This window comes from Galleria mellonella, unplaced genomic scaffold, assembly GCF_026898425.1.
Source record: "Galleria mellonella isolate WM207_F2 unplaced genomic scaffold, CSIRO_AGI_GalMel_v1 utg246, whole genome shotgun sequence".
Lineage (NCBI taxonomy): Eukaryota > Metazoa > Arthropoda > Insecta > Lepidoptera > Pyralidae > Galleria > Galleria mellonella.
The window spans coordinates 7,792-151,970 of record NW_026442050.1 but is presented as its reverse complement, the minus strand read 5'-3'; the positions used below and the strand labels follow the sequence as shown (position 1 = coordinate 151,970).

Here is a 144,179-nt window from a genome sequence, read left to right as displayed (position 1 = left end):
TCTGTACCCAGTAAATTCACGCCATATCCCACCCTTCAAACCGAAACACAGCCATGCAAACACAACTGCTTTACGGTTGAAACATGAATGGGACAGAGGTACCCAAGCAATCGACTTTTGTACAAAGTCTCTAGTAACAAGTAACTACAAAGTAACATACATGAAAATAATAATGACACATGATTATAATAAAATAATATGGCAAAATTGCATAATTTTTATATAACATGTAGGTACAAACGCATTAATGTGATTTCTCCGATATATTATCTATTTACAATACATTAATAAATCTGATAAGGAAATTGTTTTAATCGATCATTCAATAAACATTATGGTAACAACAACTTATCACGCACAGTAATCCTAGGATAACAATATATATATATAATTTGTTCTAGTTATTAATAGTTAATTAATGAGTTACGACGAGGAATGGGCAGCAGTGTCGCTCTTAAAACATCTCTAAAACCTGACTGCGGTTGCCAACCCGCCTCCAAGCCGCCAAGCGTGGCAACTACTGGCAAAACCCCCCAAGGGGAAGCTTATCTTCAGACATGGACAGTTAAAGGCTGATGTGATGATGATTTCGAATGAGTTACGAGTATTTTTATAAGTTTCTACAGTAATAGTATTGCTTTATCAAACTTTATGACGGCATATTAGAGAGGCCGATATTCAGCAGTGGACGATGGCTGGTTTGCAAAAATGGTGACAACGATGATTCTCCGTCAATCAATAAATTAAATCAGCACAAGGATTCGGTTAGACAAGAATAATTTTCGTATGTGAACAGTACTATCCGTCTAGGCTGCAGATTATTTTGTGTAGACAAAGGCTATGTACAAAAGTCGTTTGGTTGGGTACCTCTGTCACATTCGTGTTTCAACCGTGAAGCAGTTGTGTTTGCATGACTGTGTTTCGGTTTGAAGGGTGAGATATGGCAGTGAATTTACATTGTACAGAGGAATAACACCTGACTCCTCAGGAATGGCAACGCATGGGGGGTATCATGGGCGAAACAGTATACTCTGTTATATCCATGGTACAGCTCATGTCTATAGACGACAGTTACCACTATCCATCAGGTGGGCCGTCAGCTTTTTTTATGCAACTTAAAATGGCAAACTTTCTAAGTGGCATAAAAAAACAAGTTTATTTGAATAAAAATAAAAATAAAAAAACATTTTATTTTTCATAACTGTATTTCGATTTGAAAGATGTGATATAACAGTGAAATGACGGAGTACAGAAATTAACACCTTATTCTCAGGAATGGCAATACTTGAGGAGTACGACAGGCAGTACGTGCTGTGGTGATTATGGCTCTTCCGTATATGGTGTTCATCTCTATAGGCGATGGCTACTTCCTTTCGGTGGGCATCTCAGGCAAAACTCCATATAATCGCATCGACTCTCTGATGCTTAAACTAATATACTATCTAATTTGAGAATTCAGACGAGAAACATCAAACATCACTACCCTGAGTATACAATTTCTCACTTCCGAGAATAAACCGTAAGGTTGTCTTAAAAAGATTGCTCTCAGCAATAAGACTGCCTCACTGTACTTATACAACTGTATCGTTATATTTGTTATTCTACGTACCTAGACCGCATACGAGTAAGCGCAGTGTAGGACGACCCTCCACTAGATAGAGTGACGACTTGAAACGCGTTGCAGGAAGTCAGTGGATGCAGGTGGCTCAGGACCGTTCTTTATGGCAGTCAGCAGGCAGGGAAGCTTATGTCCAGCAGTGGACGGATAATGGCTGAAATGATGATGATAATGTACCTATGTACCATGAAGATCGACAGATATAAATTTTGTAACATTCAATGCAGATTACGGCATATTTCGTATAGATTGGTTCGCGAAAAGTACTGTTGTGAGGCGATGTCCACAGGTATTTGCATGACACTTTTAATACCTTAATGGTGAGGGTGGGATGACGACGGAGGGGCCCCGAGGAGGGGGGAGGGGGTGGCCCACGCGTGCACTTGACCAAACACGCGGCCGTGCCAAAGCTGACAAACTTACACACCATTACTCTAGTTTGCTAAGCAAACATTTGGCCCGGCTCAGCAACACGCGTTGCTCCACGCTACTCTTATTCGAATTATGCGTTTTGTATACGAATTTTAATACATTCCATCAGTTGATCTACATGAATTAGGATATAAAGGATTTTACGTATTTAGCCAGGGTATATGCCAGATACAGATTGGTGAATCTGTGTGGTAAATTATGTTTAAATCAGTTCATCCGTTTAAGGCGTAATGGAATAACAAACATCCAAACATCTGTACAAACTTTTACATTTATAATATAACTAGGTAGTATTCATTTTTATGTAAAACCTTATTTTCCTTTCAATAACAAAATTTTATTCATATTTTGTATATAGATCTATGGTGGGTGTCGTAAGAGGCGACTAAGGGAGAGCTAGGGATTAGCAGCAGCGTCCCTCTTAAAACATCTCTAAAATCTAACTGCGGTTGCCATTCCTTCTGCCAAGCGTGGCAACTACTCACAAAACTCCTCTTATGGCAAGGCTTATGTTCAGCAGTGGACAGTTAAAAGCTGACATGATGATGATGATATAGATCTAGTAATGATTTTCACGTTCAATATCAGAGGTCCAGATCAACGTCTGCCAAGAGCAACCCCTAAATTTATATAATTAGTTTCTCATTGCCCCGGGTCTGGGTAAAGACAGGTAGTTTCTCATAAAACAAGATAATTAGTGTGAATTTCGATAGGTTATAGGATAATAATTTGTTTAAACGCAGTAAATTTATATAAAATTTTTTTTACGATGGGTGTGCTAGCAATGGGATTTTTAGTCTCCATTACTAACAATTCCTTTCCCCCCGCAGTGTGTAGGGTGGCTCTGGATGATAATGGTGACAGGATGATGGTACCCGAAGAGACTGCGCGAGCTGCTAGACGAAGATGCCGCTCGCTTCAGTCCTGTCGTGACCATGACGAAGCGTGAGCACTAAAGAAGTAAGTACTATTTACCTGCAAAGAAAATTTAATGGCGTTAAGTCACAATAGTATACCTATTATTATTATTTAGAGTTTTATACATTTTTATTTATATTTACTATACTATTAATACTATCGTTTTAGAATTGGTTAAAATATATAGCACAAAACGCGTGTTGTAGCGACCAAAAACGTCCACATTACAATACTGTCTTCGACACTCGTATAATCTGATTTGTACTGGCAAATTAGCACTAGGCGATATATGAAATAATGAAGAGAAACATCGAAACACGAAAGATGGTCCAAGAAGGTTATAAAAAGTTTTTAATTAAAAAAAAAAAAACAATCTAATAATTTACTTTTTTTTTATACAACTTAGAATGGCAAACAAGCTGACGGCCCGCCTGATGGAAAGTGGTAACCGTCGCCTATAGACATGAGCAGTACCATGGACATAATATGATGGACGTTGCCATTCCTGAGTCCTCAGGAATACTTTTCTTACGTGTAGAAGTATCTAGATGATAAGTAGATATATATATATATATTTCTTTCTGGTAAGTATGTATATACATAGTTTAGACAGGTATAAAGAACGTGTATATTTAAATATTCATCAATAGTCCTGTGTCTACCGCGAGTTGTCGTCCGGGCAATTGAGTTCGTTTCATCTAAATCAGCCTAAACGGCTCGCGGAGCTGGTTTTCGCTTCGTAGTTCGGTATGTTTTAGTTTTATACATAAATTTGAATAATTAAACGTGCTAAAATATTTTTTACGTATTCATAGTAAATTTATCTAGAAGGTTCATTGCTCACTGTGATCCTTATTTAAATAGGCTTCAACACTGTATCGTTTCTATTTTATTTCACATTGTTACTGGCTATGTCCTAAACTATCTAAGTGTATATATAATATGTTACATTGATTATTAATTTTGTTGACATCGTTTTGTTTATTGCGATAGCTATTCTTAAATAAAGTAAATAAAGTCGAAACTTGGTAATAGAAAACTTTGAAAAATATTATTTTATACCCCTTTCCAATGTTATATGTTGTTCCATATTTAACTTAATATATGATTTAATATCGCATTAGTATATAATCACTTACTTATAAACTAATTTTCTAAAAACATATGCCCAGTTTTTGGCATTAATTCAATTTTATTATATTCATAATTAAAGATTGTGTCACAAAAAAAAATCCGACTCCAATTGTCAATAAACTAGTTATTTTTATCTAAAAACTAAACTAATGAACCGATTTTGATAAAATGTCTACGGGAGTAATTGACGGCGTTACGAGATAACAAACATAAGAAAATTATATATAATAATATTTATCAAACACAAAACATGCTGTGGTTATATATATATATATATATATATATATATATATATATATATATATATATATATATATATATATATGTATTATTGTTAGTATAAACAAAAAATAATTAAAAAGTACAACCGAACTAAGAACCTTATTCTTTTTTGAAGTCGGTTAAAAACTGTAATGATGTAACAATATACTATTTAAAGTCACCGCGATCGTTTAAGTTGTACATGTAAGTTACATGCGCTTTTACTGATAAAAGAAATATTGAACTTCAGTACTGAGAAACTCAAAAGCATCCTCTTGCGACCTGTAATAAGATATGAGATCCCATCTGTAACTTTAATATCCCATTTAAATACGAAATAACGTCTAAAACAAAACTGTAATTCATATTAAACGGTATGTACTTATTTCATATTCATGTTACACGCACGTTATGTAACAGCCAGTGGCACACAGCCAGTACCGTCGACCGTGACATTTGACCATTTTCTTCACCGTGACAATCTCAGCAATTATACATACTAATATAGTAAGATAGTAATAGGAAACTTAGGAAATATTCCCTTAACAACATATCAACGTCTGGAACTTAATATCCGGGCACTAGTTGCATTTCTAGAGGGAGGGCTTAAATAAAAAAAAAAATAACATCGTGGTAGGAAGGGATTATTAATAATGCGGACTGTTACCTTTGTTAGTAAAATAATCTATTTTAATGGATGTCAATGGAATGGTAACCCCGCCTGTGCTAACGGTATACGCTGACGGGACACCAGTGAGGGATGATAGGTGAGAATGAAAAGGCAGGTCAGTTAGTCCATCGTGATGAATACACATGGAATTCAGCACGATGGTTTCCAGGAGAGACAAGGTATATTGCTAGCAATGGGATTAGTAGTCTACATTACTAACAACAACTAGCGGGTCGCTAGTTAATTTAGTACAATGATATTTTGTTCAAGCTAACCCTCCAAAAATATGCGTACACAGCACGAACAAAACATAAATAAACAGCTAAACAAGTATTGCAATATTTCGGCCACATCGCTAGAAAACCGTCAGACATTACGAAGAAAATTAACACGAAGACACTGGGAAAGATAAAGGACGAAGTCCGAAGAGACAAAGTGGAATACGATACGCTCTCCGATCATGTGATAACACAACTATGTCAATGTGGAAACAGTAGACATCTTTTATTGTGCCTATACTAAGATGAAAATCAGAATAATTTATCTTTAAAATTAATATTTATTTATTTATAATTTATTGTACACAAAAATTACATTGTTATAATTTCTATTAAACGAAGATGTACAACAGGCGAACTTAACTCTGTAAGAGTTCTCTTCCAGCAAACCTTGAGTGGAAAGAAGCATTAATTACCAGCGGGCAGTGTGCGTACAATAAGAAGTAGAAACAGTATAGTACTAGTACTTACTATTATATAATTAAAAATATAATAAAAACGTTGGTTTGGTCATTTGGAGAGGATGGATGAAAGAAGAATTACGAAAGAGATTTATCGAGCAAGAATGAATGGAGATGTCGGTAGGGGCCGCCTTAGACGGATGTATGTTGACCAAATAGGCGACGTGCTGAAGAAGGGCCAAATTAAAAGTACCCGTAACCGGCGAGCGTGTATGAAAAGATTGATGAATGTGGAAGAAGAAGAAGAAAAAGGTTTATTTGAATCGAAGCATTTGGCGTTCTATTGTTTCTGCCTACCCTAGTGGGAGACAGGCGTGACAGATATGTATGTATGTATGTATAATAAAAACGAAATGATAAATATGAAAATAAAATTAAATATCCATACAAAACAATACCACATTTAGTTAAATCTGGTGCCCGATTAATGAAAATTCAAATATATAACAAAATTTTTATTTATTTATTTATTTAACTCTTTATTGCACCATAAATAAACATATACAATGACAAGTGAATAATTCAAATGAAATACAGTAACATAAATACAGATTGAAATATACACATAAAGGTACAAAAGGCGGTCTTATCGCTAGGGCAATCTCTTACAGACAACCTTTAGTTAAGGGAGAACAGATAGAAAAGGGCAGGTGGCGCAAGAGTAAAATACCTAATGAGATAAAAAACTTAAAAAGTTATAAAAAAAAATCATATGAGTGTGAATAATAACAGGCAATATCGATTTCAGACTTATTATAAAACTGTATTATTTTATTACTATCTCTTCTAGTATAATATATAATTAAAAATATTTAGGAAGTAAATTTACTATATTTTCCTTAATTTTTTTTTTTATTGTTAAAGTAGGGAAGGGATGGATGAAAGAAGAATTACGAAAGAGATTTATCGAGCAAGAATGAATGGAGATGTCGGTAGGGGCCGCCCTTATGTCGACCAAATAGGCGACGTGCTGAAGAAGGGCCAAATTAAAAGTACCCGTAACCGACGAGCGTGTATGACAAGATTGATGAATGTGGAAGAAGCGAAAGAGGTTTGTTTGAATCGAAGCATTTGGCGTTCCATTGTTTCTGCCTACCCTAATGGGAAACAGGCGTGACAGATATGTATGTATGTATGGAAGTAAACGAGCGGACGGTCCACTTGTAGGAATGCAGCTACCGTTTTTTTTTTATACAACTTAGAATGGCAAACAAGCTGACGACCCACCTGATGGAAAGTGGTAACCGTCGCCTATAGACATGAGCAGTACCATGGACATAACAGAGTATACTGTTTTATTTAATAGATATAATAGAATAAGTACTATGTATCTAATATCATTCTTGCAGGTGTTCATTGGTGACGGCACCAGTGAAAAACTTTGTTCAAAGTCGTTTGCTTGGGCACCACTGTCCCATTTGTGTTTCTACAGTGAAGCAGTTGTTTGCATGGCTGTGTTCCGATTTGAACGGTGGGATATGACAGCAATATATTTATTCTTTTTTTTTAACGTTAAACCATTTCTGATAATTCTTTATGTATTTTTTTTTACAACACAGGGGGCAAACGAGCGTGCGGCTCACCTGATGGTAAGTGACTATCGCCGCTCATGATCACCCACAACACCAACGGCATTGCAGGTGTGCTGCCGGCCTTTTAAAAAGGAATATGCTCTTTTCTTGAAAGTTATGTTGTCGTATCGGTTCGGAAATACTGCTGCTGGAAGTTGATTCCAAAGAATGGTTGTGCGTGTATGTATGTATGTATAAAATTCGTTCCCATATTAGTCCCATGTCCAGTTTGTACCTATTGAAGCCGCTTTTATTTATTTGCAGAGAAAAATCTACTTATTAATCTACACACGATTTCGCATTCTAAATTTAAATATTTTAAATCTAATGCGTCTACGAAACACCATCAGTATGTTTTGTCACGGTGGGAGTCGTTGGCTATTCAACACTAGTTTTTTCAAGGACATTTCTTTTATGCAAGGAAAATTCAAATCGTGGGCAGGATTTTTTTTGTTGGACTAGTTTTAGCCTATATTAGATGGTAAGTAAATCAGGGGTGTCGCCCAGTGCCGGCCGCCTGTAAACACATACAGCACACGCCGAATTTTAAAACTGGTCCATTGACTTTCAAATTCGACGCGCGCTCACACCCAATTCAAGTTCAATGCTAGCTGTAATATATTAAAAAAAAATTCTTTTAAATTGAACATTAGCATGGTGTTGTTTTATTCAGGCACCTTGACATGTTGCCAGGGCCCGCAAATGTTATGGATGGATACCAACATGAAACATTCATTGAACATAGAAATACGGTCAGACAAATAGGAAGATATATTGTGCAGTTACGAGAACTTTAGAAAAACAATTAATTACTAAACACTAGTTTCTACCTGCAACTTTGTTTACGTGACCGAGTTTTATTTACTAATCTGGATAAAAAGTAAATATAAGCCTATATTCTTCTCCATTCTATATAGTTACAAGTATACCAAATATGTGATAATGGTGATAATGGTATGGCAACCATGTCTGCGCTATCCGTATACACTGGCGTAACACCAGTGATAGATGACTGATGAGGATGAAAGCAAGTCAGTTAGCCCATCCTGACGAATTCAACTAGAATTAACCAGGATGGTTTCCAGGGGGAACCACGTGGAGGTCAACCTGACAGGGGCTATTTGACCCCATTACTAACAATCCCTTTCCCCCCATCATTATACATTAGGAGTAATAAATCGCGTCCAGTAGCGGGGGCGCGGCTGCTGCCATTCATAACCTGTGCTCACGGCACTCGTAAACAACACTGTGCCGCCGCACCGCCGCACCGCACCACCGCACCACCGCCGCTACACTGGCGCACAGCTCACTATGCACACATCTTAATAAGAATTCTTTATTTTGAATCATGTTGCCAGAATGTACAATTTATAATTTTTTATATTAATAATTTTACACTAAGTTGTGGGAGACTGGCGTCTAAATTAGACAGCGAGCTGCCTATGTCTTATGGATTATGGTATCGCAATGAAATTTGGTTGTACGGGCTCGTCCTAATTGTAAAATGGCATAAACTACCTACATAACGACAGTCTACATACATCTAATTGTTTAACAAAAAAAATACCGATTTTAAAAGTTCTTTCACCTATAGAAAGCTATATTGTCATCAAAGAACGTGGGCTGTAATTTAAAAAAGAAAAATCGTGAATTGATAGTAGAAAATAATTCAGATTGAGTTCCACAAAAAAAAACTTAAATTCTGGTAAAACCAATTATTTTGATTTCGTAACTATACTGGATCAATTTTGATAAAATTTCTATGGAACCACACAATAAGTAAATTTTTTTTATACAACTCTGTCCCATTCGTGTTTCAACCGTGAAGCAGTTGTGTTTGCATGGCTGTGTTTCAGTTTGAAGGGTGGGATATGGCGTGAATTTACAGACAGAGGAATAACACCTGCAACCTCAGGAACGCATGGGGGGTATCATGGGCGAAACAGTCTACTCTGTTATGTCCATGGTACTGCTCATGTCTATAGGCGACGGTTACCACTTTCCATCAGGTGGGCCGTCAGCTTGTTTGCCATTCTAAGTTGTATAAAAAAAAAGTTACGTAATATTTAAATAATACGATGAAGTACTTTTCATGAATTTGATTAACGTATCAATTGTCTTCATTTCGCTGATCACACAGCAGACGGATAGCTCTGATGATTGACGCGAACTACAATGATTGTTAGCACATTAAAATAAATGCGAAGTGAGATAGTGGACATGCACGGGACACCCGATATTTCACAAGTAACGGGCACGCAGGAGGGCGCGGCCGCCGCGCCGGCTGGGTGGGCGCGCCCTCCACCTGTGGCTCGCGGCCGCAACTCGGCCACCCCGCCACCCCCGACCTGTGGCGCGCCCGTCACTCGTGCCGCTGCCACACTATCAACAAACAACGGACCTTCGGCATTCTGAATGTAATAAAACAAATCATTTGCATTGTTCCTAATCATACGACACTAGGGCAAAGGGATTGTTAGTAATGAGATTTAAAAACCTCATTGCTAGGAATATAGTCTATCAGGTTGACCTCCACGCTGTTCCCCCTGGAAACCATAGTGGTTATTTCTTGTTCAAATGGTATTTTAGTGGTTGAAAATGGAATGGTAACCCCGCCTGCGCTATTGATATACACTGACAGGGTACCAGTGAGAGATGATAAGTGAGGATGAAAAGGCAGGTCAGTTAGCCCATCGTGACGAATGCAACAAGTATTAGTCATAATGGTTTCCAGAGGAAACCGCGTGAAGATCGACCTGATAGAGTATATTGATAGCAATGGAGACTAACCTCCCCATTACTAACAATCCCTTTCCCCCCTGTTCAAGTGATCATTATGGGTCAACTGACCTCATCATCCTCACCTGTCACCCTTCACTGGTGACCTGTTAACGTATACCGATAGCGTAAGCGGGGTTACCATTCCATCTTGACCCATAAAAATAAATCATAGACACTCGTCAAGGATGTGGGATGACGGGCAAAATAAGGTATGATCATTAATTCTGGTAAAAGTAAGTTCTCGATGCATTAATATTTCTTGTATTACGCGACATCTTCACCGATTCCACCAGGGGGAGCCTTTGTATTAAAAGTTCCAGACCTGTTTTTGCTGTGAAGCTGTTGTGCACGCCTGGCTGTATCTTCAAGAATGGCAATGACCGAGGAATACCATGGACGGCCCTGTGTATTCTGTGATATCCATCGTTATCTACTTTTATAGTAGCCGGTTGCTTTCCATCAAGTGGATCATACGCTTATTTTTACAATCGATACGATGTTATACTATTTTAACTGTGTCCGGGAGACATATTCTTTATTTTTAACCGACTTCGAAAAGAAGAAGTTTCCCATTTCATGCATGTTGTATTTTTTATGTTTGTTGCCTTATAACTACCTCAGTTCTATGCCTATCTAAAATATATATGTTCTTATAGACTGCTCTCATAGAAATTTTATCAAAATCAGTTTAGCAGTTTAGTTTTTAGGTTAAAATAACTGTTTTTGTCAAAATTTTAAGTTTTTTTTTTTGTGGGTCTCAAGCAATCAATCAAAAACATTGGGAATTTCTGAATTATACAAAACAAACCACGCAGTAAATATTGTAATGTAATACAATAATTTGTAAAAATAAACAAAATCCTTTCGGCGGGCGTATCGTACCCAACGCCGCAAAGGGCCACCATGAGTAAGTAAACAAATGTTCCAAACATGCTACTGTTTTACACCGCCGTACAACCCGCTATAAACTAAGGTTCAATCCCAACCATCTGGACGAGTGGCGGTCCTCCACCGTGCATTTTTCAAGGCACTTTCTTCCACGCACAACCACTCTTTGGCATCAACTTCCAGCAGCAGTACTTCCGAACCAATACGACATCATAATCTTCAAGAAAAGAGCATATTCCTTTCTGAAAAGCTATCAGCACACCTGCAATACCGTTGGTGTTGTGGGTGATTATGGGCGGCAGTAGTCACTTACCATCAGGTGAGCCGAATGCTCGTTTGCCCCCTGTATTATAAAGAAAAACGTAACAATTTTTCACATTTCTAATTTTAGTACATTTAGTGGGATATTTTAAAAAGTACAGCTGCTCGAGTTTTATATATTGTTCATATTCAATAACAGAAATAATACTTTCAAGAATGATAATTCCGCTAATTTTGCGCGGGGCGCGGCTGGCGTGCGCGCGGCTCGTTCGGTGACCGGCGGCTCATGACAAATGGCGGGCTGTTCATTAAACCGTCCCCTGCCCCATGCGTCCACCACCACCCCACACATATTTCATAGTTTTAGAACCGGAATGCCCTGCGAGCTTATTAGTGTTTCGCATCTAATGTTTTGATGTTACTTGTCCTGCCTAATATTAAATGTGAAAATATGTAATCATGTTTAGGTATATGTTACTCAATTTTATATGTGCTTTTTTTTACTTAGAATGGTAAACAAGCTGACGGCCCACCTGATGGAAAGTGGTAACCGTCGCCTATAGACATGAGCAGTACCATGAACATAACAGTGTATACTGTTTCGCCCATGATACCCCCCATGCGTTGCCATTCCTGAGGACTCGATGTTATTCCTTGTACCCTGTAAATTCACTGTTGTATCCTACCCTCTAAACCAAAACACAGCCATGCGAACACAACTGGTTCACGGTAAACGTGCTTCATTTAACAAATTTAATACACTTTAATGACTGAACAGATTTGAATGAAAATTTGTACACAGGTAGACCATTCCTAGACTAATAAATAGGAAGATTATTATAATAATTTACCCAAGCAGTGAAACATAAGAACTGTAACCAACTTCATAAGAAAAGGAAGTCCTCAATTGGACTATATTTTTATATATGTTACGCCAATTAATTGTAAATTGGCTTTAAAATTTCCTCTATTCGCGTCATAAATAAGTAGATTATCTCCTTCTCGATTTCAAATAATGTATAATAATCCATCCATTGGTTCAACTTTTTAATGGGTGATAATGGAATGGTAACCCCGCCCGCGCTATCGGTATACGCTAGCTGGGCACCAGTGAAAGATGATAGGCGACGATGAAAGCAGGTCAGTTAGCCTATCGTGACGAATTCAAGAAGAATTGTTTACGATGGTTTCCAGGGGGAACTACGTGGAGGTCGACCTGATATTGCTTGCAATGGGGCTGTCAAACTCCATTGCTAACAATCCCTTTCCCCCCATTGGTTCAACTGAACTCCAAGAGAATACCCTCCCTTTTTTTTAAGAATTATAATAAAATTGCCGTGTTGGACTGGCATAAAATAGGACACCCCTTCCTTTCCCGTAAGTGTCGTAAGAGGCGACTAAGGAAGGGCGAGGAATAGACAGCAGCGTCCCTCTTAAAACAAGTCCAAAGCCTAACTACGATTGCCAATCCGCCTGCCAATCGTGGCAACTACTGGCAAACCCCTCCAAGAGGGAGGCTTGTGTTCAGCAGTGGACAGTTAAAGGCTGATTTGATGATAATGATGATAAAATTTAAAATAGTCATCGCCTACCAACCACTATGCTCGTGCTTATTGAAATAAAAATTGACAAAATGGGTATACTACTCTGACATTTAAAGCGCAACCAGCTCGGGAGCCGAGGCCTGGATCGATTACGATACACATTAACATTCCTGCATGTAATAACAGAATATAGGGTAGGCAGGTAGCAGGTAGCCTGCTGCACCTGCATTTTCCCTTTACACCGCTCGCTACGGCGATTTGCTTAATGACTCTAATTAAAGAGACATTTGGAGTTCTTGATTGAATCAGCAACAATTTTATAATTATATAAAGCGAATTACGCTAATTTTATCTGCACGTGTTTATTATTAGGTGCTCTTATTATGTATTTCATACCAGAGGGAGACTTTGTACAAAAGTCGATTGCTTGGGTGCCTCTGTCCTATTCGTGTTTCAACCGTGAAGCAGTTGTGTTTGCATGGCTATGTTTCGGTTTGAAGGATGGGATATGGCGTGAATTTACAGGGTACAGAGGAATAACAAGCTGACAAGATAACAAGCTGACGGCCCACCTGATGGAAAGTGGTAACCGTCGCCTATAGACATGAGCAGTATCATGGTCATAACAGACTATACTGATTTCCCCATGATACCCCTATGTGTTGCCATTCCTGAAGACTCAGGTGTTATCCTCTGTATCCTGTAAATTCACGCCATATCCCACCCTTGAAACCGAAACACAGCCATGCAAACACAACTGCTTCACGGTTGAAATATGAATGGGACAGAGGTGCCCAAGCAATCGACTTTTGTACAAAGTCTCCCTCTGGTGAACTGCGTGGAGGTCGATCTAATAAGATGTATTGCTAACAATGGGTTTATTAGACCTCATTACTAACAATCCCTTACCCCCTATACGAGTACTACGAAACTTCAAATATAATTGCCTTTTTCAGGAATCTCTGGATTGCCATAATGAGTATTTCGTTTAATAGGATCTAACAGGGTCACTGTACTACTAAATGTCGTGTGAACATGAAGAGGAGTCATAGAATGGTCGCGAAGACATGCACGCGACAGCCTCGCCCGCCTGCCGCATGCCGCCAGCCGCCACCGCCTCCAACACAATACTAATTAGTTTTGCCAACTACGTAATTATATATTTGTGTGTTTACCGTGTTGCCGATCCCTGTATAGATCTTAATTTTTTTTACAACGCAGTGGGCAAACGAGCATGCGGCTCACCTGATGGTAAGTGACTACCGCCGCCCATGATCACCAACAACACCAACGGAATCGCAGGTGTGCTGCCGGCCTTTTAATAAGGAATCTGCTCTTGAAGGTTATGATGAATACCACTACCTAGTAAGTTTGCTCTTCTATCTAACTCTTATACGAAAATACAGCGTGTAACCAAGATTAATCTTTTTTTTTAATAGATGATAATGGCATGGTAACCCCATCTGCACTAACGGTATACGCTGGCGGAGCACCAGTGAAGGAGTGCGTGAGAATGAAAAGGCATGTCAGTTAGCCCATCGTGATGAATACACCTGGAATTCAGCACGATGGTTTCCAGGGGGGCCACGTAGAGGTCGACCTGACAACCCTGTCAGGTCAATATACCCATATTGCTAGCAATGGGACTGGTAGTCCACAATACTCACAATCCTCTCCCCCCATTAATCTTACATTAAACAATCTGCTAAATTATATCAAAATATAGAACTTGACAGTGAATGCAATATCTGCCAGTTAATCTTGAGGTGTGGCAACACATCAAACGGGAGACCTAGTATTCATTAATGTAGACAAATTGTCAAAAATATTTATAAGTTATCTGATAAGGATAATGGCGTAGTGAAACACGGGCAGAAGGGCAGAATATTGGGCGGTGGCGGAGCTAGGGTCGCCATTCTACAGATATGTCTTGAAACATTTTTAAATCACGTGGTCAAAATCAATTTAAAATTAATCTTGTGCATTTTATGCCATTAGTGGCATAAAAACCTTTCGGCGAACTTTCTGCCAATCAATATCGTATATAGTTCGTCTAATGGTAAGTGGTTATTTTTTTTTAATAGATGATACTGGAATGGCAACCCCGTCCTTGCTAACGGTATACACTGGCAAAGCACTAGTGAATGATGATAGATGAGAATGAAAAACCAGGTCAGCCCATCGTGATGAATACAACAGATTCAGCACGATGGTATCCAGGAGGGAGTACATGGAGGTTGACCTAGCAGGGTATATAGCTAGCAATGGTACTGGCAGTCCGCATTATTAAGAATCTCTTCCCCCCATTAAGTGGTTACTGTAGCCTATGATCAACGCACGTACGAGGGGTATTGCGTGCGCGTGGTTCACCCTGAAGAAATCTTTTTAAAGAAACATTTGCTCTTCTTTGGAAAGACTTCAACAAGGAGCTTATTACGTAACCTAGGAGGTTTTTTTTTTTATTGTGGCTCCCCCTTAGGAGCACGCTTTTTCCCGGATATTAAGTTCCAGATTATGCATCTAATTCTTTTAATTATTTAGCTAGTTTCCTTAGTTTTCTTCCTTTCCATCCATTTTTCATTCCGTTTATACTTCATTTCCTGTCAGTTCTATTTATTTCTTAGAACCTAGGAGGTTCTTAAAATCTGGACTGATAGAATAGAAAAATACTTAATTTTTTTTATAAAAAATCAACAAAATTTGATGATCATAAACAGCGTATGGTAGCCCTAGAAGCGACGCGCGGCGTGCGGCGCGCGCCGAGAGCGCGGGGTGTAATTTCACTAATTAACTCGTTGGGCGCGGCGCCACTCCATTACCGACTGTTTATTGTGACAATTATTCCACCTGACCCCCCCCCCCCCTTCCCGCCGCTCCCCCTCGACACTTGGCATCATTCACGAAACCCGGCCGAGCTGGCCAAATACACCCCGAACCACCCCATCTAGATATTCAATGATTTATTGTCAAAGACATCTTTTACGGTGTGAAAATCGACGGCACGGCCAGCTATGTAGTTAGTATGGAAGGATCGGAATATGTTGTCGCTTTTCAGACCAATTTCTTTGGGAAAATATTTAATTTCACTGGTAATAAACAATTACAGTGGTACCCTGCATTTTGGTTATATTTTGGTAAGAGAGGGACGGGCTGAAAACCAGCGTTGTGCAGCTGTTCACATTGCGCTGGGACACTCACAGCATCAGCTGAGCCGGTTCCTTTTGCCAAGTATGGGACACTTCTTGTATATCTATTTTCTATATTTTATATTGTGATTGTGTGTTTATTGGTAGTATTTCCTTATCTATTCTTAAATAGATTACAATTAAATTTATTTGTCCGTTCTGAGATCTGTATCTTTGGAAAAATATTCAGTGTCTTTGGTTACTTCCTCAAAAGGATTTTTTAATAGATAACTATAAAATGATAACTCCGCCTATGTTATCAGTATACGAGTATACCGGCAAGGCACCAGTGAGGGATGATAGGCGAGAACGAAATCTGGTTCCTTGTGATGAATTCAACAATAATTAACTACAATGGTTGCAATGGGGAACCGCATGAAGGTCGACCTGTTAGATATTTTAGTATTGCAAGCAATGGGGCTGATAGATTCCATTATTTCCCTGTAAAGCCCCCTTAGAAGGATGTTAACGATTTTGATCTCACCTTTTTGGAATAATATAATAGATTGCATAAAAAGCTGAAATAGCAATGGGCTGTTTACATAGCTCAAAGAACCGACAATTGATGAGAAAGCAAAGTTCTTGAGTGGGAATCCCGTACAAATGCAGTGTAAGACGACCCACCACTAGATGGAGCGACGACCTCAAATGCAATGCAAGGAGTCAGTGGATGCTGGTGGTTCGGGGCTGTTCCTTATGGAGAAGACCTATGGTCAACAATGGACAGTTAAAGGCTGAAATGATGATGATGATGAACGTAATATTATAAAATAATATATGGTCATTACATTAGGTCGCTTACCTTCACTCAGTCAGTCGTGTGGAAAACTTTATTATTAATTCCTTGCGGATTTATGACGCATTAGCTACCTTTGAACTATTATAAAATACATTCGACACCGATAGCACGGTTTGACATTGCAACGTACGGTGGACACCACGTGCGTCACAATGTATTCCATAATAGCGCTATTATTATTCAATATATTGCCCACGGCCACTTTCTACCATCGTACGACTCGCCATCGACAGGGAGTTCACCCTCATATCCTACAGCCTAAACGGTCGCGTACAACGCGCATTCAAAGATTTTTCTCCCACGAACACTCAAGTTATAGAATGAGCTCCCTGCCGAGGTTTTCCCAAGAGACTACGGCATGATGTTCTTCAAAAAAGGGGTAAAGAGGTTCCTTCAGGGTCGGCAACGCGCGCGTAATACCCCTGATATTGCAGACGTTTATAGGCTATGGTAACCATTTACCATCCTGGGCCTGGTATCAGTGGCTAGCATCAATGATATAAAAAAAATATGTTTATTGACGACGGTTTTCACTTTCCATCGAGTGGACTAGTAGCTTATTTTTTTTACATATATAAAAATATAATCGATTACCTGCAAATGGGCTGTAAGTAAGTACACCACTTGAGTTCCACAAAATACGATTCAATGCAAATTCATTAAACTTGCTTTTAATTATTAACAAAGAAATATTAAACATATAGGCGAGCCAGTATTTTCAAAAAGCAGCCAAATTTCTAGCATATTGGTACTTAAATAAAAACTTACCAGAGAAAGACTTTGTACAAAAGTCGTTTGCTTGGACACCACTGTCTCATTCGTGTTTCAACCCTAAAGCAGTTGTGTTTACATGGTTGTGTTTCGGTTTGAAGGGTGGGATATGGCAGTGAATTTACAGGGTACACAGGAATAACACCTGAGTCCTCAGGAATGGCAATACATGGGGGGTATCATGGGCGAAACAATATACTCTATTATGTCCATGGTATTGCTCATGTCTATAGGCGACGTTTATTATTTATTTTCATCAGGTGGACCGTCAGCTTTTTTGCCATTCTAAGTTGTATAAAAAAACTGAAATGTAAATTATAAATAAATAAACACCACCCATTTCCCGCGCTAACACAGGAGCTGTTCCCATGGGAATTTCGAGAAATTGCATCTCAATGATTTATCGTTATATGAAAAACCCACGATGGAAAACGTCATAATTAACTACTCTACGTAGATTTGTCACCGTGTTGAACAGTGTCCTCCTTTATTTCTAAATACCTATTGATTATAATGGAATCGATAACTTATTCTAATAGACAATTGTAGCGACTCAAGTTCCCTCAGTTTAATATGGAAATGCCGAGTCACATTTGCATTGTTTTTTTTGTCGAGTCATATATTGTGACAATGCATTACCTAACTACCTATTGAATTATTTGATCGCGCAACTGTACTATTATAGTTAGCTAGTCGCAACTCAAATAAATAATAATTGAAGCCTTATTACTCTAGCAATATATTTTTATTCATTGCCTACCGAGGCCGTGTGGTCCCAGCATAGAATAGGCCACCCCTTTCTTTCCCGTGAGTGTCGTAAGAACGGACTAAGGCAAGGCGAGGGATGGGCAACAGCGTCCCTCTTAAATATCTCTTAAACCTGATTGCGGTTGTCAAAATGCTTGCCAAGCGTGGCAACTACTGGCAGAACCCCCAAGAAGGAGGCTTATGTTCAGCAGTAGACGATTAAAAGCTGATATTATGAGGATACTTGAAATACTGACACATGGATTCAGGACTGCCTGATCAGCAAATGTTCATTATGTCTATTTCTTTTATATTTTTTTTTATTGGATGAAAATGGAATGGTAACCCCGCCTGCGCTAACGGGATACGCTGACGGGGCACCAGTGAAGGGTGATCGATGAGAATGAAAACAGGCCAGTTAGCCCATCATGATGAATTCATCAGGAATTAATCATGATAGTTTCCAGGGGGCACCGCGAGGAGGTCGACCTGGTTGGATATATTGCTAGCAATGGGATTCTTAGTCTCCATTACTAACAATCCCTTTCCCCCCTAATTTGTTTTATATTAATACCCGCCCATTATGTACTTTTTATTATAACAGATTGTCAATTGTTAATCTTTGGCGGGTGCCCACGATACAGGTTCGCCTAGTGTGGAACCCATTGTATCTTGCGTTTGTAACTTTGTGCTTTTGTCGAATAATATATTTCTGTATTAAGGAAAAATAATGATAGCTTGATATCGCTATATCGGTTTGTGCACAAACAATTCTTGCTCTAATTACTAGTGGCGACATACGCGACCCATTTCTGTTGCCGCTAATGTGTTCAACTGCTCGCCATCGTGCCTGTGTGCAGCAATATGTTACGTACGTGTGTTGTACCCTTCGATGTGTGCGCGCCAGTGATAAGAGGTCGCTCGATAACCCGGCTGAGGCCGCCGAAGACTCGCGGCGACTTGTGCCACGCGAAATTAAGCCGTAACGCGACGATACAAAGTACACGGCAGAACGAACACAAAAAATACGCTATCACGGTCGTCAAGTGCATATCACGCGTGTGTAACGAGCCCTGCCCGCTCCTTGTCCGATGTATTTTTAACAAGCAGCCAGCACTCGAAGGAGTATGCGAGAAGAATACACTGAATAGTAAATTAGTTTCTACGAGGGACCATGTGGAGGTCGACCTGACAAAGTATGTTGCTAACAACGAATTTAAAATTCCCCATCACTTACAATCTCTCTTCTTCCTATATCTAATAACTGTACTGATACCTATGATGTGCCTTCTCGGACCCACCTTATTACATACAAGCTACCTTCTACACACACTAATAAAGGTTTTTTTTTTGATGATTGAAAATGGTGTAGTAACCCCGCCTGCGCTAACGGGATACGCTGGCGGAGCACCAGTGAAGGGTGATAGATGAGAATGAAAACAGGCCAGTTAGCCCATCATGATGAATTTATCAGGAATTAACCATGATAGTTTCCAGGGAAAACCGCGAGGAGGTCGACGTGGTTGGGTATATTGCTAGCAATGGGATTCTTAGTCTCCATTACTAACAATCCTTCCCCCCTCCCATTAATAAAGGTTAAATGTAGACGACGAAGTTATTAGTCATGATTATCAGCACTTGGTGGAACTTTGTACACACATTGTTTCAACCGTGAAGCAGTTGTGTTTGCATGGCTGTGTTTCGGTTTGAAGGGTGGGATATGGCGTGAATTTGCAGGGTACAGAGGAATAACACCTGAGTCCTCAGGAATGGCAACGCATGGGGGGTATCATGGGCGAAACAGTACACTCTGTTATGTCCATGGTACTGCTCGTGTCTATAGGCGACGGTTACCACTTTCCATCAGGTGGGCCGTCAGCTTGTTTGTCATTCTAAGTTGTATAAAAAAAAAAACGTTGACGTTATAAGAAAAATATTTGGACTCTTACCAGTCGGGTATTTATTTCAATACAATGTGTACATAATTACATTGTCAATTTCACCAAAGGTTGACTGGGAACGAATGCTAATAGCATTAAGTCCGCCATTTGTACCAGACATTTTTTTTTTGTAATGTGGTCAATAAAGAATAAATAAATAAATCAAATAAATGTACAATAATATTAGTGTTTTTCAACCGACATCAAAAAGGGGGAAACGGATTGTTAGCAATGGAGTTTGACAGCCCCATTGCTAGCAATATACCCTATCAGGTCGACCTCCACGTGGTTCGCCCTAGAAACAATCGTGAATAATTCTTGTTGATTTCATCACGATGGGCTAACTGACTGACTGGGCTTCATCCTCACATATCATCTCTCACTGATTCCCCGCCAGCGTATACCGATAGCGCAGACGGGGTTACCATTTTATTATCACCCAGTAAAAAAAAAAATAGATGAGTGGCAGATCTATCCATGGGTTGCAGTTATCGCACTCATAAGATAAAACGAGACAGACAAATATGTGATATCTTATTCTATGTAGTAGCGAAAACATAATTTCCGATAGATTTGCCAGTACACTAGTCGAGTACAAGGCACTTAGTCACCAAATGTGTAAAACAGTAAGCTAGTTGCCTCTACTATTGACTGTACCCGTGGACATCCGGCTTCACTATACAGTGCGGCAGGCTCACAGTCCAACGAGTGTTTGCTATGAATTGTGAACCTGTCACATACAACATATGCTCCAAATATTGAGTGCAATCCAGATGTAGATGGGGATAGATGACGCAAGACCATAGTCTATTATTAATATTAAGCATCCTATATTTTTTTTAACTTACTTCGTTATTACAAAAACTGATTTGTGATAAGAAACCTCCTTCTTTATTATTTGCTTAATGTTATTTCTATAAATTTCTGTCCACGTGGTCCCGGCATAGAATAGACTTTTTTCGACACAATTTTCGTGTACCTGAGAACACAATATTTAGTCAATTAAAAAATAAGTAAAACGTAAGCCGTCACACAAAAGAAAGGGATAAACTCGAAACCTTTGATTTGGAATACTGCAAACAAATTAACTAAAAAGATAGAATTAAAAGTAAAGATTTTATACGCAATATTAAGACTCGTCAAAAAATGTGATGAATAGCGTAAACGCCAGCTGTCAAAAATTAGCAGCTCTTAAAAATGATTAAATAAAGGACTTTAGAGATACTTTATCATAAAAATTTTATTGTTCACTTTTTGTTTATGCAACTTAGAATGGCAAACAAGCTGACGGCCCACTTGATGGAAAGCGGTAACCGTCGCTTATAGACATGAGCAGTACCATGGACATAATAGAATATACTGTTTCGCCCATGGTACCTACCATGCGTTGCCATTCCTAAGGACTCAGGTGTTATTCCTCTTTACCCTAATTGTAAATTCACTGCCATAACCCACCCTTCAAACCGAAACACAGCCATGCAAACTCAACTGCTTTACGGTTGAAATACGAATGGGACAGAGGTGCCCAAGCAAACGACTTTTGTACAAAGTTTCCCTCTGGTAAAATGTAACTGATCACGACTAAAAATAGTTTTTTTTTTTTAACTTTAAACCTACCCACTGATTACCTGCAATGTATGTGAAATCGTAGCTCATATGTATGCATATTATGTAAATCGCGCCATCTATGTACATGTACGTCTGTGGGTACGGAGGGCCCCACGTGCGCGAGCCGCGGCTCACATGTGCGTGGCTGACTGTACCGAGCCACTGAAGCACTCGTCGGGCGCAACTTGTCCGCCAGCTATTACAATTATGGACGCTCGTTATCGCTTCGCAATTCTATAAATAATGTCGCTTGAAAAACATTATTTTATGAATGAATTTGTTCGTTTTATTTGCACCGTCAATAGAAACTGTTATGCACAAAGCAGACTGGCTCGCAGCTAAGTAGCGTTCGTGAATGTGCATTGTAATTGTTGTATAGAAATAAAATTATAACCATTCCGCTGCTTATCTTAAAAAATAAGACTATTGTCTCTGTTCTTTTTTGATTTTTTTTTTATACGACTTAGAATGGCAAACAAGCTGACGGCCCACCTGATGTAAAGTGGTAACCGTCGCCTATGGACATGAGCAGTACCATGGACATAACAGAGTATACTGATTCGCCCATGATACCCCCCATGCGTTGCCATTCCTGATGACTCAGGTGTTATTCCTCTGTACCCTGTAAATTCACGCCATATCCCACCCTTCAAACCGAAACACAGCCATGCAAACACAACTGCTTCATTGTTGAAACACGAATGGGACAGAGGTACCCAAGCAAACGACTTTTGTACAAAGTCTTCCTCTCTTTTTGTAATCTCTCGTTAAAGAAATTCAACGTGTCCAGCCGTATTTTTTGGTTTATGGATGATAATGGAATGGCGGCCCCGCCTACGCTAACAGCATACACTGAAATGGCACCAGTGAGGGATGATAGGTGATAGGTTATGAAAAAGTTAGATCAATTAACCCATTGTAATTAATACACCTGGAGGGAAAGGGATTGTTAGTAATGGAGACTGATATTCCCATTGCTAGCAATATATCTAACCAGGTCGACCTCCACAAAGTTCCCCCTGGAAAGCATCATGGTTAATTCCTGATGAATTCATCATGATGGGCTAACTGTCCTGTTTTCATTCTCATCTATCACTCTTCACTGGTGCTCCGCCAGCGTATCCCGTTAGCGTAGACGGAGTTACTATACCATTTTCATCCGACAAAAACAAAATGTACCTGGAATTCAGCACGATGGTTTCCAGGGTGGACCACGGGGAGGTCGACCTGATAAGGTGTATTGCTGGCAATGGATCAGTTAGACCCCCAATACTAACAATCCCTTTCCCCCCAGGCACTGGTAGGTTATACCCTAACTTAGCATATAGGATGTGTGTACTTTATGTACTAATACACACGGGCGAAGCAGCGGGACACCGATAGTTAAATGTATAATTTAAAAAACAGTAATTATACACATGTAACAACGCAGTTCGCCGCCTGCAGTCTCGTCGGTGTCACTTGTAACAATGAATTATTAATTAGTATTTGGAAAACATGCAAAGCAAATCACATGCCTACATTTAATGTACTGTGATAGACAACACAGCCACAACTGTGTCAGTCGGCGGCGGCGCACACTACGACACTCGTAAAAACATTAGCTTGATCGAATGAAAACTAAAACTCTTGTGTTTTACTAGCTGTATGCCGCGATTTTACTCGCCTTCATCGTTCTCATCTCATCATCAAATTATATATTCACCAGAGAGAGACTATGTACAAAAGTCGATTCTCTGTTATGTCCATGGTACTGCTCATGTCTATAGGCGAAGGTTACCACTTTACATCAGGTGGGCCATCAACTTGTTTGCCATTCTAAGTTGTACAAAAAAAAATTATGTTTTCTGCACCGCTAGCTAAAGTCATCGAAAATGTAAGCTGTAATTTCCAATCTTTCGTGTTTTGCATCCAATTGGAACCAGCCGCAGCCGTGTATATGTATATCTACTACCGTGGAGCGTAATCAACGGATCGATTCGTTAGCGGTAGATTTTTGCGTGGCTCAGCTCGCGCCCTGATCAACCGGTATCTTGGAGCCGTAACGCGTACAAGTATAGAGACGCTGCACACTCAAAATGTGTTAAGTGCCAATTTGGCCGATATTGAGTTATATTTTATCAGATGGAGACTTTTTACACAAGTTATCTGATCTCTGTTTGAATGGTTGTTTCGATTTGAAGATTGGGATCATCAACATCCTATCAGCTGCTTACTATCCACTATTGAACAGAAGCCTTTCAAATAAGTGCAGTTTAATCACTAGTTGTCATGGTTGACAGACCAGTTGATAACTCCAGTTAGGTTTTTAGTGATGTTTTAGTTGCCTCTTTCAAGTGTATTATGACCCTGATATTATAGGATTCAAAGGCATAACATTATAGTTCTCAGGAAGGGTATTACATAAGAAATTTCATGGGCATCACAGTGCATTCTGTGGTGTGTGGTGCATCTGTGTGGACGTCTGTTTGTTTGCCATTCTAATTATCATAAAATATTATGCACCTACATCATTAATCATTTTTTCACGTCAATTGACACCAGACACCGCAAAAATTTCTTTGGACACAACTCGGAAACTGTATATAAGAAAGTTTTTCAAAATCAGTTCATTTATTTTTTATATAAAAGTAACTGGATTTGCCACGCTCGAAGTCAGTGCTTTTTGTTTCTGTGGAACAAAATTTTTAATTATTATCGAAACTAGTATAAAACAAATGAAGAATACAAAAATATGGAAATATAAAAAAAAAATAATGATTTTATCATATCAGACATTTACTACACTACTTATTATTACTAGTTTTGTCGCTTCGTTTCATTTCTTGTTCTCCTGTAAAATTCACAAAATGGTGCTTAATACATTTTGCGTTTCCAGCATCGATATAAAACTGGAATACAGCATGTATCTACTCATATTATGTAATTATATACAGAGACTTTTTACAACTTGGAATGGAGAACAAGCTGATGGAAAAAATGGCAACTACATTCGCGTATTTAAGAGTAGCAAATTTCCGCGGCTTTACCCACGCTGATCAGTATGCTACATTGTCAACAAGTGACATACACAATACATTATTTTCGAAAGTTCTATCTATCGAATCACTACTAATAAATAAAAAGACAGACCGGCAGTACTACAGTTTTATTATTCAGATATGCCGTTGTATTTGGCCCCATTGATATCTCTGATAATTCCGATAAGACCAAGTGGAAATGAAGGCACACAGCGATTTGTATAATTAAAGACTATGTACCACAAAAAGAACCGATTTCAATTGTGTCAATATCAGTCATTTTGATTTAAAAAGTAATCTATTGAATTAATAACTCAGTTATGTCCATGACATTACTCGTGTCTATAGGCGCGGTAACCACTTTCCATCAGGTGGGCCGTCAGCTTTGTTTGCCGTTCTAAGTTGTATAAAAAAAGAAAAGGCGAATCTGTAAATATATCCATTCAGATAAAAAGATAATTTTACAAATCGGTTTAGAACCGACGCAGTTATGAGGTAACAAACGTAAAAGAAATTCGACCGAATTGTGAACCTTCCTTCTTTTTGAAATCTATTTATTTATTTATAGGAACACCAACAGCATATTGCATTAAAACACACACACACACACACACACACATATAACAAGCATTAAATACAATAGAATATTAATGCACACACCTATTAAAGGTATTCACAGCATTTGCTTCAACATAATTATACAGTATGAAATGAAGTAAACAATTTTAAGGAATTAAATAATACTAGACTAGAAATATTTTAAAAGTTGCATTATCAATTATGGAAATATATATATATATATATATATATATATATATATATATATATATATATATATATATATATATATATATATATATTAGATTATTGTACAAAATGTTTCAGCAATTTATTCCTGTAGGAATTCGAACTATCATGCCTTATATTAATTTCAGGTAATGAATTAAGTACTGAACTAAAGTACACTTTTACTGAAGTAAAGAGTCGATTGAAAGAAGCAAAAAGCAGTTCTAATAATATAAATAAATTTGTGAAAGTGAGTCTGTTTCCAATGGCCGCGTTACGTACACGCATGCTTCTGTATAATTATGTTTTCTTTAAAATACAATATAAAACCCGTACACTTGTTTCAATTTCATATTATGTCAATAAGACCTATTGTTACCTACATTTTATTTTTATGCTTAAACTAACCGCATACTGTTTTTTTTTTTTTTAATAATACAATAATTTCTATAACTGTATTTTTTTTTATATTTTTTTTTTTATACAACTTAGAATGGCAAACAAGCTGACGACCCACCAGATGGAAAGTGGTAACCATCGCCTAAAGACATGAGCAGTACCATGGACATAACAGAGTACTGTTTCGCCCATGATACCCCCCATGCGTTGCCATTCCTGAGAACTCAGGTGTTATACCTTTGTACCCTGTAAATTCACTGTCATCCCACCCTTCAAACAGAAACAGTCATGCAAACACAATAGCTTCACGGTAGAAACACGAGTGGTATAGAGGTGCCCAAGCAAACGATAGTTGTGTTGTGTGCCGTCAGCTTGTTTGCCATTCTAAGTTGTATAAGAAAAAAGATGATGAAAGGCACAGGACTCTGTATCGGTTAACAAAATAAGTACTTTACAATTTGATGATATTTTATTGGCGAGTGAGTTATCCTATTAGCAGGAGTTAAAAGTTGTTGTTACATACCAGTAAACAATCTTTTTTTTTATACCACTGAGGTAGCAAACAAGCATACGGCCCACCTGATGGTAAGCGGTTACCGTAGCCTATGAACGCCTGCAACACCAGAGGTATTACGCGCGCGTTGCCGACCTTGAAGAAACCTCTTTACCCACCTTTTGAAGAACCCCATGCTGTAGTCTCTTGGAAAAACCTTCATCACATCAGCCATTAACATTCACTGCTGAACATAGGCCTCTCCCAGAAGGGTGGTTCTACCAATAGTTACCACGCTTGGCCAGCGAGGTGGCAATATTTAAAGAGAAACGCTGGTGTCCGTCCCTCAACTATTAAATCCCCTTAGTCGCCTCTTACGACACCCATGGGAAAGGAACGGGTGGCCCATTCTTTGCCGGGACCACACAAACAATATTAGGAGTAATATATAACGCTTGAAACGTTATATTATTGTTTTTCTTTTCTTGCGGCGTATCATTGAGTAGTTTCATTGAAAGAGATAGGGGAACTTGCTTGGCCAACTCTGTTCTTTACGGAACATCAAATAAGTATCGTCGACATGCTCGCACGCATTGACACTGATATATATTATCTATCAAAAGATCGAAAAATACTTTAAGATTTTGACTTGCATATCAACGTTCCGTTTATTTTTAAGAATAGGTAGATGGCACGTACCACCTCAGTTTCACTTTATTATATTCCATCATGTAGAAAAATAAACTACATTTTATATAAGTAGGTATACGAGGCAATTGATTATACATTCCAGCCAAGTTTTTTCCTCGCCACGACACAGAAGCTGCGTCGTTCCTACGATACACTAATATACAAGTAATATGGTGTTGCCTGCCCAGAGGACGGAACCACAGACATAAAGTTATGTAGATATCGCTATTCTATAAGTCAATATTTTGTCCTAAGTAAAGTCCTTTACTTCACAAGAGCCTACTTGGTCTATGCACAGATTTCGCTTCGAAATTCCTACATGAATATATAGAAAATACGAAACATTGATAAAAATAACTTTACATTAACAAATCTCGACGTCTCACTGCTGGGCAACATAGCACGGGTCTCTATAAAAAGTCATCTTAGCTTACTACCACGTGAACATACTTTTTTTTTAAATGGGTGATAAAGGTATGGTAACCCCGCCTGCGCTATCGGTATATACTGGCGGGGCTACAATGAAGCTTGATAGATGAGAATGAAAGTAAGTCAGCTAGCCCATCGTGAAGAATTCCACCACGATGTTTTCCAGAGGGAACCGCGTGAAGAGCGACCTGATAGGTACATTGCTAGCAATGGGACTGTTAGAAACCTTTACTAACAATCACGTGAAGACGCTAGCCAAGCAACTCGGTCTAAGGTTTTCTCCCGAGCTGCCCTTCTCTTGCACTAGTGTTTTAATGCTTTGCTTGACGTCCTAGCGATGATAACAAATGTCAGGTTGTGATTTACTTCTATCATTATTCGAGCATTATGAATAATATTATCTAAAGAATTCGATGCGAAAAGGGATTCCCAAACAAAGACTTTTGTAAAAACAAATCGCACTTTAGTAGTGACGTGATTAGCTTGTTTGATTGTGGTACAAGCGTCGTCTTACTCCATCTATACAGCTGTGTATCAGCGAGTGACGCGCAGGCTCGCAGACCTGGCGGTTCGGAGGGGAGGAGCGGATGGGGGGAGGTAGCACGGAGCTTTCAACAAGCGCCGTTGAAGTCTAATCTTAGCTGCAAGTATTTGCACCCGCTAAATATTCATATCTGCTATCTAGCCGTGTACGCGTACGAAACAGGATTCTGCTAGAACCGGAAATATCACGTCGCGTTGGCGGACGCTCTGAACCTGCCAGCGCTGCCACCGGCCTGGGACGGGTACGCGGGCTCACTGCTAGCCTACTCTTGGGCCAAATTAAAATTATTAAATATGTATGCACATCATTGCCTGATAACGATGATTGTAGAGATTTGTGGCATTTATATCTACTCTGTGGATTTCGACAAAATTTTGTAACATCACAATTATAATTAAAATAGATAGATAGATACTCTTTATTGTTTCCTCCAAAAGATTACAATAGTAAACTTATTATAAATATAAACAATTACAAGAAATAATCACAGTGGTAAAACAATGGGCGACCTTATCGCTAAAAGCGATCTCTTCCAGGCAACCTTTGGATGGAGAGGAGTTTTTTGATTTGATCGGAGGCACAATGAAATTCTATTATTTCTTAATATAGAAATATGATACATGTAATAATGTAAAATATATATCCTTACTCATATAATAATTTTTTATGCAACTTAGAATGGCAAACAAGCTGACGGCCCACCTGATGGAAAGTGGTAACCTTCGCATAAAGACATGAGCAGTACCATGGACATAACAGGGTATACTGTTTCGCCCTTGATACTACGCCCATGCGTTGCCATTCCTAAGAACTCAGGTTATTCCTCTGTACCATGTAAATTCACTGCCATATCCCATACTTCAAACCGAAACATAGCCATGCAAACACAACTGCTTCACGATAGAAACACGGATGGGACAGAAGTGCTCAAGCAAACGACTTTTGTACAGTCTCCCTCTGGTAAATAAGATAAATGTTTCTTTATTGAATTTGCTGTCTAAATAATCGACAATTTAAATCCACGTATTAACTATTATTCAAACTAGAAGGATGCTATATAATCGGTATTTTTAGCTAGATAAACAAATTTAATTTTATAAAAATCAATTTTATCATACAGAGATTTAGTGCAACATTATGTTTCTGTTCCCAAGCAGTTGTATTTACATATCTGTGTTTCGGTTTCAAGAGTGACATATAGCATAATATGGCAGTGCTGTTACAGTGAACGAAGGGATAAAACCATAGTCTTCAGGAACAGCGAAACACGAGGATTTAAACTCTATAATAATCACAATATATTACGTGATTTCTACGGTGCTATTCATATCATTCAGTCAGCTTATTTGCCACTCTAAGTTGTATAAAAGGAATAAGTAAATTTAACTTGAAAACTTCTGTCGCTCCTCCCTGCTGGCTTGTAGTACCTTCAGCGCGCGCTCGGTGAAGCTGTAAAGACTGTCCGCGGCCGACAGTAGTAGAGTAGTCCGAAGAGTCGGATAAAAGATTCCTAATAAAATCAACAACCACTTGTGTAATCCTTAGTTTTTCCACTAAATAGAACATAATCTATCTCTTATACAAAGCAAATTTTACGTTACCAAAGCGTTAAATGCATGCTGAGTCCACATACAACTGTACATTAGGTCTTGAACATTTCTTATGCCTTGTATATTTATAATAGTGACAGTGATTTTACAAAATCGTTCACCTATACATAATGGTGACATAAATTTGAATGGTAATGCGTGGAGAGGCCAGAGACGGCGCCGCCGGCCGGGGCCGCGCGCCGCGGGACCACGGGGCCTCGTCGCTCGCAACAAACCCTAGAACCAAGAGTACACTACTGGCCTTTACCTCACCAAAAGAAGGTAAATAAATTTGTCTCTTTTATGGCTGTGTAAAATGATTATGTCGCCAATTTTGAACCATTTCATTCATTCTTTTTACATACAATATAGCTTACTCCCGTATTGGTTCCTGCACATAATTACTGTTTTTGCATTGCAAGTGCTGTTTGTAATTGATAATACAATTAATAACTATAATGAAAATTTAAAAAAATTGAATAGTGAATACGGGACTAAGACGGTTTATTCCCATTTTGTTTCCAATATAAAAAGAATCAACAAAATCGATTTATAAGTAAAGAAGTTATCGCGATCTTTATAAATAATCACATAAAAGAGTCTCGTTACAATACTTCATATACTTCATATAAATACTTCATATTCGTAAATGTAGTATAGTTCAACACTAATGATCAAAATATTGACGTAATTAGATATGACAGCAATCTTATAAAAGACATAATCTGAGACAAGTTCTTAATTGACTTAGATGGAGTATATTAAACGTAAATGACTAGGTAATTAGCAGTTTATAATATAGCCGAGTACAAATGTCATGACGTCACATATCGCCTTTTTGCACACGAATGCAAACTACCACTTGAGTATTTTTTTAATGGGTGAAAATAGAATGGTAACCCCTCTCCATCTATCGATATACGCTGGCACCAATGAAAGATAATATAAGTGATAGGTGAGGATGAAAGCAGATCAGTTAGCCCATCGTGACGAATTCCACAAGAATTAACCACGATGGTTTCCATGAGAACCGCGTGAAGGTCGATCTGATAGGGTATATTGCTAATAATGGGGCTGATAAAATCAATTACTAACAACCCCTTCCCCCACTACCTAGGTACTGTACAACGGTAACATCATAGTAACGAACAGCTGCAACATATTGGATAGTTTTCAAGATAATAGAATTGATTTCAAATTTGATGTGCAACTGTGATTCGTTAGCGAGCATGCGCATGAGGCTACTGGGAACGGCTTATCCAAAGCCAGGGGACTACAGATATCTTAAACCGCGGGATATCGTTAAGGTAACACAAAGAATCTATGAAATGATGGTATAAGGCAGAGGGAAAAACAAAAGATCCCGATGGGTCGACGTGCAACAGCTTAACTGACCCCATATGCGAATATAAGATAAGATAAGATTTCAAATTAAAATCACATCAAATAGAAGTCAAATATAAAGTAAAACAACGTCCATTTGACGTCTATTCGATATGACCCAAATTCACAGATCAATTGTGTTAAAAGTCACCATATCAGTCATATGTTTGCTGGTATGTTTACCAACGTGCTGGTTTGTTTGCTGCTGTGTTTTGCCGTGTACGATGGGACGGTGCCAAGCCGCCACCACAAAAATATCCAGATGGAATTGACACTAACACTATAATGAACTGAATCTTTTTGCAATAAACACCATATCGGCCAAATATCGCGTGAGTCAAACATTTTTTATTTCCTATTTAAGAGCTGCTTTCTTGTCGGTTCAGCTCTTGCCACTCACTACGTTTTTCTCAAGTCTCTTCACCTCTTGATACGACACGACACCAACTTTTTTCTGGACTTGCCTGATGTAACTATGTCTAGGTCTCCCTCTTCTCCTCTTTTCTTCTCTCTTACCTTCTATTATAATGTTCATATGTTCGTCGTGTCGTATCAAATGTTCTAACATTTCTTTCCTTCTGACTTCAATAATTTTTCATGACTCAAGTCATACAGTAAAATTTCTTTATTAAATACGAATATATTTACTACCAGAGGGAGACTTTGTTCAAAAGTCGATTGCTTGGGTACCTCTGTCCCATTCGTGTTTCAACCGTGAAGCAGTTGTGTTTGCATGGCTGTGTTTCGGTTTGAAGGGTGGGATATGGCGTGAATTTACTGGGTACAGAGGAATAACACCTGAGTCCTCAGGAATGGCAACGCATGCCCCCATGCGTTGCCATTCCTATCATGGGCGAAACAGTATACTCTGTTATGTCCATGGTACTGCTCATGTCTATAGGCGACGGTTACCACTTTCCATCAGGTGGGCCGTCAGCTTGTTTGCCATTCTAAGTCGTATAAAAAAAAAAAAAATTTGTGACAAACCCAACTTATACGAAGCCTGAAGAGAAGAAGTAGTTTTAATGGAATTACCACCTTCACATAGATAAATATACGAGTGTCACTTCCAGCCAGTGTATTAATTCTTATGGCGCTATGGCTGGCGCTGTCTACCAGCAAATAATTTCTCGTCGCGACACTTGCTCAAGGCTGCCGCATGTACATAGTCGCGGAGCGCCGCCGATCGAGCAACGCACCTGCCCACCACGGCGTACTAGGGATGTCACAATCGCAATATCATTGTTGAAACAGGACTAAATATAATTTATAAACAAAAATTATTTCTAGTCCTGTTTATTTTTTTTTTCATGCATATTAATAACATGCGACAAGGAAATTATATTTGACCAATCGAAACTAATTATTTCAAAAAGTATGTCAATAATATCCCTCCATCTTCTCTGGAAGAAATTAAGCATGTACATAATTATACCTGTAATTAATGATCAAGTTTTTTTTTTTTTATTTACAGTTAATACGTACACAAAACAATTTTAAATACTTTATGGTAAGTATTATAACTTAAAATATATATTTTGGCCTTGTACGCTGACAACCCTACATTTGACATTCAGCACACAATCATACACACACATACACACACATACTGTCCTGTATCTAGTCACAGCAACGTTCCTATCTTAGTTACAATTCCATTCTCAAAGAATTTATATCCTGACGCTGCATTCCTATAAACTTTAATAACAGCAATGTAATTAGATAATTATGAGTCAGGGTTGACTTACGGAAGTCTATTTATTGTGGTGTGTGTATGATGTTGATACGTCGCTGTGCAATATTGCTGTATCTAGTAAGTAGGTTCCGGTGGTATATTAATTATTATTAATTAGAAATATATTAACAGAGTACAATGATACGATATAGTCTGAAAGATCAACAAGCATGAAGTAACAATGAGCCAGCGACAAAGCTAGGACAAATAATATTCAATAGGAAAAGAGTGTTAAAAAAAAGAATAAAAAAAAAAAGGAAATGATTGTATATTATTCATATAAAATACAGATGTACACATCACGCACACATAAATACACACATACACATCACACACTCACACACGCATACAAATGCGCATACATATTACACGCTAGAAAACTGTTATACATATAATAATATACATAATTAATTGACGTAAATCTGTATATGTATATGGAACTATAACTAAATTGTAAGTTGGAAAGGCACAGATTCTTGACAGACAGTTAACGCTAGTTTGGGAGGCAGCCACCAGCATCCACTGACTGCCTGCAATGAATTTGAGATCGTCACTCCATCTAGTGAGGAGTATATATATATATATATATATATATATATATATATATATATATATATATATACTACTATTATAAAAGTAAAAGTATATTTGTCTGTTTATTTGTTATCAAGGAGTACCTAAATGACTCAATTACGACGAAATTGTCATAACATTTAGCACATAGTTACATAGTATTTGGCGGTTAGAAGCAACAAAACCGTTTTTTTTAAACCAGTCTATAAAATATGTTCACATCAAGCGCGCGAAGTCTCGAGCATAGCTCCACAAGGTTTATTTATGCATTCCATGAGCAAATCCTACAATTAATGTGGTTTAGTAAATCCCAAATTCTCGTCATGGCAACAAGTAACACTGGCAGTGTCCACTAGCACTCCAATGAGTCTTTGGACCTATTACCGACCACCATATATGGAGCGAAGCAGATAGAATTCCTAACAATGTTGTCTGCAGCGTCATTTGCACATTAAACTGCGGTATAATAATTTAGCGATTCAAACAACGTTTTTTGCGTCGTTTCATTCAATCGTAGTAGATGTGTGGCTAATTACTATTTATAGTAACGAACTTGACGAGCTTTAAGCCCAAGGTTGTAATATAAATTCAACCAGTTGTACCTGGCGTATGTGAGTATACATATCAAATTCTGAACAGTCGTATAATATCACTCGTATTGCTATGGGGGGAAAGGGATTGTTAGTAATGGAGTTTGACAGTCCCATTGCTGACAATATGCCCTGTTAGGTCGACTTCCACGTGTTTCCCTCTGAAAACCATCGTGAACAATTCTTGTTGAATTTGTCACGATGGGCTAACTAACCCGCTTCATTCTCACCTATCATCCTTCACTGGTGCCCCGCCGGTGTATACCGATAGCGCGGGTGGGGTTACCATTCCATTATCATCCATTAAAAAAAACCACTCGTATTTCTTCAACTTAAATTTCGACTTACATCTTTCAATATAAAATCATTGACTTGACAAATTTCTATGCATAATTTCACAAATATCTCCTCTGGATGTATATCGTCATAGTCGTAGAATACTGACGGATCCATATATGTAATATTTGTCAGATCCGTCAGTATTCTACGACTATGACGATATTGTTTACTATTACAACAAACAAAAAAGAGCTCACTAATTATTAATTAGACTAGTTCGTAAATTTATAAATTTTCTGATTTGTTACTTTGCTTAGATAAACCTTCATATGGTCGATGGAGGGTATATGCCAAGTGAGCTAATCCTTGTTGCTTAATATCGTATTGTATGAATGTATTGATCATTCCATTTATCCTTGGCCAACCTTCATATTTATGTTGGATGTACATGGGAATAGTAGGGGGGATAAGTTAGGACTCGTGCACTCTTGTTTTGTTCTCATAAAGCTTTAAGAACTTTAAAAGCTAATGACGGCGTCGAAAGCCAGCTACTGGAATTTCGTAACGGTAAACATGAGCAGTAGGACAGCCGTATTTGGACTCACTTGTTTTGTGGCGATAGCACTTAAGTCTATTTTTAAAAAAAACATTCTTAATATGGTACTTATTATTCCGTAGGGACCGCTAGAGTTTCCGGAACTAATAGTGTGACTATATTATAGAATATAGGTGTAGGTTTCAAAATATTGTTGGATTAATGTAAAGATGTACATGATGTTACAGGCGTAAGCTCGCCTGTTGTACATCTTCATTTATTATGAATTATACTAATGTATTTTTTGTGTACAATAAATTATAAATAATAAAAAAATGTATATATAAATAGATTAAAGTACTTGTAGATGTTTATCGTTGATACGTTCGGTTATTATCATGATAATAAAATAAACATAACGGACTATGGTTTTTGTGTCTTTGGATATAAACATGTAAAAACTATTTATAAACTCAGTTAGTCTATTTATTTCATAAAACATAAAATGGGCAATTACAAAACATACTGTGAAGCCCGTAACACCCTTTATGCATGTTATTGCAGACTGTACATGACATGGTATGTCATTGTAACCTTGTAATTTCACTGCTACATTTCAATCTTTAAATCGAAACACAACCACTTGACCACGTGGGGAAGGGCTTGTTAGAACTGCGAATTACCAGTCCTATTACTAGCAATATAGGGTATATTGCTAGTAATAGGACTGGTAATTCGCAGTTCTAACAGTCAGGTCGACCTCCACGTGGACCCAAATGTAATGTGCTGTATCCCAGTTGTATTCATCACGATAGGCTAATTGACCTGCTTTTTAATTTTCACCTATCATCCCTCACTGGTGCACCGCCAGCATATACCGTTAGCGTAGGCGGAGTTACCATTCCATTATCATCCTTAAAAAAAAATACTTGACACAGAAACACAACTGTGACAGAGGCTTAAATAATATTGTTTTTATTAATTTAAACTATTATCATAAGAATAGATTTCTGTTATTTGTCCTAAAAAAAATTAAAATAACACGTTTTGTACCCGGTTGATTACCAGCATTTTTTTAATGATTCTTTTAAAATAAAGTCACTTATTAATCGTAGGATAAATTTTCGTTTCGTCCTTAGTACAGGCGGAGTGCTCAAGTAACCCGTGCATATCGTATTGTTATTAAATACCGCAGTCACGTTATCGTAAATACACTGCCGATGAATATTGTTTACATGTGTAATGCCGATGTATTATAGAGATCACGTACTAACACTGTTTATAGTGAACTACTGCCAATAGTTGTCAACTACAAATAACATTCAATCTATGCGCTCTATATCTCTATATCTATGTATACATAGGGTGCTATCGACATCATCATTTCAGCCATTATCCGTCCACTGCTGGACAATAACCTCCCCCATAGACTGCCATAAAGAACGGTCCTAAATCACCTGCATCCACTGACTCCCAGCAATACATTTCAGCCATCCATCTAAGAACGGTCCTAAATCACCTTTCATCCCCATCGGTGTCTCCTTCAGTCACTACAGCTTGCTTATCCTTTAGGCTATGTCGGTTATTTATGTTCTTTTGCGGAAATCCTCGTTTCGGATTCTATCACGCAAAGTGACTCCGAGCATAGCCCTCTCCATAGCCCGCTGAGTAATTTGAAGCTTTTGCATACGGACAATAGTTTAGGAGCATGTTTCGGTTCCATAAATCATCACTGGCAACACGTAGTGGTTAAAGACCTTCGTCTTCAAATTCTAATGTATTTTGGATGAAAAGATGTGTCGCTATCGACATTATTAATGAGCGAACAAATTGAGCTCACTAACACTCTAACATAGAATCTCTTTCTTCCCCGGCCATCATTTAGAGATATGTCGGTTCGTTATCATGGAAATGCTAAGTAGTGGTAACATATTCGTAGTATGTAGCAAAGAAATTCTCCAAATTTTTACCCACTTACTAGCAATATACCATGTCAGGTCGCCCTCCTCGCAGTCCTCCCCGGAAACCATCGTGCTTAATTCCTAGCGAATTCATTACGATAGGCTAACTGAGATGCCTTTTCATTCTCACCTATCATCCCTCACTGGTGCTCGCCCACGTATATGGTTAGCGCAGGTGGAGTTACCGTTCCATTATCATCCATTAAAACAAAATCGAGACATTCAATAGCAAAACAAGAAACAATGGCGACTCTGTTGGCGGGCCCCAATAATGGCGACATGTTTAAATCACAGCAACAATGACGCGTGACGTTTCTTCTACGCGCCACTTATACTTTTTCCTACTGTTAGTTTTTGCTATGTCGGTTATTTTCGTTCTTTTGCGGATATCCTCGTTTCGAATTCATATTAAATATCACGGATTAATTGTCTTCATTTTTACCCAACTGCTATTTTTTTCAGATGTAGTTGTGTATGTACTAATACGTCCGGTTGTCTGGTACAATACGTAGCCTATGGAGACTGTAGTTAGATTCGCCGTAATTGTGGGAATACTGTTATAGGCCACACGTGACGATAACATAAAATAATAATGACGGCCATAAACTATTGTAGTAAAACTGTTATTCATTCATTCAACGTGTTAAACATAATTACACACAAATAAATACACGTAATCTTTACAGTGATTTGATGATTCACTGTTGAGTTTCTTTGCCTGTTGACAACAAACTAATACAAGATAACACTTCGAAACCACAGTAGAGAAATGATAGAATAAAACAAAATAGGCCTGATGAGTATAATACAAGTTGGCCTCATACGCCGAGTGCTCCATGCGTAACTAAAGATTTTGTTTCTTGAATTCTGGCAAAAACCAATTATTTTGATTTCAAAACTAAATTACTGAACCAATTTTGATAAAACTTCTATGACACCAATCTTTATTTATTTTTTTTCAAAATATGATCTTGTTTACAATTTATAATAATGTAATAAAACGGAGGATTTCATTTGTTTGGAAGTGAAACAAATCTGTAAAAGTACCAGTTGAATTTGAAAAATTATTTTTAATAATTATTTATTTAAGTTTATATTATTTAATTCATTATCCTTTTTATTAATCTGCAAGTATTTTAGTTTTTTTTTTTTTCAGATAAAAATATTCCAAATTGGTTAAGAGTTGACGATGTTATGAAGTCACAAGCATAAAATATACAACCGAATCGAGAACCCCCTTCTTGAAGGTTGAAGTCAGTTGATAAAGTAATTGGAAAGAAGTAGAGGGAAAACTATTTTGCACGTTTTCATATTATAAACAGACTATGTGGCTTAAAAATAAATAAAACTAGTTTCAGAATGTGCAAATGAAGCTCTTTCATTTGGTATCCCATTTGAACTATTTTGTAATTTTGACCGTCCTATTATCCTAATACAGCGTTGTAGATGGAGTAAGCGAAGTCGCACCATAAGCGTCTCTTATTACCATTGTAGTAAGGAACCCTAAAAAGACAAGTAGAAACTTATTTCAATATAAGTTATTTTTATTTTTTTGTTTTTATTTATTAATTAATTAATGTAATTAATTTGCATATATTGCTATGTATTTTTCTGTTTTGAGATAAATGTAGAGCTGTTTTTAAAAAACATAAAATATTGAAAGTAGACTTTTTATAAAAAAAAGCAATCGCATATAAAATATCATATAATGGTAAATTTGTTCAGAGACCCATCTAAATTACACATGCCTAACTGTAAAATTTATTTCCATCAAAATATTATCTAGTAATTTGCATTTATTCCACAAAATATAAGAGAGATGCCTTTCAATTTACTTTCTTTTTTTTTCATTTAACAGTTTCCTCTTGTCGGTGCAACTAATTCATGCATCTTCTTCCAGCCAGCTCTATCCCAGGTCATATCCTTTATTTTCCTATACGACATGACGCCTAGTGTTTCTTTTATCTGTCCCATGTAGTTATTCTTCGGTCAATTTACTTAAAACTTATATATTTAATTACCGAATGTTTTTATAATATTAAAACATTCAATCCTAATAATAATTAAGTAATAGCTGAGACTGCATACTTATATATTTTTTTGCATACCGTACAGGCTAAGTGTGTCGAACAAAATATATTGTTAACATCTGCATTTATTTATAAATACGCATGTTTTACAAATCAAAGTCTTGAATATTATAATATCAAATTCTGATTTATTGATTAAATTGATTTAATTTAATCTACATATAAGATATTCTGATTTTCTTAATGAAGTTAGGCATGGCATAGCATATATTTATAGTATATTTTTATTTTATTACTTATGTATTACTATTAATTTTTTTATTTTTTTTATGCAACTTAGAATGGCATACAAGCGTACGACCTACCTGATGGAAAATAGTAACCGTCGCCTATAGACATGAGCTGTATCATTGACGTAACAGAATATACTGTTTCGCCCATGATACACCCCATGCGTCGCCATTCCTGAGGACTCATGTGTTATTCCTCTGTACCCGGTATATTCACTGCAATATCCCACTCTTCAATACGGAAACACAGCCATGCAAACACAAATGCTTCGCGGTAGAAACACCAATGGGACAGAGGTGCCCAAGCAAAACGACTTTTGTACAAAGTCTCCCTCTGGTTTTTGTTATATATTATATTACAATAATTAAACTTATAATTTTTTTAATAGCATAACTAACAATTTAGTTATTAATTAATGGTATTAATTTATTTATATATATAATTTATTTTGAATTTCTCGGATTTATTTATTAATTGACATAATTTAATTAATTATACATTTAATAATCATGTATCGTAATCCAGATGAGTTGTAAGAGTTTTTTTTTTTTTTATTTGAATATAAGTTTGTAATTGTAATAAATTATTTCAAGCAATATTATCGTTATTTTGAATTAGATCAGGTCATCGGGTTATACGGATACAGTTGATACAGATAACTGTATTCCCTACACGATATCGCTGTAACTGTAGTAACAACGCTACAAGTAGTTTTGTTATTATTATTATTAGATAATTAATATAAAAAATTGCACCTATTTTAATAATTAATAAAACTATATTTTTGTGTGTAAGTGTACATATAAAACTGATTTAATTCCGAAAAAAGGAGCAACTACAGGATAATATACTTATTTCGCAACCAGCAAGAGGTTGCTCTATATACGAGAACGGCAACTTCATTTGGCATTAGACTAATTCTATCGATTGCAAAAAGAATTATTATAATCGGTTCAGAATTGATGATAATGTTATGTTACTTAATGAAAAAAATATATCGCTAAATTTAATATAATTGTGTTCCCCAAAAAAAACCGACTTTAATTGTAGTAAAACCCATTACTTTGCTTTAAAAACTAAACTTCAGAACCTATTGTGATAAAATTTCTATTTCATTCATTTTCATTTAAGAGTTTCCTCTTGTCGGTGCAACCAATCCATGCATCTTCCTCCAGCCAGCTCTATCCCAGGCCATATCCTTTATCTCCCTATACGACATGACGCCTAGTGTTTCCTTTATCTGTCCCATGTAGTTAATCCTCGGTCTTCCTCTTCCTCTTTTGCCCTCTATCTTTCTTTCTACTATGCTCTTAAAAAAATCGTCATGTCGTATAAGGTGGCCCAGCATTTTGCCTCTTCTACTCTTTATTATTTCAATCAATTTCTATACGACCAATTTATAAGTATCCTTTCAGATGAAAATAAAAATTCCAAATCTATTTATTATTGACGGAGTTATGAGGTTACAAACATGAAAAAAATACAACCGAGCTGAGAACTTCCTTCTTTTTGAAGTCTAACTTTTAAATGTAACTTATTACATATTTGACATTATAATGGATTCCTTTGCAAATACAGGGCACTTCCTCGAGCGAGTTCACCCCTCGGCGTGAAGACGCCCGCTCTGTATCGAGGCGGCGCGCTGCGTGCCGAGCGCGGCGCGGAGCCGCCGAGCGAGATCCGAAGCAAGAAATGTAACGGTATCGAACATAACCAGCCGAAGCGATACAGCGGCTTATGGCGGCCGCCGTATACGCGTGTATATACACATTAGTAAATACGTGTATATAAAGTTTATCGCGGCGCCCACGGCCGCGCGCGGGGTCGCCGACCGACCAGCCACAGCCACCAAATGGACATCAGGCCGCGTGCACTGTCGTCATGTGGCGGCAACTGTATCTACATACCACATATCTACACACTGCCCGCTGCCAACTGAGACACCGTAGCCATGTGGACACATACATACATATGCAATATAAGCATATTACATCAACACAGTGCACAATAATCAAAACATGTTCAAGGTTGGCAAAACAAGAGAACAACTTTTTGGTTGCAACTTTTTTATACGACTGGAAATGGAAAACAGGCTGAAATATTATATTGTTAAAATTGCTGATACAAGCTGACAAACGACGTTAACTATCGCCTACATATTGGACAATACACACTGACAGATCGAGCATCCATCTAATGCCATTTCTAAGAACTAATATGTGTAAATTCACAACCATATTGATCCCATATTTATTTCCAATGTTCGCCATTACAACTATCTATCACGTAGCTTGTTTACCTCTCCGAACTGCATGAAAATATAAACTACTATGCTTGGAAATCTTTATCCGCCTGCATCGGACTGTTTGTATCAGATGCAAGGTCGTCGCTTCATCTAGAGAGAGTTTGACCTACATTGCATTTGCCTATAAGAGACCACCAATTAGGGACATTTCTTAGATAGATAGATAGATAGATACTCTTTATTGTTTTCTCCAAAAGATTACAATAGTAAACTTATTATAAATATAAACAATTACAAGAAATTTCTTCTTCTAGTTATAGGTTGTACAGACAATGTAGCCGGCATATTACCAATCAGCTTGCTTATCTTTCGAGCTATCTCGCCCATTTTGTTTCTCCTGCGGAAATCCTCATTTTGGATTCTATAACGCAGTCAGTCTGCTTGCGGAGGTCAAAATTCCCATTTGTGTCAGCAGCGCAGCACAGCCACGTGTGCGTTGTAGCATGCGTTTCTATGTTCTATTACAAATAATAGACAAAAATGGACGCCTTAGATTGTCACCCACCTGAACAGGCTTTAACACACCTACAATTAAAAGTTAATGATGTGCAGCACCCATTGATGGAATGTGATAGGAACCGAAGGGAAAGGGAAACATTTTTAAAAACATTTAATATTAATAAATTTGATGTGGGGATTGTTCAGAGCATAATGCATGCTGCTACTGACAAAATTGGTTTATGTTTAAGTGAATTAGTAAGTAGTAATGTTTAGTTATAATTATAATAGTAGATAACCCGTTTAGATTGGGGGGAAAGGGATTGTTAATAATGGAGACTGAGAATCCTATTGCTAGCAATATACCCAACCAGGTCGACCTCCTCGCGGTTCTCCCTGGAAACTACCATGGTTAATTTCTGATGAATTCATCATGATGGGCTATCTGGCCTGTTTTCATTCCCATCTATCACCCTTCACTGGTGCTCTGCCAGCGTATCCCGTTAGCGCAGGTGGGGTTACCATACCATTTTCACCCATCAAAAAAACCCGTTTAGATTTTATGGGATTGACATGTTAAAAATCAAAAATCCCAAATTAAACGTAGATTAAAGAAAATGTGTCATTCACTTAAAGTAAGTTCTTAGATAATACATATAATATAACACGAAATTTGCTTGAATGAAAGACAATCAGGCGCTCCTTCCAAGTAATTTATTTATTTATTTAAATAACTTTAGTGACCAAAATAAAATAAGGTAGAAAAGGCGGACTTAATGCTAGTAGAATGCTAGTAACAAGTTAACCTTTGGAATGAACGAAGTGAATCACGAACTTCTTACTTCACTATTGGAATAGGGTAAAAAATAACAACTAATAATATATACCTATATAAAATAATTAATATATATATATATATATATATATATATATATATATATATATATATATATATATATATATATATAAAGATATATGCGTATATAAGTAATTAGAGAAATTAAAGTACACTATGACTAGAGCGAATTGTTTAGACTCAGCCTAGTCAAATATAGCTTACCACAAAATTGTTACCGGATCATTTGTGACCTCTGTCCCGTTTCTCCTCATAAGATGAGTCCAGTATACTAACCATTATTTTATTGAAGATCCCCTTCCATCTCTATATCCAAGAACAGACAAAAACACATACATATTCTGAAATATAAAGAAATTATATTAAAATTAATTTTTAACTAATTTCTCTTTAAGGTATGTATAACCTCTACTACTCCTATACCCAACTAGAGTAGGCAGTCTAACTGTACTGTCATTCAAATATTTTAAAATACTAAAGTGTCGAGTTAATTGATTATTGCAACATTAAATACTTAACTACGAAATTTTTGACAAGCGACACTTATCTTGGCAATTATCAGTAGCAGTGATAAAGTTATTATTATGACTTGTGCGGTGACGGACAGACGATACGGCTCGATAAAGAAATCGATGCTATATATTGCGATAGAAATGTCTTCATACATTTACTGGCAGTAGAATTTACTGTAACTTACCTAGATTAGTACCTGTTTTGTTCCCAGATTAAAAGCCTCTGAATTCCAATTCCTGCTTGGATTATTAAAAAAATAAGTTTCGTGCTTCAGAAATTATGAAAAGCCGTCATTCGATAAGCTATATCAATACAGAGTTTGTTGTGTATATTGAAGGCGACTTCAAAAGGATCACAGTACTTATTTCTGCCATGAAGTGCAAAAGAACGAGTGATCAACTGGTTCCACGTAATGGAATATGAAGCTGCAAATAAATATTAATAGTTGAACTACATATTCGTAAATATTCACAAAATATATCACCATCAAAAACACAGACGACTATTTTTTTTATAGCACAAATGTGGCAAACAAGCATACAGCGCGTCTGATGGTAAACGGTCACTGTAGCCTATGGACGCTTACAGTACTAGGAGTGTCACGTGCGCGTTGCCGACCCTGAAGAAACCTTGATATAGTCTTTTTGAAGAACTCTATACTGTAGTCTCTAATAATTACAATAAGTTTCCATTAAACAAACTTAAGCAACATCAAATTAATAGCTATACATACTCATATGTTTGTACAAATAAATTATTGATTGAATATGCACTTGTTTTACAATCACATTAATTGTCAACTCCTTCGACTGTAGCTCGGCGTATCCAGCGTTATGAATGAAAAACCAGACAACTATCATCTGGTTTTCAACACAAAATACTCAAACAATTAAAATAAAAAAAAAAAATAAAAAAAAAACAAAAAAAAATTACAGATAAACATATTATCCCAAGATCAATAAATAATTTTATATTAATAGCTTCGATTTATCTTCATGCAGCGAGTCGCGACACTCACAGGCATCGCTCGATAATCACACTCGCGCACACACATGCGCATACTCATCGTTCTTTCGTGTCGGGTTTGCAAAAATAATAAGGTGTACCATATTTAGCGAGGAGCATAGAAACACGACTGTCTGAAACTTAAACTGCATTTTAATGGCGAAATAGTTGTAGGCCACAGCTGCCGCGGCATCGCGACACCACTGGCGAACCCTCACGCCCACTTGCATACATGTACTGCACACATGCGTGCACTTTACACATATGTATACATATGTATGTGTATTGGTGACATAACTGTTTACCTGATTTCAATGTGGCTCAGTAATCTTATCAAAGTCAGGACATGTATGCGGGATAATTTTATTCCGAGATACATTTAGCCGTCCCCTTGACATGGCCAATTGATATTTCAAGAGCACGCCGGAATATAGCTGCCAGTACAGAGCATTAGAAATGGGCAAGGGTTCTGTAGCTACAAAAAATTCCACTATGTTTAGAATGATATAATTTTATTCGTAAAAGATATACTTGTCATCCTTACTTTTATCATACATTCCTACAAGTAACCGCACTATATGGGGGTATCATGGGCGAAACAGTATACTCTGTTATGTCCATGGTACTGCTCACGTCTATAGGCGACGGTTACCACTTTCCATCAGGTGGGCCTTCAGCTTGTTTGCCATTCTAAGTTGTCTAAAAAAAATTACTTTATACATTTGATCGACGTCGCTAATAAATTGAAAATACACAGAGACATATAAACTCCAATGAACAGAACAGATGATGCTACAGTGGGTCACCAACAATTATAGAGTTTTTTTTTATACGATGTTGACGGCCCACCTGATGGAAAGTGGTAACGCCCAGTACCATGGACATAACAGAGTTTCGCCCATGTTTCGCCCATGATACCCCCCGTACGTTGCCATTCCTGAGGACTCAGATGTTAATCTTCTGTACCCTGTAAATTCACGCCATATCCCACCCTTCAAACCGAAACACAGTCATTCAAACACAGCTGCTTCACGGTTGAAACACGAATGGGACAGAAGAACCCAAGCAATCGACTTTTGTACAAAGTCTCCCTCTGGTAACATCTTATGCAGATAGGAAGAAGGCAAACATATAGATCGAAATTACAAAGGTTCTTAACTAATTTTTAGTCGACTAATTACAACCCTATAAATCTGTCTGATATTAATACAGCACAATCAGAGTCGGTTGAATTAAAAGGAGTCCATTTTGGTATATGAATTTTAATTTGCAGAAAACAGACAGAATAAATAAGTGTTTACATTTGTCTGGATGCAAATATATTAAGTCCACTCTCGTACCGGACGCCCGAGATATGACATTACTTAGGATAATTGCTTCTCCTCCGAGTTATCCTGCAGATACAAGCGTATCTTTTGTATTAGGCACCTACTACTTATGCAAAACATTACGCAAGATTATGAAGGACAAATGACTTTTTAATTTAAAAAATAAAAATGAAAAATACATTTCATTGATATTTTAGGATTTAGTCAATGAGCAATTGCTACTCGATTTTATACATAAATATAAAGAGTATACCTATTTATGAAACTGCAAAACTTTCCCTAATAAAACAGTTGAAATACGAAAATATTCTTCAATCCTTTTGCAGGTGGCGATCATGATTTATATGAAAACTAGCGGCCCGTCCCGGCGTTGCACGGGTGGACATTTTTAACATTTCCCTTCACTGCTCTGCTACTATTGATCGTAGCGTGATGTAAAGTACACTGTAACCTGCCCAGCAGTATGAACAATAATTGTACCAAGTTTCGTTAAAATCCGTCGAGTACTTTTTGTTTCTATAACGAACATACAGACAGACAGACAAAAATTTTACTGATTGCATTTTTGGCATCAGTATCGATCACTAATCACCCCCTGTTAGTTATTTTGGAAATATATTTCATGTACAGAATTGACCTCTCTACAGATTTATTATAAGTAAAAATTTCAAGTCATTTTCTTTACACATTTTACTTTATATTTTAATGAGAAAAATTATTCAATTTCCTAAACAGAAATCTCTGAATTTCAATTAATATACTCCTCCGGACTTCAACTGCATACGATATTATAATTTTTTTAAAAGCCACTGACCGTCTTGATGGGAAGCGTAACCGTAACCTTTGCTCGCAACACGGCGCCGTACGAAACGACGCGTGTAAAAGCGATGTAGCTATAATGGAAAGTAGTGTCGATAGTGATAAATTGTGCAACAATGCGCGTCGCGGGCGCAGGTGCACGCCGCAGCGCCGCGCCGCGCCGCGCCGCGCCGGTGACCTTTGCAGCGCACCCCGCGCCGCCGCCGCGCCGCCTCGCCCTCGCTCCTCCACCTCGTTCCTATCCGTTATTACTAATTATAAGCGAACTAGTTAAAGGTCTACTATTTCAAGTACATAGATTATGTGCTGGGATTATTGCTTCCGTTGAAGGAACCTTCGAGTTTCAAAGTGTAATTTTAAACAGTATCTATACTACATTTTCTTTCAATCGATTGAATTATTTACCGTTTACTTTACGCGATATATTCACCAATTATAAGCTAATTCTCATCATCTTCACTTTCATTTTCATCATCACTTCGTCTTGCTAATTCGTTAAGCTATTGACGGTGATTTTGTTTCTCTAACGAATTACTTCGTATTGTATTAGTTCCCTCAGAGAATTTCCAAACATAGTCCTTCCCATAAGTCGCTGAGCCAGACTAGTACTATAAAATAATACAAAAAGAAGTATTACTCCCTCTAATGTAACAAGCTTTCATGGGGTGCTATGGTGCACATTCTTAATTCGCTTCCTTCTGTGTATAGAATTCATATCTCTACAAAATCGGGAAAACAACCATATATATAAGTCTTTTCTATTTTATAGTAGTCGATATATATATATATATATTTTTCAGTTTCATTATAATTTATGTAACAATATTGACCATACTCTTTGTCTGTTATACGATATATAGTTAATTATATATGTACTAGTATTATACCTGATCAGCAATATTCTAAATAGCATTACAATGAAGTAAATTAAGTAGGCAGTTGAAAGTAATACGAAGCGCATACATACTAGTTCTCAGCAACAAAGTGATTCAAATTACATGAATCAACAATTTGTTGAACTATTCGAAGAAAATGGTATGCTCACGTTGAAGGCAATAAATGCATTATTAAACGTTATTGGACCCAACTGGTGAGAGCACTGATTTAATTTTCACATTTATTTTATTTTTATTTATTTATGGCAACAAACAGCCATTTACAAAATGTTAAAACAATGTACATTACAGATTTACAATTATACCCCTTACAGTGCCAATAACAGTATTTTAAATATAGAGTTATTATTAATGAAATCCCATGGAAACACATAATCTAATGATATTTCTATATATATTATTGTTATAATTCTGAACATTCTCTCTCCTCCCTTCTTGTAATGGGGTAGACAGAAACTATGAAAACGCCGCCTGGTAACTTGTACCTTGAACGTAACATAAATATATACCTTTCTCTGTATATAATTTACCCATTTATTTATTATAATTGTCAACATAATACGCACCTCATGACTCGAGTGATAATGGAAATAAATTATTGGCCCATTTGTTATTATGATTCAAGTAAATTAAGTACCAAATGTTGTTCACATATATATCAAAATATAGACTTCTCTGTTCAAAATAAAAGATAAAATTTAAAGAAAGCAGATACCCTATAATCAATATCATCACGGTGCGTGGACACCCTAACACAGTATTGTAATTGTCATATGAAATAATAGATAACTAGATACCATAATTTCTAATTCAAACAAACGATACGTACAGTACTTACTCGTATTTAGTGTGCGTTAAAGAATATAATGAAAAAAAAGTATAAAAAGTGAAAAGCTAATTCAATCTCATTATAAAAACACAGAAATATGTATACGTGTTGTTAAGTATAATATAACACGTGACCTTCACTTCGTCTTTGCTGCATTTACAAAAAAAAAACGACCCACTCAAAAATACATGTAGGTACATATACAGCTCTTCTGCACACCTATACATGTGTATGCATAGTGTATATGTACACTTAATCGATGCCTCACCAATATGTCTATAACTATATAATGCATACGTACAAAATATAATCATTTTAATAATAAACGATTACTCGCACTGAAGTCAATATAAGGCTTTATAAAATTAGCGCTCACCATAAACGGCAAGAGATACGGCCCAGTTAATAGACGTTATAGAATATTTCTCTAATTGACCGAATTGTAACGTTCATAGTAGGAGAATGTGGCTTAATTTAGTCGCGTTCACAGTCAGTGTCACACAGTTCTTCACTAGCTGCTTGACCGCACGACTCAGTATATAAATATATCCTATTTTAAATTATTAACCTACTCATGTACCAAATTTCATTCAAATCCGTTTAGTCGTTTAAGCGTAATTGAGTAATAAATATCATCAATATATCAATTAATCGTCCACTGCTGAACATAAGTCCCCCCCCCCCCCCAAATTTGCCAGTAGTTGCCACGCTTAGCAGACGGGTTAGCAACCGCAATTAAGCTTTGGTAATGTTTTAAGAGGAACGCTACTGGAGGAACGATCCCTCAACCATAATTTACAACACAGTAATATAATATTATCTCGCCTCGTGCCCACGGGAAAGGAAGGGATGGTCCATACTGTGTCGGGACCACAAGACGAATAAATATACTATATATACAACGGAGTAATAAATATACAAACATCCAAATACATTTACAAGCTTTCTCGTTTATAATACTAGTTCAATAACTCGATATTGCAAGTCATTGTGTAGTTTACATAAACCTCACAAAATCCTTATCTAACTTTGCTTTTTCTAATTATCGAAAAGACGAGGCTAATGTTTTCTGTCTATTTATTTATTTCAAAAGGTTCACCTATAATTTTTTTACATTTTACATGCTACTTAATCAATAACACCAAAATAACTTTGCCTAAAGTTAAAGTCTTTTAGAGAGGGGGAAAGGGATTGTTAGTAATGGAGACTGAGAATCCCATTGTTAGCAATATACCCAACCAGGTCGAGCTCCTCATCGTTCTCCCTGGAAACTATCATGGTTAATTCCTGATGAATTCAACATGATGGGCTAACTGGCCTGTTTTCATTCGCATCGATCACCCTTCACTGGTGCTCCGCCAGCGTATCCCGTTAGCGCAGGCGGGGTTACCATACCATTTTTACCCATAAAAAAAAGAGTCTTTTAGAGGCGAACACCACAAGCACTATTATTAACAATGACAATGACCCAACAATAAACAGTTTAAGAGATTATGTCTAAAATTTTCCTTAGTAAGTGATATCTGCTGTTAATGGGTCCGGAATTTATGTCAATCAAATCGATGTGGGCGTTCAGAGTCCTACATGAATCTATGTATGTATATTATATGTAAGTGTATATGCACATATATACGTATGTCTAAATGAAACGACATGTAGCCTAAATGGCTTATCGGACTTTAACAAATGGGATATCATTAGATTAACTTTAATTCTTGAAGTGCTATTGCTTGCTACAACATTACAGTAGGTATAATAAAAAATAAATATGGCCGCCATAAACTGTCAAACTCTTGCGAAATTTTATAGTCGAGTTTTTTGTGAGTTTTTATGTATTTGTTTTATTTTTACATATATTAAAATCGTAACGAAGTCAAAATTGTACATTAAATATAGTTAGAAATTAATTTTGTGGATATAAAGATATGGAACGGAAACAATATATTTCGTATAAATATCGTTTATATATAAATACCATTTGTTGACTGAAATTATCTATCCATCGACAAAGAACAGGGCACGTACAGGGCAGTTTCAGAGAAATTTTCTCAGGCTTTGTAATGAGCTCCCTGCCGAGGTTTTCCTATGGGGTTCTTTAAAAAGCGTATATTAAGGTATCATCAGGGTCGGTAACAAGCACGTGACACGCCTAGTGTTACAAGCGTCCATAGACTACAGTGACTGTTTACTATCAGACGTGCTGTATGCCTGTTTGCCACTTTTGTGATATAAAAAAAAAAAACTTTGTAAATATGGATGGATAGATGAATGCTTTTTATACTTTCACTTAAAAATTTCTAGGCGGATTTGAATTAAATTTGATATACAGGTTACATTATTTACATGAATAAAACCATGGAATACAGCTAGCAATATATAAAAACGTATGTAGTCTCTATCAGCTCACACACAATGTTCTTAAAAAATAATCCTTCCACGCCAACTGCCTACATATTTCACAAACGTGTAGTTACTTAGTAGTTGACAAATTTAAAAATGTTCATGACCCATGAACCGTTTCGTAAACATTTATTCTTGAAATAACCTTGTTTTTATTATTAAGAAAATTATTTTTTCAGTGAACACGCAGAAAAGAATGGTCGGTGTTTTCATGACGACGATAGTGGTATTTCAATAAAGCTCTCCTTGGAGAACTGACTCGGGGCCATATTATAAGGACTCATAGGGAAGCTCTTGCAACATATCTCCGAGTACATACTATAACATTAGAATTAGAACAATTTTATTCGAATGTTACAATATATAATTTTTGTTAAGTATTGTACTTTAAAAAAATGAAATTATTAACACTCTCTTTAATGTAAATATTGAAGGCTGCGATTTTTATAAAAAATAATCAAGACATACATTTGAAAAATGCTGTGAAAGCCAATTACATTTGTCAAGAGATCCAACTAAATTATTATTACCAAAGCCAACTTGCACTTGATTTAAAAATAATTGTTATTTTATGGTGATAAAAATATATTTCTACTATTATATATTATATTCATGTTTCTACCGTGAAGCAATTGTGTTTGCATGGCTGTGTTTCGGTTTGCAGGGTGGCAGTGAATTTACAGGGTATAAAGCAATAACAACTGAGTCCTCAGGAATGGCAACGCAAATATAAAAATGTATAATGAAATTCCCAAAAATATAAGAGAATTACCTTTCACTCATTTTAAAACGACTCTTAAAAAATAGGTTCTTGACAAATGTTTCTACACTCTCAATGATACTGATGTGCGATCATAGATTGTGTTCTGTTATTCCTATTGTAGTCTATATAATCGAATTATTTCCAATTATTTAATAATTAATATGACATGATATGTACGAATTTGTTTATAGTAAATTTGTTTATTTATTGTAAAATGAATTAGTAACTTTAAAAAAAAAAACTACAATTGGCATTCTACATATTAACTGAATATAGAATTGTCTACTTATTAAATAAGAAAATTAATTTATATATACAGTCGAAAAAATTATACTACCCATGTGTAGACATAGGAACATTAGAAGAGCATCAGCTAAATGGTTTCAAACAGTTCCATTACGCGTAACATACATACTGCACAAAAACATATAGTCAAATTGTAATTTATATTATATGTAAGTGCTTACCACTTGTTTTTACCCAGTATCAGAATACTTCCATGGTCACATATTCTGCGACTCCGGGCGGAAACTTACATCAATTCCCATAAATTTTATCATGCAATCTACCATTAGGTATGTTACTAAATATAATGTTACTTTGTCTACACACTGAAATGCTAATCACCGTTTTCACAGCAGCTAGAAGCCCATAATGAAAGCCGGAGATATATCGTTCAAAGTGGCGCCTGGCGCCACCTCGATGTCGAATTGCGTATTTTTTCACTATTTTGGGTAAAAAATTAGTGATTATGAAATTTTGGGAAAATGACGTTGTTGAAGAAAAATTAAATAGACGTAAAAATTGTAAGCAATAAATAAATCTATAAAAAAAATTGTAAGGCAAGAAAATCATAGAGAACGCAGATGTTTTTCCTCGTTCAAGTTCAATGGTTACATGGTAAAACGTAGTGAAAACCGACACGTGTTTGTGATTAGGTAAAGGAAGAAATGAAGAAAATATTATCAATGTTAAGAAAAAATATTCAGAATTTGGGTAGAAATAAAAAATCACATGCGGCATCGCCGAGCATGCGTATCAATCACCTTGAACCTAGGCGGAAACCGTTGCGGCGTGCACGGTGCCAGCGCCACGCCGAGCTTCGCCGCGCCATGTGCGTGCGTCGCGGCGTCGGCGCAACGCCACGCGGACAAACTCTCTACAATACCGCTCTAACTGTACAAAAGTGACTAAATTAAATCATATTGCTAATGGCTAACCATTAGAATATCATGTATATAACTTGCGTCTATCGTGATCACAGTAGCATTAACTCGGGTAACCATGACAATCAGTCATACGAGTCGCACTGCTCGAGTCGCAAGCAACGAAATGCTTATGAACGCCTACTACACCAGAGAGATAGATAGAGTTGAGATAGAAAGATATGTAAATTAGCTATATAAAATAACCTACTTGTATGTAAATTCAATGGTTAATATTTGCATTTGACACCTTGTAAACTTGACAAATGCAACATCTTATCTACAATGTTCCTGGCAAATAAATTTCATTTCATTTCATTTCATGGACATTGAAAAAATCTTATAAGTTCACTTTCCTTTTATACGTTGTTTACATAAAAAGTAACGATTACATTTTACTAATAAATTGTTGCCGTATTGATGTTTAGCATGAATCAAATGTTGGCACTCAGTGGAATTTATCTAAAGAAAACACTTGTACTCTTCCACGGGTTTATTTTAGCAATTATTGTTTTTATGACCTGTCCAACCGTTGACAGTACGATGTTATCAAACGTGTAAAAAAATTTTATAAATAGACGCTGGCTTAGTCTAGTGGCAATAAAATTGTTCTTTTGGGAATTGGAATTACTCCATTGGCTTCTAACCATTCTTTGTTGTGTGTACGGCGTAATTTCTTCGTCAACATAATGATTATTTTTATAATTGAAAAATTTACTCCCGTGTTAGTTCCTTAATAATTTTAGCACGATTATAGTATAAAGAGACATAGAAATATTGACCTAGTGCTTAACTCTAGGTACATTTGTTGACAAAACAATTTTGACAATAAAACAAAAATGAACCAAACGAAAAGCACTCTTTTAGTGAGAAACAAAATCTCACTACAACAATAATAGCGTAGCATGATAGACAATTAATTAAACTAATTAATTGGCGACTTGCCAAAACAACGCTAATTTTTATACATATTAATATCTACATAAACACATTGCCACGAGATGATCCGACAAAGGCCATACTTCCTTGATGATAATAATATGATTTTTTACTGTAACATTATTGGACATTATTGGATTACACTGTTTTTTTTTTTTTCTTATATATATGTTTGTGAATTTGTATACCTCGATAAATGATTTTGGTTCCTCATAGAGGACTTGTCTTGTTTTACCATCTATTGTTATGTACTGTCGCCTATGTATTACAAAATAAATAAAGGAAATGAAATGAGCTATTCCCGCGGGCACGCGAACACGTTGGAAACGTCAACGGTCGTAGAATCGACATGTTTTGTATTTTTATTTAGCGAGCAGCCCACTTAGCTACCTGCATGCTAACCTACATAAACAGATATATAAATATGTAGAAGCGACGAGCGTGCGACGCGACAGTGTCGCCACTCGCGCGTCGCGGCGTTCGACATGCGCGGTATTTTTAGAGCGCGCCGCTGGTACCCCGCCACAGCGCATGGGATTGTATTGTCATTGTCACTGTATGGCGTCATACATTTAGCAATACAAATTGCTGGTTCACCACAAACAACAAAACAAATGATACACAAGTCTTCTGCTGGTTGTATTTAGGAGGGAAGGAATTCTTAGTAATGTGGATTATCAATCCCATTGCTAGCAATATACCCTGTCGGGTCGACCTCCACGTGGTCCTCCCTGGAAACCATCTTGCTGAATTCCAGGAGTTATCATCACGATGGGCTAACTGACATGCCTTTTCATACTCACGTATCATCCCTCACTGGTACCCCGCCAGCGTATACCGTTAGCGCAGGCGGGACTACCATTCCATTATCATCCATTAAAAAAAAACTAGTTTTGTTGGACTAATTACAGTCAACTTTTCTCTTCAATTTCCTTTAATTTTCCCTCTGAATTTCATCCGATCTTGAAACAAGCTCTTCAAATTCAAACTCGATGCTCTAGTAAAAATATTTAATTGCGTGTGTACTACGGCACATGTTGATGGTACTCTGATTTCCGCCAAAGTTAGCTGAACTATAAATTACTAAAGTATGAAAGCTAAACATTGTTATGGCCATGTGGTCCCAGCATAGGCCATCCTTTCATTTCCCGTGAGTGTCGTAAGAGGCGACTAAGAAAACGAGCAGAGTCTTTCTTAAAACATCTCTAAAGCCTAACTGCGGTTGCCATACCCTATCAGGTCGACCTCCGTGCGGTTGTCCCTGGAAACCATCTTAGTTAATAATTTTTAAATTCGTGACGATGAGCCATCTGACCTGCTTTCGTCCTCGTCTATCATCACTCACTGGTGCCCCGCCAGCGTATACCGGTAGCGCTGACAGAGTTACCATTCCATTATCACCCATTGAAAAAAAAAACTGCGGTTGCCAAACCCGCCTCAAGCGTGAAAACTACTAGCAAAATTTTCCTTACGGGGAAGGGTTATGTTCAGCAGTGGACAGTTAACGGCTGAAATGATAAAAAATAAGGGGGAAAAGGGATTGTTAGCAATGGAGTTTGACAGCCTCATTGCTAGCAATATGCCCTATTAGGTCGACCTTCACGTGGTTCCCCCTGGAAACCATCGTGAACAATACTTGTTGAATTCGTCAGGATGAGCTAACTGACCTACTTCATTCTCATTTATCATCCATCACTGGTACCTCGCTAATGTATACCGATAGCACAGGCGGGATAACCATTTCAATATGACCCATTAAAAAAAATTATGAAACTAAACTTAAGTTGTAACATCAAACTGATGTATTGTTATTAATAAACAACAATCCAGAAACTGAACTGATTAAAAAAAACGGTTTAGAAATGCCACCGCAGCATCAACTCCTATGGTTTCCAACTTATAAAAGCTATCTTTCATGTCAGATGTTAAATCATATAATAAAAATCCTGCTCTAATTAAAAAAATATAGTTTGTGTATTTAGTACAAATGTATTTACTGTTTTTATTGTGTATTATATATAATATTTAATTTTTTACTGGGTATTATTTAGTTTATCTTTAACTGTACGGTTATTACCCTTGTACATTCTACAGTTTACTTTCAGCTTCTCAAAGTTTGACTGTAATAGATCCCTTTATGAGATAAATCAGGGCTTGATTAACGTTAAATATTTGGTAACGTTACCTCCTGCTCGACAGAATAACGTTAGCAAAAAATTTATCCGATAAATCCGCCATTGTATATTAAATCATTTGATGTATTCCGTATGAATTATGTACAGTAAAGATTTTTACAATACAATACAATAATTCTTATTCTACTTTAAATGTACCATTATTACAATTTATGGACAGTTTGATAACTAACTGTCATTATAATCTGTGAAGTATGCAGGCATGCAAGGTCGTCGTTTGCAATATGCGGTCCACCTGTAAGGGTGGTACACGGCATGTTAATATTATCATAGTTGTATACAGAGGTAGGTAGGTGTGCGCGAGAGGACATATCTCCAGAGATGAATGGGCAGCGCAATTACTTGGCGGTGCCGCGGTGTGGCGCCGGCAGCCGGCAGCCGCGCAGGTGGAGTGCAAACGTGAATAATGCGCGCGAATAAATTACCTACATACTCGTACAGTCGCCGCCGACGCACACAATCCAATAAACAATTCATCTTTTTTTTTCTATATAACTTAGAATGGCAAACAAGCTGACGGCCCTCCTGATGGTAAGTGGTAACCGTCGCCTATAGACATGAGCAGTACCATGGACATAACAGAGTTTCGCCCAAGTTTCGCCCATGATACCCCCCATGCGTTGCCATTCATGAGGACTCAGGTGTTATTCCTCTGTACCCTGTAAATTCACGCCCTATCCCACCCTTCAAACCGAAACACAACCACACAAACACGAATGGGACAGAGGTACCCAAGCAAACAACTTTTGTACAAAGTCTCCCTCTGTCATAATACAACTTCAAACACTTGCAGAGAAATGGCGGGTCGTAACAATCGTTGAACAATATCATCTACCACAACGAGATCCACCATACGATAATAATAATAATTTATTTATTCAGACAACGTAAGGCCCATCTAGTTAGTTACAAATTAACTTAACCTATGTTAGTAAATGAGCGATCATGACGCTCTTGTATTGATAACCTGTCCCACCCAATATTTTAGGATGAGACAGTCCATTTTACCGGCAATTGTCTTCAGGACACTGTTTGACGCATGACGCATTAATGTTCAATTATTCGATATAAATAATTATATACCTATACGCATTATACATATATGTATTCGTCATGAAACAGAAATCTTTAACACCCTTTTAAGAAAGTATTCTACTAAAAATTTTTATTTTTCTCAAGGATATACGGCTCGAACAATAGCAAACCACCCTTGTTGTCAACCAACTTGACAGTTACTTTAAAAGTTGATTTCGCTTTCATCCTATATACGTGGCTGTGTAAATTAATTTTAACTTTTTACAATGTTCATCCAATTCTGACACTAGTGTTGTAGTCCCTAAATTGTTTTTGTAGCAAAATAAATTTCAAGGTTTTGCACAAAATATACCTACATTTAAAAGTTTGTATTACACGAACATAGCAAGTAACATTTAGTATAAACTCATAACAATAATAATAATTCTTTATTTGGAACAAAAACAATGGTTACAATATTATTGAAAAACGAGTAATAGAGCTCGAACTGATGGCTAGTTTTTTAACGAACTAATGAATCAACTAATTAAACGCAATGAATCCTGTTTTTATTTATGTATGTTGTCTCAGCAACACGTTATTTGCATTCTGGCTGTATGGTCCCGGCATAGAATAGGCCACCCCTTCCTTTCCCATGGGTGTCATAAAAGCTGACTAAGGAAATGCGAAGAATGGGCAGCAACGGCCCTCTTGAAACATCCCTAAAGCCTGACTGTGGTTGCTAATCCGCCTACCAAGCGTGGCAACTACTGGCAAAACTCCCCAAAGGGCTTTTGTTCAGCAGTGGACAATTAAAGGCTGGTATGATAAAAAAATAGAGTTTTTAACCTCTCTGGACGTGTGTATAATTTACTTTTGGTGTCGACTGTACCTGCGCAGGCACTCAGCGCAGCACCACCGTGTCTCCGTAATCCATACCGCTGTCAGTAATTAAATAGCGCCCGGTAAAAGCTTCCATCTCATTACGCGGCGCTTAAATCTTACACAGTACTAATTAGTAATGTCACCCATATTACTAATTAGTCCTAACCCAACACACTTTACGTCAGTGAAGGCTGATTGCCTATTTAACAAACACAGCACAATTATTTCATTTATTCCTAATCACTAGACAAGTTAAATTCACTTTTACCTAACAACTAAGTGATAGGGGGAGAAAGAGATTGTTAGCAATGGAGTTTGCCAGCCCTATTGCTAGTAATATGCTCTATTAGGTCGACCTCCACGTGGTTGCCCCTGGAAACCATCGTGAACAATTCTTGTTGAATTCGTCCCGATGAGCTAACTGACCTGCTTCATCCTAACCTATCAGCCTGGGAAGGGATTGTTAGTAATGCGGATTATCAGTCCGATTGCTAACAATATACCCTAACAGGTCGACCTCGCCGTGGTTCCCCCTGGAAACCATCGTGCTAAATTCCAAGTGTATTTATCACGATGGGCTAACTGACTTGCCTCTTTATCTTCATCTATCTTCATCTATCATCCTTCATTGCGTGCACCAAAAACTGATTTTTTTCCCGGTTTGATGCCCTGTGTATAATAATAAACATTAAAAATTAAAGTAGTTTTTTTTAATGTTATCCTGGGGGCGGCCATACAGACTGGCACGCAGGCGGCCATATACCCAGGCACGGCCCTGGCCAGTGTATACCGATAGCAAGGGTGGAATTACCATTCCATTATCACCCATTAAAAAAACGACAGTAATAGAGATAAAAGGCAGAATATATTCGGACGTACGCTCTATAAAGGCAGCACCAACGTTTATTTACTGTTATGTATTATTTTGGCTTTTAAACAATACAAAATTTAATATATCGAGAAAATTTTAGCTACAGTAAACATGTTTATAAGGTAAAGTAATCAAGGAGTTCGCTTACGAGATATCTTCCTCTTAGAGAGAGAGAGAGAAAACATATAAAAATAAACAAATAAACGAAATCAGCATCCAAATTAAAATATATTGACCAGAGGGAGACTTTGTACAAAAGTCGATTGCTTGGGTACCTCTGTCCCATTCGTGTTTCTACCGTGAAGCAGCTGTGTTTGCATGGCTGTGTTTCAGTTTGAAGGGTAAATTTACTGGGTACAGAGGAATAACACCTGAGTCCTCAAGAATGGCAACGCATGGGGGTATCATGGGCGAAACAGTATACTCTGTTATGTCCATGGTACTGCTCATGTCTATAGGCGACGGTTACCACTTTCCATCAGGTGGAGCGTCAGCTTGTTTGCCATTCTAAGTTGTATAAAAAAAATATTTTATTTAATGAGGTTTTAAATTATAACTTTTCTAGCGTTACAGTAACTTGATACGTGCGAAAAAAAAATCTGTCTTCAAACACATAGAATAATGAATAAACTGAGAGCCTGCCTTATGAAAAATGGTATTTGCCATCGTCGTCAGGAAGAGAACAATCGAGATCACAATATCCGACGCCAGTGATATTTTCACAAGTCAATGTATTACTATAATCATGCCTGCCAAGGTTTTCTCAAGAGACTACAGCATGGGGTTCTTCAAAAAGGGGGCAAAGAGGTTTCTTCAGGGTAGGCAACGCGCGCGTACCTCTGGTATTGCAGGCGTTCATAGGCTATAATAACCGCTTACCATCAGGTGGGCCGTATGCTTATTTGCCACCTCAGTGATATAAAAAAAATTAGTCACGGAGGACCTCCAATTATTATCATTTGGCCAGAGTAATCAAACGATGCGCGCAGCCGGGTGCCGTAGGTATATTTATCGGCCGCGTACACAAAGCATCGTAGCCTTCGCTCCACAACTGTACAAACATCTACCGATCGAATTGATACGAGCCGAGCTATAACGTTATAACGTTATCGGCCTGTAATATTTCGTGAAATCAATAATTTCTCAAGGACTTCTACAGACAAAACTAGAAAACGATATGCCTTTAATCTTAAATGGCCTTAGAATGGAACATGTTCTCAGGTTAACGAAGGAAATCTTAAAGTTTATTACACCCCTCTCCTCTCTCGCTCTTTTCTCCTTAAAAACATACATCAGCGGTAGATAGATCAAACCGTTCAGTTAATTAATACAAAGATATTCACATATTACAATATTTTTAAACATTGCTTTATAAAAATTGTAACTAAGTCTTGAGAAAATATATGAACAATATCTACTTTAGCGATTGCAAAAACATCAAAATTTATCTGCAAAATTGATAAAGACTAAAGTTTCACCCTAACCATCTAGATTTCAAGCTTTTCCACGCATAACCACGCCTTGGAATTAAATACCTGCAGCAATATTTCCGAACTAATACGACATCGTAACCTTCAAGGGCATATTCCTTTTAAAAAGGCCGGCAGTACACCTGCAATATCGTTGGCGTTGCGGAGGTTCCTGGGCGGCGGTAGTCACTTACCATCGGGTGAGCTGCATACCCGTTTGCTACCTGTGTTATAAAAAAAAAGACTCCATAATAACAGCTGAATTGCTAATTATTCTTTCTGTAAGTCATTAAAAAGTAAATGAAAGCTACAAACCAACAATTCATTGAATTTTAAATTGTTTTATGTGTAGAATAGCCGAATATCCCGTCGCTGGCTTCTGCAGTAACGAGTATTAATTAGTCATTTTGTTGAAACTTGGTATAAATGAGAGTTAAAAGTAATTATAGTGTCGCGCATCTTCTATTAAACTTTTAATGAATGTTAAAAGAAATTACATTATCGCTCTCTTTTTGTTTAAAATGGTTGTTTCATTAAAAAGCATTATACCTGCAGAAGTAAGCGGCGGGATTTTAAACTAGTAGGTGATATAACAGGGAGGCAACGTTGATGTCTTTTGCAGGCCTCGCGGCGCGCGTCGGCCGAGGGTGCAGCGGGGGCGCCCTCCCGCGGAGGCTGCACGCCCGTTCACAGAGACATCAACGCAATCTGAACCGTTAAATTGATCGAATTTTGAACATTATATATATATTCTGTATTGCACTTGTAAATTACATGTAATATAATGTATTTATAAATATTGTAAGCAAGGGTGGACTTATCTCTGACAGAGACCTCTTCCAGTCAACCCAATATTAATATTGGGTTGACTGCATATGCATATGCAGAATGCATAAATAAATATACAGTTAAATAAAATATTACATAGATACACACACTATAAGTAATACAATACATACCTACTTATATAATAAATATTAAACATTTTAAAATTTTATATAACTAATTGTTGGTCATACAAAATGTAACATATATGTCAATAGCTACCTGTGCACCAAATTTCACTCAAATCCGTTGAGCCGATTGAACGCGAGTTATAAATATATTTCACTGCATGAAGGATATAATAGGCGACACAGTAAACTCTGTTATGCCCATAGAACTGTTTATGTCTAAGGCGACGGTTTCCATCGCAATTTCCATAGAAAAAATTACAAACTTTTTTTATGTAAAATAAGAGGAAATGGTAATGTTTCATTTATACTATGTTTTATTATTTTACCAAACAAATTTTAATATTGTTATCGTAAATATTTATCTAAAACCCTTTAATATTGGAAAAAAAACGCCAATGAGAAAGTTCAGTTTTGAAAGATTGAAGACGCAAAGAAACGATTATTATAGTCGAGTTAGTTATGATTTGATCATACTGTGTACGGATATTTTTGGAGAGTTAACTTGAACAAAACATTATTGTATAAATTTATAGAGGTAATTGAGAATTAACCGTTCTTTGAATGATTTTTTTTATTGGTGAAATAAATCAAGGTGATATAATTCATGTTCAAAATTAAAGGAAAAATGGTAAAAAAAATAAATTTGACAGCCATATTTTTTTCTGCGATGAACATTAAAAAAGTATCCAGACACAATTAACTTAAAGTGAACTTGTTCTTTTATATAATTTTAGGGCATTAAATGTTATGATGGAAATTTCCACCATTATACAAAGAAGGATTAACAATGTCATTGTTAAGTCTCTGCAATGTGTACCTACTGAAATAAAATAAAAATAAAATATAGAAAAGGGCTATATTTAATAACCAACGCGACACAAGATACACTTAAATTCTATTAAAATTTAAAAAGCTTTTACTATAGGAAATGATCCCACATAATATATAATTAATTAACTATAAAAGATGGAGATACAAATTATAATCTCCATAAGTAATCACCTACAATATAAATCAGAACTCGAACGCCAGAAACATATTAAACACTTTTACAGAGTCGCTCAGATGTCATTAAAATTGGACTGAGCAACGTAAAAAGTGGAAGCATGTCAAAGTTTCTCAAAATAGAAAGTTAAACTGATCCTATTTAAAATTCATAATTAATTATTCAACGGTTTAAATTTAAATAAGCACTCTTGTAACCTGTTGCCAGTAGTTCGCGAATGGAGTCACATTCCTACGCTGCAGTTGGGTGACGATGCAAGATTCTTATATTAGTTAAACACAGCGGCGACTGTCCGCTAAGCCTTTGTCTACCCCAATAGGGATTTATACTCAGTATGTAACCAGCGTTAATTATTCACCAGTCGCTACCGATTGGTGAACAGTTTACTAACTATATATGTATATATGGGCGAAACAGTATACTCTGTAATGTCCGTGGTACTGCTCATGTCTATAGGCGACGGTTACCACTTTCCATCAGGTGGGCCGTCAGCTTGTTTGCCATTATAAGTTGCATAAAAAACACTTTTGAATATATCTTCTTTCATACAGTTGCATCATATTTTTTTAATGTTCCTTTTTCCTTGAATAAATTCAAACTAATTACATCATTATGGTAGTAAAATACATACTTAAACCGATTCATATTTCCTGTATTTATTAATAGAAAGTACAATATATCTATTTATAAAGCAAGTGCACGAAACATACGTTATTATACATATTGTTATGAATGCGAAATGTTAACTAATATACGAGTAAGTTTTAATAACACAAACATAACCATAAATTGTACTAAATACGACCATCAAATATAGGTACATACCGACAGTTAGCCGGTAGATAACGCCGTTTGAACTACATTTTGTCCATTAATAAAATTTATAATTAAATAAATGAATTACAATAAACTAAAGTAAAATAAATCCATATTAATAAATATAAATGTAAAAGTGAATTTTGTAACTTACATCTTACTTTTTTAATGATTCATTCGGACGTCAAGTTTTTTTAACATACAACTAGTATTTGGCGTTGAAAAGATTTTTTTATTGTTATTTCAGCCCTTAACTGTCCATTGCGGAACATAAGCCTTCTTCGTAAGGGGAGTTTTGCCAATAGTTGCCACGCTTGGCAGGCGGGTTGGCAACCGCAATTTATTTATTTATCATTTTAATGCATTCATGTACATAATATAAAGTTGTTACAATGTGCTTATGTAGAGTAAGTACATGAAAATTTTTAAGAGGGACGCAGCTGCCCATCCTTCCACATAAGCTCACTTACGACACCCACGAAAGAAAGGAGTGGCCCATTCTATACCAGACTGACACTGACTATAATAGAAAGCAATAGAAAGAGCCTATACTAAGCCGCCTAGCAGATGTAATATGAACAAATTTCCTCCGCTTAGGAGGCAAAACATACTGTGATAGAAAAATTATAGATTTATCCCGGTTAGGAGGAGAAATAGTCAATTAAAAATATAGTGAATACAGAAATAAATACTACGCTCGGTCTCTACATAGTTAGCAATCCATTATCATTGGGGGGAAAGAGATTGTTAGTAATGGAGACTGAGAATCCTATTGCTAGCAATATACCGAACCAGGTCGACCTCCTCGCGGTTCCCACTGGAAACTATCATGATTAATTCCTGATGAATTCATCATGATGGGCTAACTGGCCTGTTTTCATTCTCATCGATCACCCTTCACTGGTTCTCCGCCAGCGTATCCCGTTAGCGCGGGCGGGGTTACCATACCATTTTCACCCATCAAAAAAAATCCATTAATATTGATATCAACCATAATAATTTGTAAATAGACAAAAATATTGATTTATTTTTTATAAATCATCAGTTATCGTAAATGTTGTTACTACTCGTATCACAGTACTTGTACCGTGTACAATCATAAGAGAACAAGGTCTCTACTCTACGATAATTTTAACTTTTCAAATAGCTATATAAAAGCGGTCGACACCCACCACAAACGTTGTGTCCACTCAAACTGTATATTTTTATGTGTTCCGCCAATCGTTCGTTTTATTTACGATACACATGTATTAAACAAAATTTATATCTCTCAATCCATTTGCATGAAGTCTAGTGATCATATTTTTTCCATAAATAATAAGGAAATAATGATCAGTCAATACGTTCACTTCAAAATATAAATTTTCAATATTAAAAGACACAACGATTTTGAATTGACACACCATCGCAAAACTTCTTAGAACAAACCGTTCAAAACATCGTTAAATTTGAAAAATTTAACAAAATCCAAAATTTGTATTGCATTTATATTAGAATTAGAAGTAAAAATGTTTCTAGTTTTTTTTTTTTTTTTTTTTTTTTTTTTGTATTATGCTAAGTTTTAAACGTACAAAGATGTCTTTAATATACATATGTGTAACTATTTTAACTATGAATTAATCTCTACGTGGTATAAAACGAAGTCAAGCGACTTCGCCGTCTGTACGCTTAGATCTTTTAAACTACGCAACGATTTTAATGCAGTTTTCATCAATAGATAGAGTGATCCAAGAGGAATGTTTATATGTATTTATATTGTTTTGTGTTAATTTGTTGAAATATGATAATGATTGTTCAAGATGTCGAAAGAAATCAACTGAGAGCTTTCATCGGAAATGCTGAGATATAACAACATAATGTATGAAGGAATTGTTCCGCTTTATCAGGACTACAAGAAAGTCTGAGATGGTATTATATTATACAGATAGCTTTGTATAATTATTTTATATTTAAAAAAATATACATATTACGTATAATGGCTGAGATTGTTTGGTTTGAATGGCTGAGTTTGGAATGTTATTTAGACGGATACAATAGCAATATTATCGATCACTCACATTGACACCGCATTGTTTCTACATTGCAATTCCTCTAATGAGTCCCTGAATCTTGATATAATATATTTCACGACTATCTCAAGTCATTCAAGAATGAAATTCTATAAATTCTCTCATAATGCTACCATAATTTTTCCACAACTAATAATTTTAATTCTGTGTGCATTGTTTTAATAATTTTATGTTATCACCTGTATGTTTTTTTTTTTTTTTTTATTGTTTTGTTGGTGTCAGTTTTGTTAATACTCGTATGTAATCGATGAATTAAGAAAATGTTGTGAACATCTGTAATTGATGTAAATGCAAGATGCAAGCCCTGTATGACAATTAAAATTAATTACACATATATTAATAAACTGTTGTTCCTCTTGAAATAAATTAATTAATAAATGAATTGCACCCGTGCGAAGTCGGGGTGGGTCGCTAGTTATACATTATTTTAATTAAGTTTACGAAACTAATGATTCCGACGACTCTATGATACCATACTGCGGTTTTCCTTAATATATGATTTATGTAATTCGAACTATTTGCTGATTGTTTGTGGTAACACCATGAACCACTCTAACACATCGCTCACGACGAGTACTACGACGCTTATGGTGTTACTTTTTCGTTATCGCTTCATGAATTACAGATACATAATTAATAATGAAACTTAGACAAGTCTAAAGATTTCGAACTACCGCCTGTCATATTTATGGGCCGTACTTCTATTTTGCACGTCGGATCAACTTATTAAATAAGGATTAAGTAACTATTAATTAACAAGTAGATACGATAATTACCTGGTTGTGAAACTGTATGGTAATCATTACCTTACAACTTAGTTGCAGAATCTAATTATCGAATCGAAAGCTTCATCTGATAACGAGATTATAGTCGCCATTATATATTACTATAATTAATAAAATATCCAAGCTGAATTCAAATTACTTATTGGTCTAAAGAGGAAATGAAATAAATATTTTGCTGTTTTTATTTCATTCCACAATGTGTAAATACACAAATAATCCATTCATAGTATTTACTCGTACAGTTTACACCAGAGATGTGCTAAAATTTCAGGTCGTTCACATTACAGCTATACATATCATAATCTACACAAACAAGTGACTAAAAGTATGTAAAAAATATTGTTTATGATGAACATCTTAGAGATTTAAATGTATTAAAATACGTAACTTTATAAAGGACTTTACTACAATAACAATAAAGTTGCTAAAACAATATCATTAATTTAAAATTTAATTTGAAAACAAAAAGATTTACATATAATTTTTAAGGATCTACCTTAACACACAAACCTGTGCCATGGTAATAAATAATAGTACAAGTTGACGCTAAGACGTTAAAATGGGCACAATAGACAGATGAATTTCTAACGAGATGCCAAAATAATTCGAGATCGTATTCGCAACTTTATTTGTCTAATTGACAGTTTTCCTTGAGAGTTCACAATTTATGATGCTTAATATTAATAATTAGCAATATAATATTAATTTAGCAACAAGTTTTGCAATAGTCACCAATTCGTAGAGGCCCTTTTTATGTATTTTCATTAGAAAACAACGTTTTGTTATTAAGAAGCGTTTTACAGACCTAATGATAATATACACATTGGTCATTTTAACAACCTTATGAGCTATTTAATTATTGTTCAGTATGTTTTATTTTTTAGCATTATTGGAATAATAATCAATCATGACAAATACCTACCTACCCATCAATATTCTAGTAGTTACTCTAAATATTTTAAAAGCATTTTTTTTATATTCTAGGACTAGATTCAAATTAAAAAGTTTGCTCTCAGACATGAATCTCGACAGTTACTCTTTTCAAATCATATAATGTATTCAGACTGCAAATGATTATCAATATAGTTACCAACAGAGTCAATTAACTGTCCACTGCTAAACAAAAACCAAAAGCCTGCCCCATAAGGAGGTTACACTATAGAGTGTAATTTAATTAATAAGGAAACAAAAAAATAGAAAGACACAACCACTAGACTGACAAAAAATGAGAGCACAAGGGCTTAATAAGAAAAAATATAACAAGAAGAAAAATTTATAAATATAAACAAATAATAGTAATGTTTAAGAAGGCACGTTGAAAAAAGGAACTGCTGACTCCGATTATTTTATAAGTAGACACGAATAATGTATGCATGTGGGTATGTATGTCTGCAGCTTTCTCTGAAACAGGGTTGTTGGCCGCCGAGAAAATCTCCTCGAGCCGGTTCGCGGCGCCTAAATATGAATGTTGGCCCCAAATTTTGACTTACATATTTTGATTGTTAATGATATACGACTGTTTAATTCTAACTGACGTCGGCCGAAATAGCTGTAATTAAATTTACTAATTAATTTATTACTAAATTTACTAATTCATATTAAATAATTACCAATTTATATCAGTTAATAAAAAGTTTCCTACATATTAATCCAAGATATAATCTATTTGAGTACTAAATTTCTTAAAATATATTAAAATCCGTCTAATTATTTAACTATAATGAAATAACAAACCTCTAAAATATATTTTCAAACTTTCACATCCTACACTATGTCCTATTATAAACGAGAAAGTTTATTCATGAAGGATGTTTATTTCTCTTTCATGCAAAAATCACAGAACGGATTTGAATTAAATTTGGTATACGGTTAGATTACATGAGGGCAAAGTCACGGGATATAGCTAGTTAATAATATTAGTAGGTAGTAGCACAGTTGTTAACCAATATATCTGTAGCGTGATAGAGACACAGAGCAAATAATAATAATGGAGTAAGGATATCCACGATATGTCATCGCTCCTTATCATCCTGAGGATGTCGTAAGTATTACACTTTGTACTCAGAGTGCACCAGTACATTAATTATTATTAATACACTCTAGCGCCACCTACCCACTTCTATCTGTTCTCCTTTAACCAAAGGTTGTCTGTAAGAGATTACCCTAGCGATAAGACCGCCTTTTGTACATTTATATGTATATTTCAATCTGTATTTATGTTACTGTATTTCACTTGAATTATTCACTTGTCATTGTATTTTTTTATTTATGGTGCAATAAAGAGTTAAATAAATAAATAAATACATGAAAAGAACACTTGATATAAAATACTTATATATTTGAATGTCCCAACTAACGTGATTACAGTAGGCTCATATCTTCCTCTGGGGGAAAGAGACTGTTTAAAAATGGAAATCCACTAGCCCCATTGCAAGCAATATGTCCTGTCAAGATAACCTCCATGCAGTTCCCCCTGGAAACTAACTTGGTTAACTTTTTATTAATTCGTTAGTATATGCTAACTGACCTGCTTTCATCCTCGCCTATCATCTCACACTGGTGCCCCACCACCGTATTTAAAAATATCTTTCCCTTTAAATATATCTTTTTTCAGAAGACACACATGAGCCCAGTTATGGGACGTTATTTATTGGGTTTATGATTACTGATAACTTCTGACCAATTATACTTTGTTACATTAGATAATGTCCCAGTCATAAAGTAAACCATCTAGTTGTCAGTCATTCTTATCAGTAAATAATTGGACGGTGCAATACTAATTTATATAAGTGTACATTTATTTCCAATTAAATTTTATGGCTACTGAGTACACCTCGGTTTACAGTGCAATAAACAGGTTTATACTCTATGGAACTGACTAGTGATTTAAATCGACTTTATTGCCAAATTGTATACTGATATTGGCATGTCTGGCTATTTCAGTTCACTGATTACTACGTTCTCTCGTTTTATTCTCAATATAATACTTATAGAATAGTATACAAAACGTATGTAGTAATATAAAACATATAACTTATATCTATCCGTATGTTTAAAGAGTTACCCAAGAACCTAAATATATCAACAATATTATATTTAAGTTATATTTTTTGTTAGGTTCCAGATTCACTTGAATTGGCTCTACATTTCGTTATTTCTTAAGTAAATATTTTTTTTTCTATCTAATACTTATGTTTCAACAAGTTGTAAAAAGTACAATTTTATATAATTCCAATTTTTAAATTGCAACCCTATGGTAAGCCTAGGAACTGATATAGCATTATGTTGTTTGTCTTCTAATGAACTATTAATGACTCAAATAATAATGGTGATAGACTAATAGTCATGTGCATTAAAATTCATTAACTGCTAAATCAGCTGTCAACGGTTAAATTAATGATTTAGCTCTTTAATTTTAACAGTTAACATTTATTTTAACAGTTATCTATAATTTTTGGCCAGTCATATTATCTTTTAAATTAACCTCAAATATAAACATAAGTCTGTTATTTGCAAAAGATTTTTAGGTAGAAATTGACACTGTAATTATTACCACGTGTTATAACTTATTTTCTGCGTCAAATGTGTATCTTGTAGTTTAACTTATTAACAAATCTTGTTCCTTTATGTTAAATTTCTGGGCTGTTAAATTAAGAAATTGTGACAAATCTGCGGTAACATAGAATGAAAATACAAGTATTTACTTAATAATATTTTGATACATACAAGACCTTGTAAATTTTTATATTATAAATACAATTATAAACTAGTGCCTATTATGAAATACCGCAGAAACACTAACTTAAATATTTTTATTCAATAGAACTTTAACTTTTTTCGATGATGCACATAAAAATAGGTAGGTTAGTCGGTTATCGGTTATAATACCAGTTAGTGTAACTGTTAACTGTCAAAATTATTATAGATTTGATGCACTCGGCTATAGGACTGTCTGTCGTTGTATAATTCGGTTTGCTTATGCGTATATATTAATTCAAATCGGTTACAGTCAATAACTATCTAAATATTCTGTTGCAAAATCATTAAACGAGTAGTTCCTAGAAGCGATTATAATCCTTATACTGCGCTAGGACTTGGATGGACCAATATGTAAGAAACAGCATGGTCTTATATAATTGACACATATATAAATAAGAATGAATTGTTGAATGTGTTACTAAACGGAAAACTCGGAAAATATTTGTTGAACTTCGATATTTGAAAAAATTGCCCGAAAGAAACGTAAAGATTTTTTTTTTCTTTTTGTCATACTATTCCTAGTTGCCAATTATTTTTTTATACTTATTAATAGTTTACCTGAAACAAAACATGTGATATTTTTTAAATCTATACGATAATTATTGGTACAATTGTTTTATTTAACCAAGACATAAGGTGACCAATTTTTAATTCACTTAAAAAATCACAATGCCCTCATTTCGCCTGTATTTTTTAAGTATATGTATAGGTAACACGACACCTTGTCTTTAATGAATCGATTGATATTTTCTTTTTTGCGTCTGATAGGATTCACTCCCTTGTTATTGTGGAGTAAAACCTTAAATTACATTTTTAATATCAGAACTAAACAATTGTTATTTTTTTCACATTAATCTCTCTGTAATTTATAACTTTCAAATATTTCTACATTAATTATCTTTTGATCAATTAATGACTGCAATATCTATTGTATTTGCAAAACATTGTTTGTATGTAATGGTAATGGTGAATATTACTGAACGTATGCCATCAAAATCTATATCCACTAGGTTCAAATATCTTCTACTTTTTCGAGTTCCACTCTTATCGGAGGTTGGACAATATAAAGGCAATCCTAATTATCAACATGTTAATACAATTATCAATATATTTTATTTATTTTTCACCAGAGGGAGACTTTGTACAAAAGTCGATTGCTTGGGTACCTATGTCCCATTCGTGGTTCAACCGTGAAGCAGTTGTATTTGCATGGCTGTGTTTCGGTTTGAAGGGTGGGATATGGCGTGAATTTACTGGGTACAGAGGAATAACACCTGATTCCTTAGGAATGGCAACGCATGGGTGGTATCATGGGCGAAACAGTATACTCTGTTATGTCCATGGTACTACTCATGTCTATAGCCGACGGTTACCACTTTCCATCAGGTGGGCCGTATATATATATATAAATATGCAGCATTATTATCTGCTCATGTGAGTACGTGGACCATAACTAGGGATTACGGCAGTATTTCGATACGTATTGAATACAAAACCTCAATTTAAAAAAAAATATTCAACCGTTCTTTTATATGAGTATAGTTTTAGTATTGGTTTCTCTTATATTCTCTTATAAGTCTACTCTTGTAATATTCTGGTCAGGTCAGGTATTCTGGTGTCTTGTACGAAAAATAATAGAATAAACACGATGAATAAAAGTCGGTAATAAATAGTTTTACTTCTATTTGAAAGTACAAGAGAAAGTATAGCTATCAATAACAATAATTTAACTAAATACTTTTACGACCACATTCAAATATTGAAAACATACATGTTATCCTTTATATATATTCAATTCATCTGTTTCTTAGTTTTAATACATATTACTACCAACGTTCATAATATTAGGTAGGTACGTTGGCAATCTGGTATATGCATGGTAACGAAATTAAACAAAATAATTCTAATCGACTGACCAATATTATAGTATCGTATATATTTGAACTATAGGCTGTTTATAATTTAAATATTGAAGAAACTATATTCACCTGTTCGAAGCGAGATACCTAAGATTATAGTTTACATTTCAAAATCAAGTTAATTCCTGCCTCTTTGAACCCATTGAGAAATCTATAGCTGTTTATGAAGCCCTAAATTCTTTAATAGATATCATAGAAGTGTCTCTCCCATTTCATTAATGTTATAAGATTTATTATCATGTTTACAATCTTTGGCAAATGGTTCGTTTAAGTAACGTTGTGGTCTGTTATGAGCATAACGTGCTGTAATTATCTACTTATAATTTCAAACAACATCCAATTAACAGCGTGGGGTGAAATTGTGGACGATTCGACGCGATAAGGTTATTGGTCGGTCACGATATAGTGTAATGTGTCCATCGGTAGTCCAAGTCGAGGAGGTCATCGTGTCGCCAGATGATAACCAGCCCTGGCAGTCGCCCCCCCCCCCCCCCCCCCCCCCCCCCCCCCCCCCTCCTCATGCCCCGCAGTCCGCCGCGCGACCGGTCATGTTGGACGAAGAGATAACAGGACGCCAGTCGCGCATGTTGTCATATTATATTGCTCTTTGAAACTAAAACTGATTTTGCTATTCATTATTATGCAACACACTTTTATTATTGAATCACATAATCTATCTATATGTACTATAGTTAAATCGTCCCTGAAGATTTTACGTGAAGATACCAGGAACGGATGTTAATAGTGTGTTCAGTTGGAATCTTACACACGCCAGGGGACGAGGACTCGTGCGACACACTGTGAAAACGTCCGCCGTCACGAGGAGCCAGAGCCCTGTGACAGATTCGGTGCTCATTTTAGCAATAGCCGAGTATTAATAGCGCAACCAGCAACAATAGTGCGTGCAACGACAGGAGATATCATATTTGTGTCAGGATCGCATGCGCTCGATGGGCAATAAACATTGTTTTATGCGAGGGCGAGTCGCGGCCCGCCCCCGGCTTATTAATAACATTATGCTCGATTAGGTATGTCCCTCCCGGCGCCTGGGGACGACGCACTCCCGCTAGTTACGTCATCGCCTGAAATACGCCTCGGTTTTACACGAAAGTGCCGCGCGACAGCCCAGCGGCTGCGGGCAGCGGGCAGCGGGCAACGGCAGCGCGCTCCCGGAACGACGCGTCCAACACGAACAGAATAAAACCGGCCGCTGTCAGTGCCAAACCCGCGGTCAACGACTCCCGAAATAGATGCACAACGCACACACCTACCTATAGGAAATTAAGAACCGGTCCTGGCGGCGACACTCCGATACCGATAAAAATTCAATTCGAAAGCGGAATCCACCTGAGCGATTAATTACTGCAGCTTTCACCGGCGTTTTATCGAGCTTCGGCTGAATGTAGGCGAAGCGAAGTCCTCGGTGTGAAGACGCCGCGGACTGTACGTGCTGGCAACCATTTCGAGCTTCGAAGGTCGAGCACGCGGTGGAAACGTGTTCGGATGGCGGCCCTGCCCGAAGATCCCGGTTAAACTTCATCACGATAACCTTATGATAACGCGGGTGGCTCCACTAGAAATGAAAACAATGCGATATCGCGCGACCTCCGACCCCACCTCTGATAACGTCCGCCATCAAATACTACCAATTACGAGGTTTGTCCGGAAAGTACGTATAAAAGTTTTTTAAAAATTTTATTTTACAATTATTCAGGTAAATCAATTTTATCCCCTTCAAAGTACTCCCCCTGTGACATAATGCACTTGTGCCAACGCCGTTTCCACTGTGAGAAGGCTCCTTGAAAGTCCTCTGGTTGTAGGTTTCTCAGCTGCCCCGTCGTAGCTTTTTTTATCTCATTTATGTCCCCCAAATGCCGCCCCCGAAGTACCAATTTGGTTTTTGGGAACAAGAAGAAGTCACACGGGGCCAAATCCGGCGAATAGGGGGGTGTTCGGTCACCGTAATGGAATTTTTACTCAAAAACTCACGGACAACAAGAGAGGTGTGGGCAGGGGCATTGTCGTGGTGAAGAATCCAACGCCCCTCTCGCGCCAATTCTGGACGAACTCGTGCCACACGACTGTCTGACCGTTAAACGACGGTCCCCATTAACACAAGTTCGAATTCTTTCCACGTTTTCGTCGGAATGTGAAGTGGAAGGACGTCCTGAACGTGGGTCATCTTGAACGCTTTCTCGGCCCTCTCTGAATCTTTTTAGCCACTTGTGGACGGTTGGTTCCTTCACAGCATCATCCCCATAAACTGTTCTGAGATCGGCAAAAATTTCACGGCCATTCTTGCCGAGTTTCGAGAGAAACTTGATTACGACGCGCTGCTCTTCAACGGAAGCGGGCTCCATGCCGACGGGGTTTCGTTAAGAGGTAACTTCACAGATGGCGTGACAAGCCAGTTCGCACCGCACGGCGGTCAGACCAGAACTGAAGCATTGTTAGGGACATAAGGAAGGGGTCCTGCGCTTACCTGGCCTCCCCACTCCTCTTTCTCGCATTCCAGAACACTTTTATACGAACTTTCCGGACAGACCTCGTATTCCAATATGACTATGATAACTTGGAGTTATTCGAACACTATCTAAAGTAAATATATGCTTAGATATCACAGTGTGTTGAAAAAATTTTAACTGCACCACGACCTCACTAGTCTTAAAACTAAATAATAATGTTATTCAAATATGTTCACGCTGGATAACAATTTCTAGCATAATTCAGAAAAGTAGCGAGCGTGCCACCGACGGAAGTCGTAACTTCTAATTAAAAAGCGCAAAAATGAGGTTGCATCTAAAATGACCAGAAAATCCGTCACGAAGAAACGTCGGTGAAGGCCCGGGCCTTGACCCACATCTTTATATTCGAAAAGCCAAAACTTTCCACCCACTGATGAATAATGCACCGCATCTCGTAGCTGATAATCTGCGGCTCTGGTGAATTACAAGCGTGAGCCGAGCGCCGACGTGTCGAGATGCTCTACTGCACCGACCGCTACCCGACACGCTCTCGACAAGACCACAACCCTTCATAGGTCTAAACAATCAAACCATTGTAACTAAGCTACTAAGGCCTCTAACAACAACGGAATTAAATATAACAACAACGAAATTAAATACATTATACAATACACATACAACAACCTATACTTTTAAAACTAACTCGCTTCAAACCGTTGTGTAGGGAAAACTTGGCAAAATAGTAACAGAACGTAAACAAAGTTAGGTATGATCAACAAACTATATTTTCGTTTATAAATATCAGAATCAATAGCAAACCAAATTAAATTGAATCGTCGAATGCAATGAGTAAGTGAGCGGAGTAGTGAGTGCGTGGAGCATCGCCGGGCCGGCGCGCTCTCTGGAACATCATGTGCCGAGTTAATGAGTTGGAAACGCGTGCTCATTGCCGGCCGCGAGGAATTTTAATTAGTTAAGTGGGTTACGTGAGCGACCACGAGGAAACGCAACAGTGCGCAGATTATGTTGATAACATCGACTTCGGGAAACGTTCCTTGCCGTGCTCCGCCGAACTCGGTATTATTACTGGCCAGCCGCTGGCATGGCCGCTGCTCATATGCGGTGCATCGTTCTCTTATTGAATCGCGCTACGTAGGCACTATGAGTATACCTAGCAGAATGTTATTCTTGAAAAAGTGTTAAATTAAGTATATATGCGCATTACACACTAAAGTGATGACTTTAGCAATGTATATTAGATATCTAACAAAATCATTAGGTTTGACTACTCCTCATCTATTTTGATCTACCAGGCAAATATCGAATTGGATTCTATAGAATATATTCACAATAAACACATTGTAACCGATTCAAATAAAACATGTCACGTCAACGACATTTTAGCATAATGTACAGTGGTGCCACGTGATCGTAAGGTTATAAAGAAGCAAGTGCTACGTATACCTACTGATAGGACTAATTATCATACTGATAAATTCTATATTTATCAGTACATATACTTAAACTATGTTTTCTTATAAGTCTATCATCTATTAACAAAAGGTGTATGTTTTAAAATATTGATTCATTCCAAACAACAGCAGGTTTCAAAATAACTGACAAAATTTACAAACTTCATGATTTTATGTTTAGACATTTGTATGGGATGAGGGATGCACAAATAACATTTATTAATATATACAAACTTGAATGCGAATGTGAAAACGTCTTCAGCGTGCCATTCCAGCGGAGGTGCGCCGACGGCGCTGCCTCCACCACCACGACGTCGCCGCTGGCGCTCGCCACAGATAAGAATATTGGAAAGCGATCGAAGACCGGTCCGACACATATGACGTAACTGAGACGTTACATCGATTCGATCACGAAATTCCTTCGATATGTCGAATAAACTCAAAATCTGGTCATATGGACACCGTTCTGATGAGATATTTCGGCAAGAAGCAGCAGATTCGCCACGGCCACTAGCTCCCGGGCTCCAGCCCGTTACCTGAATCGCCGCACGCGGTCGCCGGGCCTCGTCCTCGACTCCGCTCGGCCCCGGTAAATATAAACCGACGTCGCTCGACCGGTTCCGGCGGCCGGTTCGAATTCCTCTCGATGAACGTGGAGCGCGGACGACATCTTTACCTGACAGTATTAGAAAATAACGATACGACTCTAATGCTGCCCGGTAAGATGCGAACCGCCACTCCGATCTCGGCGATGTGAACAGAAGTGTCAATCCCGGTCGAGCGAGGGGTGCAGCGCACGGCGCGCTCGCCGCGGACGGAAGGTGGGCACGAACGCGCGAGCGCGTGCGTTCATCGTCGACGCGCAACGTTGACTGGACTGGGCCGGCGGCGGCGGCGACGGCGGCCGGCCGCGGTGGCGGCGCTGCGGCGGCTCCGCGCCGGCCGCTGGGTGCGGCGGAGGCGGCGCCGCGTCACCGCACGCCCCACGCCCGCCGCACCGCCGCACCGCCGCACCGCCGCACCGCCGCACCACCACGCCGCCTGCTCCGGCCGTACCCCGCGCCCGGACTCCACACCACCGGTGGTTGCCGAACAGTAGTCACATACCCCAGAAGTTTCACTGAAACATCTCGCTAGGTAGCGCTACTTCCATACCGCTGGTGGTAGAGACGAGTAGTGCTTTCGCATACTTCGTTAAAGTTAGGTTAATACTTGTATAAAAAAATTGTATAAGATAATTACAAAAAGCATTACTGCAAAATTGTTGCTGTATCCCCTGTCATATAACTGTCAGTTGTTAGTAATATTTAGACTAGATAGTTCCGTAATGTTTCAGTGCAGGCTCACTGTGAAACCCTTAAGTAAAATTTATTTCATCGATAACACTTGCTACTTTTCGATTAAAATTTAATATTTATAATTAAGTTGCACTTTTTTTTTTAATGAATGACAATGCAATGGTATATTCCGCTCGTGCTAACGATATACACCGGCGGGGCACCAGTGGGAGATGATAAGTGAGGATAAAAAGACCAGTTAGCTCATCGTGATGAATACACCTAGAATTCAGCACGTTGGTTTCCACGGAGGAGGGGGGGGGGGCACGTGTAGGTCGACCTAGTTGGATATCTTGCTATCAATTGGGCCTTTAGTCTTCATTACTAACAACCCCTTCCCCCCAGATTGCACATTTAGATATTTTTTTTAATTGATAATAATGCTATCGGTATACACTGTGCGGGGCACCAGTAAGGTCAGGTTAAACGAGGTCAGTTGGTACATCGTGACGAATTCTACAATAAACCAATCATGATGATTTTCAGGAGGGACCGCGAAAAGGTCGACTTGACAGGTAATATTCCTAGCAATGGTGTTGCTAATCCCTATTAGCCCTAACAATCCACCCCCCCTTTATATATGTTAAATATATGTCTACTTATTCTTTCATATAATGACGGAACAAGATTATAAATGTCACTCTCTTCATATCCAGAATGTCATAAGAGGCGACTAAAGGAACAAGCAAAATTCACCAGCTTAAGAGAGGAAAACCAGAAAATATTATTAATCCTATATCTTTGTAATTATAAGCCATACCCTCCGAATTACAATATCAGAAAAACCCATACCCTACAATGATAGGTTGAGGGTTTTTTTTTTTTTGCGGTAAGGGTTAAAGTTACTTATTACTACCAGGATATAATAAAGTATAGAACGTATACACCCAACCGATACAGTCATTTCAATTTCAGCGTTCGGAGTATAACCGCCACTTGAGCGTATCGACGACTGCCGAGCGTTGAATACTATTAAGTTTTTGCAGATACGCGAAGTCGGTTGCTACACGCACGTCTGTATGTACGTCGCACGCATGTAAAATCTCTTTTGAACCATCCTCTAGTCATACTGCTCTAAGATTTGAAACTATTACATAAAGTAGGTGTTTTATGTATGACATTGCCGTGTGGCCGTAATTGTAGTATCGTAGCTCCTAACTGAAGAACTAATTTTAATGCGTATTTTTACAGACGGTTTATTCGGAATAATTCTCAGTCATATATAGTAAAAGTTATACCACCATTCGTAGCTCAAAAAGATCAAAAACATAATGATAATATATCACCGAGAACGTAGAGTCTGGATCAAAACGAGATTCCTTAATCAAAATGTCCAAGGTCGGGACAAAATAACTGATCGATTAAATTGTTCATGAACTCCATCCCAAAAGGTTTCTTTATACAACTTTAAGTGGTAAAGCTAACAGTTACTTATATGATTTTACTTTTTGTGTTAAATGCTTCTATCATTAAGTGATCTAATATAACTATATGCTTAAGGATAATTTTTATCACATACTTAAAATTTACTTTATAACAAAAAGATGCTATTTAATCACATTTACCAGATTATTCATCAAATTTGTGTGTCTTATTAAATAAGAATAAGAAAGAATAAGAATAAAATAAGACTTATTCTATACCATAATAGAATCGTAAAAAATTTGGAAAGACTGCTTGAAGGTTTTGAGACAAAGGCAGTGGATTAAAACATCTCTTCTATGTACATAATCTTCAAAACGGTTATAAGATTATGAGATCTTGCATGGTCCATTTCTACACAGTTACACAGGAGAGCTGGTCTGATTCCTAGCCGTTTGACGTTTCTGCTTCTGGGAAACTGTTCATCTTACTTCCTACTGTGTGATCAATTTGTTTAATATATGCACAACATCTGTCTTTTTCTTTTATCCTTATTTTCTATTTGAGATTTAATGTCTTATTACACTTCACACTTCTTTCGTTTCCATGCTGCATTGAAAATCATTGTTTTGTTCACTGAACTGATTATCCGCCTAATTATTTGTATCTCTGTGACACATTACTAGATACACTAAAATTATTCTTGTTTGCTCTTCGTATACTGTTTCTGATCTTTTAATAATGCTTACGTGTTCCTATTTTTTTTTATGCAACTTAGAATAGCAAACAAGCTGACGCCCTACCCGATGGAAAGTGGTAACCGTCTTCTATAGACATAAGCAGTACCATGGTACTGCTCATGTCTATAGACACATAACATAATACTCTCCGATGATAACAAATTGTCTCAGTCGATACAAATAAACTTTATATCACTCTACTAATATTATGAATATTCCTAAATATTTGTAAATATCAGTTAATAGGGTAGGATATGGAAATGAAATTACAAGATAGTTTACGGTACGGAGATATAACGCGAAGAAGAAGGCAACGTATGAAGATATTATCTTTCCTTGAGACTAAACCTTTCTTGAGGTTATTTTAACTCAAAATATGTAAAGGTAACTAGTAGATTCTTACCACGACAACCGACGTTACATCGAGACCACGACTCTTAAAGAAAGTGATTACAAGGCATTCCAATCCTATCAATATATAAAATTTGTTACTCGTTCACGTAAAAACTACTGAACGGATTTCATGAAATTTGGTACACTGATAGGTTATCTCCTAACTTAGTAAATGAAATAGGTACCTTATATTCTGATCCACGCGAGTAAAACTGCGAGATACAGCTAGTAAACATATTATAAAATTGTAATCAGACAATGTACATAAGAGATATTTATATAATATATATATATATATATATATATATATATATATATATATATATATATATATATATATATATATATATATATATATATATATATATATATATATATCAGTTAATAAGAACATTAGAAGTCAAAACAATCATTTGGAAAATAATTTACGTCTGTCTGTGTCTGTATGTTTATTCAGCCATTACTGACCGAAATGGATACAATTTTCACAGTTGTGTTCCTAAAAAAGTCCAACTTAAAATCTGGTGTTAAATACACCTGTGTGTTACATATCTTAATTTCTGATACGCTATATAAAAACTGTTTCAATACAAAATATACATTCGTAAGAAGACGCGGGCAAAAGCCAGCGATAATATAATGATACTGAGTGAAAAGAGATTAGCAGTAAAGGGGTCTTACAAGCCCACTGATGACAATATATCCTGTCGCACAGTGCCCCTGGAAACCATTGTGGTTAATTTTTGTAAAATTCGTCATAATGGACTAACGACCCACTTTCATCCTCACCTAACATCATTCAATTGTACCGCGCCAGTGCATACCGGTAGCGCAGACTTGGTTACCATTCCATTTTCATTCTATCAGGCCATAACCTGTAATAATATAACCATTTTTTTATAATCATTTTCTCTCATACTGCATTAAATTGGCTGGAAGAGATTTTTTTCAAAGAGAAACTCAGTATTACGAACCAACAAAGTCCTCAGGAATGGCAACCCATGGGAGGTATCATGGGCGAAACAGTATACTCTGTTGTGTCCACAGTACTGCTCATGTCTATAGGCGACGGTTACCACTTTCCATCGAGTGGGCCGTCAGCTTGCCATTCTAAGTTGCATAGAAAAAAAAAAACAAATTGTTAAACTAATCACTGTATCTTTTTTTTTACAAAAACAATATATAATAGATTAAAGCTAAAAGTAAATAAATAAATAAATTTTCACCCATAAAAAAATATAATGATTCGACAATCTACTTGATTACGTTTATGCAGTTTGTATGCAAAAATGAAAAAAATATCACATTTTACCATAATACTTCTTGAAACTAAAATATTTTCTGCAAACATATTCCTGAAACATTCTATTACAATACTTATATGGATAGTCCGCTCATTTACAATTTCCACTTGTATGGTACAGTACCTATTATTAAGAAAACTAAAAGAAAAATTCTCAAACATTGTCATATAACAATACCTATTTATAATCAATGAAAAAAATTATAGAGTAAGCAACGCAAATACGTATTTCCCACCTTTGTTACTAGTACATCATAATGAGAGACATAACGTCCCTATAATCTATGTCTGTTTCATTTTTTCTTAACTTTGACAGGTTTTTCATAATCTATATAATTTTCATCATCAACGAGTATATTTTATTTCACAAATTAAAGAACAGCGTGGAACAGGATTATTAGTATCAGGGTCTAACTACCCCATTGCTAACAATATACCCTAACAGATCGATCTCCACGTGGTCCCCCCTGGAAACCATCGTGCTGAATTCCACATGTAATCATCACGATGGGCTAACTGACCTGCCTTTTCATTCTCACCTACATCCCTCACTGGTGCCCCTCCAGCGTATACCATTAGGGCAGGCGGGGTTACTATTCCATTATCATCCATTACTATAGCTACTTAATTCTTCATCTTATCTTCACTCTCAGTTTTGAGCCCTGCCCCCTCTCTCCTGTTCTAGACATGTTTATCTAGTTCAATTCAAGGTCCTTGATCTCCCTAACTGTAAGACCAATTTTTTAGGAAACCCCTTCTCATTTCGTGCTAAGCACTGTGATATAGATTTCCTTCAAACATACAAGACAGTCGTTTTATTGCTTTCTGCAAGAAACATTTGAAGTCTCAGTTTTTGACTTATATTATATCAGCCGTTTGTTCTCCACTGCTGAACATAGCGTCACCCATAAGGGGGTTTTACTAGTTGCCACTCTTGGTAGGCGAGTTGGCCACCACCGTTAAGTTTTTGGTGATATAATATTTTAAGGGGGACATCTCTGCCCCTCTCTCCACTATAAGCTCCCTTGGTCGTTTCTTATGACACCCACGGGAAAGGAAGAGATGGCCTATTCTGTGCCGGGACCTAAACTACTAATAATACATAATAATACTGAATACTGTGCATAAAATATATGCAATAAAAATTACATATAAATTTGAGCCTCTCGTACTGACTTTAAAGCTACTCGTATCGTGCCCTGATAGTATGATCAGTTGTACTCTAAGAACTTTTAACAGGATGTTAATGATTTGGATTTCACCCTGTTCATATTACCCTCCTTATTTAAACAATCAAGCAATAATTTCATTGCGATAGTAAATTAATAATTAGGCATTGTCTGACTTTCGATTACTCCTATACTACCTAAGTACATAATATATTAATCCTCAGGATTGTAAAATACATTTATTTAGCACCACATATATACCACGCGATTCCCCCTGGAAACTATCGTGGTAATTCTTCTGGAATTCATCAAAATGAGTCAAACTAACCTGTTTTCATCCTCACCTATCATCTGTCACTGGTGCCCCGCTTGCGTATATCGATAAGGCAGTTATGTTCGTATATTAGCTAGACCGGCTAGCCTCCTTCTTTCCTATCATCATCATATCAGCAATTAATTTTCCACTGCTGAATATAGGCCTCCCCCTATTGGAAAGTTTTGCCAGTAGTTGTCATGCTTGGCAGACGGATTGGCAAATGCAATTATGCAGGCTTTAATGATATTTAAAGAGGGACGCTGCTGCCAATCCTTCAAACATTAAGCTTATTCCCTACAATAAATCTTTAACCTGTGAATATGAACAAAGTACAAAAAATAAAACTACCTACATAATACTGCTAATGCAAAACAATTTAGGAAAAATAGTGCTGCAGAGGCAGCATCATCAAATTATAATCTCATTTTCGACTATAGCTATTGTTTGCTTTGATAGGAAGCATTTCATGTCACTGAAATGAAAAAGTATTTGTATGAAACCACAAATATGAATTAAGAATAGTAATTTTGTCATAAAATCTTTGCAATCGCTCACTAAAATTAACACTTTTACGATATTAATCGACCAAGCTATTAATAATATTAACGATATTATTAATAGCTTGGTCTTTCATGATTCCTCTAAAAAAATATACTTTATACTGAGATATATTACATAACACGATAAATATTTATTTATTTCATTAATTTCAAACTAGAAAATTAATTTATACGATAACTTAGAAGCACGAAGCTTCTAAGTTGTTGTATAAATAAATTTTCTAGTTTCGTTTGTCAATATAAGGACGTTTCTGATTCTGAAATAAAGTAATTCTACGTTAGCTGTTATTATCCTTAACCGCAGGTATTATCCTTAATCTATGTAATGAGTAACTACTTCTACAGACACTATCTATATCTATGACCTGCTTGAACAGGAATGTCATAGAATGTCAGCCATCAGTGTCACTGTCAAAATTATCAAATTGATTTTAAACGTCAAATATCGACAAAAACGGCGTCGGTAGATTTTCGTCAATCTAAGAAAAATAACTAATTTACTTTTCAAATGGTGTAGACTGTGTATTATTAACGAATAAATAAATGTAATGGACATTTAAGGAATCTTTATAGTTAAATAAGTGCAATATGGCTCAACGATTCCCAGCGGGCGGGCCTAACGCGGCGCCTCCGCCTGGTGCTATGCAGCAACAACAGCGGTATCCCGGCCCGGCACAGCCACAAGGATCCCCAATGCAGCAAAGACCATATCCAGGACCTAATTTTCCGGTAAATATAAACTGTCAATGTCTCTATCATACCTGTTACAGATGTTACATCTTACTAAAGTAGCCATATTTACATATCTCTAAACCATTACAAAAATTATATACTTTAACTAAACAAATTCTAATCTATGAATATTCTTAATATTTTTTATAGCTACTATTTTATATTGGTACTTTCTATTCAATAAATAAAACTTTTGACTTTTCAAACTTTAGTTTAAAAGTAAGTACTTAAGTTTAAAATAGTTTTTTTCTTTAAATGACCCCAGTCAGTGTGTACCCTCAGGGGTGGTCCTGTTCCTATTATACATCAATTATTTTATGTTTATGCTCATGTTTAATAGCATTGAATGTACAAAAAGCAAGCCCAAAATAGTATATAGAAAAGTAGGTTAACATTGGTACCCACACAAACAGTGGTAACCACACAAAACCTATGACAACCACTTTCTCCATGGGAGAGAGAAGTAACTCCCTTTTCAATCTTTATTATTCTCCCACCATATTTAGTAAATTAACAGATCTTTATGGGAAAGGGCATTAAATGTTATAATAAAATACTAAAGAATATTTTGGATCTACCTTTTAATAAATTTATTTATTTATAGGATCACCAACATAAAATACAGCTAAACATTTCAGTGCAATACACTGGTGGATTAGATCTAACTGTTCTTACATTTATAGGCAACCACAGCATGCCTTGTGTTTGATTTATCTATCTATTTAAGAGCTGCGCTCTAGTCGGTGGAGCTCTTGCCACTCACGTTTGTGTTTGATAAACATTAAAATAGAATTAAATTATTAAATGTCATTAAATGAATAAAAATATTAACAATATGAATAATAATATAACATAAACAATGGAAATTGTAATTTTGAAAGAAAGAAAGAAAATTTAAATATTTTAAATTATAAATAAATATAATGCAATAGCGAGGTACATCAACATTTTAATTTAGCCATGAACACAGAGTGACTATCATTGTGAATATCAGGTTCAGGCTTGGTTTTTACAGAATCGTTATATAGACGTGTTATGCTGATGATAGGTGATTCATAACCAAAGTTTGTTCTACAAGCTGCATTTTAAAATAAACTATTATTAAAAAAACACTGAACAAAGTCTACATGATTATATACACTCTAAATGATTACTTGAATGACAAGCATGTATGGTGTTATTTGATTATGTACAGGCTTCTCAATGACCATGTAATTTTAGTCATAGTACATTTAAATAAATATACATAATTTTAAAAGCGTAATTGAGTTTCTTGTGGGTTCTTTTCAACAAATAATAATCGACTGAACCCTGTAATAGATTTAAAAAAAAGATGATTGAATAGTGCTCGTAAACAAGTTTAATAGAGATGATTTGAATTTGAAAATCCTTTAATTTCTACTCTACCTATCAATATTATTACACATGTCACATAGTCCCTGCTCTGCGTATGAGCACAAATCTGTTGTGTTATGTACTAATTTTCATATAAACTTTGAGTTCAATTCACTTTAATTGTTCATAGTTCTCTCGAGACAGTGTGCCTTGGAACAATTGCATCATGTGAGACAGGAGTGGCTACTAACACGTATGGTACTGCACAGGCTCGCAGCGGGTTCACGCCGCCGCCGCGCGCGGGTGGCGCGGCGGGCGCGGGCGGCGCGGCGGGCGGCGGCGCGGCGCGGCGGGCGGCGGCGCGGCGGCCGGGTACTCGGCGGGCGCGGCCGCCGCGCCGCCCGCGCGCGCGCCCGCGCCGCCGCCCGCCGCCAAGCGGCAGGACGCGCGCAGCCCCATGCCGCCGCAGCACAAGCCCGCGCTCTACACGCCGTAACTACTCCTCCCTCTCTCTATTTGATCCCTTCAACGTCACTCCTATTCCCTGCCTGCCGTCCACCGCTTCCACCTCCACCGACCATGTTTTTTAATGGGTGACGATGGAATGGTATCCCGCTCGCTAACGGTGTACACTGGCAGGGTACCGATGAGGAATGATAGGTGAAGATGAAACTGGTCAGTTGGCCCACCGTGACAAATCTAACAATAAATTGATCACGATGATTTCCAGGGAAAACCACCAAAAGATCAACCCAACAGGGTATATTGCTAGCAATGGGGCTACTAATCTCCATTACTAACGATCCCTTCCTCCCCCAAAATTACCAACCATGTTGTCCCTGATGAACGTTACTTTTTTTTTACATAACATTTGATTCCAACAATAATAATAAATTTATTATCGTTTAAATAGGGTAGGTATCGGTGGTCTTATATTGCATAAAATTTCGAACCTATTAGCCATTACAGAATAACATGTAAATGTCACATTTTGGTAAAAACTGATTAATTTATGCAACGACAACAACTATATTAGATACTTATCATTTTTTTTTAAATAACTTAAATTTTTTTGCACATTAGAATGGCAAACAAGCTGACGGTCCACCTGATGGAAAATGGTAACCGTCGCCTATAAACATGAGCAGTACCATGGACATAACAGAGTATACTGTTTCGCCCATGATACCCCTTATGCGTTGCCATTCCTGAGGACTCAGGTGTTATTCCTCCATACCCTGTAAATTCACGCCATATCCCATTCGTCAAACCAAAACACAGTCATGCAAACACAACTGCTTTACGGTTGAAATACGAATGGGATAGAGGTACCCAAGCAAACGACTTTTGTACAAAATCTCCCTCTGCGGGCAGGGAGGCGTATGGCGGCGTAGGCGGCGCGAGCGGCGGCGGCGGCGCGGGCGGCAAGCGCAAGAAGCGGCTCGCGGACAAGATCCTGCCGCAGAAGGTGCGCGACCTGGTGCCCGAGTCGCAGGCCTACATGGACCTGCTGGCCTTCGAGCGCAAGCTCGACGCCACCATCATGCGCAAGCGACTCGACATCCAGGAGGCACTCAAGCGGCCCATGAAGCAGAAGCGCAAGCTGCGCATATTCATATCCAACACTTTCTATCCTGGTACGCCCCTGCTTTGTTTATATTATAGCTTTTTGCCACCAGACAGTGTTGTATAAAGAAAGTATATATTGCTATAGGACGACTTCCAATTTCAAAAACTATCTAAGTAATATTAAAAAAAACTAATCAAAGTTGATCAAAACACAATTTTATTTTTGCTACAAATTTTAAAGATTTATAAATTACTGTGATATAGGACAAGGAGAGAATGCAGTAGCGTCGTGGGAGCTGCGTGTTGAAGGCCGTCTACTAGATGACTCCAAAAACGATCCTAACAAGGTGCTTTATTTTTTATTAAAAATAATCTAGTCAACCTTCATTTGCGCTTTATTGTATATTTTAATTTACACACCAAATATCTTAATTTAATAAGATTCTGTAAAAAACAAATCAACTTCTGTTACTACTACAACACTATATTTTCTACACACTGGAGTAAACCCTCTTGATTAAAAACAGAATCATCAAAATACTTGCAACTGAAAATAAAGCTACAACCGACATCTTATGTTTTCCATTTTAAACTTGATTTTTAAAAATGATCCTAATGTAATGTATACTTGTGTAATATTCCAGGTGAAGCGTAAATTCTCATCATTCTTTAAGTCTCTGGTAATAGAGTTGGATAAAGAGCTGTACGGACCTGACAACCACCTCGTGGAATGGCACCGCACACTCACCACGCAAGAGACTGATGGGTTCCAGGTATGGTTTATAATAATAATAATTAAACTATGTTTTGGTCCATTTTGATAATAACAATTTCTTTACAAACTATGTTAGTAAAAAAAAGAAAAGCAATTAAAGTAAACATTTAACTTAAGCAATTTACTCAGATGCAACCCAACCGACTAGATCAATATCTGAATGAAATGCCCAATTATAGGCGAGATATATTTCTCTTCTATTACTTTCAGAATCCTATTGATGCTTTATGTATGTGTAGAATTAAATAAGTAATGTACTGAACAAGTACATATGTAGTGCTTCACAACATTTTTAATGAGACCAACACATTTATGTTGGTCTCATTAAAAAACTGTGTGTGAACCCTTCCTATTAAAAAAATTGTCTATATGCTGTAGTATACATTCATGTATGTAATATATATTTTGTATTTGTATATAATATTTTAAAATTGTATTGTGACAAATTCATTCAATTTAATATGCCTAAATATTGAATTTTATAATAAATATCTTCGATTTTTTGCACACAGTAGTAATAAGAATTGAGAAAATATGAAGAGTATAAAAATAGAACAAAATTTGTTTACAGAGTTACATAGTTGGCACAAAAATGTTTTTGACTAATTATTTGTTTCCCAGGTTATGTGCCATTACAGTTCCAAAATAAGAATTTTGCTCTTCAAAAATGTCTTTATATGTTTTATCAATAGTTATAAAAATGCAATGACATATAATCTTGTAAGTTTGATATCTTCATAGTCAAATGTCATTTCTACAATGCTTATCAAAATAACATAAAGTTTTTCATGACATTTGTACTGCAAATGGCAAAATTGAAATTGAATAGTAGTCGTAGCTAGTAGTTGGCATAGTAAGGTGGTACTGGTGCAGGTGAAGCGGCCCGGGTACAAGAACGTGCGGTGCACGATCCTGCTGCTGCTGGACTACCAGCCGCTGCAGTTCAAGCTGGACCAGCGGCTGGCGCGGCTGCTGGGCGTGCACACGCAGACGCGGCCCGTGATCGTGAACGCGCTGTGGCAGTACGTGAAGACGCACCGCCTGCAGGACCCGCACGAGCGCGAGCACGTGCTGTGCGACAAGTACCTCGAGCAGATCTTCGGAGCGCCGCGCCTCAAGCTGGCCGAGGTGCCGGGCCGCCTGGCCGGCCTGCTGCACGCGCCCGACCCCATCGTCATCAACCACGTCATCGCCGTCGAGCCGCCGCACGACACCAAGCAGACGGCCTGCTACGACATCGACGTAGAGGTAACCCCACGTACGGCACATGCCGCCTCCTACACAAGCATCCTCGTGACAATACTGACGTCTCATGCACGTGTCACAGGTGGACGACACGCTGAAGACGCAGATGAACAACTTCCTACTGAGCACCGCCAACCAGCAGGAGATCCAGGGGCTCGACTCCAAGATACACGAGACGGTAAGTTCACTGAATCTTACTGTGCCAAATTTCATGACCATTTATTAAGCCATCGTCTCGAAAAAATTACTAATATTATTAATGTCAGTAAGTATACTTAATATGTTACAAGAATATACCCTCACTCTAACTCGTAATAACACGCACACATGCACACACGCGCTCACATGCACACGCGTACACTCACAGTGGCAACACACACTCGCACACACACACACACACTCACAAAATATTATTCTGTTTTTTAAATTGTTGTACTTTATTCCTTACCACGATATTATTGATGTATATGCTATGGTTCCAAAGCATTCATTTTTCTAAAATTACTGCATTTCTACATGTTGTCCGCGCTGTTTGCAGGTGGACACAATAAACCAATTGAAGACGAACCGCGAATTCTTCCTGAGCTTCAGCAAGGACCCGCAGCAGTTCATACAGAAATGGCTCGTCAGCCAGTCGCGGGACCTCAAGGTATGTGCATGAATAGATACGAACACAAGTTTCCTCCGTCTATCTTTTAGACTCTCATGAAGAGGAGCTTCTCAATTCGTCGTTGTAACGTTGGCGACGTTATGTTCCGTACAGAGTTTGATAATATTTTTTCAATCGTTTTACTCCTGAGTTTGTTGAACATGTAATATAAAGTTAGGCTACGAGTCATTATTATCCATTTGAGTACAATGACGAGCTCCCCATGGAAGCCACTGACAAGAACAACGAATGTCGAATTCACATTTATAATTAATGAAGACAATAATTGTTATAGTGAACAGGCCCTGAATCAAATTTAACAATATAGCAATCTGGATTTGTATGAAGATACTAATAATAATAACCTGATATCGTGGTGATGGATCGGGCACTTTCAAGAGTGTTTTTGGTGGATGTCACCATACCGCACGACGAGAACCTCGTGAAAGCCGAAACTGAGAAAAAGAGAAAATATCTCGACCTGACTCACGAGGTGACCTAAATGTGGTGGGTGGCTTCCACCGAAATCATTCCAATTCTTATATACAGGGTGGCCAATAAGTCCTTAGTAATGAAAAAAATTAATTAAAATAAAACTAATTACACTATGAATAATATTTTTATTTGTAAATATAGCTAGAAAAACGGGAATTATTTTTTGTAAATAATGTCGTCCAAATGTAATCCGTTACAGTCACGGCACTCTTGCAAACGCCTTCTGAAATTGTCGATGACTGCGCGGCACGTCACTGCTGAAATGCTTGCCATTTCTCTGCGGATGTTTTCTTTTAGGTCATTAATTGACCGCGAGTTAGAGTCGTACACTTTAGCCTTAAGGTAGCCCCACAAAAAAAAATCCATTGGAGTCAGATCCGGGCTACGTGGTGGCCAGGAAATGTCTCCTCTCTTAGAGATAACTTTGTTTGGAAAAAGTTGACGGATAACGGGCATAGCAGTATTGGAGGTGTGGGAAGTTGCTCCATCCTGTTGAAACCATGTTCGGACATTAAAGCATAAGTAAATCTTTCTTCAAAATCCGTTGTAACGATGTCCTGGATACGTTTAATGCACTGGAACGCTTACGAGTTGACTGTGTAGGATTTTCACGAATAGATTGTGCCACTGTGTCGATGTTTTGTTCCGTACGTGATGCCCTTGGGCGACCCAACCGCGGTTTATCTAACGTCGAACCGGTCCTCCTACTACTACTACCTCGAACTTAGCAACCCAATTCTTAATCGTTTGGAGAGCTGGGTGTCATCAAAGTTGTGTAAACCTTTGTGTTCTCGAAATTTACGCCTCGCAACGGTTGCCGAATTGTTGTTTTGATAAAACTCGCGCACACATAACGCACGGTCCGCTCCGGTGAAACGCTCCATCGCGTCTAAATTCCCAGAAACCGAAGTTACTGCCCCCGCTTCCCCTGCACCGCTCACGCGCGCCGTTTTCGTTGAATTCAAATTTTACTTTTATAAGGAGTATTACTTATCCCAACCATTCTGAAACAACATCTCAGACGGTTGGGATTCCGAGGCGGCTCACTCCCGGGATAGATGCAGAAAGCGGTGCTCTTAGATACTGCCTGCATTGTACGTCGGTTTCTCTCCCTGGGGCCCTGAACCCCGGCCAACTGTGCTTCTGCCGGGGGTTAGTTGCCATCTCCTCTCCTTAAGAGGGGAGATGAGAATTTTTGTAAAATAAAAAAAAGTCTTTTATAAAAAACAAACGTGCACGAGGGCGAGCTTGTCTTTGAAGGAGATTTTCTCCAGCAAACCCTGATATGGATATGTACATCGATCCCCGGCGAGATATAGTCGATGCGTTTCTTTATGGACAAAGAGGAAAAGCGTGCATCTCCTGTACTGACGGGCATAGCGATTGGCTCGGAGTTTTTTTAATGGGCGAAAATGGAATGGCAACCCCGCCCGCGCTAACGGGATACGCTGGCGGAGCACCAGTGAAGGGTGATAGATGAGAATGAAAACAGGCCAGTTAGCCCATCATGATGAATTCATCAGGAACGAGCCATGATAGTTTCCAGGGGGAATCGCGAGGAGGTGGACCTGGGGGGTATATTGCTAGCGATGGGATTTTTAGTCCGGGAACGAGGTGGTGTGACGTGGCGTCCGTGTCCGCAGACGATGACTGGCGGCGCGGGTGGCGCGGGTGGTGGTAGTCCCGAGGAGGAGCGGCTGGCGTCGTTCTACGCGCAGGGCTGGGCGGCGGAGGGCGCGGCGCGCTACCTGCACGCGCGCCTGGCCGCGCGCCGCCGCGACCTCGACCACGCGCTCGCCGCCGCCTCCACCGCCGCCGCGCACGCCGCGCACGCCGCGCATCTCACCCGCCTCTAGCTGCACTTCTAATAAACTCACGTTTCGTACATTGCTGCTGTCGTTTTATTGCCACGCCCACCCAGCTAACCTCAAGTAAAATATGTATTTATTACCAAAGTATGTTTTTCTTTCTCTCCTCGCCCGCTTCATTACTGAAGGTCATATCTTTGAAAAGCGTCTGTTCCCTCTCTTATGATGTTACTCCATTTCGCACGATTCCCAGCCTCTTGCAGGGCAGTTGCAATTAACAGTCCCGTAACGACGATTACTTGGTCCAACCATCGCCTAGGTGATCTATCTCTATCTTGCCTACAACCGTTAGCTTACTAGATTGTCGCACTATCGACGAGCAATACGACCGAAGTATCCAAGAATCTTCCGATAGCAGACTGTCGAGAACCTATCTTACATGCGGAGTTGCGCTAGGACAGATAAGTTCATTCTCTTTGCTGTCCAGGGAATTCTCAGCATCCTTCGCCAGCACCGCATCTCGAGAGCATGAATCTTTTTTCCGCTCATTTGCTCTTATTGTCCATGACTCGACTCCATACAAAAATGTCAAGAAAATCAGAGTATAGACTAGTCTTGTCTTGGTGACATTTGAGATCTTTCTGTTCTGCCAAATTCATGTTAATTTGTTCATTGCGGTCTTTGCTATTTGAGTCCTTCTTCTGATTTCTTGCTCACTTCCTCCTTCGTTGGTCAGGAAAGATACTAGATTGACGAACTCATTTACAAACGCCAGATCAAAAAGTTCACCAATCCTAGATAATTGGCTGGTTCTATCGACGAGCATGATTTTTGTCTTTGACTTGTTGATCTCAAGTTCAACCATTCTACTCTCATATTCCACTCTGTTGTATAATGCGGTGAGTTCCGTCTGTGACGACGCGACTCGAAAATGTGGTGTCATCAGCATATCGGAGGTTACTGATCTTTACAGCCCTGACAGAGACGCCTCCCTCCCAATCTTCTAAGGCTCTTCTCATTATGTATTCACTATATATTAAAAATTAACAGTAAGTTATTTAAAATATAGCAAAATATACTCGAAGAATGTTATGTAAAAAAAAACTTAACGTTTACTGAACATAAAAATAGTACTAATGATACCTTAAGCTGCACGTCGAAATTTTATATCTCCATCATATATAACATCCACAAATTAATAAGAAATCAGTTAAGACATCTTTAAAAAAAACAATCTGTTAGGAACAGTTTTATTCGGCGAGATAGTTAATCCGTTTATGGTAAGTATTACGAGGCGCCTGATAAAGTTCAAATTCGCACTTACACCATAGAGATAAACGCTGATTATTACGACTTAGCAAATATTCTGATGTCGGATTAATCCCTACTAATATTATAAATATAAAAGTGCGTTTATTTGTTTTATTGCCTTATATCGCCTTAATGGCTTTACCAGTCACTATGAAATTTGGTATACACGTACTATGTTATTTTTTTTTTATATATACAACTTAGAATGGCAAACAAGCTGACAGTCCACCTGATCGAAAGTGGTAACCGTCGCCTATAGACATGAGCAGTACCATGGACATAACAGAGTATACTGTTTCGCCCATTATACCCCCCATGTGTTGCCATTCCTGAGGACTTGTGTTATTCCTCTGTACCCAGTAATGTGGGATAGTTAAAAAACTATAATTTATACAGCTTAGTGCACGACCTACGTAAGTAGTCATTTTAACCTAATGCATAGAGTGAGAACGACACGTTATTTGTTAATTTTGATCCAGTATTCGCAGACATAATAAATAAGTAGGTACATACATCGATACATACTAAACAAGAATAACAAATACCACGCGGACATCAGCTAGTTTGGAATATGTGTATAGTTTGTTATTCGTATACATAATATCTATTTTGATGACATCACACGCCATACGACGTAATTTCCTATTAGATAAATTGAACTATGATAACGTTCTGGGATAAGGTCATAAAAATTGTCACTCCATATAAAGAAAACTGTGCAAATAGCCGTATGAAAACCACGGATATAGGCAGTGCGACAGCGAACACACGCTGCGCCTAGCAGCCTCTCTTCGCTCGCGGCCACGACCCACCGCGAATGCAACTTGCTTGCTGTGGACACAGGTTCGGATGTTGATATAGGCTTGTGACATATTTACTATTCTTAATTTCCAAAAAAAAAACATGCGTTCTACAAAAGACAGATTCAGATTGTGAAAATTAGTAATTAGTAGATCCTAAGACAATAGTTTATAAAAGCATTAGTCATAAAGGCGCTTGTCGCCATTCGCTAATACTGAATACACAATAATAAAACACCTGTACGTCGGCCGCTCGCCTCCGATCAAACACCGGGCCGTAATTCACACGATAATGTCCGCCTTTTAAAATGAGACGACTTATCACTCGACGCCAGATTGATAGAGCCTCTTACGTTGACATGGTGTCTAATTATAGTAGTTGTTAGAGAAACACTGCGTATTGTAGCGTGCATTTGTAATTCTCTCCGTTCTACTGTCACTGTCTGAGCTACCTTTATGTCGCGGACACGTGACCCCAATGATAGCAAACAAAACTCGCCAGTAGTCAGACAAATCTTATAGTACGAGTGGATGAAGTGAAGAAATATGGCCTCAGAAGAAGACCCTGACGCCGTTTCGCACTCCAGCAGTAGTAAGTTACTGTTTCCGTGTTTAATTTGGGTTTCTTGATCACATTATTATTAAAGTTAAGAACTATTATTAGTTAAGAACTTATACAAGTAATACGTAATTTAGTCCCATGTTTAAGTAACTACTATACCATAGTGTTGAATAGAAAATAGTACACACAGTTTTCATAGAGTTCAAGTCGAGATATACAAAAAAAAAATTAATTAAAAAAAATATATAGTTTACACACTGATATCTAAAGCAAGTCTTGGATGATTTTAAAGTGTTCTAAAGGAGTCTTACCAGTAAAACTTGATCCAGTTTACTGACCATTTACGTGTTTAATGTTTCCAATTTCTCTTGTATAAGAATCCTGTAAACAGTAAACAATTTCCACACAAACAAGCTCACCACTCGCCCGATAGAAAGTGCTGAACATGAGCAGCACCATGGGCATCGTATAAATTGCACAGTGACGCCATGGTGCCCCTTACGCGTTTCTAAGAGCTAAATTGTTATGCTTCTTGATCCTGTAATTTCCCTGCCGTAACTGGGCTATGGTAGTGCAATTCTTTCATACAAAAATATATCATGGCTCATATCTACAGCCATGCAAGCACTGCTGCTACACGGCAAAAATATAAACAAATATCTCGGACACATCGTGACTGAGTGAAAATTAAAATTAATTAAGGCTTACTGCCAAATATTTTATACATGCATCCTGTGTATCAGTTATACGTAGGTCGCCTACAATGCTCTACAATGCTATATAATGATTTTAGGCTGTTTTTTTTAATGGATGATAATGGAACCCCGCCTGCGCTAAGGATATACGCTGGTGGGGTACCAGTAAAAGATGATAAGTGAAAATGAAAAGGCAGATCAGATAGTCCACTGTGATGTTTTATATATATATATATATATATATATATATATATATATATATATATATATATATATATATATATATATATACTTACTTGTTACCGCGTATTTATAACACAATTATACATGTACTATATACATATGTTCTACAACAGATGATAAAATAATATTCATATCTATGAATCTTTTATCATAATTACATACTGCAGACCTTCGCCCATTCGAGCTCATACAGTTGGGTAATCCAAACATGTTAATCTGAGAAAAATAAAACCATATCATAATAAGCGGTAATCTTTATCTAAGATGAACGTCTCTACATAATACCTATTCTAAATTTTTTATGTTGTTATATAAACACGCAATAGGAAAGTTTTTTCAATGGATTAATCCATAATATGATAGGTATACACGTATGTACATATTTATAATTCTTTGATAAATTTTATGTGAAATATTTTTATTTTTGATGGGTGAAAATGGTATGGTAACCCCGCCTGCGCTAACGGGATACGCTGGCAGAGCACCAGTGAAGGGTGATAGGTGAGAATGAAAACATTGTTTTCCCATCATGATGATTATCAGGAATTAACCATGATTATTTATATTTATAATAAGGGGAACCGCGAGGAGGTATTGTATATCTTTTAGCAATGGGATACTCAATTAAACAATCTATCTATGTGAAATATTATAATTTATTTTAAATAGGTCGGTATTAGTTTCCTAGATTTTCGCAGTATAGAGGACATTAGAAATAAAACATTTGAACGGGTTTAACTCGCGCGTAATTCATGTAAATCATAAACAATGTCCGCATTACACGCAAACCATTTTCTTATATTTACAATTAGTATAGGTAAGTAAGTAATATGTAGGTATATCCATTCATACACAAACATGCTGATCTCATAACATAGTAAGTACAGACACATTGATATTTGAAAATTTATAATTTGTTTTAGAAATTGCATTCAGAACAGTTCTACATCTGATTCAACTTTGCTGCAATATGTATGCTTATAAATAATAATAATAAATAAATTTTATTCAAATAAATTTAATAATAGGCATTTTTTTATGAAACTACCGCCCAGTTCGTAATGCAATTTCAACTGTAAAGAACGGGCAAGGAACACAGCTGTTGCTTTTTTTAAATATAAATTTACAACAAAAAAATTATTGATGGACAGAATGACTACGAGTATCACAAATCTATCAAACGTATTATAATATCTTACAGTACGATTCTGCGGATGTTGCGAATGCATGCGCGGCGAAGGTGCCCCCAGCGGCATAAGGTGGCAGGCGCTGGCGGCCGAGCTGGTCGGCACGTGCCTGCTTCTGTTCCTCACCTGCCTGTCCACCTGCGGCCTGCCGTCACCGTCGCCGCTGTACCGAGCCATCGCGTCGGGCTTTATAGTCGCCTTCATAGTGCAAGTACGCATTTTTAATTATGCTTATCGTCATCATATCAGCTCTTAACTGTCCACTGCTGAACATAAGTCCTCTCCTTGGGTTGACAGTAGTTGTCACGCCTGGCAGACCAATTGGCAAGCGCAGTTAGGCTTTAGAAATGTTTTAAAAGAAATGCTGCTGCCCATCCCTCGCCTTCTTCTTATTTAGTCGCTTTTTAAGACACCCACAGTAAAAGAAGTCGTGGTAATATGCCACTATGCTGGGACCACATGGCCCAAACGCTTATAGTACGTATTAATAGTAATTAAATTATGAATTACTTTCACAGCTCTTCCAGTTCCAGGGATATGGTAGTGAAATTATAAAACACAGAAACATAATAACTTAGTCTACAGGAATGGTAATACACCGATAGCGTTACACTATTTTGTATAACGGCCATGACGTCGTCGTGCCTACAGGCGGTTATTATCATTTTTCGTCAAATGGGTCGTCAATATATTTGCCATATCCAGTTACATAAATACTCGTAAATCTAAGTTGCCTAATTCTATGTTTTAATTCAAATTCAAACCATCCTTATTCAAGTAGACTTATTTACTACAAGCACATTTAAATTGTAATTTTTTTAAATCTACTATAAGATTTGAAAAAATGTTATCTACTGAGAAAATGCCGCAAGAAACTCAACCGTATCTCTATTAAATCTCTGTTGATCTAAGAGTAGAATACTTGTTCTTCGTTTAGTTATAAAGTACAGCGAACGCAAACTCTGCATTACGATAATGATATGGGATGGTATCGGCAGTGCTTCGACCACATCTCGGGCGCGCAGCTGAACCCGACGGTGACGCTGGCGGGGCTGGTGGTGGGGCGGTGGCGGGCGGCGGCCGCGCTGGCCGAGATCGTGGCGCAGCTGCTGGGCGCCGTGGCCGGCGTCGCATTGCTGCGACTTACCGCGCCCGACCACGTGGACGCTCGCCACTCCGCCGTCTGTGTTACGCTGCCCGCCGACGGGCTCTCGCTCTACCAGGTAACACTAGCCAATTTTTTTTAAAGGATGATACTGGAATGGTAACCCCGCCTGCGCTATCGATATACACTAGCTAAATATCAGTGAGGGATGATAGGTATAATGAAAGCAAGTCAGTTAGCTTATCGTGACGAATTCCGCTAGATTAACTACGATGGTTTCCAGGAGGAACGGCGTGGAAGTAGACCTAATAGAGTGTATTGCTGGCAATGGGTCAGTTAGACCCCATTACTAACATTACTCCCTCACTACCCGACTATATACACTTATTTGTAGGCCCAGAATTTATGGGTTTCTTTATTTTTGACCTGTCGTCCCTCCAGGCCCCTTGTGACAGGCAGAGAGAACCCAAGACCCTTACGACGGAGTCATATGTCCTGCTGATTATTTTTTAATAAATTGCCTTTTTCCTATATGAAACAGGTCCATATTCATTAAAGCCAACAATGGGGAGCCTTTCCTCGTCTGTTAGTTAAATTAGGTAAAATTAATAATTATATTAACCATCGCAAAGCAAAAACATACTCTCGCAACCTTAGATTTGCGGAAAATGGGTGCATATCGACTGTCATAGGGACGGTCGATATGCACCCATTTTCCGTGTGTACTGAACAATCGACAAAAGCTTGTACTTTGCTTGACGGAGGCGGTGACGATCGAGGCGGTGCTGGGCGCGTGCCTGGCGCTGGCGAACTGCGCCTCGTGGGACGCGCGCAACCGCTACCTGAAGGACTCGTGGCCGCTGCGCATCGGCCTCACCGTCGCCGCGCTCTCGCTCACCGCCGTACGTACGCACACACGCACGCACGCACGCACGCACGCACGCTGTATACAGTATTACCGTAGAAAGATAATCTCTACATTAATTTATCATGAGTGTGGAAGATAGAGAAATAGCCACAGAAAAAAGGGTGGAATAACATTTATCTACAAAAACATTTCATGTTCACAAACAAAAAGATATTTTGTTATCTTGTGGATATAATATTTTTTGTTGATCTTGGATTTCGCCAATTATGATGGTTTTCAGGGCAAATCGCGTGAAGGTCGACATGTTACTATGTTTTGCTAGCAATGTATATTGAGATTTTTACTAGCACTACGGCATAGTGATAATATTATGTGAACTGTGCTAGTAAAATGTTGACAAAAAATTACAGGGCCAGTTGACGGGTGCCAGCATGAACCCGGCGCGCAGTTTCGCGCCCGCACTCTGGTCCAAGACTTGGACGCATCACTGGGTCAGTACTACGTGCTATATATATTATTATACGAACATGATTTTTACCAGAAATATACAATTCTGATCTTTAGCCGCTATTCCGTTCCGTTTAACGTATAACTGCGCGTGCGTGTGTGTGTGATCGGATCCGCATCGCGTGTGGCCGTGGCGCAGGTTCTCGGCGCCGTACGACATCCGGTGATGGTGGGTGTGGTGTTGCAGGTGTACTGGGCGGGCGCGCCGAGCGGGTCGGCGGCGGCGGCGGCGCTGTACCGCGGCGTGTGGCGCGCGCCGCTCGCGCCGCCCGCCGCGCCGCCCGCCGCGCCGCCCGCCGCGCCGCGCTACAAGCCCGCCTGACACCTGACGTTATAACATTCACAAGTTCAATACACGTGTTCAATTATCAAATCCTCGGTCTTCAATGCCGCCAAGATCTATATCTATATCTCGCATACTAAAACATAACTTAAATTTAACCATCCTCAGACTGTACTTTTAAAAAGGAAAACGATACAGTATGGATTTGAAATCCTGTAAATATATAAATAAATATGTTATATCACTAGCCGATTACTACGCTTTCCCTGTCCGGACCTGTAAACCATTTCAATATAACAGTATTTCGAAAAAGAATCAAATTTACACGCGTATTGAGCTTCGAGATTACCCTGGTAGTCTCGGACTCGATAGGAGTCTAAAATTGAGTATAGCCTATAAGTAAACTTTATACACCTAAATTATAATACACACAGTAGTTAATCGAGTTATTAATATTACAACTAGGTATTAACAAATCTGAAACCTTACGCCAATTTCTAAATAGATAGATAATATAAAAAATCAACGTATGCTGTTTCATCTCTGTGAATGTTGAGTACAACTACAATTGGACTGTAAACTTATAATACTATTGTTGTATTCTATTGTTAAAAGTTTTGTTTGTAATCTGTTAATGTACCACAGAAATAAATAAATAAGCTTTAATATAGATTAAGAGCCCATGACTACCAGAGCTTCGTTATTTTATAATAACTCAAAGTTTCTCGGTGCATGCCTGCATACACAAGTTGGAACGACAAGCTAACTACAACGATGGGTCGTCGTGGCTTTGGCAAATACCAGATAGCAAACGTAAAAATGTAATATATCAACTTTATTTCTGTAAAAAAATAAAATGACGTAATTATCTTATATTTTCTTCAACATAATATTAGAAATCACGTCATCCATTGCCAGACATTTAACACAGTGGTAACCACTTGCCAAACACCGTTTCTTTTTAATGGATGATAATGGAATAGTAACTCCACCCGCGCTATCGGTATACACCGGCGGGGCACCAGTGATGGATGATAGGTGACGGATGAAGCCAAACACCGTTAAGGTATGAAAACTGAATTTTGATTGAATGAATGATTATGAGTAATTCTCATGAAATCCCGAAATTACCTATTAATAAATTAATGAAAATTGTTTGAATTAATTGATCTTCATTTTCTCTTAAATTTATATTATTCATGTAATTAGACGAGAATAAATGAGTTTTGAACAACAAAAATAATTAAATGAAATGATGTTCATTGCTCGATCATTTATTTTTTAAATACATTTAGAATTCTACTAGGTTATATTAACTTAAAAATTCGGAAGGTACGAAAATCAAGTTGATCACGGGAATGATGATGAGGGAATGACAAAATAAACCATAACCTAAAAAATCTCGAACATAACCTCTTGTTACCATCTAACTGTTTTCTCTACACTTTCTACCTCCAAAAACATACTTTACTACTTCATCAAAATTCATATTTTAATTACCTTGTTTATTCTACCAATGATTGTTTAAAATATAATCTTTACAAAATTTCATGGATATTTATTTCCAACAAGTACTCTAGCAAGCGTGAGGTCAATTCACCATTCCGAACAAGTGACCGTACTACCAACTATCAAAAACTAATGATAATGTTATTGAAGTCATCATAAATATACCTACTTATCGACTGTTGATAATGATATGAGGGAATGATTATTTTTCATGGGACACATGTTGAGTCAACATTAGAGAACTTGTTGATGATTTATGATCTTAAATTCAGTTTTAAAAAGTTGTTGTATGAGACTAGCCATAATTACAAACAGATTTTTTGAGAAATTTTCTATAATAACTTCATACAATGTTTTAATCTTAGTTTGGGAATGAATGATATATATTTTTTATTTGCATTTCCATTATTACCAAAATTTTTAGCATCATAAAAAATAAAATACCATCCTAAGTCTGTTAAGTTTATTGTAAAAACTACTAGGACTGGAATTTCGAGATTTCATGAGAATTACCCTTATATTTTATTTGCATTATGCAATTTATTATAATTCTTATAAGGAATAAGCAAGACAATTAATAAATATAACGATACAATTGTATAAGTACAGTGAGGCGGTCTTAATGCCGAGAACAATCTTTTCAAGACGACCTTGAGAACGGACTAATTTTTATAATGAATTTTATACATGTTCCTTAGGTAAGTGTTAGATGTTTCCTCAGTAGCCAAGCGGTTTCAACAGATTTAACCCCTAATCTAACAAACCTAATAAACCAAATAAATTAGTAAATAATGTTTGAAATTTTGTAGACTTCGATATATCATTAAGGTGTAGGTAGGAGTAAGTGCGAGCGCGAAGCAGTACACGTCTGAGTGTTTTTTTTTTTATGAGTGAAAATGGAATGGTAATCCTGCCTGCGCGAACGGGATACGCTGGCAGAGCACCAGTGAAGGGTGATAGATGAGAATGAAAACAGGCCAGTTAGCCCATCATGATGAATTCATCAGGAATTAATCATAATAGTTTCGGGGGAACCGCGAGGAGGTCGAGCTGGTTGGGTATATTGCTAGCAATGAGATTCTCAGTCTCCATTACTAACAATCCCTTTCCCCCCACGTCCGAGTATTAGGTGCAGTGCAAGTAATAGTGAGTAAAGTCTTGCAATCATTCATCGTGCATCCTCTGTCAACTCTTCACATGCATTATACCGACTGACAGTTCACGTTTTACTACTTGTTTGTGCAGTTTATAAAACAAATATGGATTCAGTTACAGTAGCAGTGATAATAAACAACAATAAAGATAATGATTGACAAAATTACAAAACATGTTTTAAAATAAACTAATAAACTTATAAATGCATATTTTCTTTTATTTTTATACTAGCAGTTACCGCGACTTCATTCGTATGTACATATCATTAAGTTAAAAAGAGAACTGAAAAAACTCTGCAGTTTATTGAATGCATTTTTTTTTATACAACTTAGAAGTAGCATTGCTGCTGCTTAGCAATCAATGTGCACTTTACATTATTATTTGTCTTCACGTCAAAAAAAGAGAACCTGGTGCTAGCTTTTATAGTCATTACGAACACTCGCTGGGCAGGGGTGTAGAATAAATAATTTCGTGCTGCTAATCTCCTGATTTTTTTTTCTTTTCCAAGGGGAACCACGTGGAGGTCGACCTGATAGAGTATACTGCTAGCAATGGAACTGGTAGTCCACTTTGCTAACAATCCCTTTCCCACTGCAAGATAGAGTAGATGGTGACTACAATTACATTATTTTTAAAGATATAACGACGTCTATGTAATTCCAAAACATTATTTACTATTATATATTTATTAATTGGTTTATATTTTCATCATTTATCAATATGAAAATAATGGTCAAACATTAGTTAATAATAACTACATAATAAAATTATTTGATAAATCCAAAAACTATCTCACTCGCACCTATTCGCACGCATAGCCTATAGGTACGTATGCCTTGCGCTAACATCTCCAACTGCTATTTATTTGTCTGGCCCGGGGTTAGAACAATCAAAACTGACTACTGAGGGAATATCCTCTAATTGTTGCTCAAATAACATGCATAAAATTTAGCTTTTATTCCATAACGTAAATACACTTACAATTTGTTGAATTGTAAAGGTATGTAGCTATGGATGACTTTATTTCTAATGTTATTCTGAAGAAAATATAAGACATGTACGCTTTATTATTATTTGACGAATTTATGTTAAATATTTCATACCTTTAATATCTGCCAAAACCACAATGACCGGAACTTTATAGTTAACCAATCGTTCCTACCTGTGTTGCGACCATGCACTGAGAAACTTCAGCCTAAATGGTCGCGTACAACACGGTTTCAGAGATGTTTTCTCCCACGAACACTCAGGTTATAGAATGAGCTCCCTGCCGAGGTTTTCCCAAGAGACTACAGCATGGGGTTCTTCAAAAGGGGGGTAAAGAGGTTTCTTCAGGGTCGGCAACGCGCGAGTAATACCTCTGGTATTGCAGGCGTTCACAGGCTACGGTAACCGCTTACCATCAAATGGACCGTATGCTTGTTTGCCATTTCAGTGGTATAAAAAAAAAGCTTTTATGAAATAACGAAGATCTGGCATTCTCCGGCACTTAGAATAATAGTTTTAAAATCACATATAATTTTATTTCAATGTTTAATTGTAATAAATACAGTAACAATTCAACTTACACTATAGAATTACCAATAATTAATTAGTCATCCTTATTATTATTTAAAAACTTCTTGATAAAAATAACAAAACCACTGGACACGTCACACGGCGCCATCTAGTGCTAAACTAAGCAGAGCTTGTACTGTGGGCAGTTCACAACTAATAGAAATATTTATATACTCTTTTTGTAAGTACATACATATTAAGTAATTACATATTTTCACATAAATATGACGATTATTCTTAAGTACCTATTATATACATTTTTAACTAGTGTGAATCTATTATATTACCATGTCTATATTAAGTATTGCAATAAACTATATGTAACACTCTTAATGTAGCAAAATATATAGAAAACACCTAGACTAATATAAACAAACATTCATACTCACAAATACAAATGTATTATGCGGGAAGTGAACCCACAACCACTAGATGACAAAGCGTAGTGTTAAACTAGTAGCAACAGCCAGCACGGCCGGCAACATTACTCGTAAAATGAATATAACGGAAATAAACGAATGAATGTTACTGAATAATAATTGTAGGTTTTAATATAATATACATTCCAACGTTGATCCATTTCTTACTGTACTCTAGACCCATTTATATTATAAACGAAAAGCGTACAACGTCTTAGTCACCTCATTTTATATCGATATGAATAGCATTACTTCTAAATTTGCGCAAATTAAATAGATAGATAATTTATTTGCATTACGTACAGCACAACAACCACAACAGCCATAAATTCCACAGTGAAAAAAAAAATAAAAAAATACATATACAGAAAATAAAAAAATAAAAACTAAATGCAGAAAATAAGTATGAATTTTCCCCTTCATGTGTGTGCCACAGTAACACAAAATGGTCACAACTCAGCTTACTGCTTTGTCCTCAAAAGAGCAAATCACTGACTAACTAACTAACAGATATTAATAGGTAATGGAGTCCAGCCAGTATCCAAGTAGATTATGACTGCATTACTTCATCCTCACCCATCAACCCCTCTTTGATATCCTGCTGGCTTATCGATAACACAACACAATAGGGTTACCATTCCATTTTCATGACTTGAAAAAATCTATTTTATTCAATTGCAAATTATATATCTAATAATAGCTAAGATAATTGCATAATAATGGATTCAAACTGAATATCAAAAGTGGATATTTATGAAGTGATAATGACAATGTGAGCACTATTTGATAAAGTTATTGCAAATCAAAACGTTTTATGGACCACTTCTGTGAGATTAGATAACCAGATGACACTGTACATAGATACGAGTAGCTAGCGGAATACATTCATTTACTCAATGGGCTTAAAGATCTCAGGAAAATTACATTTTATAAGATTACTACCTAAATTACGAATACCTATTCTTTATTTGGTGGTCCAGTTATTTTCATGCTACTAGATATATGACCTCTTGTCACTCTGGTGTACATTATTAGGGATATTTTGCAAAAGCCACTGCGAATCGTATAGAATTTTACCCACCTGTGGGAAAGTAGGTACTTTAAATAGTAAAATAGGTACACTCTTACGCATATGGCACCTTGTGCTCCTACACGTTCGTTACCTGGTTTCACATGATATAGATTTTTTTTGTGTTACTTATTCAGGTACTTATTCACTGAAGAGAAATATGTATATTAATGAAACATCATATCATATAATAATTACTATGTTAGATATACTTAGATTGCGACATAACTATTTTTATCTAACGTTATCTCACACTATCTTTCGAGTATAAATACGAGTGTCTGCTAGCGAACAGGCGGCGCTTCAGTGTGATGTGCTCGCCTGCTCGCATGCGCCAGTCATGGAGGCGACGGCCACAATTTCCCTGCACCGCACTCTTCTCCCTGGGTAGGTGTTTTATAATGACGCCATCTCCCTGCTGTGTCCCGGAATTAATAGTATGTCAAAGCAAACTTGCATAGTTTATTTATTCGTTCTAATTGTGATGGAACAACAGATAAGAAAATGTTATCGATTACAACAAAATGTGGTGTGTGTTTTCCTTTGGCCGATAGATATTTATGTCAGTATGAGACTGAGTTATTTATTTATGTCAGTAATTAACTCAGTCTCATTTTCATAACAAACATAATATTTATGTGTATATACCAACATTTATAGACTTCATCTATGTGACCCACATACAAGTATGAACCTCGGTAATTTCCATTTAATACCTACATATATAAAATTTCATAATCATTTGTTAAGCGCGTAAGACTTTTAGAGGTAACAAACAAATGCACTTTCCCATTTATTGTGATTTTTAGATTTTTATTTATTTATACTGGAAAACCAGGACTATACAATTACATCATATTAATAAGTGATTGTTACATAGAATACACAGCTTCAATTATATGTATATATACATGCATAGTGAATCAACACTAAACAAATAAAATTACAATTAAATTACCTCATTAAAATATGAAGCAACAGAAGCTGTAATAATAGGAATGAGCAAAAAAATCAATGAAAAACTAAATAAAAACTAAATGTAAACGTTTGTGTAAAATGCGACCTTTATATCAATATAATACGAGTACATATACAAACAGTGCATGAACCGAAATAATTGCTCACTCGGTTTCTCATTGATATAATATTTTTCGAAAATAAATCGATTGTAAAGGTTTTAGAAAGTATATTACCATTGTGGTTGGCTCGCTAAAGAAACAATCCTATAATATTACAGCGAGGCCTATGTAAATGTTCGCAAACCTAAATATTCACAAAACATGAAGGTGGATAGTCTACCGTATAGGAATGCAATCGCAAACCTATCCTCGTGGTGCGGTAGTAAACAGGAAAAATATCCCACAGTCCAGTCGCAATCTACCATCTATCGATTTCAGCCCGGATTCACTCATTGTTGGGTATAGGTGTCTTCATTATTCCGCCAGAGACCCTTCGCCATGCGCATCCAGGTCGTGCCTACCGTTCTACTAATATCGTTTGCCTAGCGCACGGATTGTCTCCCCACATGCCTCCGGCCAATTCGTGATCTACAATCTAAAATAAAGTAATCCATATACTTGGTTTTGTTATTAGGGTGCAAATGGGATGATAATCTATTAATTTGTTCTCATTGTAATAACTAGTTAAAATAGTGCAACGTTCAGTGCACAAATATTGAATGTGATATTATTATATAAAGATTGAGATAAGTTGTTGATTCCTCTCCAGAATGTACCAACGCAAGTATCCGGGCGTGACCCTATCTCGTCTCGTATGATAACTGGTGGCTGATTATATAATGTGCAACGCCTACTGAAGCTGATTGCGGCTTCTGCCACGCGCTGGACGTGCGACGGGCGACGGGCGGGGCACGGGGGGCGAGGGACGAGGGTGAGGTCGAGGGTCAGTACGATACGTCCCCTGGCCTGAGCCACGGGCCCGTGGGTTATCTACCGTATCGATATTCTCTGGCGTCACACGAACCAATCCGAATCACGCTATCAGAAACCGGTTAATTATGGAGAAGATGCGTAGCCATTGTAGCTACCGAAGTTATACGTTATAGGGACCTAATATTTTTTTTTCTTTATACCCCTGAAGTAACAAACAACCGTATGCCCACCTGATGGTAAACGATTACCATAGCCTGAACGCCTACAATACCAGCCATATTACCCCTCTTTTGAAGAACCCCATACTGTAGTCCCTTGATAAAACCTCAGCAGGAAGCTCATTCCATAACCTGAATGTTCTTAGGAGAAAACATATCTGAAACCGCGTTGTACACAACCATCTAGGCTGTAGGGTATAAAGGTGAATTCCCTGTATGAAGGTGATGGCAAGCCGTACGATAGTAGACAGTGGTCGTGAGCGTCATATGGAACCATATCTCAGAGCACAATCTGTTGTACAAACAGTAGAACAAAAAAAAAAAAATTTATAATTTCTATCTCCGATTCCAAATACACTTAATAAAATTGGAAACACCAAGTAATGCTGTTTAGCGTATGATACGCCACTAGGTAAATACTCTCGGTAAATCGCGGTACAGTTTATTAATTATAAAGATTATAATAACTTATTAGAATACCTACGCATCATTATTTTAAACAAATTCTATTGCTTTACGCATGTTTATATATTATATATTATAGTTTAATTGTTAATTTATGATCTTGATGGATCGGGCCAGGTGATGAGGTGTTAATTGAAAATCAGCGTTTCTGCTTCTGCGGGAACTTTAAGCTGAATTGGTATCCTTATTCATTTCCATAACACTGACTGTTTTCAACTACACTTTATATATAAATGTAAACTTTTTTTCTATATTTTTTTAATGTTCTTATTACTTGCAATCTAAGTATATGTAAGTGTGTGTGTGGATTGTTTTATGGGTGAAGATGGAATGGTAACTCCGCCTACACTATCGGTATACGTTAACGTGTCACCAGTGAAGAGTGACAGGTGAGAATGATGAGGTCAGTTGGCCCATAGTGACCACATGAACAAGTAATAACCACTATGGTTTCCAGGGGGAACCGCGTGGAGGTCGACCTGATAGGGTATATTCTTAGCAATGAGATTGTTAAATCTTATTACTAACAATCTCTTTCCCCCCAAGTGTTGTGGATTATTGAAATAAATTTTCATTCATTCATTCAAACAATATAAATTAATAACCTAAACAAGTTTAATTAATATTATTAGAAGTTAACTCCTTCCTGAATGTATAGGTATCACTCGTAGTACAATTGTGAAATACATTTTGAAAATAAGTAATAATATAGAGAGAGAGATACTCGCTGGATATTGATATCAAAAAGATATATATCTTCATTAGAGACATCTATCATTTTACCGCTAGAGGCCAATCTGTCCGTATAATATACGGTGATTTGATCGATTCGATATGATGATACCAGTCGAGTGATGCTGACATATCTATGAATGCAGGAGATAAACTATATATCTACAAATTATTTAACATAATGTTAATATTAATATTTACATACATATGTATGTGTAAGAAAGAGTACAGGACGCGAGTGAAATCGCGGGCGGCGTAAATAAACACTACTAAATCCTATTGATTACTTGTGTTCCGCATACTTCAGTTGTCATAATTTTTGTAGATAATTTATATCTATATATCTATCTAGCTATAGATACAATACGCTGCTTATTTTTATCGTAATGCGACCAGTGGGTGTGTCGTGGTCGCGGCACCTGATGACATCAGCTCGATCCTACCTGGTCGACATAAAGCTCTGTTTCCATTAATTTAGATTAGACATAATTTTCCAGAGAAACAACAACATTAAAGAATTTTAACCCATTTTTTTTAAAACCATAAAAACCCGTCGAAGTACTTCGATAGCTCCATATCTGTTATGGCTTATATCATGTCAAATGGATCTATTCCTGATACCTATGTTGAAGTCAATTTCGAGCAAATTTTAGTCAGACTAATTTAGAAAAGTAAAACATACCTACCTGTTCGTGATATAAATATTATAACTATGGAACAGAAATGCTCTTCTAACAGTTTAGTATCCTTTTTTAAAGGGATCGGAAGTTAAACGCGCTGACGCTATTTACAAATTTAATCTCTTTTCATTTAAGAGTTTCCTCTTGTCAGTGCAACTAGTTCATGCATCTTCTTCCAGCCAGTTCTATCCCAGGCCATATCCTTGACTTCCCTATACGACAAATTTAATACATTACATAAATAATAATAGTCAGTAGTTAACACCTTCATTTCAGTTTTTTTTTTATTGAGTGATAATGGAATGGTATCCCCGCCTGCACTATCGGTATACACTGGCGGGGCACCAGTGAAGACTGATAAGTAAAAATAAAGCAAGTCAATTAGCCCATTGTAAAAACTTCACTAATGAATCGAACGCAATGGTTTCCAGGGGGAACCGCAAAGACGTCGACCTGGTAGGGTATATTGCTAGTAATAGAATTGCTAATCCCCATTACTAACAATCCCTTTTCTCCCCACGAGTAAGGTGTTATGCCTGTATACTCTGTAAATTCACTCCTATATCCCACCCTTCAAACCGAAACACAGCCATGCAAACATAACCGCTTCACGGTTAAAACATGAATGCGACAGAGGTAGCCAACCAAACGAATTTTGAACAAAGTCTCTCTCTGGTAAACATAATAAGTAAATAAACAGCTTATCCAAACAATTGTATAACTTCATGCTTCTGCAGGTAGGTATTTCGGAAAACAGATTTTGGAACCCGAGTCACACAACAAAAAGTATATAGATTATATTATTAGTATATTATACTAGATCATTCACCAAATCTATTTATCCAGAGGGCAAAAATTTTGTTAGTAAAGGGCCAACGGAAGAGACTAACGGCTCTCCACTAACAACATACACTAACAGGTTAACCTCAGCGCAGACACCCTGAAAGTTATGCGCAATTGCTGGTGAATTAATTGCAAGGGACCAACGATCCTGACTTCATCTTCACTGATGGGCTGGGCTGATCACATTCATAAACTATGTAATAAAGTAAATTCATTCGCGTATGCTCTCTGGCGACTAAGAAGGATTAGCAATAAAGAAACAGCTTTACAGGCATACCATGGTTATGTCAGCTCTATTTTGAGATATGCTATACTTCTGTGGGGTAACTCGTATTATGCAAGCCGTGCCCTTATATCACAGAAACAATGCATCAGGGCGATCTGTAACGTTGACTCACGTACATCTTGTCGATCATTATTCAAGGAGCTAAATGTACTTACTGTTCCATGTAAATATATATATATGAGGTATGCATATTCGCAAGAACACATTTACATTTATTTAAAAAGAAAAGTGATCTCTGTAATTTTAACACAAGAAATCCTCAAAACTTAGTACTACCTTATAAAACTACAACTTTGTATAGCAGAAATGCCTACTGTATGACAATAAGCATTTATAATAAATTAACGGACGAAATAAAAACACTACCCTTGAATATATTTAAAAAGAAACTGAAAAGATGGCTGATAGAAAAATGCTTCTACTCGGTTAATGAATATTTTGAATATTTTAAAGCTTAAATATGTGACTCAATTAATGTAATTTGTAATTTGTCAAATGATTGTAATTTGTAATCTGTATAATTTATTATTAATACTGACATATATTTAATATGACGATTTCAGTAAAATAGTATTAGCATAGTATAGTGGAACAATTAAATAAATTTTGTACGCAAGATTCTGGTGAAAAATGTGATCAATATTTAAATATTATATTCCATCTTTTATACCATTTTTCAAACAAAATAAAGTTATTTGTATTTGTATTTGTATTTGATACTCCACCAGCATAAACGTGCAGGGGGTTAATAGTTTATTAAAAATAAAGATTAGTAGTCCCATTGTCAGCAATACACCCTGTCAGGTCAACTTCCTCGCGGATCCCCCTGGAAACTATCGTGTTCTAATCCAAGCGAATTCATCACGATAGGCAAATGCACAACCATTCTTTGGAATCAACTTCCAGCAGCAGTATTTTCGAACCGATACGACAACATAACCTTCAAGAAAAGAGTATATTCCTTTTTAAAAGGCCGACAACACACCTGCAATGCCGCTGGTGTTGTGGGCGATCATGGGCGGCGGTAGTCACTTACCATCGGGTGAGCCGCATGCTCGTTTGCCCCCTGTTTTGTAAAAAAAAAAAACTGACATGCCTTTTCTTGCCACCTATCATCCCTCACTGCTGTTCCGCCAGCGTATACCATTAGCGCAGGTGGGGTTACCATTCCATTATCATTCATTAAAAAAAACGTGCAAGCGAGGTTATTGTTCCATTTTCATGTGTTTAAACGTAAACAAGCTTTCATATGTATACTCGTAATATGTGTTATGTACATATTAATGTACTTAATTTCGTGTGCAACGAAACAGTTGTGTGAAATGTCGCGCTATCGCCGCCAAAAATATTTGTTTGTTGTTCGCTGCGCTGCCGTTTGCTCGCATGTAGGGCTGCGCCTGCGCCGGTCGTTGCACAGTGACCGCGGCGACCGCCACGACTATTCATAGCCCGACGTATAAACTCATGCACCGATTTACTACAGTACAAAATTACAATGCATTAATTAAATTTTTGCCTGCAGCGTGATGCAGCATGATTAGCCGTCGACTCCGAGAATCAGATAGGTGTTGCAAATTTAATTAATGATTTACGATAGTTACGGTAAAAAAGATTGACGTGCATACGTGAACAAAAAATACTTACATGAATAACTTATTTATATTTGATTTCAGATATACATAACAAAATTGTCCTAATGTAATAGTTGATTAAAATTTGGATTTTTTTTTTTTATTTTATTAAAGTTAACAAACAGTAATACAATATATAATTATAATAAGATTACATTTAAATGTGACTAATAGTACTACCAACAACGTTCACTACAGATACACTATATAAAGAGAGAAAGTATATAAACATGCAAATATTGACGAGACGTGGAGCTGACCATTATATCTATTTAGAAAAACAAATCAAACATTTGCTAAGGGTACTCGTAGTTACTCCGTACAGATGGCAGCAAGCCATTGCTGTTGCCATAGGTAACGGTAGAACCTTTCACTGCCACCTTCGTACGACTTGCTGCAGTATTATATATAATTCGGGAAGCAGCCAAGTCGAACAGTGCGCTATGGTGTAACTGCATCGTCTGCAATGATGATGGTGCTCTACTCTTGTAATTGTGGGTGAGAAGGAGTGGAGTGGAGGGGGGGGGGGGGCAGCCGCTGTAGGACGCCGCCGGCGTCGCCGGTGCGTGGTCGCGGTGCGTAGCGAGCCGCGCACAGTCCGGCCGCGACGCTTGGCTTCTCCGAGCGCGCTTCACGCTTGCCTTCGCCCTCGTACCAGCCGCCAGCTCAGAGCTCAGAGCTCGTCACCGGTCTCCCGCGCTGCGTACACCGTGACATGGCACTAGACGGTCAGTACCGACTCCCTGCTACCGCCGCTATCTCTACCGCTATACTGGCATCTCTCACTGAATAAGAATGTTGTGTTACAAAAAATAAATCCATCTTAAGAGTACGTTATATTCGGATATGTCACTGAAATGCAACCGCAACAGGTACCCGTCGTCCGGTGGTCTGGATCCAAATGGAATACCTTGTTATTGTGAACAATCTGAAGTGTGAACCGAATGTAATCAAGTTGATGTCCTACCGCTGATCCCTCGATATGTTTACTAATGATGAATGCTTTATAAATGAATGTGACAAACTGTAGTAGCAAACACCCCGCGTCGTATGGTCACACGTGTCATCTGGCCACCATATTATGAAATAAAATTAGTTTTTTTTTATATTTTTATAGAAAACATAACTGTAGTATAAGTTACAAGTTTAAATATCTATCATAAATTGTTAAAAATATTAAACTGAGTCAAACAGTAGTTGTTCTGTTTCCTCATACATCTTTTTCAGAAGGAACATACGAGGAAGATTAGTTTTTCAAACTAAGTGTCGTAAATGTATATAAAAACCAACATTTATTACAAAATAACTAATAATTGCAACTATAATATACCTAATGTGTCACGCAGTTTTGCCCGCGCAAATAATGATATAAAATATCCTATATCCTAAGTGGCGACCCCGTACGGGAAAACGCAATGTAGGATAGCCCACCACCAGATGGAATGACGACCTCAGGGGCATGGCAGGGAATCAATAGATGCAGGTGGCTCAGGACCGTTCTTTATGGCAGTTTATAAGAGAGGCCTATGTTCAGCAGTAAAAAGATGATGGCTGAGATGATGTTGTTCTAAATAAGAATATAATATAATGTAAAATTTTATTTAAATCCCTTTCGTAGTTTTAGCATGAAAGACTACATTTTCACTATCCAAACATCGTCAAAAACTGTCGCATTTATACCAGTAGGACAACATACTTGTAATGTAGTCGTCTTTGCTTACTTGTATTGTTTATTCGTGACAAAATAAACAAAAATAAAATAGTGGAAAAATAAAATAAAACATAAATAGTGGATTCCAATTCAGTATAGGTACATATGTATTGATTCACTCACAAATAATTCAAGAAATTGTATTTTTCAACCTTCACAATTTCAACAGGTCAAATGTCAACAGTAATAATATGCGGTGCGTGCGTTGTGTTGCAACGATTGTAGTAAAATAGTAAGGATTATATTTATATGTACTTATTATATAGTTTATAACTGCTTACTCCGTTTACGCCTAATAGATACGCGTGAAGATGTTGCCTTACATTAGTAAGTGCCTATTGAAAGTTTACAAAATGTATGTGTGCGCCGGCGCCCAGTTGATGAATGAATATTTTAAAACCGACTTAAAAAAGGGATCCAATAACATATTAGGCTGACGGAATAGTCAACTTTCTTTAATAAGATACTCATGTCGGAGTAAAGCACTTTGCATATGACAAGTCTCAAAAGCCATTAAAAAATGAAATCATCATTTGACCGATTTTGTTTTCCCACTGGTTATTTGATTAGAATTCATAATTAATAAATAATTTCTTTCCACATTTTATTTATGCGAGTTGAACTCGCACGCCGGGGGTTCAATATGTAAAATAATATGTAAATAGGATGTTGTTTTCTATAGATAAACATTCATTTGAACGTAAAGTGATGAGATAAAGTAGCTTTGTACACAAATATGTTTACTGTATTTATGATACGTAATTAAAGATTGTGTTTCACAGAAAAAAACCGAATTCAATTGTCACAAAACCAGTTATTTTGATTTAAAAACTAAACTACTGAACTGACTGTTTTTATAAAATTTCTCTGAAACTAGTCTGCAAGTATATCCTTCCAGATAAATAAAATAATATTCCAAATCGGTTCGGCGCTGACGGAGTTATGAGGTAACAAAGACAACAAAATACAAACGAATTGAGAACCTCCTGCATTTTGAAGTCGATTGAAAATAGACGTCTAGTGATAGTTATTTGAATTAAAAACCCCTTATCTTGAACCAACAATTTTGGTTTAAAATCGGATTGGGTTTATTTTTTTTTATAAATGTTTATTTAATATTTTATAAAAAAAAAACTGAATTAGTTAGAAACATCGCTTTATTTTTCCTACAATATTCATATTAAATTTAATATATATTAATGTGTAATTATTATATATAAATAGGGAGGGATCGAAAACTAAATAAAATCCAGTCTTAAAATGTACAAGTTAAATATTAATTTGAAATCATTAGAACATCTCCTGGACCCTATAGTACTTTAGTAATTTCAATATGTACATATGTGCCAACCCACACCTAAAACTATTCCAAATTTCAAATCCAATCAATTTCATAGCATAGTTGCCGAGATATAACGTTGAAACAAAGGGATTAAAAGGGCACACAAAGTCGCATGGTAAAAGTTCCTTTCTACTATATTGATACCTAAAAATTATCTTACTTCTAATTTCCTGTTATCTGACTCAAATCCTACTATAATGGCTAGATACATAGAACTCAGAATGACAAACAAATTACTTAGCGGATGGAAAGTAGGAACCATCGCATATGCTCGTATATTAGACATGAACGGCGCCAAAAACGTCAACAAGCACAGCCGCCTCGCAGAGAAACCAGTAGGAGAGAGGTGTGATTTTTTGCAGTCTTCACTCCGGTCAATATGACCAGCACCCGATCCAATCTGATCTAGAGAAGGAAAAGTGAAGGGCGGGAAAGTTGAGACTGAGGGCGGGTGACGGCTCAAATAAATGTGTGCATAACCCATGCACGCGCTTATAGGTATTAAGTAAGAGGTTTTTTTTCAAATAAGAATGCAAGAAGTTATTACCGAGGACGGCAAAAATATCTCCTAGTCACAGAATATTTCATGTTGAATCTACCTATGTATGTCCATCCTATTTTTTATAATACATTTAATAAAATACAAAAATTGTCTAATCTGCAGTGTAATCTTCTTCTATTATACCTATTTAGGATTTCCACTTGAAAAACCCAGACAAATTAAAATTTTTGTATAGGTACTAAGCTTAACGTTAGCATTCGGTTCTCACAAGCGGCGACAAAAACGCTAGGATCGCTTTTTATAATGTACATTTGTTCTTTTGGACGAATGTATATTACTTACAAAAAGATATAGTCATATTCAATAATAGCATTAAACATGTTATTCGTAAGCAAATAATAGGTACTTGCGTCAATAATGCAAACAGAACTTCAAGTGTGCCCACAATCGACGTGGCAGTGCCGGCTGCCTACTAGCGAAACGTAACATGTAACATAGAAACTGTGTTATTGCTAATCCTGGTTATCCACATAGGTGTAGCCAAGTACGAGCTTCACTATCCTAATAAGCAGGGTACGAGAAAGATTTACATAATTTGTATCCCCAGTTTAGATGACTTAATTAAATGAAAGCTCACTACGCAATTCGAATACCGACTTCTGCGTGATATGTTTAACATAACGTCTTCGTTCGGAGCGAGTAGATCGTTAATAATCATTTTGCGATCCCTTTGCTGGTAACTCGTCTACCACGCGAGCCCCCTGAAACCATCGAGATTAATTCCTAATGTATTCGTCACGGTGATCTCTTTCTTTTTTTATACAACTTAGAATGGCAAACAAGCTATCGATCCACCCGATGGAAAGTGGTATCTGTCGCCTATAGACATAAGCAATACCATGGACATAACAGAGTATACTGTTTCGCCCATGATACCTCCCCATGCGTTGCCATTCCTGAGGACTCAGGTGTTATTCCTCTGTACCTTGTAAATTCACTGCCATGCCCCACCCTTTAAATCGAAACACAGCCATGCAAACACAACTGCTTCACGGTTAAAACACGAATGAGACAGAGGTACCCAAGCAAACGACTGATTGGTGAACAACCCAAACGCTATTAACTCGTTTTTTATAGATATGCCTATTATCACTATAGTTCGTTTCAACGGAACACGATGAAAATATAAATAAATCAATAACTGACCCGACCAAAACACCGTCTGTACGTGTTACCAATAATAATATAAATTTCTGTAATAATCAACAAAACCAATCGAATAACACATGGCTGTACTCGTATTATATTATCTGTGCCCAAACTAAATACAGTAGCTACCCATAATTTGCGAGTACGAGAACAACTTCGATCGACATAAAAGTTATTAGATCTATTTTTTTTTTATATTGTTGATCCCAAATTTTATTAGACGTGATCGAAGGCAAATGAAACCGGACGTGCTATATCTACTATTTATCTGAAGTTGATATGTGTGTTGAACCTATCTCTATTTGCGTTGGATATAATTATCTGTATGAAGTGTATAATAAACAACAATTCACGCAGCGTCGATAAAAAAAATACGATATTTTATGATCACACTTAGCTACCTAGTTAGTTGTATTATTATCTTTATGAGTTTATTTATAAGATTCCAATTGATGTTTATACGGGTTTTTTTTTTTTTTGTTAAAATAAGTTACAGGTTCCTTGTACTACGATGCAGCACAGAGTAAATAACAGCAGAGTTACAACAGTATCTAGGTAGATTCACTAAAATTAGGTACTTAAATTACGTGCTTACCTTAATGTTCCAAAACTAGTCTATCTAGCTACCTATATAATATGTATAATTAAATATAATATATATAATTGCACAAATTGAATTTATATCTATAATTTGCATTTGCTACTTGTTTGTAATTATTTGACATTAACTAGATGTTAATGTCAAATAACATTAAACTAATTGTAATAAACTAAATTGTAACAATTAATTATTTTAAATTATAATATGTATAAATATTAATGTGACATAGTATGTACGGTACTGTATATTTACACAGAGGACATACACATATATATTGTGTATGTAATGGTAAAACAATTATTGGTAGTCGTATTGAAAAAAAAAACTTAAATTATAATTTGCATGCTTAATATGTAGCCGAATATAGAACTGTTTATGTATTGTATCTTACATTATATAGATGGAGCATCGAGCTTCAAAATCGGGACAACTTTTTGTCAGCTGATTGTCAAATTAAATACGTAATTTGACGTATCTATAATTAATTATTTAAAAATAAAAAGGTACAATATTGATGAGATATAGATATTAGAGCTTTAAAGGAATCACTCATAACTTTTTATCACGCAATACTGTATGAAAAAGTTACCCGCCTTCTCGAAGAGATATTTAGTGTATACCTATATATATACATACATCTTATAGTTTGTCATTAACCAAATAGGAATTATTTTACTTTTTGTCATACATTAACATTATAATAGATTTTGGTTACTTCCTTAAAATAAATATTAAAATATTGCCCAGAGTCCCAAATCCTTTAGTCCGTTATGTCCGAGTACCTACACATTTAGAAAATAGAGGTTTACATGTTGTTCATAAAGCAAATATCATGAAACTTGGTTCCAGCCACTATTGGCATACCCTTTTAAAGCTTAATTTACATTAGTACTAGAGTCATATACACGAGTCAAAGCTTTCACTTAAAAACAATCTAGATACGATTGAATGAACGCCAGTTTATTTCATCTTCTAACCAAATATATTTCGGTGGTGCTTTCACGGGTATTTAGTTGCTAGACTGAAGTGGGTGTCGGCGCTTACAAAATACGACTGTAAGACGAATACTCGACCGCCCCTACGTCCTCTGCCGCAGCCGCCGCTTGCTGTTTTCAACAAAAAGTATATAAACTCCGTTTCAGTTTTCAATATTATTGTGTACAGGCGCGCAGGTCCTTGTTTTTAGGCGCAGGCGGACACTTGTAAGTAGATAGGTAGCCAAAGTGAGCTAACTCACATAGGTAACAGGTAAGTTCATACATCGTAGGTAATGTCATAGTAAATAAATAATATACGGTAACTAACTGAGCTTACAAACATCCTCCTGTCCAGACAATGCAATCCTCATACTCTGAGGTAGACACTGTTACAGTCCATTTACCGTGCTAGGTACCAATGTGCTTCGCTGACATTGCATTGTGAACAACTGCTCGTAAGCATGCCTACTCACGGTTAGAGTGTACCTATAAGTAATGATTTTTCCATCTTCCTCGGGCGACCTTAATATTTATTTTTCCCCTAAAAACGATAATCGAATTATTATGTACATTTAAATAATAATTTAGGCAAATCAATTCCGCTATCAATTATTATGCCAATTAACGAATGAAAATAAATCTGCGTCAAAAATTAATTTCTATATTTTTGTCTCTTTTTCGACCGACGATTTACATAATTGTGTTTTTGACGCAACTTACAATGTCAAGTAAGTTGACAGCCCACATGAATACGTGATAAATCTAGCCTGTGCTCATGAACAGTACCATGGACTTCACAGCACGCACTGTGAGGAAACCAGCCGGAAGACCACATCGCTCGTACCGCCACAAATCACTTCGTTTGTTGTTTGTCGGTAAGGTAGTGTAGGTAGGTAGTGTAGTCTGCTATAGTTGTGTGCACATTCCACTACGTGTTGCATATTGAACGTCATTATATAGTAAACGTATATGTATACTCATTAGCACAGGGATTACAATTATTATTCATTTATTCGCTGCACACGGTAGGTAGTAGTTAGTTGCCATATAGAGTGGCTCGTGGCTCGTGGCTCGTAGCTCACAGTCACTGTCCATATACTGTACAGGCATATGTTATATAATTAATTACATGTTTATGGTCACAGGCGATGCTTACCCCCTATTCATATTGAAGTTAGGTTATGTACGTAGTTATGGTAACCGTAAATTTTTGGTAGTTTTATCTGTTTCTCTATTGCCGTTTGGCGCGCCTGGGAGACATTCCATTAAAGAAAATTCACACATAATTTTTCTACTCTATTTTAATGAAAAAGAAAAATAGTGCATAGAAGACAGGAATATCAAAGCTTACAGCGTACCGGGATATGACACTTCGTCCTGAGAAAGGGCAGTGACGTATGTGCAGCACAGTATATTTTGTCAGGTTTATGGTGCTGTTTATGTTTCTTCTATAGGCGAGGTTACATACCCTATTCATTAGGTAAATCGTCAGCCTGTTTGCCATTTTCTACCTTGGATAAATGTGTATGATAAATGAAATGTGAATACTTAAATAGTTCATGCACGTAATATTTCAGATGTAGAGGGCGGGCAGGGCCCGGCGGCGTGGCTGCGCCGGTGGTGGCGCGCGCTGCTGGCCGAGGTGGTGGCGACGCTGCTGCTCGTGCTGCTCGGGGTCGCGTCGCTCATCAAGCTGAAGCCCGAGCAGGACGTGCCGCTCACCAACCCGGCGCTGGCGTTCGGCTTCGTGGTGTTGATGAACATCCAGGCGTTCGGCGCCACGTCCGGCGCGCACATGAACCCGGCGGTGACGCTGGCCGCGGTGCTGTACGGCGACATGGCGCTGGCGACGGCCGCCGGCTACGTGGCGGCGCAGCTGGCGGGCGCGCTGCTGGGCTTCGGCGCGCTGTACGCGCTGCTGCCGGCGGCGGCGCTGCGCGGCCACGCGGGCTGCACGTGGCCGGCCGCCGTGACGCCGCTGGCCGCCGCCGCCGTGGAGGCCGCGCTCACGGGGCTGCTGGCGCTGCTGTGCTGCGGCCTGTGGCGGCAGCACGACCCCGCGCGCCCCGACCACACCGCGCCCATCAAGTTCGGCCTCGGCGTCGCCGGCCTCGTCTACGCGGGGGTAACGCATTTCATCTTCATCGTATCGATCGATTCAATGTTATTCTATCCGGGAGACAGGCTAGCGACATATCGAGTCGGCTCTTTCTGTTTTTTTTTTTTTTTGCAATTACTTTTTGATACATGTTATTAAAGAATCGAGTCGAGTTTGTACTTAGATTGTACTTAGTTATAGTAACAAGAACTTAATTACTTGGTTACTTGTGCTTGTATTCGAGTACCCGAGTAATTTTTCAATAGACTTTTTATTTTTAAGAAACTTTTAATTAACATAATTAATGTTCAGATATTTAATAATTAAGAACTCCCCAGTAATACAAGTACTCGATTCCTGTATTCGGGTATCGTGTGTTCAATGTCCGTATATTGAATACTAGAATACCTGAGTAGATACCTAGTACCAGTAGGTATTCCAGTCAGTACTTAGTAAGCCTGACTCTAACATTGTTTTTAGTAATATTTGAAATAAAAGGCATTTCCACGCTAAACTTCAGTTATAGATTAAAGAGCGTTTCTAAATACCCCCAATATAACATAATAAAAAAAAAGTATAAATTGCTAGTCGACTTAGAATAAAAACTCAATAATCGACAGATAAAAAAAAGTCTATTTTTACACATCAGTAAAGATAAAGTGGAATTGCTACTGTCATTAAACCAACTTATCATCATGTACTTCATTAATTTTATTTTTCCGTTTATTGGAGCATAATTTTTACAATTTTATTACAGGGCGAATTGTCCGGCGCTAGCCTCAATCCGGCTAGAAGCTTGGCTCCAGCGATCTTCCACAACTTCTGGCAGGATCATTGGGTTAGTACTCGTTTCATTGCCTATGCAATATTTTACAATCACATGAGCTGGTCAATAGGCTATGAACAGCTATTGCATCGTGACATATACGTGTGCGGCCAGTTTGTAACCATCTAACAATACCTACCTACATATTTTTGTTTTCTAATAACTAGATGTGCCCGCGATTGTATTAACTCTGTACCATATTTTTTTAAGTAATCAAAAATATATTATAAAAATCTCGTATTATGGTATTTGTGGTCACATTCCTCCGAAGCGGCTCGATCGATTTTCATTATTTTTTTATGTATATTTAGGAAGTATGAGAATAGGTTGTAAAGTATATTTCTTAAAAAAAGCAATTTAATAAATTAATTGTTATTTAATAAAGTTATTTAGTAATTATATTTCATGTAATTGCAATGATTAACAATATCATGTATTTCAAAAACGTCACCTACGTCAGTACCAGCTTTTACAGCCATTCATCAATAAACGAAAATGTGATTAACTACTAAAAACAGTACCTAAGTGTAAAACGGAGAATATTTTATAACATTTTACGAACATATAATTAAACTTCGCAAAAAACCTGACGGCTCACATAAAAACTGTTATTTATATATATTTATAAATATAATATATATCTATATATAAAAATTAATGCCACTTTTCGTTGTAATTTTATAACTCAAGAACGAGATCACCTATCCAAACCAAATGTTTAGGCTTTGTTCGGACTATTTAGTAGATGGTTTATGTGAAGTTTGCATAAAATCGGTCGAGAGATTCTTCATTTATCACATTTTTTGTAACAAATGAGTTCAATAAATGGCGGATCATTTTGTTAACGGGGGTTTTTGTGTCAAATTCAAACTTTTTTTAAGATGGGGATTGTGCTGTCAAATTGAAACTTTTTTCAGTGTTGACAGTACAAGCATGTTGTTTATGTCATTCATTTTGGACGTGCTTCGATTAAAGCAAATTGTCAGCGATAATTATTGCTTTGTGTTTATATTTTTAAATATATTGTTCAAATCGGCTATTCCATTCAATAGATCTTACGAATTTAATAATTCATATAAATAGAAAAAATAACGCTGTCGCGTTGTACATGTTATTTGTGCGGTGTTAGCGATGCGAAAGAGGGGCAGGTGGGGGCGGGCACATCTATAAAATAAGTAGCTAGGTAGGTACAGATAAAAATGTAAAATATTGTAAAAATATCCACCCGTGCGAAGCCGGGTCGGGCCGCTAGTACGATATACGAGTAATATGTAAGTACTAAACGCTATGGTACACAGTGCGCCTCTCACTACCACCCTCACAGGTTGTTGCTCCTCAATGGTAAACTTGAGACTCGAGTCAAAGTCGCGGCGACCATTCTCGAGATCGAAACAACAGCCGTCTCATTTTTTTTTAATGGGTGATACTGGAATGGTGAAAAAATAGAACTTTGGCCGGGCACCAATGAGGAATGATATGTGACGATGAAAGCAGGTCAGTTAGCCCTTCGTGACGAATTCCACTAGAATGAACCATGATGTTTGACAGGGGAATCGTTTGGAGGTCGAACTGATAGGGTGTATTGCTATTTATACTATTTACTAACAATCCCATTCCTCCGACCTCATTATTATCTCATGGCAAAAATAGATAAAGAGGCAGTGCTGGCCCAAGCCTGGGCCTGGGCTGTGTCAGTTTATACAACAGCCCAAGAGCTGTCGCACAAACTGGGGATATATAGGATAGATAGATATATAGATACTCTTTGTTTCCTTCAAAAGATTACAGTAGTAAACTTAGTATAAATAAATCTTCACACTGAGAAAACAATGGGCAGTACTATGTGTTGTAGAGTGCAAGGGGAAGCGATGACAGTGTCTGATCGGTTGCAGGTGTACTGGCTGGGCCCGCTGGGTGGCGCAGCGCTGGGCACGCTGCTGCATCGCTACGTCATCGCGCCCCCCGTCGCCGCCACTCGCGCCGACGGCAACGGCGTCCCCGAACGACTGCCGCTGCAGGACAAAACCGCCGTCTAATCATGGTCCAACTGCCATGGCCCCGACCCGCTCTCTTTCCCTCTCCCATGTCCACCCCTAGCCCAGGGCTAAGGCTGCTAGGACAGGGCATTTCCAATCAAAATCGCCAACGCCATCGATAAAACTCATCGAAATTGCTTTAACGTTTAAAATCCCGATCGACGAACGAGATAGCAACAGTCTCGTCTGCGGCAACACAACATTGAGTAGTATGGAGTAGCAGGTCAAAGAATACTTTGTAGTACCGACATTATTATTTTGGAACATTCGTAATCTCGCAAGAAAAATGTTTTTGAACCAACGCTCTCGATTAATTCGTTTAACACTCATTTAGAGGACACACAGGGCAGGCAAATCGTCAACATGGTTCGAAAACCATTGACAACAATGAACCAACCAAACATCAGATTTTCTTTCTTCACCGACTTCAATCGTGGCCAGACCCTTTATTTTGATTTAAAAACAAAGTACTGACCGATTTTGATAAAATTTCTAAGGAACCGCTTTGAAAGCATATTATTTGAGATAAAAGTTTTTTTTTTCGTTTTACAAATGATAAAGTTATGAAGTACAACCGAACTCTGAAGATCACGCAGGGACGAGAGGACACGAAGCGAATTGTTTGTTCCATACTCCCAATTGAAGAATTACGAATTGCTGGTCAATCGATGAGCACCAAATTCCTCATTTGTAATTGGCAAATGGGCATTTTTTAAAGCCGCGGTATACCTACAGACAACTCGTACGTGGATCAGGATCTACGCGTAGTCATTAAGATCTCATACCAGACTTGTTTAAAAGTCACCATCACTGTAAGACAAGATCTTTTTATATTTTTAATATTGTTTAGTTATTGTTAATTAAATAATACTTTACGATGAAACGACATTATCATTGTTTAGATAATTAGATTGTGCATGTATCCCGGCAAATACAGTGACTACAAACAGCGGCTTGACTGGCATGATTATATTGAATCGTCTCGATGGAATGGAATATCTTAATATGTATTGTATGTATATATGAACCCTGGGTCATGATGTTTGTTCACGCTAATCTCCGTAACCGCTCGAGCGGTTTTCATACAACTTTGTAAATATGTATGGTTTGATTCAACTTGAGAGATACGGTTTGATCTTCACAGTATGAACTCGGATAGAACGACTGCATCCGCAACTCGTTAATTCGAATTATGAAATTCAGTATGTGGTTAAAAAGAATTTCGCAAATATAGGTACTTATGAAGATAGAAACTTAGTGGTTTCACATTCCGTGTATGCAGTCACGGAAAAATATCATTTACAAATCGAATCAATATTTAGTTATGAATATATAATTAGTTGTGGTATCATAACGTACAAAATAATTACTACACGTAACGTTACACTGATATTAAAAAGTTAAATATTTTTTAATATCAGTGTAACGTTACGTTGATATTTTGTAATAGAAAATGCCATTAAGGATGCCAAGTACACTTGAAAATATTTTGTCAGTCGCCAAAGAACTTAATAAATATGATAAACTGTAATTACTTACATACTCGAAATTAATTGTTAATTTAATTTAATGTTTAACAATTTACAGGGTATCTATTTTATTCTCTGTTTATATTACTACTCAATTACTCAAGTGTGAATAAAGTGATGTAACAGAATATAAGCTAAGACTGAAATGCTTAAATGTAAGGACGTAACTAGAAGGTACGTTAGTACGTCGACACCGACTGCGCCTGTTGAACATTGAACCCCGAACCCAATAGCATCTGTGTCGGTCTTTTTTTTTTTGTTAAAGTAGCACTTTTAGAGTTTTCTCAGAGTTAGGACATAAGTATGATGTAAAACGTGCGTGTAAGGTGACCCCATTACACGAACAGACAATCTCAAATATGGTGTGAACAATAATATAGATAGATCAGGATATCAGGACAGACCCTGTCAATAAAGTATCTGAAATTATGATGTACAATTGTTGTGTTATATACTTAAGTTACACTAAGAGACAAACGAGTCTATCGACAGATACGACATACATGATAGTACAAGACACTAACGTCGTCTTGGTCATCCTCATGCGTGAAGTTGCGAACGCGCATCTATCGACAGATTAGTATGCGACAGGTTCTGCTTGCTGACATGCTGAACTGCGTGAGAAAGCGGCCATATAGCGGAAAATACATCGTCGCGACTAGTCTGTCTGTCAGAATGCGTGTTCTATATTCTTTTACCACAATTTAATTTGGTGTTGTTAATGTTATATTATTTAAAGTTTATAGTAAACATTTTGTAGTTTTTTTTTTTTATAATTATTATAAATTTATTATTATGTCATTATAATTAAATTTGTATTTTTGTTACAAATTGTTATTAATTACTCACATACGTATTTCTAATACGAAAAAGTAAACCAGCAGTAGGACAATAGATTATGTGCAAAATTAAATAAATATCACGCATCAATTATCAAATTATATATTTTCTACTTTTTATACAATCCTTATTATCATAGCATCAAATGTTCATTTGTCACTTATTTTTAAATCACTATAAATACTTTGAACTAGTTATGCAGTTTCCACACCCCAACATCCTAACTATTCTCACAGAAATTCTAACAATTGTAAGGCAGTCAAACTTAATCGCCATCAGACGTCAGTAAGAGGACACTTCTTGAGATGGATAGCATCTGATGTCAAGAAAATGACATAACTTTGAACACAACCTTGATCAAATCATAAACATTTCATATCGTACCAGACATCCGGGCTCGACTCAACTCGCCTCTCCGGTTGGTTGAGCACGACACGTGTACGGGGAGATCCGTTAGGGCGTCGGGCGTGGAGGCGCGCGCTCGTATTGTACATTATTGATCGCAACTACTGCAACAGCAGTCGCCGCTCGCAACCACGGACCGACGACACTCGCGGATGCTGCTGGAGCAGTTACATTTATTCTCACGAGAGGCCCATTTCCGTCTAGTTAGTAACATTTCTTAAAGTCAAATACAACTAATAACCGGTGCGCCTCGGAAATGTGCCTCTGCGTACATTAATACACTACATCTACCATTCTTATACACTACATGCATAGTCCACACGAACACTTTCGCGCGAGTTCATCGATCAACAAATCATGAAGCAGGGACGAGACCGAGCGACAAGGTTCACACTAGACGAGTACAGTTGGAAACCAGAGCGAGGCTACTCAAAATATTTACCTCAGTAGTTACATAATTAACAATACAATTCTGGCAACGATTGTCGCTCGGCACATGACCTGCGTCGCTGAGTCAATAATCATTACTCCTGGGCTCAAGTTCCGGGCGATAATCATTAAAACTACTGGCCGTGCCGAGTATCCCTTAAGACACGAAACACCGATTCTTTGACATACGTTGAATGGCCATCGCCGGGTGTCGCCGGAGTCGCTCATAAGCGCTTGAGGATGCGGCGGCGATCCTTGGCGGGGCGCGCGGCGCCCTCGTTCGCGTTCGCGTTCGCGTTCGCGTTGGTGTGTGCGCTCGCGCTCGCGCCGCTGGGCTCGCCGTCGCCGCGGCCGGACGCGGCGGACGCGCGGCGCTCGCGCTTGGCGCACGGGCCGGCGTCGTGCGCGGGCGCGGCGGGCGCGGCGGGCGGCGCGCGTGGATGTCGGCCAGCAGCTTGGCGCGCGCGAAGTAGTCGTCGTAGCGGTCGCGCAGCAGCGCCGCCGCCTCGGCGTTGAGCGCGGACTCGGCGTTGGGCGCGATGAGCAGGCACTTGACGGCCAGCAGCGCGTGCTCGAGCCCGAGCTCGGGCCGCCAGTCGCGCTTGAGCGTGTTGACGCACACCTCGCCCGTGGCCGCCGCCACGTTCGGGTGGAAGATGCGCGTGAGGAAGTAGGCGCGCGGCGGCGCCGCCGGGAACTCGCGGCCCAGCACCAGCCGCACGCGGAACACGCCGCCCGCGTACGGCGTGTCGGCTGCGGGCACACGACCACGGGCGCCAAGGATTATTTCAATATTCAATACTATGCAGTCTATAAACTATAAATAAATAAATAGAGTGAAAAAATATATTTAATATGTATATTAAGTTACACATCACATGTAGAATAGAAAATTAATCAAACACTAATTAATTATCATTATTATACATTATAACATTATTATACATTATAACGTTATTATACTTCACTAGAGGTAAACTTTGTTCATCTGTATGAGTACCCCTATTGCATAGCTACATTTTGGTTTGAAGATGGGAGTAAAATTACTGAATAAAGAAACAAAACACCTTAATCCTTATGAATGTCAATGCATGAACTGTAACATGGACACTACTGTGTATGCTGAGATGTACATATTGCTGCTCATATTTGTGAATCAACCTCCATGCAGTTTCCCTTGGATCCATGAGCTAGTTAAATTTGTCAGGATGTGTTAACTGATCTGCTTTCATCGTCACTTTATAACATAATATCGCTTTCACTAGTGCCCAGGCAGCGCCTACCAATAATGAAGATATGGTTATTTATTCCATTATTACCCATTTAAAAATCTAAGGATACCACTTTCTATCAAGTAGACCAGTGTTTTTCAAAATGTGGGTCGCGACTCTTTGGGGTTTCCCCAAGCCTCTACAAGGGGGTTGCAGAAGGTAGGGAAGCAGTGAAAAATCAACAGTTCCGTAAACACATCAATCAATCAATCAGTAATACATAATGAAGTATCTATAACAGACATGGATCACAGGTCTGTTTTAGATACTTTATTATGTATTATTTATTTTATTTTATGGATACCTAACTGTGAATATAAAGACAACTTTGTCCTATAATAAAGTTCATATATGTTTGAATCCGTGGAGGGTAGAGGTTTTTTTTTTTTCAGTTTACTTATCAAACCAAATTCATAAGAGTAATAATTTTAGTTGCATACTAAATATGAATATATATAATATTCATATTTAGTATGCAACTTGATTTTTATATAATTATTACAGTACATGCCATCGAAAGACATAAGGAACCCTAATAAACAGTATACAAAATATTGGGTTATTTATGGCTAGAACAAGCAATATCAATAATATTATAGGTATTATGTGTAATTGTTTTTTAATGCCTACCCATATAATTCTATCAATATATTTAGCCTTAATATGGTTCTCTAGCCCTCATTTTCAACTCATTTAAATAAATAATGATTAAGCTAGAGTTCTTTATACAAATTCAATGTATCCAATGTGTTACTGGCAAAACTTTGATAATTTTGATACTCATATACTATGTTATTCAATGCTTTAAACAAACTTTAAAGCATTTAGAAACATTGATAATTGAGTAGCATATTGATCATATTAGTGTAATATTATAAACAATTAACTGGTTTAGTGCTATTAATTTTTTACTCATATCTACTTAAAAATGACAAAGAAATCTTTGTTGTGCTAATGTCAATTACCCTAAATACCAGTCAATTACTCTAACAAAAAATGAATCTCCTCCAAAATTATCCAATTTTTTTAAATTTTTCTACAAACAGCTTAGTAACCATTAATGTCATGAGCGCTATGACGCTCATGGCACTCAAACAGTTAAAGCAGTTTGTAGTCTATGCTCATTGCTCACTACAAACATCTTTATTCGACATTTATGACAATACTTTAGCAGAACAAAATAAAAGAAACAGTAGTGTAAACAAGTCGTTTTAGTGCATACCGGGTCCATCAATATGCGCCACGACGTCGGTGAGGTCGTCTTCCCGCAGTACCAGTTTAACGCCAGCGGGTGGGTTGGCCGCCAGCCGCCGGAGCTCCCGTGCCACGCCGCGCAGTACCTGCGGGCACACGTTCTCCACGTTTGACATCCTGCCGCCACCGCCGCAATCTCTTTGCTAGCGTCGCCTCGATACACTCCTGTTCATGCAGTCGTCGGATCCACCGACGAATACTTCTGCAGCATCACTCCTAAAACCACCGCTCAGTATAAATACACAATTTCCCGCATTTAACTAACCAGTGTATAAACCTATCTACACTACCAAAACAGACGCCGGCTAAAGATATATACTAGTAATTCTAGTGTTTTTTTTTTTTACAATTTATTCCAATCCACTATAACGAATTAGATCAAAATTTTATCTAGAATTTATTATATTTAGAATAGAACCCAACGCTGTGCAACGAATTAATTTACATTTTTGACAATTACATTACATTTTGAACTGACACTGACAATTGACTTGACATTACTTTGTAGAGCACTGAAAGAACACGACTAAGAACAAGGAACATGATCAGTAGGCCTACCTGAATCTAATATCGATATCATTCCAGTCTAATGCTAGTAACATTTTGTACTGCACTTATGAAATAACAATTAAGTAAGTTACAATTGGAATCGGTTTGCAGTTCAACAGTATGAAACGTTCAATTCCAATATCGATCAACAGATCGTTTTAGTATATATGTATCATATTTCAAAAGTAACCCCACTGTCTGTCTTTCACATTTTAATTTCTTCGTTTTGTTAGACAAATTGTCAATTTTTTTTTCGCTTTTAAAAGTTATTTAAAAGTCGTCAGTAATTGATTATTTATAGTAAAATGTACGTATCCGTATTTATCAGTGATGCGCGACTTTACTTATCTGAGTACTAATTAGAAGACAGAGCAGATCATTGATTGATTGAATTATTTTCAAATCATTCGATGACTAATGTTAGTCATCTAATTTCATCCAATTAGTGTCATTCAATTATCATTTATTTTAAAGGCCGTTCATTTTTTAAATCTTAGAGAATATTAGTGCAGTACTTTCACACGTTACAAAATACCAACGTGCCCGTTTCACTATTAATTATATTAAATGTATGTATGCTCCCGAACTTTAACACTTATTAATCTGTCTTGAAATAATATCACTCCATGCGCAATGATATTAGCACACGCACACATTTAATAATATTAATACTAAGTACAATTTATTACATGTGTACTAAACTTAAATAAATAAATAAATTATTATTCTTTTTTTTAATTACTAATAATTGTTAAATAAAATTGAAGTTTAGAGCTTCAATTTACAATTATATACAGAAACGATTCGATTTACTTAACATGTAACAACTGAATGAGCATGGTCAGCACTGCTCCATACTCACATTTCAGACCACAGTTTGAAACTATGCACACAAATGTAATCACTCTATCCCTAATTACTATTCCGAAATCTTTGCATTATCGTCTCCTTTTTGTGATTGCATTGCTAGTTTGTTAATACGTATTACATTATACTAAATCTATGCTTTAGACAGTATCTTTAATCTGTGGTCACTGCGGTTCTGTCATTTGTGTTTTGATTTGTATCTAGAAATGAATTCTAATGAATTTGTCGCCGGCTGAATTTAAGTACTTAAATGAGTTATCAATTTAATACTCAAGTAAGTTTATAGTATTAAATCTAAATACTTACCATAAAATGAAACGAATGTTAAATATTGGGTCTGTGTGGCAGTCTTGCTGATTTTGTAATTTAATTATTTTGTTTGCCTTTATAAATATAACCTGTGCAAACTGGTGGCATGATTAGAATATTCATTTGAAACCAAGCATTACCTTAATCAATCAATCAATCATCTTTATTCATATACATCTTCTGTTACAAATTCTTATGATACGTCAATTTATCACTATAATAATTACTATATAAAATAATATTAATTTAAAAAAAATACAATTATTACATTTACAATACAATTCACATTAATACTATATTCAAATCCATGCAGTTTTGTCATTTAGATAGTCATTTATTTTATAATATGCTTTTGTACAGAGAGCTCTTTTTTTTCATTTATTTTATATATATATATATCTCTTAAAATTTCTTTCATTTAAATGTAAAACGTCTTCTGAAAGTTTATTATAAAAACGTATACAATTCCCCATGAAACATGTACTGACTTTTCTAAGGCTAATATTCTCTAAGAGATTCACAAGAAGGCAAATTAAATATTGACCCAACTGCTCTTTTTTGCAGTACAAAGATTGTATCGATGTCAGCGGCCCTCCTCCATAATATAATGCCTTATGACATGATACTGTGAAAGTAACTAAAATACACAAGCTTGGCTGTTATTGTATCAGTTAATTGTCGGATTTTTCTAACAGCATAAGCAGCTGAACTCAGCCTGCTGGCCAAATAATAATAATAATGTAACAAGAACCCATATATTGATGCATGTGATGCCTGTGATAGATTTGAATAAAAAGTGTATTGAAGGAAATGGAGACACTAGTTCTAGAGAGAAGTCTATATCGCTGGTTAATTGATAAGAATTATTTAATTTCTGCTTCCATTTGTATATGCGTGACTATCACTACTACTACACTTGAAGACTGACCACTACTATTATTGCCAAAAGTCCTACATCCTTCTATGTTAGCCATCAATCTTCAACTGTATTTTGTTCATGCATCTCTCAAAAAAGGGGTATTATTATTTATAATATTCAATATATAATATGATATGTGGGGTACTTACTATGTAATACTAACTTTACATGTATATGATATATTCTTTAGCAATATAAAGGTTGTAAGCCTCTTGATAATAAATAGAAACAAAGTACAATTACTCACAGTTCTCTTAATTTAGATATCATACTATTAAATCATATATTTACAATTTTGCTTTGTATATGACATATAACATAAATACCCAAATTCTGTTAATCCATTCGCACTTATTTAACTATAGCTTCTTTAGGACTTTGTTCAACAATAATTGTGGTATATTTTATATAATGACCATGTGGTTCACTATACTTGTTCACTCTTAATACAGCAGGGAGCTCCAACTGTTCAACGGTTGGACAAGAAATGCCTCCATGGGGAGGCACTTCTTGTCCAACCCTGTTCAGCCCTGTAGATATAAAAGATTGTTATTTAGATGGCTAAATAACAATCTTTTATATCTACAGGGCTGAATTTGAGTGAACACGTCAGCGAGACCATGTGTTCTTACAATTTATTACTTTTTATTCAAGTATCATGATAATAAATAATTATAAAATTCATTAAAATATAAATTAGTGTTCTATATACATTACAAGAATAATTTATTACCAAATTTGGTATAATAACAATTTTAACGTTTTATTATATTTAAAGTAGTTAGTTTGATTTTTATTAATATCGTCATAGTTGTAGAAGGCTGATGGATCTTTATATGTAATATTCGTCAGATTCTTCTGTATTCTACGACTACGACAATATATGTTGGTACACATTTTAACACAAGATGTTTAAGAAAATTAATATAATTTAAAATAAATATCTAACACATGCAACTGCAAATTTGCAGTTAAGGCACCAAACATTTAACACTAGGCTCCAAGCAGCGATCTAATAATTTTCCTTGTTTAAAGGCGAAAGACATGTCAATCTTTGAGTTTTGACCGTCTCACAAATACTAATGGTAGCAGAATTAAACAAAATAATTCTAATCAAATATTCAGTGAAATTCTCTAGTTATTGGGTATGATGTTATTCAGAAGGTGCTGTTGGAGACTCTATCTTTTGGTAGTTGGTTTTTTTTTTATGGCCTTTTTATACCCTGTCTATACTAACGATATACGCTGATAGGCAGTTTAAATAGGCCATCATGATAAATACATGTACAATTCAGCATGATGGTTTACAGTAAAGACCACATGAAGGTTGACCTGACATACTGGTATATACTAATAATGATGATCCATTATGAAGAATTGCATTGGAAATAATCACGTTGGTTTCCAAGGGGAACTATGTAGACGTGATAGGGTATAGGGATAGACCAGGGTGGTCTATCTCTATACCTGGCTGGTGGGTGTATTGCTACTAATGGGGCATGCCATTAGTAACAATACTAACAATACCTTTTCCCCCCAATAACTTATGCTTTTGTCTACATATCTTCACAAAAAACTTTTTTTTTTTTATTCTTCATATTAGTTGATGATGCCCTGTCTGGTCGATGCTTGGTTCTGTAGAATTGGCTCACTGATTTATATTTGTAAAACATCATTTCTCAGTAATCTCTTTATGGACTCTCGCGATGTATCGCGGTGCCGTGTGTCGCAGGCGCGGCCGGGCGCGGGCGAGGGGTGCCGCGTGCGGCTGGACCTGCGGCTGGTGTTCAGCGACCGGCGCGCGCGCGTGGTGGTGTGGGCGGCGGCGCGGCGGCGCGCGCGCTGGCTGCTGGCGCGCGCGCGCCGCCTGGGGCTGCGCGGCCCCGCCTGCCTGCTGCGGCGCGGGCACCTGCTGCCGCCGCACGAGCCGCTCGCGCTGCTCGACCGCGACGACGTCGTGCAGTCAGTGCCGCCCTCTCTATCTCTCACTCCATTCCGATATACTTAGATGCCAATGTGTAGCATTGCGCGTCTTCATTAAAATCCAGTCATTTAATTGGACACTGGCGACCCACCTGGATATATCCTACTCATGTAATAAAAAAAAATATTCAAATCTGTTTAGTAGTTTTGCATGAAAGAGTAACGAACACCCATCAATATGAAAGGATGAATTTTTATAGTTACTCGCATTTATAAATAATATACTCATTTATTTATTTTATAATTTCAGAGTTATCCCTTTATCAAAGGAGCTGCCGATAGAATATGACAGCGAGGAGGAAAGTGATGTAGAAACTTCCAGATATTTAATTAATTCAACTACTAAGAAAGATAAACAAAAGCGACATCATTATGATTATGAGAATTTGGGAGATTCAGTGGACAAAGATACGAGAAATGACAAACAATGGTGTGACAGTGTTTATAACGAAAGTTCAAGTAAACCAATAAATAAAAGAAAAAGAAAAATGACGCAAAACGGTAATGATAACGAAAATTTATGTACTCCGAATGACGATATAACAAATGAGCGATCTCACGATAACGGTGAGCACAGAAAATCTGCGAGGACGACTAAAAGAAAAAGACGCCAACACGACGATATCGTTCATCCAGAGAGCATTTCTCCTAACTTAACAAAAACTCAACGTCACAGTGATGATAATAATATATTTTCCGGCGACGTCACTAACTCTACTAAAACGATACATTATGACTACAGTGATCGAGGGCACAGAGATTCTAGCGATCCCGCGAGGGACATCGTAGAAAAGCGTCGTCAACATAATCACGGTAATGGAAATCCTACCACCGAGAACGAATCAAGATGGCAGCACGTCGACGAGTACACAGGTAAAAATGTGAGCGAACCCGTCGAAGATGACCACAGCGATGGACTACAGAACAACGGCTGGGAAAACAATAAAAATATAGTAGCAGATTCAGAACCTGACGATTTCGTTTTAGCTTCGAGTGGAAATCGCGCCTCGGCCACCCAAAATGTAACGACCGACGGTTCCCTGCAGACACTGGACGAGATGAAGCGACACGCATTAAAATTGTTGGACTCGTACGAGGGCGACCCGCCAGCGCCGCCAGCGCCGGCGGCTCCGACGGGCCGGCGAAGACGCGTGCGCCGCCGGCGCCGCGCCGCGCCGCTGCCGCCGCCACCGCCGCCACCGCCGCCACCGCCGCCACCGCCGCCACCGCCACTCGCCCCCAGCGCGGCACACAGCACACGTTCCGAGGACGCCGCCGCCGCTCCGGCGATATCCGCCACCGCCGCGGCCGCCGACAGTGATTCCGACGACGGCGCGCCTGCTCCAGCCGCGGGCTCCGTGGCCCACACCGCTGATGCCGATGCCGCAGTCGTTCCGGTAGTTCGAAACCGCACTGAGTATATCCGCGCACCGCGTATTGTGAGATCGCTTTCGCCGCCGTCTCGGGCATTTATATCACCCATTTCATTGTTAGAAAATACACAATAATACGAATTAATTTATTTATTGTAAAAGGTGATCTAAATAAAGTATAATCGTAAATTATAATTTTATTTATAACAAATAACAATATTATTGTGTATCGTATGCCCTCCCGCCATTGTGGTCCCGCCATAGTATAGGCCATCCCTTCCTTTCTCAAGAGTGTCGTAAGAGACGTCTAAGGGAAGTAATGATCAAGGACAGGTGCAGCATCCGTCTTAATACATAACCAAAAGATCAACTGTGGCACAGATAATATAATACTATACGGTTTAAGACATTTATTTCTCTAAAGATTTACATAAATCACTCAAATGAGAACATGCACTTAATATGTACTGTTAGCGAGCGTAGTTAGAATATTGTTATCACACATAAACTGCAGTCAGATTACTTACTTACTACTAGTACTAGTACCTTCAAAATGTAGTGTTTCAATACTTGTTTCCTCTTTCCAAAACAATACCGCTTTCGGCCAAAATCGAATATATTCTGCTACAGTCTATATAAATGACATGAAAGACATTGGACTCCAAGGTCTCTAACTAACTAACTCTAACACTATATGCCGATGATACTTATTTGTTTTACTTTGAACTTTATTTATTTGTTTAAATTGAACTTGAACAATATTATAGATAAAGCACAGAACGACTATTAGTAATCTTCTAACTATCAATACGTCTAAAACGCACTACATGATATTCGTCCCAAAGAATAAAAAATTTGAAAATCATCCATTACATATAATCAACAATACTAAAAAAAAAAAAAAAAAAAAAAAAAAAAAATAGAAAATAGAACATAGTGTTACAGAAGTCCGCTAGGCCAGGCCAGCCAGGCCAGGCCAGGCCAGGCCAGGCCAGGCCAGGCCAGGCCAGCCCAGGCCAGGCCAGGCCAGGCCAGGCCAGGCCAGGCCAGGCCAGGCCAGGCCAGGCCAGGCCAGGCCAGGCCAGGCCAGGCCAGGCCAGGCCAGGCCAGGCCAGGCCAGGCCAGGCCAGGCCAGGCCAGGGCCAGGCCAGGCCAGGGCCAGGCCAGGCCAGGCCAGGCCAGGCCAGGCCAGGCCAGGCCAGGCCAGGCCAGGCCAGGCCAGGCCAGGCCAGGCCAGGCCAGGCCAGGCCAGGCCAGGCCAGGCCAGGCCAGGCCAGGCCAGGCCAGGCCAGGCCAGGCCAGGCCAGGCCAGGCCAGGCCAGGCCAGGCCAGGCCAGGCCAGGCCAGGCCAGGCCAGGCCAGGCCAGGCCAGGCCAGGCCAGGCCAGGCCAGGCCAGGCCAGGCCAGGCCAGGCCAGGCCAGGCCAGGCCAGGCCAGGCCAGGCCAGGCCAGGCCAGGCCAGGCCAGGCCAGGCCAGGCCAGGCCAGGCCAGGCCAGGCCAGGCCAGGCCAGGCCAGGCCAGGCCAGGCCAGGCCAGGCCAGGCCAGGCCAGGCCAGGCCAGGCCAGGCCAGGCCAGGCCAGGCCAGGCCAGGCCAGGCCAGGCCAGGCCAGGCCAGGCCAGGCCAGGCCAGGCCAGGCCAGGCCAGGCCAGGCCAGGCCAGGCCAGGCCAGGCCAGGCCAGGCCAGGCCAGGCCAGGCCAGGCCAGGCCAGGCCAGGCCAGGCCAGGCCAGGCCAGGCCAGGCCAGGCCAGGCCAGGCCAGGCCAGGCCAGGCCAGGCCAGGCCAGGCCAGGCCAGGCCAGGCCAGGCCAGGCCAGGCCAGGCCAGGCCAGGCCAGGCCAGGCCAGGCCAGGCCAGGCCAGGCCAGGCCAGGCCAGGCCAGGCCAGGCCAGGCCAGGCCAGGCCAGGCCAGGCCAGGCCAGGCCAGGCCAGGCCAGGCCAGGCCAGGCCAGGCCAGGCCAGGCCAGGCCAGGCCAGGCCAGGCCAGGCCAGGCCAGGCCAGGCCAGGCCAGGCCAGGCCAGGCCAGGCCAGGCCAGGCCAGGCCAGGCCAGGCCAGGCCAGGCCAGGCCAGGCCAGGCCAGGCCAGGCCAGGCCAGGCCAGGCCAGGCCAGGCCAGGCCAGGCCAGGCCAGGCCAGGCCAGGCCAGGCCAGGCCAGGCCAGGCCAGGCCAGGCCAGGCCAGGCCAGGCCAGGCCAGGCCAGGCCAGGCCAGGCCAGGCCAGGCCAGGCCAGGCCAGGCCAGGCCAGGCCAGGCCAGGCCAGGCCAGGCCAGGCCAGGCCAGGCCAGGCCAGGCCAGGCCAGGCCAGGCCAGGCCAGGCCAGGCCAGGCCAGGCCAGGCCAGGCCAGGCCAGGCCAGGCCAGGCCAGGCCAGGCCAGGCCAGGCCAGGCCAGGCCAGGCCAGGCCAGGCCAGGCCAGGCCAGGCCAGGCCAGGCCAGGCCAGGCCAGGCCAGGCCAGGCCAGGCCAGGCCAGGCCAGGCCAGGCCAGGCCAGGCCAGGCCAGGCCAGGCCAGGCCAGGCCAGGCCAGGCCAGGCCAGGCCAGGCCAGGCCAGGCCAGGCCAGGCCAGGCCAGGCCAGGCCAGGCCAGGCCAGGCCAGGCCAGGCCAGGCCAGGCCAGGCCAGGCCAGGCCAGGCCAGGCCAGGCCAGGCCAGGCCAGGCCAGGCCAGGCCAGGCCAGGCCAGGCCAGGCCAGGCCAGGCCAGGCCAGGCCAGGCCAGGCCAGGCCAGGCCAGGCCAGGCCAGGCCAGGCCAGGCCAGGCCAGGCCAGGCCAGGCCAGGCCAGGCCAGGCCAGGCCAGGCCAGGCCAGGCCAGGCCAGGCCAGGCCAGGCCAGGCCAGGCCAGGCCAGGCCAGGCCAGGCCAGGCCAGGCCAGGCCAGGCCAGGCCAGGCCAGGCCAGGCCAGGCCAGGCCAGGCCAGGCCAGGCCAGGCCAGGCCAGGCCAGGCCAGGCCAGGCCAGGCCAGGCCAGGCCAGGCCAGGCCAGGCCAGGCCAGGCCAGGCCAGGCCAGGCCAGGCCAGGCCAGGCCAGGCCAGGCCAGGCCAGGCCAGGCCAGGCCAGGCCAGGCCAGGCCAGGCCAGGCCAGGCCAGGCCAGGCCAGGCCAGGCCAGGCCAGGCCAGGCCAGGCCAGGCCAGGCCAGGCCAGGCCAGGCCAGGCCAGGCCAGGCCAGGCCAGGCCAGGCCAGGCCAGGCCAGGCCAGGCCAGGCCAGGCCAGGCCAGGCCAGGCCAGGCCAGGCCAGGCCAGGCCAGGCCAGGGCCAGGCCAGGCGCCAGGCCAGGCCAGGCCAGGCCAGGCCAGGCCAGGCCAGGCCAGGCCAGGCCAGGCCAGGCCAGGCCAGGCCAGGCCAGGCCAGGCCAGGCCAGGCCAGGCCAGGCCAGGCCAGGCCAGGCCAGGCCAGGCCAGGCCAGGCCAGGCCAGGCCAGGCCAGGCCAGGCCAGGCCAGGCCAGGCCAGGCCAGGCCAGGCCAGGCCAGGCCAGGCCAGGCCAGGCCAGGCCAGGCCAGGCCAGGCCAGGCCAGGCCAGGCCAGGCCAGGCCAGGCCAGGCCAGGCCAGGCCAGGCCAGGCCAGGCCAGGCCAGGCCAGGCCAGGCCAGGCCAGGCCAGGCCAGGCCAGGCCAGGCCAGGCCAGGCCAGGCCAGGCCAGGCCAGGCCAGGCCAGGCCAGGCCAGGCCAGGCCAGGCCAGGCCAGGCCAGGCCAGGCCAGGCCAGGCCAGGCCAGGCCAGGCCAGGCCAGGCCAGGCCAGGCCAGGCCAGGCCAGGCCAGGCCAGGCCAGGCCAGGCCAGGCCAGGCCAGGCCAGGCCAGGCCAGGCCAGGCCAGGCCAGGCCAGGCCAGGCCAGGCCAGGCCAGGCCAGGCCAGGCCAGGCCAGGCCAGGCCAGGCCAGGCCAGGCCAGGCCAGGCCAGGCCAGGCCAGGCCAGGCCAGGCCAGGCCAGGCCAGGCCAGGCCAGGCCAGGCCAGGCCAGGCCAGGCCAGGCCAGGCCAGGCCAGGCCAGGCCAGGCCAGGCCAGGCCAGGCCAGGCCAGGCCAGGCCAGGCCAGGCCAGGCCAGGCCAGGCCAGGCCAGGCCAGGCCAGGCCAGGCCAGGCCAGGCCAGGCCAGGCCAGGCCAGGCCAGGCCAGGCCAGGCCAGGCCAGGCCAGGCCAGGCCAGGCCAGGCCAGGCCAGGCCAGGCCAGGCCAGGCCAGGCCAGGCCAGGCCAGGCCAGGCCAGGCCAGGCCAGGCCAGGCCAGGCCAGGCCAGGCCAGGCCAGGCCAGGCCAGGCCAGGCCAGGCCAGGCCAGGCCAGGCCAGGCCAGGCCAGGCCAGGCCAGGCCAGGCCAGGCCAGGCCAGGCCAGGCCAGGCCAGGCCAGGCCAGGCCAGGCCAGGCCAGGCCAGGCCAGGCCAGGCCAGGCCAGGCCAGGCCAGGCCAGGCCAGGCCAGGCCAGGCCAGGCCAGGCCAGGCCAGGCCAGGCCAGGCCAGGCCAGGCCAGGCCAGGCCAGGCCAGGCCAGGCCAGGCCAGGCCAGGCCAGGCCAGGCCAGGCCAGGCCAGGCCAGGCCAGGCCAGGCCAGGCCAGGCCAGGCCAGGCCAGGCCAGGCCAGGCCAGGCCAGGCCAGGCCAGGCCAGGCCAGGCCAGGCCAGGCCAGGCCAGGCCAGGCCAGGCCAGGCCAGGCCAGGCCAGGCCAGGCCAGGCCAGGCCAGGCCAGGCCAGGCCAGGCCAGGCCAGGCCAGGCCAGGCCAGGCCAGGCCAGGCCAGGCCAGGCCAGGCCAGGCCAGGCCAGGCCAGGCCAGGCCAGGCCAGGCCAGGCCAGGCCAGGCCAGGCCAGGCCAGGCCAGGCCAGGCCAGGCCAGGCCAGGCCAGGCCAGGCCAGGCCAGGCCAGGCCAGGCCAGGCCAGGCCAGGCCAGGCCAGGCCAGGCCAGGCCAGGCCAGGCCAGGCCAGGCCAGGCCAGGCCAGGCCAGGCCAGGCCAGGCCAGGCCAGGCCAGGCCAGGCCAGGCCAGGCCAGGCCAGGCCAGGCCAGGCCAGGCCAGGCCAGGCCAGGCCAGGCCAGGCCAGGCCAGGCCAGGCCAGGCCAGGCCAGGCCAGGCCAGGCCAGGCCAGGCCAGGCCAGGCCAGGCCAGGCCAGGCCAGGCCAGGCCAGGCCAGGCCAGGCCAGGCCAGGCCAGGCCAGGCCAGGCCAGGCCAGGCCAGGCCAGGCCAGGCCAGGCCAGGCCAGGCCAGGCCAGGCCAGGCCAGGCCAGGCCAGGCCAGGCCAGGCCAGGCCAGGCCAGGCCCCAGGCCAGGCCAGGCCAGGCCAGGCCAGGCCAGGCCAGGCCAGGCCAGGCCAGGCCAGGCCAGGCCAGGGCCAGGCCAGGTTAGGTTAGGTTAGGTTAGGTTAGGTTAGGTTAGGTTAGGTTAGGTTAGGTTAGGTTAGGTTAGGTTAGGTTAGGTTAGGTTAGGTTAGGTTAGGTTAGGTTAGGTTAGGTTAGGTTAGGTTAGGTTAGGTTAGGTTAGGTTAGGTTAGGTTAGGTTAGGTTAGGTTAGGGTTAGGTTAGGTTTTTTTTTTTTTTTTTTTTTTTTTTATATACTGTGTTTTCTGTCGCTATTTTTCTTGCGACAACCTTCTTATCTGTATATGTCATAACTGTGTATAGACTGAGGATTTTTTTTTTTTTTTTTTTTTTTTTTTTTTTTTTTTTTTTTATGTATAAATTTTGTGTATATAAAGTTGTAAAACTATGTAAATATAAAATTGTTGACCATGTATGTAACTGTGTATAAACCTTTATAGTCTTAATCAACTATTCTTGCTCCATTTTCTCTTGCCACGACCCTCAGCAGAGACTTTGCGAAGTTAAGGAATATATCCCTGGTTTCTTTATTCTCAAATATATATTCCATATTGCTTTCAGACAGTGTTGCATCCAATTTGAACTCGTAGTCAAACCGTTTTTTAGCGAATCTTTGGCAGTCGAAAAGTATATGCTGTATGGTTTGCGGGGTTTCACTGTCACATTGGCAGCTGGGGCTATCTATAAGTTTAAACCTGTGAAGATATGATCGGTTTCCTCCATGTCCGGTGAGAAGGTGAGTTATTGTATTATCTATTTCTATTTCCTTTACTATCTTATATGCTTTGCGAATATCTGGTAAGAATATTTTTGTTACGGCTGCTGTGTTGGATTCTATATATAATTTTTGGCACTTATCTAGTGATTTTTCCCTTAATACCTTTTTGGCGTACGTTAGAGGAAACCGATCATATATGGGCCTTGTCTTCTTTTTCAGAGCCGCTGTCTTGGCGAGGTCGTCCGCGCGCTCATTGCCAATTATTCCTGTATGAGCTTTCACCCAATAGAAGCATACTTTTCCACCGCATTGTTGGAGATTCTGAATTTTTTGCCGGATCTTCATGGTGAGGGGGTGGAGTGGACATGGATCTGCAATACTCTCTAAAGCTGATCTCGAGTCACTCAAGATGTTTGCAGTATGGAATCTCGACTTATTGCACATTGTCTCGATGGCTTTCAGTATGGCTGCTAGTTCCGCCTGGAAGACGGAGCAAAAATCTTCCAGGCGGAAGCTGGTTGAGTAGACTTCTTTACCATCGATCCAACATGTGACAGAACCGCCGACTTTACCCTCTATCTTGCTGCCATCAGTATAGAACCTCGGCCAGTTATTATCTATAACCTCATCTAGTTCGGTTTGACTGTTTATGATTTTAAAAGGAACTGTATTTCTATTGGTTGGATGTGGTAGTAAGGAGACCGGTGTGCGACTTTCAAATTCTCTGCCAGGCAGCGCTCCCAAGGGTTCTCCCCTCTTAATTAAGTACAACTCGGCCTGTTCGATCGCTTTAATTTTGAGGGGAAGAATCCCCGCAAGCACCACGCTGGCAGAGAACGAGGTAGTTCTATGTCCTTTACATATTTTGATTGCGAAGAGCCTGGTGACTCTGTCAAGAATTTTCCCAACATTGTGATTCGAGGTGGTATGGGCCCAGCAACTGGCGGCATAAAGGATGGTCGGTTCTACAACTGATTGATAAATTAACTTGAGGACACCGGGATTCAGGCCCCATTGAGCCCTGGCCATCTTAGACACTGATTTATATATGTTTAAAGCCTTTGCAGAGACAGCGCGAATGTGAGAATTGAAGTTAAGGTTCCGGTCTATGGTTAAACCGAGAACCTTAACTTCATCCCGCAGTTCAATAGATGTTCCGTCCATCACGAGCCTAGGAGTATGATACTTGAGTTTCTTGGTGAAGAGAACTGCTTGCGTTTTGTGTGGGGCAAATTTGAGCTTAAGCTTGTTGCCCCATTGAAGTATCTTTGAAAGCGCTTGGTTCAAGTTTCTCTCCACCTCCTCTCCAGTGCTACCCTGGGCTATGAGGAGTATGTCATCTGCAAAGGCTTGTATGTGTACTCCGTCATATTGGGAGGGTTCAAGTGCCTGATTCAATTGAACGTTCCAGAGAATCGGTCCACAGACCGATCCTTGGATACAGCCCCTATGAGTTTTCCTGTAGACTGTTGCACCAGAGTAATTAATAGTTACTTTCCTATCCGACAAATAAGAGGTTATCAGTTGTAATAAGTCCTTGTCGATTCCCATGGTATCCAGCTGTGTAATAATAGTGGGCCACCAAGCGGTGTCAAAGGCTCCTTGAATATCGAGGGAGACGATAACTGCCAGTTGTTTAGATTTTATGGCATTTTTAACTATGCTCAGTGCGTCGTATAGTGCGTCCTCTGTACTTCTTTGTGGAAGGAAGCCGTACTGGTTGGGGTGTAAAGAGCCCCGACCAATAAGGTCCCACTGTAGTCTCTTCACCATCATTTTCTCTAGGGTCTTCCCTAATAGTGAAAGAAGGCCTATGGGTCGATATGACTTAGGAATGCTGTAGTCTTCCTTGCCAGGTTTAGGTATAACCTTTATATGGGCCTCCTTCCATACTTCAGGGAAGTAACTCAGGAGAAGGCACCGGTTATAGATCGCTAACAATACTTCTGGGCATGTCTTAAAAGCTTTTTGGCAAATATCTGCAGTGAATGCGTCCGAACCTGGAGCTTTTTTAGAGTTGGCATGCTGCAGTGCTGAGCGTAACTCCTGTTCCGTAAAAAGATCAATTTGCCTGTCGATGGGAAGATTCTTTGAAGAGATTTCTATTGATTTTTGCCTGATTTGAGTATGTTCGTGATTGTCTTTTGTGGGATCGTCTTCTGGAAAAAAGGTGTTGGCTAGGAGGGCTGCAGACTCATCCGCCGAGAGTGTGGTGCCGTTATTGTCTGTTAACAGTTTTTCGCGGACATCTTTGCTGGAGTGTTTTATGATTCTGTAGGATCTTTGCCAGACCGTTTCTCTTTCTTCACCCGTACAGAATTCTTTCCAGCTTTTTGTGATCGCTTGCTGTATCTCCTTCTTATATTGTTCTTTTTTCCTTAGGTATTCCTCTACTACAAAGCTTCTAGCATTGACGTTGGCCTTCTTTATTCTGTTTCTGCTTCTCTTAAGTTCTGCTTTTAAGTTAGAGAGGTCTGAAGTCCACCACTTTGCAGTATTTGTAGATTTTTTATTATGTAGCTTGGGAATCGAGTCGTTGCAAGCACCGGTTAGAGCGTCATGAAATTTCTGTACTAAATTTTCAAGATCAGTAGTGTTTTTTGTGTTCGATATTGTTTCAGTGTTGATATTCTGTTGTTGGAGGTTATTAATAAGTGTTTCTTCAAATTTGTTCCAGTCGGCTTTTGCAGTAAAGAATACCCGTGTGGACGAACCAGAGTGTGTATCAAGGTTTGTAGTGACTTTAAGGTTAAAGGTAATCGGGATGTGATCCGATAACGAACAGAGGCTTGGGTTTATTCGCCAGTCTGTAATTATGTTGAGGATCTGTGACGAGCAAGCCGTAATATCAATGATGCTTTGGCATGGTTGTCCTTGTCGATACACCAGAAATGTCGGCTGCGACCCTTGATTGAGGACTTCCATCCCAAGCTCTGCAAACGTGTCCATTATTTTGCTGCCTCGTTCGTCCTCGGTATCACATCCCCACCACTGACTTTTGGCGTTGGCGTCACCCGCAATGAGAAGGTTGGCAGTTCCAGTCGAGTCAACAATTTTACGAAGAGTGTTCATGGTTTGTTCAATGTTGTGCGTCTTATCTAGGTAAACATTAACAAAAGTATACGTTTCATTGCCAACGATGATTTTTAATCCAACCATGTCCTCTGTAATCCAATCTTGACTTTCGATTACACGTATACTTGGGTTTAGTATGACAATGGCTGCCCTTACCGGGTGGCTTCTGTTATGTAGCTTTTGTATGACTCGACTGTTACTACCAACACTTAAGTACCCTTTGGAGCCAACGTAAGGCTCTTGAAGCAGCAAGACTGAGTAACCTTTCTGACTGGCTTCTCTCAGGCATTCTTGTGTGGCGGAATGTCCCCTCCCAAGGTTTATTTGTGCTATCTTGAGTTTCTCCTGTGCGTTTTGGGCATTTGTTGCCCTGATTGTATCGACGCCCTTAGCAGTATAGAACAGCGGCCCTTGCTATTCCATCCCATTTCTGCCAGTCGGGGCAGTCTTGGCTGTATGCTGGATGTGGCTCAAGGTCTCTCTTTGCCTTTTTGCAGTTACAGCACTGAGGGGTCAAGTTCCTATTTGGACACACTCTGGTATCATGCTCTTGGGCACAATGCCCACATCTAATCTGTTCATTACATTCAGCCGCCCTGTGATTATATCCCATGCATTTGTAGCACTGGGTCAGAGGCGACTGATCGACTGCAGGCACCAGTTGCAGGCCGATGTGAAGCTTTTGCCCTTGAACTGCTTTCCATATTGGAGGCGATACTTCCAGAATCACGTTCTTGATTTCTTGTGTTCTACCTTTGGTCCTACGTAGTGTCCTGACCTGCGAATTGGGAGGAAGGGAGCCAAGCAGATGTCGATTTTGGCTGATGACCGCCTTCTCAATCTGTTCATCTGTGAGGCTATTTACAACTCCGACAAGCCTAATTTGTGGGAGCCTATCCCTTGTGCTTCTAGCCGAGATCTGCGTGCATTTTTGGCGTATCGCCTCCTGAAGGGCTCTGCGTTCTTCTTGGGACCCGCATGCCATAACAACCTTTTGGTTCTTGATCTTGGTTACTCTGCTTACGCCAATGCCTAAATCTATGACGTTAACATTCTGTTTTACTTGATTTATAAC

General features: G+C 38.7%; 5 protein-coding genes and 1 long non-coding RNA gene across 6 annotated transcripts; 4 read left to right on the top strand and 2 right to left on the bottom strand.

Annotated features, from left to right (window-relative positions):
- Positions 1-40,686: 40,686 nt before the first annotated feature.
- On the bottom strand, positions 40,687-45,128 carry LOC113517947 (uncharacterized). Its single transcript, XR_004224094.2, has 4 exons — positions 44,240-45,128; positions 43,491-43,731; positions 42,998-43,134; positions 40,687-42,024 (listed from the first exon to the last, which is right to left on the bottom strand). It is a non-coding gene; the product is annotated as an uncharacterized LOC113517947 (long non-coding RNA).
- A 37,647-nt stretch (positions 45,129-82,775) lies between these two features.
- On the top strand, positions 82,776-91,041 carry LOC113517964 (brahma-associated protein of 60 kDa). The gene is given in 10 exon segments (XM_052894906.1): positions 82,776-83,080; positions 84,688-84,757; positions 84,760-84,910; positions 85,793-86,055; positions 86,252-86,334; positions 86,632-86,760; positions 87,636-88,010; positions 88,090-88,185; positions 88,546-88,656; positions 90,795-91,041. Coding segments are annotated over 10 exon segments (1,632 nt in total). The 5' UTR covers positions 82,776-82,939; the 3' UTR covers positions 91,008-91,041.
- Positions 91,042-93,357: 2,316 nt separating this feature from the next.
- LOC128200688 (aquaporin-like) lies at positions 93,358-99,206 on the top strand. Its single transcript, XM_052894908.1, has 6 exons — positions 93,358-93,662; positions 95,772-95,968; positions 96,756-96,980; positions 97,627-97,764; positions 98,141-98,221; positions 98,425-99,206. Exons 1-6 carry the CDS (start codon positions 93,617-93,619, stop codon positions 98,557-98,559), a joined length of 822 nt encoding a protein of 273 aa, XP_052750868.1. The 5' UTR covers positions 93,358-93,616; the 3' UTR covers positions 98,560-99,206.
- Positions 99,207-111,543: 12,337 nt separating this feature from the next.
- Positions 111,544-123,161, top strand: LOC113509479 (aquaporin-like). Its single transcript, XM_052894897.1, has 4 exons — positions 111,544-111,704; positions 118,896-119,443; positions 120,174-120,254; positions 122,135-123,161. The coding sequence occupies exons 1-4, from the start codon at positions 111,692-111,694 to the stop codon at positions 122,276-122,278; spliced, it is 786 nt and encodes a 261-aa protein (XP_052750857.1). The 5' UTR covers positions 111,544-111,691; the 3' UTR covers positions 122,279-123,161.
- A 1,572-nt stretch (positions 123,162-124,733) lies between these two features.
- Positions 124,734-128,485, bottom strand: LOC113513482 (ubiquitin-conjugating enzyme E2 S). The gene is made up of 3 exons (XM_052894898.1): positions 128,297-128,485; positions 127,975-128,222; positions 124,734-126,234 (listed from the first exon to the last, which is right to left on the bottom strand). Exons 2-3 carry the CDS (start codon positions 128,120-128,122, stop codon positions 125,639-125,641), a joined length of 744 nt encoding a protein of 247 aa, XP_052750858.1. The 5' UTR covers positions 128,123-128,222; positions 128,297-128,485; the 3' UTR covers positions 124,734-125,638.
- A 1,072-nt stretch (positions 128,486-129,557) lies between these two features.
- On the top strand, positions 129,558-134,195 carry LOC113515909 (formin-J-like). The gene is made up of 3 exons (XM_052894896.1): positions 129,558-129,696; positions 132,383-132,612; positions 132,884-134,195. Exons 1-3 carry the CDS (start codon positions 129,673-129,675, stop codon positions 134,139-134,141), a joined length of 1,512 nt encoding a protein of 503 aa, XP_052750856.1. The 5' UTR covers positions 129,558-129,672; the 3' UTR covers positions 134,142-134,195.
- Positions 134,196-144,179: the final 9,984 nt, after the last annotated feature.

Bases quoted from the DNA above. Each gene is read 5' to 3' on its own strand.
- LOC128200688 (XM_052894908.1), top strand. From the start codon at position 93,617: ATGGCCTCAGAAGAAGACCCTGACGCCGTTTCGCACTCCAGCAGTA. The intron at 96,981-97,626 runs GTAACACTAGCC...TGCTTGACGGAG, and splicing joins ACGGGCTCTCGCTCTACCAG to GCGGTGACGATCGAGGCGGT. The intron at 98,222-98,424 runs GTCAGTACTACG...GTGGTGTTGCAG, and splicing joins AGACTTGGACGCATCACTGG to GTGTACTGGGCGGGCGCGCC.
- LOC113509479 (XM_052894897.1), top strand. The intron at 119,444-120,173 runs GTAACGCATTTC...ATTTTATTACAG, and splicing joins CCGGCCTCGTCTACGCGGGG to GGCGAATTGTCCGGCGCTAG. The intron at 120,255-122,134 runs GTTAGTACTCGT...GATCGGTTGCAG, and splicing joins ACTTCTGGCAGGATCATTGG to GTGTACTGGCTGGGCCCGCT.
- LOC113513482 (XM_052894898.1), bottom strand. From the start codon at position 128,122: ATGTCAAACGTGGAGAACGTGTGCCCGCAGGTACTGCGCGGCGTGGCA. The intron at 126,235-127,974 runs GTATGCACTAAA...GTGTGCCCGCAG, and splicing joins GGCGCATATTGATGGACCCG to CCGACACGCCGTACGCGGGC.
- LOC113515909 (XM_052894896.1), top strand. From the start codon at position 129,673: ATGAGTTATCAATTTAATACTCAA. The intron at 129,697-132,382 runs GTAAGTTTATAG...CGTGTGTCGCAG, and splicing joins GTTATCAATTTAATACTCAA to GCGCGGCCGGGCGCGGGCGA. The intron at 132,613-132,883 runs GTCAGTGCCGCC...TTATAATTTCAG, and splicing joins GACCGCGACGACGTCGTGCA to AGTTATCCCTTTATCAAAGG.